Raw genomic sequence first — 136,737 nt, forward strand, 5'->3', positions numbered from 1 at the left:
GTGTTGCGTTCGGGAACCGAAAGGGATGCTGCCAATGGTTCGGGTGGCAACAACAATCGCCACAACGAGGATCCCCTTCCTAATCCTCCAGTTCACCCAAACCTCGCGGATGTCCTGGCCCGACATACTGAACTATGGCGACCATAGTCAATCAAATGGGTAATGCTGGCAATAATGGTCCAAGAGCTGAGCCTCAAGTGAACAGGTTTGGGGATTTCTTCCGCACCAACCCGCCCATCTTTCGTGGCTCTAAGGATCCCCTTAATGCGGATTTCTGGCTCAATGTCATTGAAGAGAAACTAGGTCTTATTGAGTGTGAGCCATATGAGAAGGTTCTTTTTGCTGCTCACCAACTTCATGATGCCCCTGGGGTTTGGTGGCGGAACTTTAAGGCATCTCACCCTGCCAACCACCGCATCACATGGGAGGAGTTCCGCACAGCTTTTCGCTCCTTCCATATTCCCAAGGGTATCATGGACATCAAGAAGAAGGAATTTTTGAATCTCACTCAAGGAAGTTGTGATGTGATGGCCTATGTCAATGCCTTCAACACTCTCTCCCATTATGCTCCTGAAGAAGTGGCCACCGATGCCAAGAAGCAAGAACGCTTGTACGATGGGCTCTCCGCAGAGTTGCAAGACAAACTCTCCACTACCAAGTTTGAAGACTTCAATGACTTGGTGAATATTGCTATCAGAGCGGAGCACAAGATGAAGAATCTCGAGGCAAAGAACAAGCGCCCCGCTCCTACCTCGGCAGGTAGTGGCTCCTCACGTCCACGTCTGGGGCCTTCTCCTTTTCCACCTCGGGCGCCGGGTGCTCAAGCTCCACGTCCTATGTGGATTGTGCGTCACCCTCAATCTCCTCAAGGACAAGCTCCTAGGCCGATCAATGCCTATTGGAGCAACACAGGTGTTGCCGCAAAGGGTCCGTGCTTCAATTGTGGTGGCCTAGACCACATCTCCAGGGACTGCCCCTCTCTGAGATGTGGCAGTGCCTTCAATGCACCTAGGCACAATACTCCTCTGCCTCAAGCATCGCGTCAGGAAGTCAAGCCACAACAGGCTCCTAAGCGTGGTCGTCTCAACTACACCACCGCTAAAGAAATTCCGGAGAATGCCGAAGTTCTTATGGGTACGCTCCTAATCAATTCTCACCCTGCTATGGTTCTTTTTGATTCTGGGGCAACTTTTTCATTTATCAGCAAGAAATTTATACTGCATAATAAGCTGGAGATGCAAAACCTACCAGTGCCATACCATATAGAATCTCCGGGTGGAGAGATCATTTCTAGAAACTTTGTGGATAGGGTTCCAATTCTCATCGAGGGAGCTATTTTCCAAGCTAATCTTCTTGTCCTAGATCAGATGGGTTTAGATGTGATTCTTGGGATGAATTGGTTGGGTAAGCATGATGGAATTATTAAGTGTGGGCCCCGTACCATCGATCTTTTGCATCCCTCCGGGAATAGAGTTCTACTCTCTCTTGCTAAGATGGAATCTGGTTTATATGCCTTGGCGGGTACCAAAGCCACAGCGTTGGAAGATATTCCTGTGGTTTGTGAGTATCCGGATGTCTTTCCAGAAGAATTACCGGGTATGCCTCCTGATCGTGAGGTGGAGTTCGTCATAGAGCTCATGCCCGGGACTGCTCCTATCTCTAAACAGCCTTACCGAATGCCTCCCAATGAGTTGAAGGAATTGAAGAAGCAACTCAAGATTCTATTGGATAAGGGTTTTATTCGTTCGAGCTCCTCTCCTTGGGGATGCCCGGCTCTTTTTGTGAAGAAGAAAGATGATAGTTTGCGGATGTGTGTTGATTATCGTCCGTTAAACGAAGTCACTGTCAAGAACAAATATCCTCTTCCTCGAATTGATATCTTGTTTGATCAACTCTTTGGAGCTCGTTATTTCTCCAAGATTGATTTAAGGTTGGGTTATCATCAAATCAAGATTCGAATTGAAGACATTCCGAAAACGGCTTTCTCTACTAGATATGGTCTCTATGAATTCACTGTCATGTCTTTCGGCCTCACCAATGCACCGGCTTATTTCATGTATCTGATGAATAGCATCTTCATGGAGGAACTTGATGTCTTTGTGATCATCTTTATCGATGATATTCTTATTTATTCCAAGACCAAAGAAGATCATGCTTGTCATATTCATATTGTCCTCCAAAAACTTAGGGAGCATCGTCTTTATGCCAAATTTAGCAAATGTGAGTTTTGGCTTGAGAAGGTTTCTTTTCTTGGTCATGTTCTCTCCAAGGATGGTATTGCTGTAGATCCTAGTAAGATGCAAGATGTTCTTGATTGGAAGCAACCTCAGAATGTCCATGAGGTTCGGAGTTTTCTGGGACTCGCGGGATATTACCGCCAGTTCATAGAGAACTTTTCTAAAATTGTGAAGCCTATAACTGAGCTACTGAAGAATGGGATTAAGTTTGAGTGGTCCCCTGCCTGTGAAGCAGCCTTTCAAACCCTTAAGGATCATCTCACTACTGCTCCAGTTCTTGCTCAGCCAGATATTTCCAAGAGTTTCGATGTTTATTGCGATGCTTCTCGCATCGGTCTTGGCTGTGTTCTTATGCAAGAAGGCCGAGTGGTGGCCTATGCTTCTCGACAACTCAAGCGTCATGAAGAAAATTATCCTACCCATGATTTAGAGCTTGCGGCTGTTGTCCATGCTCTAAAGATATGGCGTCATTATCTGCTCGGTAATCATTGCAATATCTATACTGACCATAAGAGCCTCAAGTATATTTTCACTCAATCTGATCTCAATATGAGGCAACGTCGATGGCTTGAATTAATAAAGGATTATGACATTGAAGTGCACTATCATCCCGGTAAGGCGAATGTCGTCGCCGATGCACTAAGCCGAAAGGCTCAATGCAACTGCTTGACCATAGCTCCTCCTGTGCATACTCTCTGTGATGATCTCCGAAAACTCGGAATTTCTATGGTCAAAGAAGGCTATCTTGCTACTCTTACAGTCAGATCTGATCTTTATGATCAAATTAAGGAAGTCCAAAAGAAGAATAAGGGTATGGCTCCAATTCGGGAATTAATGAAAGAGGGCAAAGCTCGATGTTTCTCCACGGATGATCAAGGAGTTCTATTCTTTGGAAAGCGGATTGTGGTGCCTAAGGATTATAACCTCAGACGAATTATCCTTGATGAAGCCATAGTTCTCAATTCTCCATTCATCCGGGCAGTACCAAAATGTATCAAGATCTCAAGCAAAAGTTTTGGTGGACCCGCATGAAGCGAGAAATCGCTCGATATGTCGCCGAGTGCGATGTTTGCCAAAGGGTTAAGGCCGAACATCTCAAACCAGCTGGTACCCTTCAGCCCTTACCTATCCCATCATGGAAGTGGGAAGAAATTGGAATGGATTTTATCACCGGGTTACCCAGGTCTTCTCAAGGGTATGATTCTATTTGGGTAATTGTGGATCGATTGACGAAGTCGGCTCATTTTCTTCAAGTGAAGACTACTTATCTTGTCAAGCAATATGCGGAGTTGTACATTACCCGCATCGTTTGTCTTCATGGTGTTCCCAAGAAAATTATTTCTGATCGTGGTCCTCAATTCGTCGCTCACTTTTGGAGAAGTCTTCATGAAGCCATGGGAACTGATCTCACCTACAACATTGCTTATCATCCTCAAACCGACGGTCAAGCCGAGAGAGTAAATCAAATCCTAGAAGATATGTTAAGAGCTTGTGCTCTCATATATGAGAAGAAATGGGTTACATGCTTGCCGTTAGCAGAATTCTCTTATAACAATAGTTATCAAGCAAGTATCAAAATGTCACCTTTTGAAGCTCTCAATGGAGGACGGTGCAGAACTCCGATCAATTGGTCCGAATCCGGAGAAAGGCCTTTCTATGGACTGGATTTGGTGAAAGATGCCGAGGATCAAGTCAGGATTATTCGTGAGAATCTTCGCATTGCTCAATCTCGTCAAAAGACTTATGCTGATTGGTTATTGGTGATTATGTCTATCTCAAGGTTTCCCCATTTAAGGGCACTCGCCGTTTCCAAGTCAGAGGAAAGTTAGCTCCACACTATGTCGGACCTTTCCGGATCATCAAGAAAGTTGGAGCAGTGGCTTATCAATTGGAACTTCCTCAATCACTCTCGGCAGTGCACAATGTCTTTCATACCTCTCAATTGAAGCAGTGCCATCGTGTTCCAGCCGACGCCGTCGACCTTGAGTCACTTGATCTTCAACCGGGTCTTACCTACGAGGAACACCCAATTGCCATTCTTGATCGAGATGAAAGAAAGGTGAAGCGTAACATGGTAAAGTTTGTAAAGGTTCAATGGAGCAATCACTCCGAAGATGAAGCCACTTGGGAGCGTGAGGATCGGTTACGTCAAGAATACCCGGATTTCTTTTCCGATGAGTAAGTTTTCTCTCTACCACACTCCACTTTCTTGATGAAGTTCATAGTTCTAGATGTTATATATGTGTACACAATCACCATCAAGAAAACTCTAGGAATGTCTCACACCACATCATCCCTGCCTTTGTGCATCATCTCTTAGATGTTAATCTTGTCTAGGTGAATATGGCCTCGACCTAGTCCAAGTTTTATCCTTCCCCTCTTGTCTACCTAAATCTCGGGACGAGATTTTCTTAAGGGGGGAGAGTTGTCACAGCCCTGAGAAAAAAAGAGAAAAGAAATGAATTTTCCCCGACGGGCCCACACGTCAGCCTCCTTCCCTCTCCCCTCTCTGTTTTGCCTCGCCGCGCGCCGCACGCATCGCCCGTCGCCAGCCATCCTCGGGCCACGTGCCGATGATCCTCGTGCCGCGCATCCTTATCCGCATCGCCGCCCGCTCCCCTTCCCCTCTCCTTATCCGCGCCCGACCGGTCCCCCGTTTCCCCCTCAAACCCTAGCTCCTTCCTCCCTCCATTGCCGCCGCCCGAGCTCCCTTGCCGCCGCCGATTTGCCGCCCTCGGTTAGCCGTAGCTCGATTCCTCGCGGGGAGAGCTTCTCCTCCCCCCTCCTCCTCCTCTGAGTTGGGCCCTCACCCGGCCCTCTCTCCCTTCCTGCAGGGCCGCCGGCGAGCGCCACGGTCCGCCGCCGCCTCTGCTCGTCATGCCGCCCCTCCGCCGCCGCTCCTCGCCTGCATCACCGCCGGTGAGGCTCGCCGCCACCTCCGCATCCCCGTACGCGCCTCCCCTTCCCCGCTCTGGCCCCGCCTCGCCGCACCAGCTCGCGCCGTCGCCGCCGTCGCCGCGCGCGTGCGCGCGCACGCTGCGCCGCGCCGCGTCGTGGCCGCGCCCCTGGGTGGGTCAAGGCCTCTGGCCTCGCCTTGACCCGGCCTGGTGGGCCGCTGGCCAGTGGGCCCGGCCTGTCGGTCTCAGGGCCGGCTCTGCGGGGTACATTTAGCTTTTTTCAAACGAGTTTATTTGTGCTGCAAACTTTCAAAGTGTGTAGAAATTCATGTATAGCTCCAAAAATTATGAAACTTATTTTGTTGGATTACTCTAGCTGAGATATACTCAAGAAAAATATTGTTTGCATGTTACTCTGCTGTAGATTTATCTATAGTTTTGTCTTGCAAAAGTGAGTTTAATGCTTATGTATTTGTGTACTGCTCGAAAATGTCAAACCAAATTTTTTTAGACTCCTTGTGAGGTGTAGTTTTCAGTGGTGCAACTTGTTCACATGGTTCCTTGCTGTTTATTAAAGTTTTAGTTTGTTTTCTTATACTTTGTCTGAAAATGGTTTATTCTAGAACTTCTTGTTGGAAAGTGATAAAATGGCAAAATCAGATTTGTTAGCTTTGCTTTCATGCCTAGTATCTAAGATAATTTTCTTGGATTTGTTTAGTTTAGTTTGCATTCCATTTGTGATTTATCTTGCTTAGAGTAGCTAAAAATTGATCTATTTATGGTTATTTATAGGAAAATGCTTTTGCTACAAAACCAAATTTCATGAGTTCCTTGTTTGGTTCTCTACATGCTCCAATTATTTCATGATTTATGCTTGTTTTTTAGTTCATTTCTTAATTCTTGCATCGCATTCATGCATTTTAGTGACCGAACCGTCGGAGGTCGAACCCGTGGAGCCCACCGAGTCCGTGGAGCCTGAACCCGGAATCCTGTTCGTGGTCGAGTCGGAAGTTAACCCAGGCAAGCAGCTAAGCATATTCCTTGCACCTATTTAATCTGATTTAGTTTAGCTATCTCACCGGGTAATGTTGGGCTATATATGTATAGTATGTATGTATTGTATTTTTATACCTATCTTTATGCATAATCCATCCTTGATTTGTTATCCCTTTTCTTGGCACTAGTTAGATAGGTAATTACTTAATCTGACTAGATGCTTAGCCCTGCTTAGAATACTCAGATTGCTTTCTAGAAAGAAATGGTTTGGAGTAGCACACATACCTGTTTATCCTTGATCGCACTTGAGCTGGGGCAAGTAGAAGTTGGTAGTATCGAGATTCGAGCGGAATGGTAGGGCCTAGAGAATGAAGTCACATGTGCATAGTCCGCTTGGATCGATTAAGGACCGAGTGGACGACGTCGGTTTTGAGCACCTTTCCGTGCTACCACATATCCAATATAATGGTACGGATAAGCCAATTACCTTCTTTGACTTGATCATTGAGGCCCGGTCCCAGATACGTGGCCACGGGCTATGCAGGGAGGCTTAGTGTGTCCCCGGGTGGAACTATGTGTAGAAAAGTTTAGAGATGTTCCCGGTGGAACTAAGTCTCCACGCGCAAGTTGGGCGTACCCTCAACGGTTGAGCCTTGTTGGGAACGGTTGACGTGAGTACCCCCTTGCCCGGTGTGATCGGTTGGGTGAGTCGCATGGTCCTCGCGTCGTGTGGGTAAAGTAGTACACCCTTGCAAAGTTATAATCAATTCGAATTGCCGCGCTCTCGGTTATGAGCAAACTCATTATCCCATGAACTCCTCATAGAATTTCGAATGTGTTGGGAATGGTTCCTGTTACTGCTATGATCAATTATAGATTATGTTACTCTCTTAATCAACTAAAAGTGTTTGGGGTTGGGCAAGATTAATTAATTCTGATAGGTGATAGTGTAGAGAGCTAATGCTTATGCAATAATTACTTAACCTTAAACCTTTTATTTGAGCCAATGCATGATCCTTGCTTATTTAATCGCGTAAGTCTTGCAAGTACCTTTTGTACTCAGGTTGCTTTCTAAACCTAGTTGCAGGTGAACCCGAAGTGGTGTTCGGCCACTTCTACCCCGCTGATCCAAACGCGGGGGAAGAATAGGTCGTGGTGGCTGTAATGTTGTCCTTGAGTAAGGCATCATTACTTTAGTAAGTCTTTAGCATAATCGAGCTCCGTGAGAGTATGTAAATACAATAAACTTTATGTTTCTGTTTAATATGACTATCGTGAGTCTAAGGCTTGTAAGTGAAGCTTGAAACCCACCTATATTGAACTTGTAATATTAAGTGTCGAATTCTGTTTTTATAAAACTGCTTTTTGTGGGTTATTTGGCGATGTATTCGTTTGTAAACGGTATGTGCGTATGCTGAATCTTGGGCATATGTTGGAGCACATACCGGGACTACCGGATTTGATATTATTTTGGATGAATGACGTGTCGGTTATTCGTGTCTCTATATGTGGGATAACACGTGGCACACGCTCTGGCAAACACGTGTTAACTCTCATCTGAATGATAATGATCGGCGGTTCGTTTAAAATGGTATCAAATTGGGCGGTTCTCACAATCTACTCTACCATTTTCTGCTGTCCCCACGTGGGACCCGCTGCAGAAATTAGTTACCACAACCCGATCCTCCCGGTGGCCAAACACAACACGTGATCTGATTTTCTCATTTCACACGGCTCCCCGTGCGCGCGCGGTGATGGCTGTTGATCGGTAGTAAGAGGAGCGACTTCCAAGGAGCCGAGCCACGGCGGCGGCATTCCACGAGGCAGAGGCGACGGGGACTGCCGGCTAGCGGCGGAGCCTATGGGAGTGAGGCCGGCCACGTTGCTGAGGTGGTGGCGCCGGCTGCAGCCTGCAGGTCACGGCGGTGCCGAGGCCGACATTTTTTTTTCTCTTTGCTTTTTTAGCTGGCAAAGTTATATATGAAAAAATTATATATATAATACTATATAACCTTATCTTTTCCAATAAGTTTTTTTTGCATAAGTTATATCAACAATTTTGTTGCATTTGCCAACTTTTTTATCCACTTTTATTTGCACTAGATTTTTTCTTAGAAAAGTTAATTATACATTTTTTTAATAAGTTATGTATATAAGTTTGTTATAAATTTTTTGCTATAATGTTTGTATATAAATTTTGTTTATATAAACTTTTATCTATGTAAATTCTATACATAAGTTTGTGGCTAGGGAGAACAGAAGGAGGTCACGTGTTGAATATCCGCTAAACTAATAGGGTGGTGCGATGTTGGTGCAGTTGCGCTTCCCCGCCGAAAGAAAAAGAAATCGGTCCCTACATGCGTAGGTTGTTGGAAATCGATCGCTGATTTCCCTTCTGGTGAGCGCTCGCCAATTAGCAGGACTCTTTCAACTCTCAAGTTCTGAAATTCGTGGCATAACTATGTTCTGCTGGCTGTGGCTGGTGGCTAGCACTGATATACTGTGAATGAAAAATATTGTTAGTTGGCTGGTGCCCGTGACTGATGCTGATTTGGTGTGAGAGAAAAGTGACGTTGCTGCAACCAGCAGAAAAGATAACTCATGCACAATGAAAATATTGTTGTTTGGATCCATGAGTTAGAGTTAGATTGGGTTAGATTGGGGTCATCTAACCCAAAAGTATCCAAACATGGTGGGTTAGATTGGGTTAGATGCATCTAACCCACCCTAAAAAACTATCCCCTCTAAGGGGTGCTTATTTGGGTTAGATTGAAGTGGGCCTCACTTTTTCCCCTATTTCTCTCCCCTCTCCGGATCATTCTGCGGCAGCCCTCCCCATCCGCGCCCCATAGCGCCTCCCGCGCCCCCCTCCACGCCCCTTGTAGCAGCACCGTCCAAATAAAACCGGCTTAAATGCACTAACCATCATCTTAATACTTAATCAAGTTACTGTGCACTTAAAACGGTGTAACCTGACAGGCTGTCGGGTAAAATCCCGATTAAACTACTGTACTCCAGGATCACAATTGCACTTAGACCCGTACGAAGACGAGCACAGGTGTTACCAGCATACAGAAATCTTCAAATTAATTTACAACACAGGTTTTACATAAAGTCTTAAATACAAACAACAGAGTTCAAACGCACAGCGGAAGTTTAAAACTGAGATCGAAATACAATACGATAGCTACGACGACGATAAAAGGTGAGCTCCACATCCTGCCCACCGATGTGACGCCAACCTGCCCAATCTTCACGGGGAAGACGGGGCCCACTCGACGGTCCAACCTGGAGGAAGCGGCTGTCCAATCCAGGACGCACAGATCTCCTCGAAGTCCGCCGGGACACAACCTGCTCAGAGGGGTTACAACAACAACCCTGAGTATACTAATACTCAGCAAGGCTTACCCGACTCTGGGTATACTTAGCCCATTACCTAGACATGCAAAGCTTTTTGGCTCTGGAGTTCTTTTGCTGAAAAGCTGCTAGAAGTGAATCCTTACTTTCAATATTTTAGCTCCATTTAGTATACCAAGTATTACTAAGTTCGCCTATTCATCTAAAACACACATGGTGGAACAGATTATCTTTTAGCAACTTCCAAACCAGTCTTTTCCATTCCGTTTTCATTCCACTTTCTTACTACGATGTGACAAAGAAATCAAGACTCTCATAACCGCGAGTCACGGCGAATCGATCCGATTTAACCTTGCAAGGTGGACCTAACTCACACGACACAGGTAAGCCCCGTCGGGCCACGCGCGTCAACTGTTTCCACATTACCACGGCATCTGAACTACGCCTGCTAAAACCCAGGTGATGGGCCCCTCGCAGTGAACTCCCGGAGAACCCGGAAGCGGCATCCTATCCAACACCCGCCAACTCCCACGCCCAGCGTAGCATGGCGGAATTCAAATCACCGCTGTAAAGTGGTACACAGCTTACCGGTTTCGACTACCTCCTACTTCCGGTATGTGGTTAGTACTGTTCAATCCTCGATCAGCACTGCCAACAACGGAACGGTCCTCAATCGACACAGGCGGAGCTTACTTTCCATCCATTCCATACCAAAACCAACTCATTTCCGCCCAGTCTCCATTTCTCTTTACTCAACAATTCATTTCAAGCCAAAGCTAAGGGATCAAGATCCTAAACTCGCGAGTGACAGTAATCACTCGACTTCTACCGAAAACCTATTTAGCAAAGCATTTCTATCGACACCTGCATACTAGTATAGGCCCACGGCACCTAGGGAAATATGCATACTATGGTTCCATTCAACTCCTAGAACATAAATGCACAATACTTAAATAAACATTGAATAATTTAAATTATGGTTATGCTCCGGGGCTTGCCTTGCAGGTCAGCGGGGTTAACAAAGTCTGCTGGAGCGTGCTCAACGACGACCTCCTGCTGCTCTCCTGCTCGTGGCTCCTGGACCGGCTCAGCAACTAGCTCGTGGACAGCGTCGTTCGTGGCGTCTACACGAATAAAATATGTCATGCAACAATTAGAACACAGTGCAATGCATGAGCACATAATGCGATGAAACGATTAACTCAAATTAGCCTGAAGTGTTTCCTTTCAAAAACAACTACTGACTTTGCTTAGAGCAGCAAGGATTAAAACCGGAGTTTATTTTGTTAAGGTACACATGCATGGAATTAACCAATTACCAAAGGATAAAGGAAATAAAATGAAGCTAGGAACTAATTAAAGATCAAAACTTAACACGCCACAGAGATCTATTAGCTAAACTTTAATAACAAGAAAAGCTGCTGATACGAGGTGCGTAAATAAAATACTAACACTTGCAGATGAAGAAAAGCATTTCTTTTAGCCCTAGAAAAGGAAAACAAGCAATAATAGCTCCACAAACGTGCACAAAGGTTATGCACCTGAAACTTTTTCAGTGAACCACACATACCAAGAGTAAGCTACTGCAAATTTTTCATAATTTTTAGAGCAACAAAACAAGTGGTACAAAAATAAACTAGGTTAAACACAAATTGAATTTTTCATCAGAGAAAAAGTGACAACTGCTCTGCATAGCTATTTTTCCTCTGAAGATCATGATTTTAGAAACCTAACAAAATTGGGTTTGCCATTTTTGGATTTTTCTACAAATTTCTATGCAATTAAAGATTTTACAGCCGAAATAATTAAAAGAACACACAAAAGATAAAGAGGGGGGCGCTGACAGCCGGGCCCCACTTGTAAGGGAGCCCAGGCCCAGCTCCCATCGCCCCCTTCCCCTGCTTCGCCCGCGCCCGTGCGCCACAGCCGTGGCAGGCGCGGCGGCCAGGGCAAGGCGCGGCGGCGCCCTCGCCGGCCCACGCCCAGGACCAGCAGGCGGCCCGAGGCGCGCGGTGGGGCGCGGAGTCCCGCGCAGGGCGGCGCGCGCGCGGCGCGCGCGCGGCGCGCAGAGCCGCCCGCGGCGGCGTGCGGCGGGAGCGGTGGCGCGGCCATGCCGGCCTGCGCAGAGCCCGGTGGCGGTGCTGCGGGGCGGGGCTAGCATCAGCGCAGCCAGGCAGCGCCGGCGCGCGCGGTGGCGTGGCGCGGGGCCGCGTGAGCGCGGCCCGCGGCGTACGCGCGGCAGCGGCACGGCGACAGCGGCGGCGCGCGTTTGTTCCAGCGGCGGCGGCGCCGGAAACGAAAGGGAAAAAGGTCGGGGAGGGTGAGGGGCTCGCTAAGAAGCTCACCGCGGCTCGATTTAGGCGGAGAAGGGCCGGAAGAGGATCGTCGACGGAGAGGGCGGAGTTCGTCGTGGACGGCGATGGCGAACGGCAGTCTGAGCGCTTGATTCCGGCCGGGTTTGGGCACGGTCGCTCTCGGGGAGGGTCGGAGTGGGTTAGGGGCGAGGCTGCGCAGCTCGGGGTGCGACGAATCGAGGCGGGGCGGCGAGCCGTGGCCGGCGCGGCGGACGGCGGCGAGCTCGAGCTCGTGCTCTGCGCAGCAGCTCGGGAAAGGGATAGGGATGGACTGAACGGAAGCTTCCAGGCCAGTGCAAGGTGAAGAGCGGCGTCGGGGCGCGATTGCCGACGCGTGGCGTCGCTCGCCGGCGACCAGACGCCGGTATGGCGTCGCGGCGGCACAGTACCGAACACTGGAGAAGCACAGTGAACGCATTTAAGGATTTTGACTCGATTTTTGGCTAACTGCAACTCTAAATTCCATATAGGAACAAGAAATTTGGCCAAAATAAAAGTTGTAGAGGAAGGAAAGATCTACAACTTTCGTTTTGGGCGAAATTCGATTTGAGGCTCGGTTCAAGGACAAAAACGAGATCGAACACGGCTAAGTAAATGTTTACTAAGCGAACGCGATTAGCGTTAACGATGAATTTGAGTTCACGATTAGCGAGTTAACTCTTGATTAGCGAGACGACTAACACAGGGGTGTTACAGCCCTCCCCGCGCCTCTTCCCCCTCGCCGCGCCACCTGTCGGCCACTCGCCGCCCCCGCGGCCCCTCCTCCCCGGACGAGGTGGCCCTTGCTACAAGGGCGCCGCGGGCGGCGGGTGTGGTGCTCGCCGTCGACGGAGCCGCCGGCGGAGGCCTACAACGACGCCCCACCCCCTCGAGCCTGATCCCGATCCAGGGGCACGGCGTCGCCTCTCCGCACCACCCTCTCCGCCCCTCCTCCGAGCGTTGCCCCCTCCTCCGAGCTTCCTCCTCGCGGGCGGCAGCGGCGGCGGAGGGGGGAGGGGGGCAGCGCGAGGAGGGAAGCGAGCCCGGGTCGGCGGGGTCGGCCTCCTGCGCCGGCAGCGAGCCCCCGCGCGGGCCGTCTGCCCCTCCAAGTCTTGCCATCTCTCCCCCCTTGATGCTCCATGCATCGGAGCCGCCCCTCCAAGCCTCCGAGCACCGCCCGTCCATGCTCCGAGTGCCGGTGGGCCGTCCAAGCGGCCCTCCTCCGAGCGCCAGCCTACAAGCACCGTGGCCACTAAGCCCGCCACCACAAAAACTGGTCATAACAGATCTGGCTGCAAGAAAGGTTTAAAGGAGATAAATGATTGAAAAAGTGCTTTTAATTTAACTCTAACTTTTGCATTCAAACACCACTTTGGTTAGAGTTATTTCAAAGATAGTGTAGAGCTAAAAATTAACTCTAACTTCTAACTAAGTTAAAGTATCTAAACATGGCCTCTGTATAACCATCTAAAACAATCATTTTATGCCGCGTTAAACAGCTGTGCGTAATGAAACACCTCCAATAACTGCACTCTGACTCCTTCACTGTCATGTAAACAAGACCCGGGGAGAAAAACGAACACGGACCGCCGAACAGCGGAAACGTGCAAAACGGACGCGCCTGCCGGCTAGCTTTTGCAGGAAAAGGAAGGCGATATGGCACAAAGGACGAACGCGAACTTGTTCAGCGGCCGCCGAAGCCAACACAGCACCCAAAAGGCAACCGAGAAGGCCTGATAAACCCACCGGCCTTTCCTGCCCAACACCGCCTCCTTCCCTCCCCTCGTCGCACACCCCAGTTCGTGAACTCCCCCACCGCCCCCTCCTCTCGCCGCTCGCGCCTCACGCCTCCCTCGTGCCCGCCCCGCGCCGCGCCCCGCGGGAGCACGGCACCGCCGGCGGCCGGCATTGCGGAGTGCCCGCGACACCCCGGCGACTCGGCGAGGTAAAGCGTGATCCTCCCTCCCCTGCTTCTGCATCCCTGCTTTGCTGCTGCTGTGGCTGCGGCTGCGGCGGCGGCGGCGGCGGCGGCGCTACGATGCCTGGGATAGAGACGCTGCGGTGTTGCGTTGCGTTGCGAGTGAGTGCTCGTGGTTGTGGCGTTGTTCTGCTACTGAGTTCTCTCGCCGAGTTCGGTCTCGTCGCCTCATCCCGCTTGTTGGTGTGCTCTGCCGCGCCCTGGTTCATGGCCCGGCCAGCCGCGGTGGGCATGGCGCGGCGCGGAATTCTGCCGTTGCAGTCGTCCGGTGGCGCCACCGTCGGGCTTGATCCGGGTAAATCGTAGGGAGGAGCAAGGGTTCAGACGATTTGGGCACTGTTTTTAGTCTCTGGTTTCCGATGATTCTGTTCTTCGTCTCTTAAGATTTGTTTGTTTAATTGTTTTGCGTTTTTTTTTGCTTGGGGAAAAAGGCGTTCCTTTCGGTCGTCCAACCCCCCCCCCCCCCCCCCCGTGCCGCGGCTTCTTCAATTCCTCCGTGCTGTCTCGGGATACGTGCTAGCAGTAGTAGTACTGGCTGTTGTTTAATGGAATGCTGCCATTGAATGCGACTATTTTAATTGTACTTGGTTGGTCAGCACGCACACACGGCCCCATAAACAAATCACAACCCAAATGATGGCATCACAGGAGAAGAAACATCCCCATAAACAGTCGTCATGCCAGCAGTATCTAAGAACAGGCCATTAACCGGGTGAAGACAAAAAAAAGTCCGTCTCTTGCAAGTTTCAGATAGCCCCCTGAAATCTGTAGTCTCTGTCGCTACTTACATTGTCTGTTGATCTGGTCCAATACTGTTGCTGGCTGCTTCTTCCAGTCAGGCTGTGATTAGATACGTAAAATAGTGGTAAAAAGAGCCACATCAGATACTGTAGCACACTGTAGTATTTTTCGTTTGCTTGTGATAATTGTTGTCCTACTATGATCTAACTAGGCTCAAAAGATTTATCTCGTCGTGTACATCAAAACTATACAATTAGTTTTTTTATTTATCTATATTTAATACTCCATACACGAGACAAAATATTTGATGTGATAGGTGAATAGTAAAGTTTGAAAATAAGTGGGGGTGGAGGGTTCAGAGATTCTTGTGGGGTTGGCATCATGGCATGGGCTTCAGTTTCCAGATATTCTTGTGGGCTTTGCTATGCTTGTCTTCATTGAATCTGCAGCGGCGCAGGAGTAAATAACATGCCAGTGTCGAGTGTTGTGTTCACTTGAATTTTGCGTGCTCATTGTCATTTGTGTTGGAGCTTGCGGGTGAGGAGATTTCAGGCAAGGTTGTGTGTGGGGTTAGGATTCCTGTGCCGTGGAGTCTGCGCGGGAGGTGGCATGCCTGTCCGCCTTTATGATGATCGGTTGGTTTTGTTTCATTTCATCTGATTAGATGTAAAGCTGTAGCGCCAGCTCGCTGGATTGGTGTAGGGACCCTTTCTTTTCTTGTACTACTAAAATAGCTGAGGGCTTATGATAGCGGGATGTTTCATGGGCTTCTTGTGCCGGTCTGCCCTGGCTCTTTGGCTTTAGGGAGGGGTTTCCGTAACTTCTGCTCCTATTCGTGCTGATCTGAGATAGCGATAGACATGATGATGTTGTGCCTTTCGGGGGGCTCGTATGGTACTAGTACTGTGTATCTTTGCTGCGGGAAGAGCGGGCGTTAAACATTACGCACTGGCTTGTTTTCTTGACTAGATTTTCGTACTCTCACTAGAAAAAAAGATTTTCGTACTCTGAATTTCTAAGGGAGACTTGATATTTACTTTCCGCTTATACCATATGATGCTCTGATTGAAGTAGGATGGGCGTGCTTGTTTGCTATTCTTGTACCTTGACCTGATGATTATATGAAGCTGAGTGTCCCATCCTTCTGTTTTCTTCAGGTCATGTTTCTGGGAGATCACCCTAGATTGATAATGGTTCATCTGTTTCACTACTTTGGCAGCTTGTGAGAACAGGAGAACAGAGCCATAGTTCCAAAGGTAATTTGATTACTTCCTTCCTTGGGCTGTATGCTTGTAGTTATAGAGTTGTTATTGTGGTTGCTATTTGGCAAAACCTAATGCATCTGCAGTGACTGACATGATTCTGTTTAATCTCTATCATTACTTCTACAATTTTAAAGGTTGCTATCAAACATAATGACTTTCAACCAAGGCTAACCACCCTTTTTTCCTCCAGGATGTGTATTAAGTATACATTGTTTCTTTGGTTGTTGCTCCTTTTCTTCTGCGCCACTTGAAGGAAGAAGGTTGTCAGATTAAAGGTATTGACATGCTATTACTGTTTCATTTTGTCCAAAAGTGCATTCAGCTGTCTTTCTATTTCTCACAGATAGCTAGGGCATTGCATGCATACAGTTCAGATATTACAAAAATTACGTAGTTCAGGGAGTAAATGTTCAAATTCTAAACTCTGAGAATGATATAAACAAACATATTATTAATGGTCTCCTAGTCATTTTCATTTTATCTGTGTGCTCTTCTCTTATGATCAACATAAGAAAAGATCTTAATGTTTTGTTGGAGGCATAGTCAAGTTTCCACACGTTCTTGGACATAAACTAGCTATTTCATTTGAGGATCTGGCTTGGTCCAAAACAATTGAAAACCAGATTACTGCTTTTATTGACTTCTTTTGTATGTTGGGGAAAAGGTGTAGAACATCTTTTGTCCTGCAGCTCATGTTGATACATTAATATTATGAAATTATGCTAGAGCCTAGACTAATGCTGTTTGGAACTTTTGCAGTAATAACTTGACTATTTTCTTCATGCAGATTCCAATAAAAACTGTGGGCAATGGGATCCCATGGTTTGTTCACCTTGATCCTACTTATATGTTTTATCCCAAACTCTGCTTTGGGTGGATATAGTGATATAAGCACCCTGTTCAACCTGAGGGACGCACTCACTCAAGGGAAAGGATTTCTCAGGAACTGGTTTGATTCAGAAACACCCCCATGCAACTGGTCAGGTATAGCTTGTGTGGGGCATACTGTTGTGAAAATAGACTTATCATCTGTGCCAATTTACACCCCACTCCCATTATGTGTCGGGTCATTCCAATCACTTGTTCTTCTCAACTTTAGTGGTTGTGGGTTTTCTGGTGAGCTCCCAGATGTTTGGGGGAACTTGCACCATCTCCGCTACCTTGACTTGAGCAGTAACCAGCTTACAGGGGTCCTTCCTGTCTCGTTATATGGACTGAAGAGATTGCAAGAACTGGTGCTTGACAATAATTTCTTTTATGGGCAATTGAGTCCTGCTATTGCACAGCTTCAGTACCTCAAGAAGCTATCTGTATCCATGAATTCCATCTCCGGTGCCCTTCCTCCGGAGCTGGGCAGTCTGCAGAATCTGGAGTTCCTGGACCTTCACATGAATGAATTCAATGGGTCAATACCAGCATCTTTGGGTAATCTGTCTCGGCTCTTGCATCTTGATGCAAGCCAGAATAATCTTGGAGGGTCAATATTCCCAGGTATAACTGCAATGGCAAACCTTGTGACAGTTGATCTCTCATCAAATGCCTTGGTGGGGCCACTACCTAGGGAGATTGGTCAGCTACAGAATCTCCAATTGTTAATATTGGGGCATAATGGTTTCAGTGGAAGCATTCCAGAAGAGATTGGTGAATTAAAGCTGCTGGAAGAGCTTATACTCCCTGGATGCAAACTCACAGGTATCCCTTGGGAAGTTGGTGGTCTCAGAAGCTTAAAGCTACTTGATATATCAGGGAACAATTTCGAGACTGAACTCCCGGCATCTATTGGCAACCTGGGAAATCTTTCTCGTCTGCTTGCAAAGGGTGCTGGGTTCAGTGGGAGTATTCCGAGAGAGCTTGGTAGCTGCAAGAAGCTTATGTATGTTGATCTGTCTACCAACTCCTTTTCTGGCTTTATACCTGAAGAACTTGCAGGTTTAGAAGCCATTGCCAATTTTAATGTGGGACAGAACAATCTGTCTGGTCATATTCCAGAGTGGATCCAGAACTGGGTGAATCTTCGCTCCATATCGCTGGGTCAAAACATGTTTTATGGGCCCCTTCCAGTGTTGCCATTGCAGCATCTGGTTTCTTTCTCTGCAGAAACCAACATGCTCTCTGGTTCTATTCCTGTTGAGATATGCAAGGGCAAATCGCTGCAGTCACTGCTATTGCACAATAATAATCTGACTGGGAATATCATGGAGGCATTTAAAGGGTGCAAAAACCTTACAGAACTTAACCTGCAAGGAAACCATCTTCATGGTGAGATACCGCAGTACTTGTCTGAGCTACCACTAGTAAGTGTGGAATTGTCCCAAAATAACTTCACAGGGAAGCTGCCTGAAAAATTGTGGGAATCATCAACTATTCTTGCGATCGCACTCAGCTACAATCAGCTTACTGGCCCTATACCTGAAAGCATAGGTAGGCTCTCCACTTTGCAGAGGCTACAGATCGACAGTAACTACTTGGAAGGACCTATCCCACCGTCAATTGGCACTTTAAGGAATCTGACAACTCTCTCTTTACATGGCAATAGGCTTTCTGGGAACATTCCACTAGAGCTCTTCAACTGCAGAAACCTTGTTACTCTGGACCTGAGCTCTAACAATCTGTCTGGCCACATCCCAAGGACCATATCTCAGTTGACATTTCTCAACACCTTGAATTTGTCTAGTAATCGGCTGTCCGGTGCTATACCTGCCGAGATCTGTGTTGGATTTGGGAATGCAGCTCACCCAGACTCGGAATTTATTCAGCATCACGGCTTGCTTGATCTTTCATACAACCGATTGACCAGTCATATCCCAATAGGGATCAAGAATTGTGCTATGGTTACAGTGCTGAACCTGCAAGGAAATATGCTCGACGGCACCATTCCACCAGAGCTTGGTGAACTGGCAAATGTTACAGCCATCTATCTTTCTTATAACACATTAGTTGGTCCCATGCTTCCCTGGTCTGCACCTTTACTACAACTGCAAGGTCTTTTTCTCTCGAATAACCACTTAGGTGGCTCGATTCCCACTGATATTGACCAAATACTTCCCAAAATTGCTAAGCTAGACTTATCCAGTAATGCATTTACTGGAACTCTACCCGAGTCTTTACTCTGCATTGATGACCTAACCTATTTGGATGTCAGTAATAACAGCCTCTCTGGACAAATCCCATTCTCTTGTCCTAAAGATAAGGAATCCTCAAGCTCACTGATATTCTTCAATGGAAGCAGTAACCATTTCTCAGGGAACCTGGATCAGTCTATTTCAAACTTCACAAAACTGTCTTCTCTTGATATCCACAACAATAGCCTCACTGGAAGTTTGCCTTTTTCCCTTTCTGATCTCAGTTATTTGAACTATCTGGACCTCTCTAGCAACAACTTCCATGGTGCCATCCCTTGTGGTATCTGCAATATATTTGGCCTCTCATTTGCCAACTTCTCTGGTAATCACATTGGCATGTACACCTTGGCAGATTGTGCCGACGAAGGCTTTTGTGCTGGAAATGGTTTTGATCATAAGATGCTTCATTCATCGAATCGAAGAGTTTCAAAAGCAGCAATAATCTGTGTCAGTATAATCATTGTCGTCGTTGTCTTAGTTCTTCTGATGGTTCTTCTGAGATGGAAGCTATTGAGAAACAAGCCATTGGCTCTTGTACCTGCCAGCAAGGCCAAGGCTACTGTTGAGCCAACCTCAAGTGACGAACTCCTTGGGAAGAAGTTTCGGGAACCCCTGAGTATCAATCTTGCAACATTTGAACATGCTCTTCTGAGGGTCACTGCAGATGACATTCTGAAAGCCACTGAGAATTTTAGTAAGGTGCACATCATAGGGGATGGTGGGTTTGGCACTGTCTACAGGGCAGCACTTCCTGAAGGCCGGAGAGTTGCAATCAAGAGGCTTCATGGTGGTCATCAGTTCCAAGGTGTTCGTGAGTTCCTGGCTGAAATGGAGACAATTGGAAAGGTGAAACATCCTAATCTGGTTCCTCTACTTGGCTACTGTGTTTGTGGTGATGAACGGTTCCTGATATATGAGTACATGGAGAATGGGAGTCTTGAAATGTGGCTCAGGAACCGAGCTGATGCCATTGAAGTACTTGGATGGCCAGACCGCCTGAAGATCTGCCTCGGTTCTGCCCGTGGCCTTTCGTTCCTGCACCATGGCTTTGTACCCCATATCATCCACCGGGACATGAAGTCAAGCAACATTCTGTTGGATGAGAACTTCGAGCCGAGAGTCTCTGACTTTGGCCTTGCAAGGATAATCAGTGCATGCGAGACTCATGTCAGCACTGACATTGCTGGTACCTTTGGCTACATACCTCCAGAGTACGGCATGACTATGAAATCCTCTGCGAAAGGTGACGTCTATAGCTTTGGTGTTGTAATGCTGGAGCTGCTCACTGGGCGCCCACCTACAGGGCAAGAGGATGGGGAAGGGGGTGGAAACCTAGTTGGCTGGGTGCGATGGATGATGGCACATGGTAAGGAGAATGAACTATTTGATCCTTGTTTGCCAGTATCAAGCTTGTGGAGAGAACAGATGGCCCGTGTGCTTGCCATTGCCAGGGACTGCACTGCCGACGAGCCATGGAAGAGGCCAAGCATGCTGGAAGTGGTGAAGGGCCTCAAGATGGCCCAGACAATGGAATGTGGACCTCTGGTGGTGACAGTCACTAGGGAAGTGTAACGCAGGCAGCGAATGTTTTCTTGCTATTGATGTAATAATGTAGGTTCCTTGTACCTGTAGAGTGAGCTATCTGGTGACTGTAATGAGAGAAACTAATGCTGCTCTGTACGCTGTAGTTAGTGGTGTGACCTTTTAATCTGGCCCCAAGCACTTTCTTGTATTCAAATGGCAAGATGTGTTTCACAAGCTCGGAAGCTGTAGTGACTGAAGTTTCTCGTTTTTTCCTGTGTTGAATTACTTGATATAATTGCCAGTTCTAGATTCATTCTTATCTATGTTAGATCCAACCCCTGTGGTTTTCCATTCTACTTTGTTGTCTTTTGTGCTGTTTCTTTGACTGAAACTACTTGTATAATTGAGTACTACTACGCAGAATTGCTAGGACTGTACGCGTGGTCCTTTTCTCAGATCCAGTTCATGCTATTTTGGCCTGATTTATCAGGTATTGTTACTGGTGCTACTGCTGTTTACGAATTAGGTTACCCTAGAAACTAGTATTATGCAACATTGCCGGGCAGAAGCCAACAAGCGGTTTGAGGAGCCGAGGAGATAAGAAGGAAGAACTGAACTGGATGGGAAGGACAGGTAGAGCACTAGCAGCGCAGGCTTCGTCGCTGGATTCGATCTGGCACGGTGTCTGGGGCCTGTACATTCCCTGAATCATGCAGACCACTCCACTGACCGCTGTGATATTGGCAGAATGGCAGGCGAGGTGAAGTGAATGAATCTCAAGGCTTCAGAGAGTGACTGGCTGGGTGATGGAGCATACATTGGTGTTTGAGCATTCTGAAGGCTTGGATCACGAGTCATGACTGGAGGATCTATTGCCCAAAGCTTGAGATTCAGGTGGCTCCACTATTTTCCTGGCTCCCTTGGAGCAGATCTAGAAGAGATGCAATCTGACCTCCTCTTGCAGGCAGTTTTTTTTTTAAGAAGACCGGGTTTATATTTCATATAGAGTTCTAATAGTTTACGTCTTTGAAAGAAATAAAAATTACACTCAAGTCCTTGCAAGACAATCCCGATTGTCCTCGTCGCCGACGATCGGAGCAAGCTCGTTGAGGCCGACCACCCGGGGAGGTCTATACATCGCACACATCGCACATGCGATTGTATCCAATCTAATCGCAGAAGCTGTGCCCCTGTTTGCCCCGCCGCCTCCGGTGCCTCACCCGCCGCCTTCGCCGCCCTCTGTCTCCCCCGCCGCCTCTGCCCACCTCCATCGCCTCCCCCCGCGTCCGTTGCCTCCCTCGGCGCCTCCCCCGCCGCCGGAACCGTCTCCTCTGTGCCGGAGCCGCCGCCGGGCCACTGGAGCTCACCAGAGAAGAGCCCCCGCCCCCCTCCGTCTTCCCCACCGCCTCCGTCGACTCCCTCGCCGCCTCCACCCGCCTTCGCCTCCTCCGCCGCCGGAACCGTCTCCGCCGTGCCGGATCCGCCGCCGGAGCTCGCCGGAGGAGAAGCACAGTGCATGTGCGATGTGACTTCAATTTATCGCATATGCGATGAATAGACCTCTCCGACCACCTTCCCGACGCGAAATTTTCATTGGCACCCAAAGTAGCACGTCAGAAACTCCAATATGCTTTATAGCCGTTGAACGTATAGACCAGACAAGATGGCCGGAGGCCATCACATAGCCGGATAGCGAGGTATCTGACGCCATATCCATCAGCATCCCCCGCTCGCCGAGCGACGATTCACCCCGGAAAGGGGAGGCAGCTTATATCCTTACTGAAGTACTGATGATGACGCAGCCTCAAAGCCGGAAAAAAAAGGAAGAAAGGTCGAATATAACGCAGCCCATTTGTGGACTGGTCTCATTTAGGCCAAAATCCACTAGTCTGCGCTCGCTCTGCAACTCCTGCAAGAAGATCCGCTCGCCTTCTCGGTGCACGCTGAACACTGAACTCGACCGATAAAACAAGAACCGGGTCAACACTCAACAGGCAAGGTGATGGATTAATCATTTAGTCCGTAAACAAATGCCCTAGACAAAGCAAGCGATTAACACCGCAGGGCGCGCGCGCAAAACACACAGGGCGGCCTATTAAACAAAGAGACGAGCAGCAGCTTTGCTGTATCATCCATGTGCGCGTCGCGGAAGCGGAAGCGGACGGCGTCGGCCTGAGGTGGCAGTAGGACCGAGCCTAGCGGTAGCCAACAAACGCCCGTGCCGGGAACACAAATTTTTCAGAACAGGAACCGATGCAGCCGGGCTCGAGCAAGAGACAAGCAAGAGCGTAGCTGCAAGTAGCCAGTGGGGAGCAGCTGGGACACGACACCGATTGGAGTGTCACAGGAGGAGGAGAGGAAGCAGGCAAAGGCAGGTCACCAAACCCTGAACCTGAAAGCCTGAAACCCACAGCCTGCTGCTGATTAGCAACGGTATCATCCGGGCGCCAATCATGAACCCGGCCGATCCCAGGCCCCGACGAACGGCGGCGATGCATGCATCTGCAGCGACGGACGGCGGCGCTACAGTCCCCGCCCCGTACGAACACGTGACCGGCCGTAAATGAAACGCTGTTTGGAACGGGGTCCCATGCCGTTGGACGCGAGCGAGCTCGCGGCACGCCATCGCCCGTTGCCCGCGCGAGACGAGACCCCCGTCGCCCTGCCCCCGGATCGCGTAGCATCCGGCCGGGCCCCAGGCCCCAGCCGCGCGCGCAGCGCCGGAGCGTACGCCACAAGGATCCGCCTGACCGTATTGGCCGGCCGGCCGGCCATATAATCAATCGGCCACCAAACGGACCCGACCTCTCCTGAGTCCCCCCGGTATGATCGGCGGGAGAGGGACGGCGAGTTAAGGGCGGCCGTCGTCGCGGGTCACGCAGCGCCAGCGCGGACGGCGGCGACGGCCGCCGGCTCGTCCGGCGACGGGGTTATTGCTGTCATGGACACGTACGCCTCCGCCCGCTGCCACTGCGGCGGGCGCGCGGTTTCCGGTGCGGACCCAATCCACCAAGTACGGGACAGCGACGCACGGGACCGTGGAAAATTGACCGGCGCCTGCCGCACGGGCCCCGCTTGCCAGCGACAGGAGAGGCCGTATCAGATGGGGGGGAAAGATGCGGAAATTCACATAAAACCCAAATCGTATCCGCGCAAAACAAAATAAAAATGGTGGGCAACTTTTTTTTTTTTGCGAGAAAAAACCGTAAATCCTAAATCGGGATCTGCTCTGCTCGCCGGAACGAGGACGGAGGAAGACGGCGAGCCATGGCCGGCTTGATTAGTTGAGCCGTCCAGTCCAGATCGGCTCACGTGAACCGGAAGCGTCCAAGGCCAACCAGAGCGAAGGTGGTGGCATGGCGCGGCAGGGGTTTGGGTGGGAGTTCCGGGCCTGTGAGCGCGACCGGCACGACGGTGCCGCAGATGTCCGGGAGGAGCCAGCAACTGCAGGCCTGTTCGTTCTATCCAGTTTCGCGTCGGATGCCAAGCCAAGCCACCCACCACCCTAGGTTGTCGATCCCCGGCATGATCCTTTCAAGCGTGGCGAGGTCACGTGAATAGACTTGAGATGCTGCAGGAATAGGATGGGCACAAGGCTACAATTGGGGCGGTGAAAGGAACCGGAAAAGATCGTTCATGGGCGCTCGGTGTGCTGAGTGAGCTCGTGCCGTTGTACGGGAGGGCAAATCGCCATGGAAATTCCCTGTAGCATAGAGGCGGAAAAAGGAAGAGGAATGTTTCCTACTACTCTGCAAGATTCAAACTCTGTTGAAGCTAGGACGTAGTTGCCTAGCTGCATTGGGCACTTGGGCTTGAGTGCTTGAGCCGTGAGCCTGGAGACGTCACCCCTCGAGATCAGGACATCAGATTCCACTCCACACCCGCAAGCCGGAACAGGCGCCCGCACCCATAAACGGCATGGATGCAGGCGCCTCAGGGATAAACAACGCTGCTCCTCGGCGCTCATATACCATGAACCACCGAACACACCACAACCACGACCACGCCTGGTACATCCCCTGACCCCTGGCCGGCAAGGCTGGCCCCGTGACCGTGGAACAGTGGCCGTGCACGAGCGCATTCACGCCGCCTCACATGGACGCGGCCGGGCGGAAGGGACCCGAGCGAGGCCAGGCCGCCAGGCCGGCAGCTGCACGGGCGGCGCCGTGGACGCGCGCCAAGGCTGCCGCGCGCGCGCGCGCGCGAGCGCAGCGCAACGGCCCGAGAGATCACGGGAGGGGGGCACGCAAACTGCCGAGACGCGCGCGGCCGCGGATCACATGCGCGCCCCCCGAACCCGCGCCGGCGCCGCACGCACCAGTCGGCAGCCTAGCTAGCCCGACCAGACCCAACCACGGAGGCGACGGCGCGGCGCCACCGGCGCGAGAGGCAACCGGACAAACAAAACGAGAGGAGGCGCCATTAAGCCCATGGAGTACCGTGTAAAGCGAGCAATTAAGATTTCGTAATGGCGGTAAGGAACAAGTAGCAAGCCAACAAGAAATCCCCGGGGGAAGAAAAATGGGCTACGTACAGCAGCACAGCGCACCGCAGCAATGGGCCAATGGCCAAAGCACAAGCAAACGAAGCAGCGGCACCAACTCCGACGACCAGGGCGGGGAACGGGCGGGAGGAAGAGCCGAGGAGGCCAGACCGCCCGGCCACCCGGGCGCTCGCGGCCGCCCCCACCCTGCTCCACATGGGGACGGAGGTGGACGGCAGAAACGGACGACGGCCTGTGACGACTGACGAGCCAAGGGTGTACCAACTCCGACGCTAGCTGTGATGCCGGTGGGGGCCGCTGGTGCCGGCGGCCTGGGCGGCCATGGCGAGCTCGAACTGCCGCATGTCGAGCGCCGGGAGGGGCAGCGGGTACTGCTCCGGCGGCTGGTGCTGCTGCTGCTGGGGCGGCGCGGCGGCGGAGGTGGACGCGGACGAGGAGGAGGAGGATGCCGGCGGCGGAGGCGGCGCGGCGCGGTTCCAGGAGCGGAGGCTGGTGGTGGTGCTGGTGCTGCCGTCCCAGCCGATGTGCGCGACGTGCTTCACGTCCGTGGGGAGCCCGATCACCATCTCCCGCTCCTCCTCCTCGTCTTCCTCGTCGTACACCGCGAAGATTTGGGACAGGTTCTTGAACCCGCGGAGGAGCCGCGCCACCAGCGACTCCCCCTTGCCCGCCGTCGCTGCCGGCCTCGCCGACGCACCGCCTGGCACCATCCCGAACTCAATCCCCGATAAATATGGCAATCGAATCGACAAATTTCAGTAACTAGGGGAGAATGAAAACTGCCGTTTTTGTCAAGGGTATCGGCACGCACGCACCTTGCGGGTGGGGCTTCTTGCCGGCGTGGCGCGAGGTATCGACGACGTCGACGCTGGAGTGGGAGCGGCAGCCGGAGGAGAAGGGGATGGCGATGAACCGCCGCGGCTGCTGCTGCTCCCTGCTGCTCATGGCGCCGCCGGCCGGATCACCCGCGCTTGCTCAGCCGAGCCGCGCCGAACCCGACCGTCGCTGCCTCGCTCTTAGACTTGCTGCTGGAGCAAGCAGAGCAGAGCAGATAGCGGCAGCAGGGCAGGTGGCGAGCCTTTACTCTAGCGGAAAGGGCGCGTTAGGTCCGCACGCGCGCGCAGCAGCTCCGCGCTGGGGCCGGCCGGCCACTGGTCGCCCCCGCCCAGTTCGGTGCCGCGAGGTGGCTGGGGATGGAAGAGAGGCGAGCGGCGAGGCGGCCGGATACTATAGGCGGCGTACAAGTGGTGGCGCCACTACCATGGCATACAGCTAGTGCTCTCCTACTACTATATTGGCACGGCCGCGACGCGGTGGTGTGCCTGGCCCTGGACCAGGAGGCGGGCGGAGTGGTTTGCGCCTTCGCGGATGGGGTTTGGGTTGGTTGGTATTGGGTTCGGTACCCGCGCCACCCGAACACCAACGCCTTCCGGCCGCGGACAGGTCGCGGCGGACATGCGCACGGATGGGCGGATGGGCCGGGTTGGGTGAGCCGAAGCGGCCGGGAGCGCGCGCCCCGCCGATGGTTTCGTTCGTGCGCCTGCCTGGACCAGCGCGAGCTCGTCTTCGTCTCTGCCAGTGGTGGCCGCTCCGCTCCGGACGCCCAGCCTCCCGAACAAGTCGCAAGTCTGAAGTCTGAACCCGGAATGCGGCGGCGTGTACGCTCCCTGCCGCCGTGGTCCTGGTCTGCGTGGCCGTGTTCGTGTCATGCCCCCGCGATCTTTCCACGTTTCAGCTTTGCCGATGGGCATTGGCACTTGGGGCACCGGGATGATTGGTTTCCCGTCTCATTTTACCTTGCTAATCGACCTGCTCTCGACTGAGCTCATGCGTTGCTGCGCGCACACGTAAAATAGGCCATCGCTCTCTCCGTTTTCAGTCCGTTTTCAGAGAAGTTCAGGTATGGTAAAAGAAGGCAGATCGATTTTACACTAGTTACCTATAGATAATGCGTGTGGTTAGTGTGGACCCGTGGATGCGGGTACCCGCGGATTTCAGACCCGGTGGATGCGGGTGCGGGTTTCAAATTCAACCCGCGGGTGCACCGTACCCGCACCCGCAATATGCGGGTGCGGATTTAGAATTTCACCCGCGGAAGAACCCGCACCCGCACCATACATAAATTATGGCTCTGATAACCTTTAGGCCCAGCCCATTTATCCAACACATATATATAGCTGGTTGTAACCCTAGCTCCCAGTCCAATCCCCCATTCCCCCGACCCCCACCCATCTCAGCCGCCAGGCAGGCAGGCAGCCCGCACGGGCGCACCGCGCACGGCCACAGCCGCACCCCGCAGCCGCTGGCCTGCTGCTTGCAGCCGCCCGCCGCCCCGCCCCCTCCCCATCCCGGCTCCTGGTCCTGGCGACCGGCCGCCGGTGGTCCAGGCGGCGCTCTCGGCAGGCACGGAGGCAAGCGCCTAGGCGGCACCACGGCACTCCGCACTAGGCCGGCGCCCAGGAGGTCAGGCGGCCCTCGGCAGGCGCGCAGGCAGCAGATAGCAAGAAGGTGGTGCCTCCCGCCCTCACCAGAGACCCTCCCCCTCCCTCGCCACTTCGGTCAGGTATAGTCTTAGGTGGTAGTGGTGGTTAACTGATTATTAACTTGATTGATTAATTCAGATAGTCTTATGTACTGATTTAGTTCATCTATTTGATCTAGCATGTCTACTCAAGGAACTAATGGTAGTGGAGTGCAAGGATCTAAACGTCCTCGTCGATATGGAAGTAGACCACCGACTCCATCTTCAGGTGGCGGAAATGGTGCTGCATTAGAGCAAACAACAACACAAGGTACTAATACTACTGATGTGGTAGAAATATCCTACTTTCTGAAAGATTGCTCAAGATATCTTGCAGTATGCAGGGATGAAATATCCTACTTTGCAAAAGATTGCTCAAGATAGCTTGGCTATTCCTGTAACAACAGTTGCTTCAGAATAAATTTTTAGCACTAGTGGGAGAATTATAAGCCCGAGTCACAGCAGACTTGCTCCAAAAATGGTGGAAGCATTAATGTGTATGCAAGCTTGGTCACATGCTGAAATGTTAGGTATATATGCTGGTTTTTGCTTTACATTTATGGTAGCATTGTTTTCTCTCTTACATGATAACACTAACTTGTTAATCTTGTTTGATTTAGGGCCTGAGTCTCCTGTTATGAATGCATTGCTGACATGTCTTGATGATGATGATGAAGAAATGGTACTGACACTTTACCTCTTCTAATTTGTTCATCCTTCTTCTTGCTTTGTTTAATTTCTTTGCTATTTTTCCTATTAGGATGCACCTGGGTTGGACATTATTGATTGATGCTTGCCCATGGGAGCAATCTGATGTGGTGGTTCTGCATGCTGACCTGCTGGGAGTGTTATCATGGTGCTGCTGAATTACTTGTGAACTTGAAATAAAATGACTATACTAGTTATCCCTATGTGGCTATGTTAATTGTTCAACGTATTGTAACACTTAATTGTTGATTTGTGGTGCTACTACTATGCTGAATTGTGATTTGTGACCTTGAACTTATGGATTTATTGTTAGCTTCATCTTATTACTATGCTGAATTGTGATTCTTATTATAGCTGTTGTCAAATTCGTGGATACCCGAAACCCGCCCGAAACCCGACGGGTGCGGGTGCAGAAATGCACCCGCGGGTCTGTCTGCGGACGGATTTTGCCCAGCCCCGCGGGTTTGCCTGCGGGTGGGTTTTTGCCGAACCCGCATCCGCGAGTGCCATCCCTACATGCTACCACGGAAAAAAAATGGCTCCGTCAGTATCTTTGCTTCCAAGAGGAAAGAAAAAAAGTGATAAAGGAGCACATGGCGACCAGGTCCGGTAATTTCTTGAGGTAGGCTTGACCACTGCGAGTTGGGCCGGACAAAAGATGAGTGGTTGACTGCGTCAACGTATCTTGGGCCTAACTAATACAACACCTAGCCTGGGTAGGATTCAGGGGAAGGGCCCATATGTTCCGACAGAAGACTGAAATGTTGCATTTGGGTACCGTATTTTCCTGATGAAGAGTACTCGAATACAGGATAAACTTGTGATGTTAAGAAAATGCAACTGACACTAGTAATTGCAGTGAAGAGAAAAGCTTTTTTTTTGAATCGTGTGAAGAGAAAAGCTGAGAAGATCAGTCTTAGAATTGGACGGACCACGGACAAAGTTTTGTTATCATCAGATGGTGACAGGAACGAATTTGATAGTTCAGTTCCAACCTCTTGGTGCTGTTTAGTCAACCTAACAACCGCACTCTGAAATGTACATATACATACATACACACATTGCATATATCATTTTTTTATTGAAACTTAACATATAATCAATCACATCCAAAAAAAAATTGAATGTATTGTCAAACACCAGCGTTAGTTACCGCCAGCTTGATCAATTGAATTCTTCTAGGGATTTCGGTTTCATATATTCCGTGTCACTTCCTCGTCCAAGAAGAAGAAGAAGAAGAAGCAGAGGGAGACGGTGGTGATTGTGATGATGCAATGGACGTGAGAAGGCCTAGCTGATGAACAATGGCGGAGGCAAGCTCGACAGGTCAGAAGATATCGAGGATCTCCTGGATGAACCCGTTGCAGAGCGGGCAGTTGCCGCGGCTGACCCAGAGCTCGCGCGAGCAGAGGCGGCAGAAGGTGTGGCCGCAGGGGATGAAGGCGGCGCCCTTGTGCCGCACCATGCACACGCAGCACACGTGCACCATCTCCTCCTCCCGGCCCTCGCCGTCGTCATCGTCGTCGTCGCCCTCGCCGTTCTTCCGCGCGCCGCCGCCGCCGGCATCCTCGTCCTCGTCGTCGTCCCACTGGCTGTCAGACTGCTCCAGCAGCGCCATCAGCGACATCTGCGCCGCGGGCGCCTCCTCCTTGCCCTCCTCCTCCTCCTCGTCCTCCTCGTCATCATTATCTTCTTCACTGTCGTCGCCGTCGCGGTCGTCGTGGCGTTCCTCTTCATGGTCGCGGAAGTTGGACGACCCGGGGCGCCTGGAGCTTGAGGTGGAGCGGGAGGAGGAGCTGGGGCCGACCCGGGTGGACGCGACGCGGGAGAATGTGGGCGTCGCGCGGAGCGAGGGCGCGCGGGAGAAGGTGCGGGAGAACGCCGCCGCCGCCTCGCCGGCGTGGTTGTACTTGTTGCTGCGGCTGTTGGCGCTGGTGCTGTTGCTGAGGTCGCCGCTGCTCGTCCGGGCGTGGGCCTGGGCCGCAGCCGCGGGGCCGCGGGGCTTGGGCGGCGGCCAGGCGCCCGCCGCGCGGCGGAGCCGGAGGCGGTCCCGGAGCGGCTTCCAGCCGCCGCCTCCGCCGGCCGCAGGGTTGCCGTCCTCGCCGGGGGTCCCGCCGACGTCGGCGTCCTGGGGGATCTTGAGGAAGTCGCGGATGGCCGGGTCGGGCGTGGACAGCTGCTCGGACAGCGTCATGGTCCGCCGCATCTCCGGCCGACCGCCGTCCATCTCTCGCTGGGCCGCCGCGGCGGGTTGGTGCCTGGTTCGCGTCGATCGGCGTTGGAGGGCGAGGCGATAAGGTGGCGGTAGATGCGGGGAGGTGGCGCCTTATGGCCGGGCGGGTACGGTCGCGCGCGATGAGGGGAAGGAGGGAGAGGCGTTGGACATGGCAGCAGGCTGGAGCGGGTCTCGCGGGCCTTTTAAACTGGCCTAAACAATTACCGCAACGTGCGGGCGATTGGGCCAAAATTACCGTGCTTGCCATGCTTGCGTAATCGCCGGCCGGCCTTCAAATTTTTGGGTAGGGGACTTTTCAAGATGCGTGGCACCAATTTTGGGAGCGTCTGTGCTATGCGTAGCACCAAATTTAGGTGCCATATAGATGCGAAATTTAAATTCTCGAAATGATTGGAACATTTGCTGGGACTCGGGACATACAATGGACCGGAAACGTAGGCATATTTTGATTTGTATTTGTAGTCTTGTAGACCTCCTTGGTGAGAATTTTGCTTTCGATTGGATACGTGCATGACCTGAAATTCGGAATAGGCCATCTCCTGAATGTTTATGATGTGCCAACTGCCGAGCTATGAGATTGAAAATTACCTACAGTAACTCTCTAGTATTCAGACTACAGATTGTAACCTGAAGAAGAGTAAACATCTGCATTCCTGAAAGTGGCCACTCGTACAGATTTGCGCGGTGCGTGTAAGCAACGGCAAGTCGACAATGGGGCTGGTTGTTCATTATTTACTGTTAACCAGGCATAAGAGTGCGCTGATCCTCGAACCACGACACGTTTTTTTTGACCTCTTCGACAGAAAACACAATCAGACAGTACCACGCTAGCTCTTTTACAATTTCCTCAATCCAAAACTTCGTCGAAATTGAACCTTGGAGCGTGCTTGATTAAATTCTAGCTTTGATCTCTACTGTAGAAGTAAAGAGTAGTACCACCTGCTACAGTTTATGATCGTTAGTGTTGCTGACTCGACTGGTAAAGTCCAAACAGGGGAGATGTACCCTTGAAGCTCCCCATTCGTCCTCCATCAGAAGAACATTATGATAGCCGTGCAGCAGTTTGGTGTTTGGTTGGAGGAAGACGACGACGTCGCTGCTACCTGCTACCTGCTACCAGGATAATCTACCAGCATTGCGTACGTGCGCGTATTTGGTGGTATACGCTGAAGCTTTAGATTGAGATACTAGGTCTGACTGGCCATTAGAAAATGAAAAAAAAATGAGGGGAAACCTCAGGCTCTGGGACTCCCTCTGCACGCTGCGCTGCACTGACACTAATCAATCAAATCAATAATCCCCCCTCTTGTCGATCGCTATTGCAACCACCCCAGTTGACCTCTCCACAGCTGTCGATCGCCTAGGCTAATCGGCAGTTTGCCACGGCTGGCTCCTCACTGTTTAGGTGTACAAATGTAAACAGGGAGAGTGCAGGAAGAGTTGGTGAGGCAGCGTAGTCTCGGAGAGAATTTCACCTGCCATTCTCCTGCTGCCAGGATTCTACTCGAACATGATTCGCCATCAAGGTCTTGTCACCCCAACACAGGGAATCATTAGCGCCGTGCTGCTTCATCACGAGAGGAGAGCGATGATCCGAGAGGTGCTGGTGCACGCAGTGACCGGTGTTCCATGTGAGTGAGGTGGTGACTGCAATCCGGAACGCCAATAAAGACAGTTCCAACCCAGACTCTACCATGGAGTCTAAGCCTCCTATTTATTGTGTTTTGTTGATGTGGCACTATATTTATGGAAGATGGAGGGAGAGAAATCAAGACTCCAAGTCTTATTTAGACTCAAAGTCTTCACGCAAATTAAGAATGAATGTGAGAGAGACAAGTGGACCATATAAACTAAAGTAACACACTTTGCATTGGGAAGTATAGTTTCTTGTGATGAAGTCTCTGAGACTTAGACTCTATGAGTGGAGTCTGCATTGGGATTACCCTAATGCGCAGCCCGCCCGCCGCTACAGAACAAAACGAGGCCGGCATGGCACCGGAGAAATGCCAAAGCCAGCATCCGGATTGGATGGATCCTCCGCGCGCCCGGAAAACGCTGCGCCACCAACAAGCTCTGATGAGGAGTCTCTCCCCCTCGCCAGGCTGTGGCCGTACGCGTGTGGGGTTCGTTTGGGGGTTTGTTGCCATTGCCTTGCCTCCGCCTCCTCCCCGACGGCAACGGCAACGGCGACGGCACGTGCGAGCTTCCTGTTATGCCCCGGCACTCCGGCAGGGGCGCCAGATCCCGCCTCGTGTTCCCTCTTCAGTAGCGTAGAGCTTTGGCTGGCGCCGGTCTCGCAACCAAGTTGCGGCCCGATGTTTAAGCTTAGGATGCAAGAGATCCGTCAGCATCTGACGGATGGATGTTTACAGGAATACTATAGCATTTCCGTGTCGAAACGGTAACAGGTGGCGGCTACTTGAGCTGACATGACAGCACTGTCTTGTAGCTAACGGAAATACTTTGTGATTTGATCGTCATTGTCCTCTTTTTAAGCCTTGAAAATTGCTTGATTACAATCCATGCTCTTTGTTGAGCAAGAAAGGAAGAAAGAAAAAAAAATAGGGAAGGAAAAGAAAAAGGGGTTGGCACGTTTCAGTAAAAGAAAAAGAAAAATAAAACGAAAAGAAGAGTGGATATATCAGCACAGTGGCCGCCCGTAGCTGCAAAGTGCAAAGGAAGGTGAAACTGGATCGTTCCGTTCACTTCACCCGGAACGCAGTGGCAGCAGACATCCACCGCGCCCGTACTCGCCGTGCCGCAGGGACCGTCCTGTTAACACGGCCGCACGGCGCGACGCACCATCCGTGCCGCTGTCGAGCGCAGGGGTCCGGCGTCGCGCACGGACGCGCGGCAGGGATGGCGATCGAGCAGAGCCAGGGGCCCGGCCGGCACGGGCGAACGGCGAGGAGTTCGGGCTCAGTCAGGAATGGCTGCGCCGCTGGCACAAGCCGAGCCACCAGCGCCGCTGCCGTGCCGTCGTCCGGACGACGGGAGCAGATGGATGGATCAGTCATCATTTCCCCAGAGATCGATCCGGCATGCGATCTTGGGCGCACTTGCGAATCCTGACAGATACGCGCAAGCCAAGGACGCAGGACAACGGGACCATGGATGATGCATGGCATCGGCAAGGCTGCATTGCTGCAATCCCTGTTAGAGTCCTTGCATTGGACAAATACTGTCTCTGACATTGGAGTTCACGTCTGATCAAGTTTCAGACATGAACAGCCCAACCAACAGGTGACAAAAGGAAGTTCAGTCTGTCAAGCTCACATCTTGCAGATCTTATGTAATCATCTCAACAAACCTATATGTCCATACTTATCTGGTTACACCAACTATTTCGCCTTTCAACAACACAAAACAAGCACGCTCTATCTAAACTCTAACATCTATCCCATAAACTGCAAGCACAGGCAAATGCTCCCCAAGGGGGGAAATGTCACAATCACTCTACTAAGGGTATGCATTTCTTCGGCCACAGATCAATTGGGGGCAAACCCAGAGCACTAGAAATGCAAAATCAAATCTCCTACATAGCAATAGTCAACTTAGCCTATGGTTCTGCTGATCGTGATGCTTCCCTTTCCCCCTTCCGTGTGGATCTTCGTCTTGTGGACCACAGGTTTCCCGGAGATAGCCGAAGCTTGGTGTGAGTTGGGCTCCTCGTCGTTCTTGTGCTTGATCTTGTACGGCGGTGGGGCGTGGATCTTCTCGTTTATGTCATTCAGTGTGACGGCGCCAAGGATACTGCATGGCTTGATAAGCTCAAAAGGGAAGGCCACCGATGTTCTCACCTTCTTTGCTCTGATAATATTTCTCCCAGCTATGGAACAGAGAAAAGTGAACGAATTCAATAGGTAGGAGATTCAACCAGTATGCAATGTTCTTGAAAAGGAAGAACACAAGTCGACGATTTAAGCAAACATTACAAGAGTTAGGCACACCTTTCAGAGGTGTAGGTCTAGCTTGCACAGGATTGTTGTGAACTACAAAAGCTTGTTCACAAGGCGAAGAATTCTGATTCACTGAAAATAAGCATAGCATTGATTTATCAGCAACTTTGAATATGCTATAAACGGCAATACTAAAAACTCAAGAGAGGTTTGTACCAACCTGGGGTATTGTTGGCTTTTACCAGGGCAGTAGCAGGGCTAGTCCTATTAAGAAGGTTCAGAAACCAAGTAATATTGCATCTTAGTGACAATTAATTCAACAACCAATAAAGCCAAGCACTTATGGATTGGATTACATACGTTTCTTCAGCAGGGAAACGATGCTCGCTATCTTGTGAGCAATCAACTAACCATTCTTCTGGCAGTTCATCTGTCCCATCAGAGTTCAATAAACAGTTGGCACCTGGAGATACCATTATAATGAGGAACAGAAAAGAATACACCCAACTAAACACCAGAAGCCTAACAGAGATGATTGAAAATATACCTGGAAAATCCATCCCTTGCAGATTTTCTGAAAGCCCATCTTCAGTCATAGTACAGGTCATCTAGAAATAGTAAGGCATTATAGCAATGAAGGCAATACAATATACCACGGCATACCATAAATAATTTGACACAGTTTCCAACATAAAAACTATGCAGTTTACTTCATTTCTGAAAATGGGACATTGATAGATCCATCATATAGCATCTACCTCAACATTTTCTGGACAGAACTGCAGCATGCGTCTGCGTTTAGCCTGTAAAGTTTCCTTCCCTTCTTCAAAATCCTTGACGATGATATCTACATTGAAGCTTAACTATTTCAGAAAATGCAGCTAATATTGAAGCACATTTTCAGTGGTTTCCAAAGAAGCCAGACAAAATGGAATTAGGAAATACCAAGTGGAGTCTATTGTAATAATTAGGTCAGATCCTACAACAGTTGCATATAGGACAATTTCAACACTGGTTAAAAGTAAAGAAGAGCAAGAGGGAAATGACAACCAGCTGACTTTTTTTATTTTATTAGTCATTCTGCTTTGTATATGTACATTTGTGGAGTTAAAAGTTACTGGGAGCAGAGAGAATTATAGATAACATAGGCCCTGTTTAGTTCCCACCGCATAAACCCCGTAAACACAAAAAAAAACGTCACATCGAATGTTTCGACACATGCATAGAGTACTAAATGAAGTCTATTTACAAAACTTTTTGCATGGATGGGCTGTAAATCGCGAGACGAATCTAATGAGCCTACTTAATCTATGATTTGCAACAGTGATGCTACAGTAACCACCCCCGCTAATTATGGATTAATCCTGGATTAATTAGCATCATTAGATTCGTCTCGCGATCTACAACCCATCTGTGCAAAAAGTTTTGTAAATAGACTTCATTTAGTACTTCAAATTAGCAAGATTCTTTCGCAAAAAAAAAATTTGCGTTTCAACTAAACAGGGCCATAATTTTTTTTATCTCGAATACAACTTGATAGAATAGTAACAGCTAAAAGAATGTGCAATTGGTTGTATGCAGACTGGTTTAGTACAAGATATTGGAAGTAGAAAACCATCTGAACTGATAATTTGGTGAAATTGTTCGGAATATACATTTATGGTGATAACTGTTAATCTCATAACCATGACAACAGGACATTACCTCCTATATCGCAGAACTGAAACTCGAAGTCGGTACAATGTTTAATTGGAGTTTGCTCATCAAACATGCTCCAATCATCACTCAAATTGTTGCTTGCTTCAGCCCACAAGCTGCTACAGGGATCTGCCAAATCAGAAATACAAGATGCTCAGCATCTTCAGGTGGATACATCTTTAGGGCAGAATGAGTGGTGCAAAGTGTGGTGCAAACCAGCTAACAGATCTTTCTGCAGACTATACTCCTGACTTTGCCATCCCCAAATCTCACTGTAAAGAAGTTCCACAATGATGAGCACAGTTAGGAGTGGGTACTCATGCAAAGGTTTGAAGAAATTTTCAGATTAACGAGGTGAAACCGTGAAAGCACAGAGTATAAAGTCTGTCCAAGAAATTATTGCAGAAACGGCAAAAAAATTTGCACGGAATTATACTGAACACCTGAACTCAATGTTAAACTGGGGAATATAAATCGTATAATTTTACAGTGAATCGTACCACTTAAGACCTGACCTCAATGTTAAACTTGAGGAATATTAAATATAGATGACAAATTCTGCAGCTGTGCAAAGTACTGACATGGAACGCAGTTACGCAGAGCAACAGCCACAAAGAGGCACAGCAAGATTTACATCACGTGGACAGCATGTGAACATTGCTATCGTTTCTTTGTGGAATGCAAGAATTTTCAGATATCTCAGAAGCAGAATAGTGCAGGCCAAAAGCTTGCGATAATAATCAAACAATGCAGCGGAATATAACGAGAAAAACAGAAACTCTTGGCCAAGTACGCAAATGTATAAAAAAGTGTTAGATAAGACGGCGTTTAATTTGCGAAGAACACGACGAACAGCAACAGGTAGCTAGGGTTTAACCGCAAGAACCAAAAACACACACAACTGCTACTAACAGAGGCGCAACAGTCCACAAAGGAGCCAACGCCACAACAGAAGCTTCGTACAAAAGAAGGGAAAACACGATCCTTTCCCCCATAATTAGAAGTCTTTACCCTGCTATCCAACATCATCATAAGCTACATAAAGATCACCAAAAAAGGCGCAGTTGGTAGCAACTTGCACTAGTACTGCACCCAACACCCGTACCAAGGAGGGTGAAATTGGGGATCAACAGGGGCAGCAATCGAAGCGGAAAAACAGAGATAAACCGCGGTTTCGTTCCCCCAGCCCAGCCATCTAAGCGCCGCCTTTTCCGCGGCATCTCGCCGTACGGACCCGAATCACGCGCGGCTGAGTAAAGCCCGGAGAGAGCAGCTCACCCCTGATCACCAATGGCGCCGTCGAAATCCATCCCCGCGCGCCGTGGGCCGCGGATTGGATCCACGACGCGAGGCAGCTCGCACCCTGTCGACAGACAATGATAGGGACGAAAAGTTCTCCCCCTCCGCGCCAAGAAGAGGGTGCAGGTGAGGAGGAGCAGGAAGAGGAAGAGGTGGTGGAAGAAAGAAGTGGGGGGTGGGGACTGGGGAGTGGGCAGCAGGCAGTTTCAGCGCTCGCCGCTCTCCCTCCCTCTGCCTCCTGTCCCTTTCTCTCTCTAGACAAGTCCAAAAATCTGATGCTTTTATCTCTCTCTCTCTCTCCAATGTGACAGCACAGTCTGCAGCGCAGCGGGACGGCGGCCGAAGAAAACACAACGAAAGCAGCAAGGCACTGATTATCTTATGACTAATCCCAGCAGGCGGTCCCTTCGCGCGCCGAGCACTTGTTTACCTGTATCTACTAATCGCGATCTTAAAAGGCGGTTACCGGAGCATTTGCAGGAACGGCCTAGCGAGGCCGTGAAAATTGCCGAGGAAGCTGTTGACTGGGCCTTGGAAGCGTGCACGGGAAGGAAGCCAAAAGCCCATAGCAAAATCCAAGGGGATTCTGTAATTCCGGAGAATTACCGCTGCCAACAAGTTTCATGTAATGTAAACATCCAAAGTTGAATGAAGAAAGTAATTAAATAAGAGGTCGTATCAGGTGGAAACCACAACTCCGTGAAAATTCGTACAAACCACGACAAAATAATCATCTAAATTCACGAAAAAAGCATACATGTAGATGATATGATGATACACAATCTTGTAAAATATACTTTCCAAACTCGATTTCATTTGTGATATATAAAAATAATAAATTTCAAGTCAAAAAGCTGTCCAGATGATTTGTTAGAAATTTATTATTTTTATATCTCACAAACAAAGTCGAGTTTGGACAAGATATTTTATAAAATTGTGTATCATCATATCATCTACATGTGTGATTTTTTCGTGAATTTAGATGACTTTTTTGTCATGGTTTACACGAGTTTTTTTTACGAAAGTTTAGTTTCCACCAGATATGTTGTCATTAAATAAATTACACGCAGTATTAAATGTTTTCGTGCACACCCGAGGCGTTAAATGATGATGAGATTTATTTGTCGCGGCGGAAATGGCATGAGGAACAGTAAAAACGCAGGTGCGGAGGTAGATCGTGGCCATTAACTGCGGACCCCTGAGGGTTCATGTGATCCGGAGCATTCAAGACCAGAACAGAGAAGGCTGCCCTCCCCTCCGTAGTACGGGTCCAGGACCGGCGAGCCCGACACTGGGAGGTGGGCCCACCGGATCCATCTATTCCGTGGCCCTCATGTCGGGAGCGCCCTATCCCGTTCTGTTGTTACAGGCAGGGGCACAAAATTACAGGACCAACTCGACCGGAAGCGGCAGCATATCGCCGAGTTTTTTTGGGGTCGTTTGTAGAGCGCACATGGGGGCGTTTGTGGCGTGAACAGTAAAATTCGAAGAATGGCAGCTGCCTTTCATTCGTCGGATTCAATTAATCAAAGATTATCCGAAATCGCTTTAAGATTGGGACGAGTTAAAAAAAAAGAGTCTAGGTCGTGCGTGATGAGCTGGTGCAGATAAAAAAGCTTCACTAGTAAACTGCTACTTGCGCAGGTCGGTCAAAAAACTGTTAAAAAGGTAGTAATGCGAAGACCGGGTTTGGATCTTGATCTCGGTTGTTACTGATGGAGCGGCGGATCACAGATCTGTTTACCGGCGAGTTTACCGACGGGACCCTGGCCTCGTGGACCGTGTGGCTACCTTTATTTTCTCACGAGAACTGAGTACACATGTCGGGTCGCCGGAAGTTTTCGCGAGGCGTTCGCCAACCAGATCGGGACGGCGATGTACAGAGAAGATCCGTTTGCAAACTACTCCAACTCTTAAGATGAGAGATCGGACGCCGTGTACAGGGCGGCATTTGATTTCATATTCGATGAGTTATTACGAAGATAAACTTTGAAAATTTAGGGGTTGGAACTTCCAATTCTTTTTGTGCAGTTTCTTTGAATGGTCCAACAGGCGAAACCTATCCTTGTTTTGCATTTGCAAATTCCGTGAACAGGAAGGGAAAATTTCACTCCATCTCGGTTAAGGTCTTCATTTCTCGCTGACTCAGTGTACTCAATTGAGATCACAGATGCTCCTTAATCATGCAAACCCATTACAATCAGATATTTACATGAGTTACGCAAACTAATCACATCCTTTTCAAGTTCTGGTCATTTCACGCTCCTGGTAGCAAAAAAATGACATCATCATTCCTCACTCACCGGAGCAGCACACGATACAGACAAAAAGTCTGGCGGCAGAGATGCAAACAATATATATATAAAGATATAAAAGCCATGATATCCCCATGGCCTGCTCATGGTGATCACAGGCTATCACAGGCTTATTACATCGAAATGATAGTGGTGACACGTGCAGCGCACGTTTTCCGGCACCTCAGCAACACAAAACTAACCATGACCCCCAGCTCCAGGTCAGCAAAGCAATGCTCACTTCAAGCAGGATAAACAAACCATGGGCGATCATTGGGAGTACACACAGGGGAGGATATATTAGGGGATAGATAAACGAGTCATGACACGCCAAAGTACCAAATCTTACTAAACACAAGACTACCGATGTCCTTCAGCAATGGCACACAGAGGGCCAGAGCCTCACAAGTTCCTTCATGACTTCTTTAGTTTACTACTGAAGGCAGAGCGCACAGCGCAGCAAAACAAGGCTGCGACAAGGGCTTTCTAAACACTAGGCATGTAGCCTCCGGTCTGGTGAAGCATGGCGTCAATCTCATCGCCGTCCTCCATCTCCAGCTGAAACAATTTTAGGCGCAGAAACAAAATGTCAGTCACGGATTCATCTCAATGTTATGGAGTTCCTACAAGCTGAGCGAGTCTGCAAGCACACCCACCTCATCTGGGGTCTGCTCACCGCGAAGCCTGCGGCCATCAAAAAGGAATGCAATGGCATTCATGTCCACAGACTGGCGGTCACAATAGGCGTTCATCAGCTTCTTCAGCTGGGTGGACCTCTTGATACGGAAGAACACCTCATTGCCATCCTATCATACAAGAGGGGTAAGTTTAATATAATACTTGACACTGAGAAATCATAAGATAACCTAAAACAGCTCCAATCTGACATTGAAAACACTGCAACAACCAACAATACACAGATCGGTTTAAAGATGATGCATTCTTACCATCCCAAATCAATCACTCACTACGAATTACCCAAAAACTCAGTTAGCAGGATCAGCATTCATCAAGACATGGAAGCTAGATTTCTGGATGATATTTGAGGATGTATCGGGTCAGACAAGAATAACCTAAGATAATTCTTTGTATACGTAGAGAGTTGTGGAAAACTTTGTATAATCTTAGCGTCACCCATGCTGGTTAAGTAATGTGTTGCCTGAAACTGATAAAAGCCATCCAGCAAAACCACAGAAACCCCAGAGACGCGGACCAACTGCCTCAAAAAGGCCAGGGTCAGACAAGTGTTTCAAGTATCCAGTCCAGTAAAGCAGTATTTAGCCAAAACACACCAAACAATTAGGTAGGCAAGCAGTGTAGTTCTCCAGCATGAAAACCGACATGCACAGGCAACTTAAACAGTTCTTGGAAGAGCTTGCTCCAAGGGTTGCAGAAAAAATGACTGGCAAGCACTTTACGCAATCTGAGCCAAGCGTGGCATAAAAAACATACAGGCAACAGATAATAATAACTAGAATATATCAACCTCTCACATATCCTCCAACAGTAGGCAAAAGCAACTTTTAAGTTAGAAAATAACAAGGGTAAACAAGTATGATTCTGTAAATTTGTACTTTAAGCCACTATTCAGTAGACCTACTCTTCATACTTATTCACTAGACCTATTCTAAAACAGGATCGTGTGACATTAAAATACTATAACCATCCAGTGCTAAAAATGTCCAAGATCAGAACTTAATCTACAGTGCTAACTGTTACCAATCTCTACCCCAAACTTTAAAGGAATTCTGCCAGGGTCCCTATTACAGATTGATACTCAGCTAAGTTGTAATGCATATCGAACTTATACAGCCTAGACATGATGATTACTTTGAAAATTTTAAATTTACACTTCAATGGAGCATTCGTCAGCACAGAATGAATAGACTGATGATTAGGGTAAGGTTTTACAAATGAGAACAAGGCACACTTCAGAGTTCCGAATTCCTGCTGTTTACAAATTTTCAACCTAAATTAAATGGTGAACATTGTGCCATAGTACTGATGATTAGGTTAGGTTTTACATATAAGAACAAGGCACACTTCAGAGTTCCGAATTCCTGCTGTTTACAAATTTCTACCTAAATTAAATGGCGAACATTGTGCCATAGTATTGATGATTAGGGTTAGGTTTTACATATGAGAACAAGGCACACTTCAGAGTTCCGAATTCCTGCTGTTTACAAATTTCTACCTAATAAAATGGTGAACATTGTGCCATAGTACCAGTACAGATTGACTGAACTACAATTGATGCCTTGGTTCATACAATTATTTCAAATATGAACAATCCAATCTTAAATCGGGTCAACTCAAAGTCAATCTTAAGGCGGAAAGTAATGATCGCAACAAGGGAGGCTACATGCTAGACCCTAGGGTACCTAATGTACATGTCGAAGGCAATCGCCGAGAATCAAACATCAACCAGACATAGAAACCCTATCAATCCCAAAATCGACGCAAACCTAACCAGCCACTACAGCGCGACGATAGCCACAAGAGCGAAACGGTGCTACTACTCTATTACGCAGCAGGGAAGGTGAGGGGGGAACCGCCGGTGAGCATACCTGTCCCTTGACCTTGAGATTGATGTGGGCGCCGCCCTCCGCCGGCTTCTTGTCCTCCTCTCCGGCTCCCGACATCGTCGTCGAAGGCTACGAACGCAGCAGGGGTTAGATTCGCGGCGGGGTCCGGCGATCTCCGGGCGATCGATCGGGCGGTGGCGGCCGGAGCGGGTTGTGGGGGTGGGGTTGCGATGCGCCGGCGGATTTGTGGTCTTATAGGGCGGCTGCCCATAACCGGATTTGATACGAGGTTGGCGTCCGGATCGTCACTGCGCGGAACCCTGTGGCCCGCGTGTACCTGGCCCCCGCCGCGCGCGCGGCTGTTCGGGATCCGGATCGGGTGCGGCCGCACCCGCCGCGCTTCGTGGGCCGGTGCGGTGCGTGGGTTGCACGCGAACCGGGTCAAGCGCCCGTGTGGACCCCGCACCGGCGCATACAGGTGTGCGGCGAGCGGAGTTAGGCCCTGTTTATTAACACCCCATAAATTTCGTAAATGTAAAAAAACTGTCGCATCGGATATTTTGACACATATATGGAGTATTAAATGAAGTCTATTTATAAAAATTTTTGTATAAATGGATTGTAAATCGCGAGACGAATCTAATGAGCATACTTAATCCATGATTTGTAACAGTAATGCTACAGTAACAGTCCACTAATTGTTGATTAATCATGGATTAATTAGCATCATTAGATTCGTCTCGCGATTTACAACTCATCTGTGCAAAAAAATTGTAAATAGACTTTATTTAGTACTTCAAATTAATAAGATTCCAACGAAAAAAATTTAGGCTTGAATAAACAGGGCCTTATCCGATTGCCGTCTCTTCGCCCTACGGCACTCTCCTGCGTCCGAACGGAACGGAACGGAACGGACGGGGCGCGCGGGATGGTGGGCGCGGGGGAGTGGGAGCGGTTCGTGTGAACGGAACGGACGGGGAGCCGTGCCCATGCGACGCGACGTGCGATCGAACGCGTGCGGGCCGGTTTGGGAGCGGATGCGGTTGCACGTTAGGACTTTTTTTTAGCAAAGTTGCACGTTACGACTTTGGAGATGGTGTTTGGAACGTGACAGTAGGCGTACACGCGCGTGGCCACATGATTAGATGGAAGAATACAAATCGAAATAGCTTACTTCAAAGGTACAACTGCACAATAATTATCGCCTTCTACTATGAACAATCAAGTTGGTTTGCTTATCGCTTTCCTTCATTGGCAACAGTCCGTTTAACCAGAGTCTCTCTTTTCTCGCTGGAGTTCCATCAAATTCATGTGAGTTCACATCAATTTCTCTTCATTTACCTTCAAAAAAACTCTTCATTTATCTAGGGCTTAATGGTCATAATAAGCCGTAAAAAAGGAAGATACGGTGAATGTATGAGAAGATATGGCGGTGATGTCCACTTAAAAGTGACAATTGCTCTAGCAACTAGGGGACTCCTCCTAGGCTCCTATGCTCCACAACACCATGGTATCGCCTGTCAAAAGCTGCATAAAAAATGAGATGGTGAATGTCCAGCTGTTTCCACCAAAAAAACGTGTGAAGTAACTCTTTATTTGTGTTATTGGAACCAGGGACTCGTGTTAGCTAATATAAATGATGGTATATTTGTGACATGCCCGAAGCTTAACTTAGGTGAGGCGACCGCAATATTCAAACCAATGGCCAATTTAGTGTTTTGCAGCCACATAATATTAGCACGTCTTTCTCTATCTTTATCTGCATTATTGGTGCATAACTTTTCATCAATCAACATATCATAGAGTATTGGAAATAACTTTAACATCACCCGACACAACATTTTTGAACTATAATTTTTAATATAAGTGCTAATAATTGCTTTAACAACATTTTTAAATAACTTTAACATCAGCCAACATTTTTGTACTGTGTACTCCCGAAACCTTTTTTTAACGAGGTCATGAGTTCGAAATCTCGAAAAAGTTCAGGGACTGCCGTAATATATTCGGCCCGCCGAAGGCGAGTCCTCCTCCTCAACCGACATGGCCCGTGGAGTATTATTTATTGGAAAAAGTCATTTCTGCCTCCCTCAACTTTGGACCGAATCCACTTTTCCTCCCTAGACCACAAAACCGGTTATTTAGACTCCTCGAACTTCCGAAATCGTTCGTGCGACTGTAAGGATCACCGGGGTGTCCGACCCTAGAGGGAGAGAGGATGAATAGGGTCGCTAATTCGCTTTCTAACCTATGGCTCAATCTACTTGCATAAGATAAACTTAACACGTCCTACACATGCTAGTTATGACTAAGATTTATCTATGCTACTCTCTACTTACCCCAAAAGACTTGCAACCTATAGCCAATCCTAATCAAACTAACTAGAAAAGTAAAGGCACGCAAGATAGAGTAAGTGCGGAAACGTAATGTGGTAAGTAAAGAGGTAAGGGAGAGAATATGCAAACTCCTGTGAAGACGCCAAGACACACGATTTAACGTGGTTCGGTTAGGACACCAAGTCCCTCCCTACGTCCACGTCCACTTGTCCAACAAGAACAAGTGTGATGCCGAGTCTCTTCGCTTGATCACCGTCTTGCGTTCGCCACCAAGGCTTCCGGCAAGCAAAGGCTAAGTGACCCCAGGTCACCAAGACAAGGCCACCGCCACTGTCTCTCTCGAAGCGCCACCAACGGCACCATCTTCACTATTGGAGCTTCTCACCAAGAGGGGTCTTCTTCCCCGCACAAAGTGTTGTTGCCTCTCCACACCAAGTCGGAGGGTCACGCGACGAGTACACGATTGCTTGCCGCAGCAAGACTTTGCTCAAGGGAGCTCTCGCAAGAACTAATCACTATACAAGTGAACAAAGCACTCTCTCAAAGCTTCTCACAAGCTAGATGTGACACTAAGCTTTGCTAGGATGGTTGGAGATGTTAGTTTGTTTGGGCAATACTTCCTTCAACTTTTCTGGCGTCCAATCATATGCAGCAACCGACCTTGGGGGTATATACAGCCTACACACCCCAAAAGAGCCGTTGGAAAAGTGGCTGACAAAAAACACTATCATCGGTTAAACCGATGATCCACTTTGTGTCATCACCGGTTTAACCGGTGAGCACCTTTTTCCAACTAGCCGTTATACTTCAACGGCTACCTTAATCAACCGACGTAATCAACCGGTGAATGTATCTTCATCGCCAGTTTAACCGGTGCATGTAACTGTCCCAGAGTTCCCGAAAACCAACTCTCTGGACAACTACACCGACATTCACTTTACCTTGATCGCCGGTTTAACCGGTGCCTGTAAAACTCCTGCTGCTTCTTCGGCCTCAAAGTCCATTACACCGGTGAGTGTAAAACACCCAACGCCGGTTAATCTGGTGCCAAACCCTAGCTCGCAGCTTCTGTGTTCATCGCACCGATGAGTGCAATTTGCTCATCATCGATTTAACCGGTGATAGCAAATTGTCTTTGTTTTGATCTTTTCGACTTGGATTTCTTCACGGTCTCTTCAATTCTTGTCCTTTGGGTCTAGCTACGCCTATCTTCTCTTTGTCATCACTTGAACCTAAAAACCTGAGAATGATCATCTTAACAATCATATTAGTCCAAGTGTTGTGTTGTCTATATCAATCACCAAAACATTATATTGAAATATGGCATTAGAGGCCATTTTCGCTACAGCGACCTCCTTTGAGCGGTTTTAGGGTGACGTGGCAGCGGTTTTCTTTTATATTTATTTTGACTAAATTTTAGAAAAATCATATTAAATAAAAAAATCATAAAAAAGAAAGTCCAATTTTGTTAGACTCCACATGAGTAGATCTACGCAGCGAATATATTATATGGTATACTTTAGTATAATTTTTTTGCTGAAATTATATATATATATATACTTTTCTGTAATTAATTTATAGATACAATTTTTTTGTCTAATTATGGTAAAAAATTTATGGTGGGCTAATCATTATATGGTGGAGCTGTAGTAAAAAATTTATAATTATGGGATCATGTATGACTGAGATATAGATTTATCTATATAAACTTAGAAAAATTTAGACGAATCTATAGATAAACTTAGATAAATCTATATCTCAATAATACATGATTCTATAATCATAATTTTTTTACTACAACTCCATCATATAATGATTAGCCCACCATAAAAATTTCACCATAATTAGACAACAAAAACTGTATATATAAATTAATTATAGTAATATATATATATATATAATTACAACAAAAAATTTATACTAAAGTATACTATATAATATGTTCACTGCATAGATCTACTCATGTGGAGTCTAACAAAATTAGATTTTTTATTTTATGATTTTTTTGTGATTTAATATGATTTTTTAAAAATTCAGTCAAAATAAATATAAAATAAAGAGAAAATCGCTGTCACGTCACCTGAAACCGCTCAAATGAGGTCGCGTGAACGGTTTCGGAAGTTCGAGGAGTCTAAATAACCGGTTTTGTGGTCTAGGGAGAAAAAACAGATTTGGTCCAAAATTGAGAGAGGCGGAAAGAATTTTTTCCTTATTTATTTAGCGAATCTCCAAGGCCCAGAATTTTACTAGAGAGATAAAGCCCATAAGACCGTCCACAGCGAAAGGAGCAAATGAAGGAGCAAATACACTGTTTGACACTGTAGATGCACTGTTTGGCACTGTAGACAGAGAGAGCATGGGAAACGAGGAGGGAGCAAATTTGCTCATGCTCCCTCCGCTGTGGTCAGCCTGACGACCCAGGATTCAGTGACCGCGTGGGCCGGGCAATCCTACTAGCTGCCGCCCAACAACACGGGCGGACCCAGGATTCAGCGACGGACTCCGACCGCGCGGCGACGCTTCTAGACTTGTTTGTTCCCCCTTCCCCCAGAAGGGAAAGAGCACGCAACGCAGCAGCACACCAGAGCAGAGAGGCCGCGACCAGAGTCCAGACCGTTCTCCGTGTCTCTCTCCCCGCGCCACTCCGCGCCCTTCCGAAGCATCGCCCGCCCGCGATGGGCTCGCCGCCGCTCCGCACCGTGCACCTCCGCCGCTCGTCGCCGGGCGACACCGTGGCGATCGCGGTGGACGGCGGCTCCGGGGTGGACCTGACCCGGGTGGGGCTCGCGCTGGGGCTGGACCCGGCCTCCGTCCGCCCCAACGGCTACTTCCTCAGCCGCGGCCCGGGCCACGTCTGCTCCGCCGTCACGTGGCGCGCGCTCCTCAACTTCTTCGCCGCGCGCGGGCTGCCCACCGGCGCGGACGCCGCCGCGCCCGTCGCCGTGGACGGCAAGCCAGCCGCGCCTCCTGCCCCGACCTCAGGTGTGTTCCTCGTTTAGGATTTGTTAATCCTTGATTGATACGATTGCTAACTGGTAGAGAAGTACGGGGAGCAATGTCTCTGGATTACTGGATGTTACAATGTGCGGTCGGGGTTCCGGGATCAAGTGGGGGTGATCGACGCCTTTGAAGTTTTGTCTTGTAGTTTTCAGGATCGTGCAGATTCTATGCCTGGTTGGTTTCTCCTGTGATCTTATCAGCTTCAACGTTCAATAATACCAACGGGGTTAACGAAATTGCCTTTCAAAAAAAAAACGAGGTTAACGAAATTGCTGCTACTTAGGTTTTGAATGATTAGTTTTTTTTCAAAAAAAATGATTTTGAATGAATGGAGGATCGAATACCACCAAAGTTTCTGAAATTACTGGACTACTCTGCGATTCTGCCCATTGATTTTTTCATGCAAATTCTGCACATTGATTCGTTATACCAACGTGTGAACAGTGGACATTACGGCATTACCTGATCCACATAATATTCAACGATCTACGTAATACTAGGAGAATGCCATATGGTGTATATTGCACTTGTGGAAGATCATTTCAGATACTCACATTGTCGTTTTTTTCTGCGAAATTATATTCTTCAGATCCTACAGCTCTTGTGTGCTCAAAGCGAAAATCTGGACTCGAGGTACAAAGGCGTTCCAAGAGGACCAAGCCTCAAGAGAACAGATCATCTCTTTCCAAACGAAGTGATGATGTACTTAGTGAAGAAATCGTCCTTGGTTTGAAGAGAAGACTCAGATTGGATGACACAATTCCAGCAAAGAAGATTAAGCAAGAGGAGCACGGCTCAGGTGAGTGACAATGCAACTGACAGATTCTCATGTGTTAACTGACAGATTCATATGCAATCAAGAACATATTCTAAACTCTTTTCTGTTTCTTCCTGCATGATTCGGTGATCAATCGATGGAGCAGACACACAGCAGCCGGTTAAATTCTCTTGCAGCTTTGTAAATGCAAATGGAAAGCGGCCACGGGAGGAGGAGATGATTGCCTCACTTTCATGTAAAAGAGTTCGGTGATAACAGTGACAGAGAATGCGCACAAACCTTTGAAAACACGCACGGTGACAGAGAATGCGTAGAAGCCTTTGAAAACACGCAAACACGCGTCACGGCATCGGTTCGCTCAAGACATCCTCCAGAGCTGAGGTAAATTGTCATGTCTTGTCAGGTAGGCTTCATCAACCAAAGGCCATAGAATTTTGCTTGGAAACAGTTGTTGATGCAGCTATTGTATGCTGCACTTCAGCAGCCCCGTGTACATCCGTGTGCTTGATATCTGTAACTAGAAAAATGTTATCTGTAAATATCAAAATGCCTGTAACTGGAGTTTAACCTTCAGAATCCTAGAAAGTCTAGTATAATTTTTTGCATTTGTTGCATGACAGCAGCTACAATTGGACAGACATACATCAAAATCTCCAGTAAACCCGCACACTCGCAAATATGCATATTCTCGGGCGCGTGTAAAAATTAGCAAGTAGATGAAAACACCAGCTTCTCAGTACAACTTCAGAAGTTCACTCATGCCCGGAGATCTCCTTCAGTACACAACTTGCTAAAGCAGTAAACATATATAGAATAAGCGTCGAATGCCTATATAAACCAAAGAAATTATCAAGCCACAACAAATACAACAAAGGATTTTGATAGACCGACAGAGTTTCCAACTGGTGGACAAAAGTCTACGGACTATGGCTAAACGAGGCACTTGAAATCCAATTGATGTAAGATCACAACAGTGAAAGCCTAAATCCACAAATCTCGAGTCGATCAATATGCTCCGTAGCTGCTTGAGAACTATCCAAAGATTGGAGCACATTAAGTTGGATCAATATGCTCTGTTGCTGCTGCAGAACTACGAACGAGTTTTCTTCCTTATTCAACTGTGCAGTCCCATCGAACAAGTTTTCCTTGCTTATTGCTGAAGCTTTTCTCAGAGAGTGCTTTCACTTCTCCAGAAAACCTGCTTGCACAGCTGACACAAAAAGGCATAACTATGCCAATCATTGCAGCCAAGATCTTTTAGGCTTCAATTTCCTCACCAACAAAGATGGATTTTACTTCTTGACTGAAATGATTAAGCCAGTCTGAAAGAGAAGCAAACGGCAGGACGCCAGTCAAGGCTGGGATAATAAACCCCAGCATAGCATAAAATATCCACCGGCGAATCCAATATGGGAACCAAACAACTTCCTTGGTGTGAGATACTGATATAGGACCATGAAGAACTCGGTACAGGACAGATGGATAACAATTTCCAAGTAAATGGATGGAACAAAGAACCTCCCAGCATATGAGCCATATGTTCCCATCACCGCCAAGAGTGTTGGCACAAAACCTTCCAGCAAAGCCGCAAATAACTCCCAACAGAATGAAATTGAAAGTTACTGGCATATGTGTTCCAGCCACTGAAGAACGCTGGAATGCTAACCAAGCAACTGCCACAATCATTACTATGCCAAAACCCATACGTGTTGCTGCTATGAAATGACATCTTAAGAAGAGCAACCCGTAATTAAAGTTTGACACTGAATTTGGCACCCACCATGATTTAGATCCCTGCAAGAGAAGGCAAAAGAGAGAATTTTTCTGATTATCACACAGGTTTCTTAAGATTGTATTATTTATTGATCACTGATAAAAAAAAAAGAATACGAGATAGATGACGAGCTTACCCTCGAAGTGACTGAACACGCTGCCGTAATATCAGTTATTCTTTGGTATGAATAAATATAAGTTCCATAACCAAAGCATACTGACATGATAATCACTGCACTAACAAGAAAATCTGTGAGTGTCCTCAGTAGTTGTGCATGCCTTGTGTCCTGCATCTCGTTCTTCAATTTCTCCCCTCGGAAGGAAGCTTTCTGAAATCCCAAGGATAACTTCATCTTTTCTAACATGTGTGAGTAGGTGTTAAGTTCTAGTTGAGACTGTTTTAGTTGCATTTTTCTCATGCTAAGGCCTATCTCAAATTCCTTAAGCTCGTTTGAACGGGTTTGCTCTTTCAAAGATCTCTCAAATGCATCAAGGATCCGCTGATCAGCTTCAGTAGAAGATATGCCACGAGTGCGATGAGTCAGCTGCTGATTGCCACCAGCATAAAGAACAAGCTGATTTTCTACTGAGTTCAAAATGTCCTGCTTGATTTCCTGTGGGGGCTTTTGTGGACCACCAGTGCTCAACATGCTTGCAGCTGCAGAGTCTTCATGCTTAAAAGAACATTGAGGAATAGGACATTGTTCATAGACAGGCATCTCATTAACAAGATGAAGCGTCGTCAGTGTGCTGCTGAATGATTTCTCGAAATTTCTCATAAAACTGTCTAACTTGTCGCCATATATCTACACAGATGATAAGTGAAAGACATATCAGGTATTTTAGTAACAACTGAGCTGTGTGATGATAAAGGGAATTAGGATTACATTTCTCAATGATTCCTTCACCGCCGATGTACAGATCTGCATCGAAAATCCATACTCAGTTTCAGACTTAGTTTCGTAGATGTTTTAGTCAAGTTGTAGTACACTAACCTTCGAAAGGAGTGCAGGTTGTAATCTTTCCCCTGAGCGAGTCTTCGTATTCACAACCTGCAGTCAATGAAGGTTCCTCCTTATTGACCTGAACAAAAAAACTTAACACATGTACAAAATATGACATGATCATGCTAACGTCAAGTTGTACGCGGGTGAATTGGTGAAATTATAGGATATGCTTCAGTGCACTCTGTGTGCATTGATGATGTAGCTATGCATGTGAAATCGAGATTGGATGAACAGAAACAGATGACTCATTGTGAGCATACAATCGTAACATAGTTAATAGGAAGGGTATGAGAAAAGGACAGCACACATGACTGCAACAATTTTATGTGGTTGGCGGTCACTGTGAATGTGAATTTGCAACGTAAAGCTATGTGTGATTTTAAATTGGTTAGCAAATGTTAATGTTGCAATGGTAAATTTGTTACTATTTTTTGTGGGAAAGCCCTGCAAAACCCATACGGGCATACAACAATTATGCGCAATTTCTCTCCTCTTTGATCCCATAATCAGTGAATATGGTGAACGTCTGAGTTTTAGCACATTGCTGCTTCCATGTGATTTTGAAACAGAAATGAGAGATTCTCATCATCACTAACTGTGAAGAAGGCACAAGTCATACAGAAGGGGGGTAGCAATTAATTTTGAAGACCTGGGTCGATATTGAAGTCATCTATCGGCCTAAACAGGAATCTAACTAATATCCATTATCCAACATCCTGAAACAATGACAAGCAGGGAGCTAGTATCTGGAAACTAGCAAACGAATTAGAAACCCAAACTTGCGAATCACAAGCCAACAGAAATGACAAAAAGCATGGCCATTTCTCTTCCCCCTCAAAGCAGGCACCTTTCTGTGCCCGTATCATCACATTTCATGCGCCATCGCTCAGTACAAATTAGAACCGCAAAACAAAATTGATTTCCGTAGTTCACGTTACGCCTCTTTACGGTTTGCAGCTATGCCTCGCCGGTAACAGGATCGCAAATGAGCAGAACGCTTAAAAAAGGAGTAAAAATAAGGACATGAACATCCGTCGAGCCCTCCCGACCCGTGGAATTGGCACGCACCTGCGCTAGGACGGCCGCGAATGACATCCCCAGGGGCAGCGCGAGGTCGTCCTGCACGCCGGCGCTGCCCCCGCCCTCGCCCCCGGACCCGGACCCGGCGGACAGGGTTGGCTCCTGCCGCCTTCGCCGCAGCCGGAGCCGAACCCCCCTGCGCAGACGGGTGGTCCGGGAGGCACAGCCGCGCGCGGAGGAGGCCGACGCCGCCGAGGAAGATGCAGCGTCGTCGGCGCCGGAGGGGTCGCCGGGTTGGTGGGGGCAGCCCGTGTCCATCTCGGCGGGGGTTGGCACCCGTTCTGGCCTCTCTCTGCCTCTCTGGGGTGTGTAGCTTTCTTCAGGCCGGCCTGGTGTTGTGATTCGGTTCCGTTTTGACTTCCTTCGCTGGAATTTGGAAGGGTGGTGACGCCGTCGGGCGTGGGAACGGGAGAATGGGGAGGAGCGTCGAGGTGGCGTGGGAAAGGAAATTTATTACGGAACGGGAATTAGCCGTTGAAGTAAAAAATCAGGGAAACTTTTTGGACAATTCGAAGAAAAAGTTTTTTTTTTTGCTGCTGAGGTCGGAGAGCGGCGCACACGTCTGGCTGATGGGATGGGCCGGCTGGTGCCTCCCCGGCCCGATGAGGACGTACGACGCTGGATCGCGGGCCGACGCACGGGCAGGCCAGGCCGCTCGACGACCGAAGAAGAATTGGGCCCGCATGGAAACGCATGGAAACAAAAAAAAATTCGCAATTGGAGATGCGGGGTATCGATCCCCGTGCCTCTCGCATGCTAAGCGAGCGCTCTACCATCTGAGCTACATCCCCCGCTACTTGAGATTTTCCATTCATATTTTACTTCAACTAAAATTTCAAACTTTCAGCTGTAGCCATTAACTGTGTATTACGAGTTGGGATGCCATGCAAGATATGTGGTCCAGGAACCAGACACGCTACAAAGGCACAAGGAGAGTTACAAACCATCACTCTTTTCATTGCCTATGCAATAGCCAATACTAGGGTCACACATATCACCACCGTATATTATGTTTGTTTATTACACGATCTCATGTGAGCCGCCTAAACAACAAGACAGCACGCGTTGGTATTACTGGTCATCCACAGCTGAAAAATGTTGGGGGAGGGGGGGCTCCCTGGGATTCTTGAGGTAGGGGAGCTCCAGCCCCCCCCCCCCCCCCCTCCTCCCACGTTGGATCCGCCCCTGGCGGGAAGTAGCCGATGGTCGTCTCGTTCACGGACACCCACCATTGTTGCTGACCTGGAGCCTTGTGGATACTCATGGTGACATGGGTACATTGTCGTATGTTATGGAGGAGCCACGGTTGATGAAGTTGGTGCGTGATGTTACGTGTTTGAACGAACCCAAGGCACCGGAGGTTGAAGCACTTTCTCTTGCCACGCCATCGTTCTGCATGTAGTGTGGGTTTTACTTTGTAGAAGATCAACTTTAATTTATTAACTATTGTAGAACAAATTACTCTGTTATAAGATAACTAATTGTTAGTTTGTTACGTACCGAGTAATATGTACTGAGTAATATACGTAGAGGTTAGGGACTATAGGGTTGTCATTTCCCGTAGAAAGAGCTGTTAGCATGCATGCACAAATACAATAAGAATTCTGTTTGGCACCTTCGTGTATCATCATGTGCCTGGTGGTGTGTACGATGGACCAGCTAACAAGAGCATGTATGTACCATAAAGCCGAGCAATCTAGTTGGTGGTATCTGGCGGGAATTTTCCGGGGCGACCGCTCCAATGTCTACCCACGGTTCCGAAGAATAGGAACTGTTCCTCTAGGACAGCTGCCACTCCTATGCCATTCTTGCTGACAGGGATGGCGCTCAACCTGAATTTTATGGCCTTAGAACGAGGGGTGCTTCAGGGTCGGTTGTTTGCGTATGTAAACGCAGTCATGCACACACACACACACTCCCAACATTTTATTCTCCGAGGTTTGGCTTTGGGCGGGAGAGAAGATATATCGTACTTGGACTCTTAAGTCTGAACACCTGCATGCGTTCGCGGCTCCTCGTCGTCACTGTCGAGTTGTCGCCTGCGTCCATTGTGTTCAATGTTTGACCGCAACAGGCGCAGCAATTGTATGCACTGATGCAGGCGCCGTCGGCGTCACCTCACGCATTATTCCCCTCACGAGTCACGACCCCGGTTGCTCGCGCGTTATCATAGCGGGAGAGGGGGAAAAATAGAAACGAAGAGATGGAGATGCGGGGTATCGATCCCCGTACCTCTCGCATGCTAAGCGAGCGCTCTACCATCTGAGCTACATCCCCTTTTCTGTATTAATTTTAAATAATGTATATATTATCAATAGAGACTCCAGGTGTGTCCGCGTAGGCTGCGCGTACGTATCAACTTTTGTGTCATCCACTGCACGCGGGTACCTGGCCTCGAAGCACCTGCATGACGAGTTGACGACGCCCAAAATCATCTCCTGCTCAGTGCTTTCCATCATTTCATGTGGTGGTCATTCCAAGTGCCTCGAACTAACCCGGCGGCAGCTGCACGTACGCACTTGGCTTGGATATTCGGCCGAACAAACTTAACTCAAAAGACGAGCGCGGCCCACGAAGCTTCGTCGTCCTCCCGCGCGCGGCCGGCCTGGCCTACTCGGTCGACCTGCTTTGCATTGGCTTGTTGTTCAGAGAGGAGCATCTAGCACGCAATTCCACAGCGGTTTCGGGAGCTTCAACTTTAATTTGCAGAGGGGAAAGGCAGCCCAACAGCAAAGCTCCCGCGACGCTGCTCCAAGCTCCATCATTCAGGTGCAAGGCAGCTGGCTCCTCCTGGGCGGGCGGTTGAAAAGGCAGAAATCCAACTGCTGTGGGCCCTGTTTGGTTTTGGGTATCACAAATAGCACACGATTCCCGAGAAAAGAATTTTGCATGCATAGAGTACTGAATGAAGTTTATTTGCAAATTTTTTTCACAAATATGTGTAATTTTTCGAGACCAATCTAATGACGGTAATTAATCGATGATTGGCTACAGTAATGCTACAGTACCAACATCTAATCGTGCAGTCAAAGACCTCATTAGGTTCGTCTCGCGAAGTAACGCAGGGTTGTGGAGTTAGTTTTACAAACTGCCTTCATTTAATACCCCTAATTATTGGTCAAAATTTTTATGCTACTTGTGCTATCCAAACCAAACAGCGCCGTGATCCGAGCCAGGCGCTATCTCAGCGCGGCTCCGACCTTGGGCCGGCCGGCCGGCAGATCCATCGTCGTTTACCGAGACGGACTCCGGTCTCCGGCGACTGAAAGATTCCTTCGCCGGGGCGGGTATGCTAGTCTGGTCCAAGCCGCGGACGCGGTGGCGAAGCTAGAGCAAACTGAATCTTATGGATGCACGTGGAGTTGAGCTGTGAGGATTCATATATATGATGGAAAATATCTCTAACCACACTATTTTTTGCAAAGTTTTGTTACTACCTTATTACTACCTAGTACCTTCACCCCGCGGACGTGTCCGTACGTGCTTCCCCGCGGTCAAACCGGCCCCGTGCGGGAGTACGTACTGCCTAATACGGCGTCACCGGCCAGGCCGACCAGCTGGAATTGAAATCAAGTCAAGATGGCAAGCGCTGTGTTTAGTTCCCACAAAAACCCCCACAAAAACATCACATCTCCATCACATCGAAACATTAAATATAGCAAATGACTCATGCATGGAGTACTAAATGTAGGTAAATAAAAAAACTAATTGCATAGTTTTGATGTACGTTGCGAGACGAATCTTTTGAGCCTGGTTAGGTCATGGTAGGACAATATCTACCACAAACAAACGAAAAGTGCTACAGTGCGCTATAGTGTATTTCCCCCGCGCTACAGTGTATTTCAGGGGGACTAACACACAGTGAAGATTGACTCGGGGAACGAAAAAGGAGGCAGGCAGAGTGCACGCATCGGCCCCATGATTGGAGTGCGCTGCTGGACGCCGGAGCAGCGCCCGCGCACGGCACGCCCCATCTTCTCGCTCGATCCGACGAGGCCGGAGGCCGATTGCGAAGCTGCTGTCGTCCAGAGGAGGAGGAGACGTACCAGGTCGCCGGCCGGCAGGCGGCAGCCAAGCGCTTGGGTTTAGTCTAGCCTTTACCTGAGTAGCCAGGTCGGGACTCGGGAAGCGCCATCCGGGGAAGGCAAGCAGTGGCGCAGTGCCCCTCTGCCCGTCTGCAGCCGTACCACGCCCGCAGGGAGAGTAGTTGCCGCGGCACAATTATTAATGCTACACGCTTTCCCCTGTTTGACCACGAAATTGGATGCAAACCACTGCGCTGATTCCGAATGAGAGTTTCATTTCATCGCTGCGTTTTTAATGTAGTGACAAAAGAAATAATGGATGGAGAGATGGAATGAGTTTCATCTAAATTGAGACCATGTGTATTATGTTTCTAAGATAGCTTGACTTTTGCATGTAGATATGTAGCTTAAGGCCCGGTTTGATTCCAAATAAATCACCTACTTATAAGTCAGGTGACTTAAAACTAAACTAGTGACTTATAAGTCAGGGGTGTTTGATTGTTAAGTGACTTAAAAGGTGTGGCCCCATGTGGAAAAGGGGGACTTATAAGTTTTAAGTTGGGGTGGGGCTGCTTAAAACTTATAAGTTGGTGTGGGCCCCATGTGGAAAAAGGGGACTTATAAGTTTTAAGTTGGGGTGGAACTGCTTAAAACTTATAAGTTGAGGTGATTTATAAGTTAGGGTTGTTTGGCAAATTAAGTCATTTTTTCACTTTTTAGCTTATAAGTAAGTGATTTATTTGGAACCAAACAGGGCCTAAGAAACAACAAAATATGAAGTACTATAATGGGATCATATTGCACTAACGATGGCCTTTAGCCAGTAAATTTTGCACTCAGGGGTATCTGTAGAAAATTGCTGATCATGTCTACATTTTTTGTTTTTTGAGCAGTTCATGTGTACATTTTTAGACAGCACCTAGCCGGGGGTGTCCATGTTTCGCTCGCAAAATTTGGTAGGTGCATAAACACCCTCTGGTCCACCTACAAAAATTGTTGATTATTTGTGCGCTGTGAGACATCACCACTTATATATTTGAATTCAAGAGATGTGTTTTGGTAAATTATTTGAAAGATGTCTTCATATGTTGAGTTTTCTATTTGAAATGGTCATTTACATTTCAAATATTTGGTGTATGTCCACCTGGTCTTCAAACATCTAGGTTCAATTACTTTTCAATTGTCACTGTATTGTTTTTGAATTGTGTCCAGTATATTGACTCTTAAGCTTTTTTGCTCTGTAAACATATGGTATTACTTACATGAATGTGTGATTAATTAGTTCTCCTTTTGCGCCACACAACCTTGCAAAATCCTTGATTGAAACAGGGATGTTATTATCTCACTAATAAACTTATACGATGATTTCACGTTAGACCAGACCAATCCAGGATTCTCGGCACACCATGCATCTTCTTTTCTTCCACGTGTGGACAACTGGATAGTGAACACCGGTAGGCAGTGGTAGCTAGCAGTGTCACTAGGGCCCCTTCATTCAGAACGCCCGGGCGTCATCTAGTGCAGGCACACTAACCCTTTCTCTCTCCATCTGTCAGAAAATCTCGAGGGCCTGTTTGTTACCACCCCATAAAAAAAAACATCACATCAAATATTTCGATATATATGGAGTACTAAATAAAATTTATTTACAAAATTTTTTGTATGGATGGGCTGTAAATCGCGAGACGAATCTAACGAGCCTACTTAATCCATAATTTGAAACAGTGATGCTACAGTAATCATCTGCTGATTATTGATTAATCATGGATTAATTAGCATAATTAGATTCGTCTCGCGATTTACAACTCAGCTGTGCAAAAAAAATTATAAATAGACTTTATTTAGTACTTCAAATTAGTAAGATTCCATCGAAAAAAAATTTGGGTTCACAGCCGAGCTCGCTCGCCGTCTATATAAGGACGATGGGTGCTCACGGCCTGTCCATCACCGCTTGTCTGCTTTACCTACCTCTAGCTTCCTCCCCGTTGCTGCATTTCTGCTCTTTCGCGCGATCTCCAGCTCTGGTTAGTCCCATCTGCCTTCATAAGTTCATATACACCTCCATCTTTTTTTCTTATTTTTTTGCCCCGGCTGATGATCACTAGCCAGCATCATCTTGCAGTAAAGGCATTGTTAATGTCGTCCGATCCATGCATATATTTCGCCAAGTGTTGATAGTACTCATCATGCATCTGATGAGTCATAAACTGTACATCAACCAAATTTGTTTCTCCGAACAAGTGGGGGCGGGCGGGTGAGATGGTCGCTGTTAATTTAAGAATCCGGGGATCTGATGATGATCCGAGCCTCGATACCGATTAGCGATTCTAGCATCAGTGTATGGTTTTTGGTCACCTAGCATCAGTGTAGTATATTTACAAGTCCTTGTTAACTAATTTGATACATAGAAGTTGAATAGAAGAACAAGTGGGTGATCAGATCGATCCTTGTTTTTCTTTGAAAATGCTGTGATCAGTCGTTGTTAATTTGACCCCCGGATCCCTGCATATATGTAATCGACAAGCAGGGACTTGCAAGCTTGGGAGATCGACAAGGGGGGTTTGATTTGTGGACCAACCGAACGCATGGAAGAACACCAGTCAGCTGCTCACGCCACGCCCGAGGCCGAGCAGCTGCCGCCGCCTCCACCGGAGCAGAAGCAGCAGCAGGTGGAGCTGGCGGTGGCCGTCGCTCCGGCTATGGCAGAGAACGAGGGCGGGCACGGCTCTGTGGCGGCGGCGGAGGCGGCGGAGACCGCATTTCTCGGCGGGCCGCGGCGGACGGGGCTGCACCTTTTCGTCATGAACATCAGGAGCGTGTTCAAGCTCGACGAGCTGGGCGCCGAGGTGCTGGGCATCGCCGTGCCGGCGTCACTGGCGCTCACGGCCGACCCGCTCGCCTCGCTGATCGACACGGCGTTCATCGGCCGCCTGGGGTCCGTGGAGATCGCGGCCGTGGGCGTCGCCATCGCCGTGTTCAACCAGGTCATGAAGGTGTGCATCTACCCGCTCGTCAGCGTCACCACGTCCTTCGTCGCCGAGGAGGACGCCATCCTCAGCACAGGCGGCGCCAAGGTCGTCGACGTCGACGGAGATGTCGAACAGGAAGATCCAGACCAGCACGCTGCTGTTGCCGCCACGGACCCGGAGAAGCAACAGTCAGCTGAAGAAGCCACCAAGAACAACGGCGACTCCAACGCTGAGCCCGGCGACGCGTCGCCGGGGCCGAGGGATGCGCCCCGGCCGTCGCCGGGCGCCGGAAGAGCGGCAAGAACAGGAGGTTCGTGTCGTCCGTGACGTCGGCGCTGATCGTGGGCGCGTTCCTGGGGCTGTTCCAGACCGCCCTCCTCGTCGCCGCCGGGAAGCCGCTGCTGCGCCTCATGGGCGTCAAGTCGGTCAGTCAGAGTGCCCACTGCTCACAACGGTTTGCAGATTTGTCGCTGCAATGAGCAATGCTTACATGACATGAGTCCTGATCAATTTTCAGGGGTCGTCGATGATGATCCCCGCCCTGCGCTACCTGACGCTGCGCGCGCTTGGTGCCCCGGCCGTGCTCCTCTCTCTCGCCATGCAAGGCGTCTTCCGAGGATTCAAGGACACCAAGACGCCTTTATACGCCACCGGTAAGATCACCATTGCTCTACTGCCCAAGCAATGGTGAATTCCGCCCAGCCTGAGATGCCTCAAATTCCGCCGTTTCCTCGGATGCGGTGGGTGTTTGCATTTGAATTCATCAATTAAGAGATGAGAGATTGGCACCAATGCTTATGTTTCAAGTGCTGTTTGATTGCAGAGTTTAAATAATAGCCATGGATTGCAGGGTTCCTTCTGCTGGCCAGGGTGGTGGCCGTGACGTTCTGCGTGACGCTGGCGGCGTCGCTGGCCGCTCGCCACGGGCCGACCGCCATGGCGGCGTTCCAGATCTGCTCCCAGGTCTGGCTGGCCACGTCCCTCCTCGCCGACGGGCTCGCCGTCGCGGGCCAGGTTAGCTCGCCTGTTCTGCGCTTGTGCTGCTGATATGCCACCGCCATGGCTAGCTTGTTGACCTCTCTGCTTGTGTGGCAATGCAGGCCATGATCGCGAGCGCCTTCGCCAGGAAAGATCACTACAGGGTGGCCGCCGCCACCGCCCGTGTCCTGCAGCTCGGCGTCGTCCTGGGCGCCGCTCTCACGGTCGTCCTCGGGCTCGGCATGCAGTTCGGCGCCGGCGTCTTCACCAAGGACGCTGCCGTCATCAAGACCGTCCAGAAGGGAGTTCCGGTAAGAATCACATCACACAGTGATCTAATCTCGGCCGGGTTACCAAGGTCTATCCAATTAGAGCATGCTAATTACCGGCTCACATCGATCCATGGCATGCAGTTCGTCGCCGGCACGCAGACGCTGAACACGCTGGCCTTCGTCTTCGACGGCATCAACTTCGGGGCGTCCGACTACGCCTTCTCCGCCTACTCCATGGTCGGCGTGGCGGCCGTGAGCATCCCGTCGCTGATCCTCCTCTCGTCGCACGGCGGCTTCGTCGGGATCTGGATCGCGCTCACCATCTACATGAGCGTCAGGGCCCTTGCCAGCACCTGGAGGTACTATACGCAGCCCACTCCGCCATGGACGATCCGATTCGCAAGCTCTAGCTACCGAATTGGGAGATTCATGGCCATCTAGCACGCGTCTAATTAATTAATTTGCTCGTGCGTGCAGGATGGGAGCAGCCAGGGGTCCATGGAAGTTTCTTCGGCAGTAGCGAGCAGTCTCGACCTTTCTTGACGACGACTCTCTCTTTTTTCCCTCACGCGTAGCCATACTAGTAGTATACAGTATACACCGTACCTATACCTACCTGTGGGTACATTATTTGTACCCGGCACGTGCTGTACATGTACACCTACTTATACAGTGTACACCTGTCCCGCACGTGTTTTTTCTGAAAACTACTGCACGTACATGTTCGTGGGTATACTTTTGACGGATACAAATACCCCGCCGTACTTGCTGACGTGTGTACACCGACGCTGCCAAGGATCACATATTTTTTGGCTGGCATATCGATCGATGTTTTATTTGGAGTTCTATTATTTGTGTTTTCTACAAACATGCATCATTGTTGCTGCTGCAAATATATAATGCTGAATATTCAGAACCAATAAACAAGAAGAGACTGAAACAGAACAGGCAATCACGAGTTACTAATTCCAGCAACATTTTCATGCACACACACACGCGCGCACACAAACCAAACGACCCTTAATTACTACAGATCGTTACTTGATCCAAGAATTACACACAAGAACAACAAAATGGTGCCATCTGAAGCCAAGATTACTCAAAAGGGGGGGGGGGGGGAACGAATCCAACACAAGAACAGGTAAAGACAGAAAAAATACGAGATCGACTAGGACAACGCGGCAGCTACGCCGGTGGAGCTCCGGTTGGCGCGATCCCACAGTCGCATGCATGTAGAAGTAGTAGTACGCGGTGAGGCGAAGGCGGCGAGGCATGTGGCCGGCAGCCAGGGGCCGTGGATCATCGTGGGGCGCGCCCATCAGACGCCCTTGCCACCTTGCTTCTTCTCGGGGTCGGCGGCGTTCATGCTGAAGCTGGTGAGCGTGCGGCCGCCGGCGCTGTTGAAGCTGAAGCTATTGGTCTTCTTGCCGGTGGCGGGCGCCCCGGTGGCGGTGGGTTCGGCGGCCGCCGCCTGCTGGCTCAGTAGCAGAAGCCCCAGCAGCGCCACGCCCAGCAGCGTCATGCGCAGCTCGCCGGACTTGGACGCCATCGGATACGATCGACGGGATTGGCAGGGATGGAAGTCTACGGTTTATTCAGATGGATCGCGGCTTGGTTATGGTGAAGATGCTGCGTTCTTGGAGCCTTTTATAACAGGAGATAGTGGAGCAGAGCGGTGGAGGGGAGAGGTTTCAGGGCCAGCGTCCGTGCTGCTGCGGTGTCGCTCAAGACTAGCGGATGCTGTGCGTTGGCCTGCTAAATTTGGAGGACCTCACCTCACATTCAGAACCAGGATCTGCATTGCATGCGTGGTTGGGTTTCAGTTTCAGACTTTTAATAGTTTCTTTTCGTTTAGAATTTAGATTTAGATGGCAACTGTATCGTCATCTGTGTATCCGTGCTGTCACTGTCACTGTCGTCAGAACTCGATCAGGAGGTACCAACGAATTGCCTTCGCTTTTTCTTTGCGGAGCAATCTAAACACATTTGCATAGCACTGCTTCAGACGATCAATGTCTGATGCGCTCTTAAAATTGGGAACAAAGATTGATATTGCCGTAGTATGTACTAGCAAGCTTTCTTGTTTGTTACAGAGACTAATGTCCCACGGGGAAGTAACATAGATGAACTTACACTGATCCTTTTTGTACCACAAAATTCTATTTAGTACCGTAATACCAAAGATAAATGCAACTATACAAAATTTAGCAATGACCAACCTTTTTTCAGGTTAGCTACTGATCACAATTTTTTTTTGTTTTATGATATTAGCATAATATAGTGTATTAATTTCTTTTTTTTTAACTCTTATATGATTCAACTAGATCCATGATTTTGAGGGAGTAAATTCATAGCCATACTTCACATTCTTTCCTAAATTAATTGAATCATTCTGTTTATCGAATCAGGGTTAAGATGCTAAACTGAATATCTGGAGATAGCTTTTATGTGGTATGTAATATGCTCTATGCCTTTCCCATTAACTGAAATTGGCACTTGCAGGGGATTTTGAGCAACTTTCATACAGCCTGATAATGGATGTGCCTACAACTTACCATTATGGTAATGAAATTGGTATTTATATGATGGTATGGCTGATGTATGAACTCACTATTTAGTATTTACAGCCTAGTGTTACGGTATGGCTGATGTATTCAAGGTGGAGGTTCCTGCATGAGTTAATATATCTGAACTAATGTAAGAAGTGGCTGTAGTTTTTTTGCAACACTCTTCTGAGAATACAAGGCTTATCCTAGATTATACAACAAGCCTTATTTCTGGACTTTTTATGGAAGCTAAGCCCTTCTGAATAAGCAGTACAAGGTTGAGTTGCTGCATGAATTGATATATCTGAACTCTGAAGTGAGGTAAGAAACGGACTAGAGCCTATCTACAGTATGAAGGGGACAAATACAGAACAGAGCAGCAGAACATGTGCGCCTACTCTACTATTATCCCGTTTCCTTTGACTGAGAAGAATGTTCCAGTTACGTCGACGGTTCGAATTCAGCAATGTTCTTGGCTTCTTGCTTAAGAATCTTCCAATTATGTTAGTGGATACGATCATATCCAGCATTGTTCTCTTGTTCAGGTTTCGCACATTGACTGGGAGAATATTTCAGATAATAGCATTTCTGAGCTAGTATTTGAGAATATTTCAGTAAACAATCTTGCATGCTCTGGCAAACAGATCTTCAAGAAGCACAATATTATTTATCACTGTTCACAATTATGTGTGCAGCCAGTAGAAATTAGCAGTGTATACAGTCGTACTGTTCTTAAGTTATGTAGCGAAGAAAAAGGTCAAAATGAGTGCCTTTTCAGTTATGAGCAACAAAATAATATCAGAAACCAGCCTTCCTAGCAGCAAATTTACATGCCGCTGGAAGTCTTGGAGACCTGCTTCAGAGCCCGCATGATCTCGTCGGCTTTCAGATCACCAGCCGTGTAAGATACCAAGGGGCTCTCGGACGGAACCACGTCTGTCCTGTGGTAGCTTCCGGAACTCCTCAGCAGTGCTTCTGAGCCCTTCTCGGTGACTCCCCGGAGGATCACCGTCTTGTGTAACCCAGATAGCATCTCCTCTTGGTCGGTGTCGCCGTGTTCTCCAGTGATCAGATACATGTTCCCCACAGACAGACCCCAGCGAACGAACAGATACCTGAAACGGAATTTTGGGTAACAGGTTGACGGTTTGATGTCTGAAATACTACAATAGCTTTGAGTTACATGGTGCATATTCTTACCTGAGTGCCTGTGATCTTGATGCTAGGAGAGGGATAACCTGAAGTCTTGTCGAGTTCCTGCAATACATGATGTGGCATCGGAGACCACGCATCCTCAGCCTTTCCCTCATCTCATCGATCGTTTTCACCTAACCAGTCAAATAAAAATCAGACTCGTACATCAATAGATTATAAAAAAAAACGCGACCGGGGGTGAACGGACCCCACCGTTTTTCATTAAGAGGAAGCAACACGGCTTCTCCCGGCCGCGGAAAAACCCCCGAACCCTGGCCCATGCCCGAGAGGGCCAAGCCTTTCGGCGAGCACAGCGAGGGGATTTTTTTTACCCACGAGGCAGAAATTCGTCCCACATGGGATTCGAACTCGCGACCTCGTGGGGGCGACGCTACTGAGCCGGGCTAACCAGTTGGGCCGCCCGACCGTTCGCTACATCAATAGATTATAAGTAGGCAGATCTAAAGAAACACTTCTAAATTAAATAATTGGCCAACCTTTTTGGTATCTTTGATGAGGAACGAGACGCAATGCTCATTGCTGGATGCCACATCCTGCTCAACCACGTCGCCCGAACCATCCTGAGCAACCATGAGCTTCGCTATGGTCTGCCTCGCGCCGTCATGGGACCAACGGTGGCTAATGTGCAGCAGGTAGTCTTGGTCTGGGCGCAGCTTTCCTTCGGCGTCGATACAGTGGGATGTGCCAGGATAGTACACCTCGCTGCCGCTGCCGCAGATGAGCGCGTCGAAGTCGGTCGCTTGGATCTTGCCGAGCTGGAGAAGCTGAAGCGTCTCGGACAACGGCATCGCAGTCGACAAAGCAAACCCTGAAATCTTGGACATCTGGGAGTCCGACCGGACCGCTCTGAAGACCTCCTGGATCACCTGCAGCATCTTCTTGCTAGCGCGGCCGTCGTCTTGGTAGCAGTCCACGGCGATGACGAACAGGCGACGGCGACGGCGCAGGACTGGGTACTTGTTCACGACGCTGCCGGCAGCCTCGGCTGCGTTCTTGCCACCTTCTGAGACCGAGGACAGGGATGGCGGAAGCGCCGATGACTGCTTGATCTTGTTCATGATCTTCTGCACCTGATCCTGCGGGTCCGATGATAGTGGCTCATTAATGCACAGGGAGTTCTTCTCACCGTCGATGGACAGACGAAGCGAAAGGTCCTGGGCGTCCATGGAGTCCTCCAGGAGCTCCTCCTCATCAGCGCCAGCGTCGGCCGGTGTGTCCTTCAGCCACCGCGGGTTCCTCAACCGGCACCCAGCAATCCTTGTGAGGTACGTGCGGCAGTGCTCCGGCCACGAGTAGAGGTGGATGTTGCGCAGCCCATTCCTCCGGCACTCCTGCCACAGGTTCTTGTCTGCTACAAGCTTCAGCAGTGCGTCGGCGATGGCGTTCTGGTCGTGCGGGTCAACGAGCAGCCCGTTGTTCAATGCCTGCCAGTGCCATGCATGCAGAAAATTAAGCATTGTTTTCACAAGTGAATAGTGGTGGGTTTCACGGGGTTAATGTGCAAAACATGGATTCTCACAGTCGTAATATCGACAGGACCGCCATTCTTGGTGGCAACTATCGGGAGTCCGTGTGCCGCAGCCTGAAAGCCACACATCTCCCGAAGTCAATTTTGATTTCCTCCACCGAAGGCAATAGGAAAAGTCTTTTGAGGTTAGAATATTGAATCTGACCTCGATCAAGGTGAGACCAAATGGCTCAACGAGAGCAGGGTTGATGAAGACGCCCTGCAGGGAACAAAGCCACAATATACCGTTGAGAAGTGTGTTGCCAAAGTTGAATGAAGGATTGTGGTATGCAGTAAACCTTCATTTTGGCAGCAAGGCGGTAGATCTCTGGAACGTCAGCCTGGTTGTGATGCTTAGGAAATGCCACGCTTCCGTACAGATCATACTTGTCAATCAGCTTCAGAACTGTGGTGAGGACACTTGCGTTGCCAGCAGACATTTCGTCGATGTCATCTCTGTTCCCCATGATCAGAGTCTGAAAACACAGCAAAATTCATTTACCATGCCAATACAATGATTCATGCAACTACTGAAAAATGTTAGGTTTCATATAGTTCCTACATTGTGATCATGAGCACTTGATATTTGAAAATTCTAAATTACAAACTTTATTTGCTCAGCTTGTACTGCTAATTTTTCTTCTAGCAAACGTAGACAGAGACACTTGTAGTACTGGCTGAATTTACTTATGAAAAATCTGCTTCAGATTGACAGTTGCTTACAAGATTTGCAAGTTCCCTGAGTGGGCGGCACTCTCCAAACGCTTTCACGAGGGTGGTGATGTTCTTCTTTGGGTCAGGCCTTGACAGCGCCAGGATCATCGGCTTGTGAGGATTGGTTAGGAACCGCATCACCTGCCACAAGCAGTTGTAATCCAGTAATTTTAAGATTTATGCTTCCTATGAATGTAGTTTTTGTTGGTCTGCAGAGGGATTAAGAATCAAGCACCAACCTCAGCCCAAATTGGGGGCATTGACTTCGGTGAAGCGCCCTCCAAACTAATGATATCATCTTTGCCGTCACCATCTCCATCAATGTCTTCTGGAAAAACGTTGCTGAAATCCATTCCAGGAGGGATCACCTGCCAAGAAAGTTTTCCAATCACCACAATATAGATGACACAGGCAATTCTTTGTTAACCACATAAGTCGCCACAAGTACCCTATTTGCCAGATGATGAGCAGTGCCTACTACTTGCTACAACTGAGTTTTGAATGCTTACCACCATCCTAGGCATGAAACGGCCATGGCAACTAACACCGCGCCTTGCCCGTGCCCTCAACACTTTCTCAAGCTTGACATCGAATCCATCGTACAATCCCCATTGCTCATCAATCTCTTGCCTTGTGCTCGTGATGACAAGCTCTGACGCATCCAAGGCAAGCTCCTCACCCTCAATACGCCTCATGATCTTGTAGGTTGAATCAATATCCTCCTTGGACATGCGCCCTTGCTTCAGCAGTTGCTCCAGCTTGTTCCTCCCAAGGGAATGACCAGTGAGCACCATCGGTACATTCAACGCCCCGGAAAGAAGAGCAGCAACATCTCCAGCGTCGGCATAGTGGCCATGGATCACATAAGGCAGGACTGGTCTCCCATTGCCAACCTGCTCTCCCAGAGCCTTGGACATGTTCAGGATATGCCCAAGAGCTCCATCAACAAACTCTTGGAGGTAAGGCCACAATGCTTCCTTCTTGAGGTATTTATCCCTTGGCCCGCACGGTATGCGCACAATGTACGCCCCGCCACTCTCACCCATCCCCTCTCCATCAATGGAACTGGTAGTTAACATCTCAGTTGGCTCCCCATAACTCCAGTCCACGTCAGGAGAGGACACTTGACGAGTGAAGAGGTCCACCCTGTACACACCAGGCATCATTGACAGCGCTCTTGCGAGTTCAACAACGTATTTCACCTGCGATGTTGGAAGATCAGTTACACTCAGACACGAAACTAAAAGAAAAAAAACTTGGTTCAACAGAAGGTTCCTACTGAGTAAAAGAACAATGATGTTTACCTGGCCACCTGTATCTGAATCCCGACCTAGTTCCATGTTTTCACCACGGACAAGACCATGCACACTGCAAAAGAAGAATGCAATAATTTTTCAAACTCCATGGATTAGAGATGCATTATTTATCCTAAAAATATTACCAATATTTAAAGTATTAAGCTCTGTACTAGGATGCAACTACAGCTAGATAAATTACTTAACAGGGCAGCAATATGCAAGTTCAAGTGGTGTTAAGACCTGATGAGCACAATATAAAGCTTCTTCTCCTTATTGTCATCAGACCATACGGTGAGGTCAGAGAAGTTCCTCTGGAACTTCTTCTTGGCCATTTCCACCGGCACTAGCTCGCCGAGGGTGTCCGCGGCTTCCGACAGATCCTCGGCCAGGTCCTCCGTTGCCTCACGGCGCACCTGCTCCTGCTCCTTCCTCCTTGCTGACATTCTCTGGAGTCCCTCCAGTTCTAGCTGCTCATAGCAAAATTCAGAAGTATCAGCAAACTTAATGTTGGTACAAACAAACAGAACTGTTTGGCCCACTTACGGCCTGCCTCATCTGTGAATTTGGCACACAAAGCTTTTTGGGTGTTCGGGGAAAAAAAGAAGCAGAACTCTCTGTGCTCACAGCCAACACCTTGAGTTCGACTTCGACAAAAGGAAAAGGGAAAGCAAGCTTAAACCGTGAGCAGCATGTGTCCGCCTTGATGCATGCTACATGCTGTAGAGGGATACCTTTCTACGCACAACAGTGAGATAGCGGAGATCCAAACTAAAGTTTCTTTTTAGATATATGGCATCAGTTAAGTACGCAGTTCTGAATTTATGGAAGCACAGCGCGCCATACATGTCTGATCTAAACTTCAATCAAACACAAGTTTATATAAAGAGTATCAGAATTGTTCTCAAACGTTTAATTTGTGCACGCAGGATTCAATTTAATAAGCATCCCCCGCCAAGAAGAACACTAAAAATTGACGGAACGGCCACCAACAGACGGGAAAGAAATCACAAGGGAACGACGGTCACGAGGAAAGAGAAAGGAACAGAGATTAGAAAGAGCAATAACACAATTCAGAGATGAATGAAATTTTATATACAGAACAAATGTTCAGAAAAAAATTGATAATAAAGGAAACACAGAGAAGAGATGGGAACTGGGACCTGCTTCTTCTTGCGCGCGAGGTGCCAGATCCGCCAGCACATGTTCTCGAGCCTGGTGCTGCGCTCGCGCGCGTTGCGGGTGGCGACGACCTTGATCCATGTCCGGTGGAGGTCGCTCTCGTCGACGCCCTTGACGACCTCCTCGACGAAGTAGTGCGTGGGGTTGAAGTTCATGTGCGGGCCGCGGGGGCTCGCCCCCGCCACCGGCGACTTGGGATCCCCGCCGCCACCCCCACCCCCTCCTCCGCCTCCGCCCGGCGCGGTGCGGCTGTCGAGGATCGCCTCCAGGTACCCATTGATCCACTCGTTCCCCGCCATCCCCGACCGCTCTCGATCGGATCACTGCACGAGCACTAACCGGAAGCCCTTTTGCGCCTCGCGTGAGCCCTTGTTCCCCTGGCCGTTTCTCGGTTCCCTTGTTCGGCGGGGCAGGGAGAAAGCGCCCGGGAGAGAGGTGGAGTGTTAACCGGAAGCGATCGAGGGAGAGAGAGAATAGGGGGAAGGGGAAGAAGGGGAAAAGGCGCGCACTTCCCGCGCATGCGGTTGCCGCGGTTGTAGGGGGGGCCGCTCGCGGAGGAGGAGAGGGAGGAGCGGCGCGGGGGATGAGAGGGGCGCGCCGCGGCCGACACGTGGGCGGGCGCGGGGGATGAGAGGGGCGCGCCGCGGCTGACACGTGGGCGGGCGGGCCCGCCGGGTCAGCCAGCCGCCGCGCCGCGGGCTGGGCCCCCCGCATGCTAACAACTGTTAAATGGATGAGTGCATGGGATTTCAAGACAATCGTTTATTTCAAGAGTGGTTGCAGCTTGATTTGCTGTATTTTGTATGAGTTTCTCACCATCAAAATATCCCAGGGATTACTTTGCATTGTATGCAGAAGCTTGCTTTGCAAATTTCGGAGACAGAGTAAAGTGTTGGATGACACTCAATGAGCCTCTCCAAACTGCATTTAATGGTTATGGGATTGGAGTTTTTGCACCCGGAGGATGCGAGGGTGAAACTGCTAGATGCTACTTGGCCGCCCATCACCAAATCTTGGCTCATGCTGCTGCTGTTGATGTTTATAGAAGAAAATTCAAGGTTCGTTTTACATTATTAGGATGTGGATCCTGGTCCTGGCCAGTATTCTTGAAAGAGCTGGTCACTAATTGTCAGTTAATATGGGTTCTTTTTTTTTTACTCCCCTTCCCTTTCATGCTTAAACACTAATTTCCTTGTAAGAACGGAATTGGAAGTGTGGGACAGAGTACAATTCATCTTATTTCCACCAGTATTGTAAATAGTGGTACTTGGTACTCTGGTCTTCATTCCATCAGTTTGCTGTCAGCATGTTTTGTTTGTCTGATGGTTTTACGTGCTACAAAAATAGGCAGCACAAGGTGGTGAAGTAGGGCTGGTCGTTGATTGTGAATGGGCAGAACCGTTTTCAGAGAAAGCGGAGGATTGACTTTCAATTTGGATGGTATGTTGCTGTTCAAATTCCTAATGCCAGTACAATTCAACTTGGGCAATATCTTTCCAATGTTGTTTACCTTTCTCACTGTGCTTGAATTTTTAACCTGTGCGAGGCATAAATCTTTTTTACGGAACATACAAATTTATGTAGTATAACGCGCATACTGGGTTCTGTGTTTATAGGATGATGTATGATGTCCACTGACAAGTTTTCCTTTCCTTAAAGGTTCCTGGACCCAATATATTTTGGTGATTTCCCAGAAAGCATGCGTGAGTGGCTGGGCAGTGATCTTCCAACATTCTCAGAGAAAGAGAAAGAATTCATTAGGAATAAAATTGAGTTTATTGGACTAAACCATTATACTTCGAGACTCATTGCCCATCGTCAGAATCCAGAAGATATTTATTTCTATCAAGTACAACAAGTGGAGATAATAGGTACTATACTTCAGCTACGAAGAAAAATTGTAGTATGCTGACACCAGAGGTGTTCAAGAATGCTAATTATTCAATTGTTGTCTAGAATCAAATAATTTTATGAAATTTACATCCCTCAGCTTCCTTTCTTGGGTCTGAAAAAGAATTGAGAGGGAGGAAAAGCAAAGGATGTAATGTGAATGACTCCAGAAATATAGGTCAAAATGTGGGTATTTTAGTAGCATACCCAAATCATCTTTTGGGAGGGAGGGGAGCGAGGGACAATCCTAGCCATGGGTGTTCACTTTATAGGAGTTAGGCAATTGGCCTATTGCAAGAAGCCAAGAACATTGTACAACTTCAACCAAAAAAGGGCTGAAGGAGGAGGTTGGGGATGGAGATTACAATCCTGGAAGTTAGGAGATTACAGCAATAGAATCTAATCTTATCTCTAGATATCTGTACAAAGAGAGATATTGCTAATTGGGTCAAGTGTGTGAACTACTATGTTTGCAGTTTACCTGAGTCATCTTTGATCAAATTTAGACTTATTCATAATCATGCCTGCAAATTGGTATTATCATTATTCTGACATGTATTCTTTTGGCAGAAAAATGGAATAGTGGTGAAAAGATTGGTGAAAGGGTCTGAACTGAACTTATTTCTACTTATGTGTAAATTATATGGGTCTCTCCTAACGTATCATCTCAACATTTGTGCAGGCTGCATCTGAATGGCTTTTCATAGTTCCTTGGGGCCTTCATAAATTACTTAATTATATAGCGAAGAAATATGATAATCCAGCAATTTATATTACTGAGAATGGTAAGGATCCCATACTTCCCAAATGAAAATAAAACAACGTGGGACATCTGATACTGGTGGCATGGTACAGAATAAATTATGACAGGAAATTCTACAAATATGCCACGACTCAAATCTCAAATTGCTGAAGTCAATACCATTACATTTTTTTGTCTTTCCTTCACATGAATCGAGGTTGAAGATAGAAATCTTTTATGCCCCTATTTTATTCTTATGATTTCATTTTCCTGTAGATAGGATACTCTTTTACAATCATAGCATATGAATGACTCAATTAGTATTTTACCGGAGGCTGAAGTGCTAAAAGAAACTTAAATTGCGAATACCTGTTGCACCACTTAACGTATTGCTGAATGTGCAAGTGCAAGTGCAAGATGCATTTTATAGGTTGTATGCACTGTCTTTTTCCCCTCTCAAATACAAAGTAGCTCTGTGTATCATTGTGTTAAAGGGTAAACGAAAATGTAAAAAATGGTCCCCACACATAGCCCTGAAAGGCTGTGAAAGAGAAGAAAATAAAAGGACAGAAGAAAATAAAAGGATAGAAGAAAATAAAAGGACAGGAGTATAGTGTTTTTCTTTCTTTTTTTTTGGTAAGGAGTCTTGGTTAACATGCTCAGCACTGGTAGCAAGAGTATGCATTGTCTTATTTGTTCATATTTGGAAATAGATTTCCAACTTCGATCCTACTTGCATTCTAACTGAACTGTGAGCCCTGCAAAAATCTGGACAGTTCCAAATATCTGGTTTTGACAGCCATGTGTCCAAAGTATATTATATGGAAATTGATAGGAATAAACTAGGGCGTGAGTTCAGAATTTCAGAAATATAACAACTGAAATGTACTATTGTGATATTTCTTATCGCATTACAAATGATGAGTTTTGCTTGCACAAGTGATAACCTTTTCTTCTACTGAATAACTGATAATCTGAATGGCCTTACCTTGATTCTTTCCTGTAGGCATGGATGAGGAAGATGATCAGTCCGCAACACTAGAGCAGGTTTTAAATGACACGACGAGAGTCAGTTACTTCAAAGGATACCTGGCTTCAGTTGCACAAGCAATCAAGTAAGCTGTTTTTGCAGTCCACCACACTACTATGAGCGTTCAGCCAACAAAATGACTGATGCAACCAATTGTTTGGTGCAGGGATGGAGTTGATGTCCGAGGATACTTCGCGTGGTCATTCTTGGACAACTTTGAGTGGGCTATGGGCTACACCAAGAGGTTTGGCAGTGTTTATGTGGACTACAAGAATGGGCTCTCCAGGCACCCCAAAGCATCAGCCCTGTGGTTCTCGCGCTTCCTGAAGGGTGAGGCTGCCGAAAACAAAGCTGATACAAACTGAGCAAACAGCCCGTGGCAAGTAAAGGAACATTACACATAGTCTGTACATGTTCTGTTGTTGTACCTTACAGTGACTTCCACTGTATGTATCCGTCATAATAATCACAGATGCGCTGCGTAGCCTGTCATTGGTCGAACACTAGTACAAATGTAGTCTGGAAGGTTCAGAACTTCACACCGATGAAGTTTCAAATTCGTGCGGGGCAGCACGCTGTTGCAGATAACTCACGCTTGTTGTGCTGTAATTGTAGTATCATTGATCTGCAAGGTTGCGTTGCCAGTTCCAAAATCTATCTGTATTTCAGTAGGGAACTTTTAGCAGTGTAGGCTCAAGACCCTTGTTGGCGCTCCTTAAGTACCCATTTTACTATATAATTAGGAGTTGTTTTGGTAAATTTTTCGGGATGATTCATGTACTAACCCGCCACTTGGCACCCGAACTTGACCGTTTTCGATTTTGTCCTGGATTTTGGAGCATGTTGCATTTTGACAGGAAATTTGACATTTTCAGATATGTTTTGACACATAGTTACAACTGGGCTAAGATGAGGAATAAGAGGAAGAGGCCACACGCGAAAGATGGGACCGAAAGGGGCCAGAAAGGGCCCAGGCCGGCCGGCCTGGAGCTCTTGGGCCGGCCGGCCTAGCCCATTTCGGAGCCCAACCGGTCTCAGTTTTCTTCAGCACGAAGTATGCGTCAACCCTAATCTATGTTTTACCAAAACCACCGACCATATCTGCCTATAAATACCCCGAAGCCGCCGTCAAAGAGGAGGATCGCAGAGGGGCAGCAGAAAAGATCGAGATGATACAGAGAAGAGCATCCAGAGATACATTCGAATTAGACACAAGAGAAAGGCAACACCGGAGGCCTCATCGTTCCTCGGCGCCGCTGCAAGTTGGAGGACAGCAAGGGATACATCTCTTGCCGGAGATTTCGTCACCATGATCGACTACGCTTCGCTTAGCTTCATGGGGTAAAGTCCTCGTTTGTTCATGGGGTTGTAAGGAGATCTTGAGTTGTAATTGCCAAATCCTTTATGAGATTGATCTATCATGATTCTTGTTGATGATGCTTTGATGCCTAATAGTTCGCAACTTGGCTTTGGGTTTGCTTTGCTCTTGCATGGTTTACTTAGATTACATCAACTATCGTGTTCTTGTTGATTCGTTACCGATTATCCTCGTGTAGTGACAGTATGCGGGAGGGAAAGATTTTGATCTTGGAACACACCTTTGGTAGATTAGATCCGTTCTTCGTTGCTTGGCGATTACATCTCTAGTGATCCTAGACCCTATGGACAAATGCTCTTCATATCTTGTGCACACACCTACCATTGCTCACTAGTCTAGATTAGATTAGATTGGTTAGATTAGATCTATTTCACATTCATACACTCAATATAGATCTTTTACCAACATCATTAGTGCTTAGTTAAGCATAGTAATACACTTGTTCCGTGAATTGATAAACCTTGGAGGAATACTCTAAGGGAAAAGCTACACGATCCGTGCGCTTGCGGTATGTAAATTGGCGCTTTAAGAAGCGTCAACATCCCTTTATCTTTTGCTGGTGGTGGTAGGGAGGAGATGTCCTCCCGTTTGGTATGTCATCTGTGCTGAAGGACAAAGTGGCATGCGATCATTGCCCCCTCCCCTTGAAACTCGTACAGAAACAAGGGCTGGTGAGGGGGGGGGGGGGCGATGGTCGCTTACGTATGTGGACGCGCTGCGTCACCCGGGCGAGATCCACCCATGCCGCCGGTGGCGCGCCGAACGCATGTCCCGGCGGCAGTGACACGCGCATCCCGCGGCATAGGTGGCGTCCAGGGAGGCGGGGACAAACCGCTCGCCGTCGGCGCAGGCCCTCTTGCGCCGGCGCGTCGCTGTCCCTCATCTCCGTCGGGGCGGCACTCGCTGTGCGGCGCTGTCGCCGGAATATTCACAGCATATCCAGCCTGGTATGGTAGATTTCCTTCGACAGGGATTTCCGGGCTGTGCCTATCGACAGCATACTACGTATGTACTCCGTATAATGTACCTGCGTATATTGTTACTGTGTGTACGCCCCGACCGCTACGAGAACATGTTTGCTTGTACATTGTGGCAGAACCGCCTAAATTATCCCGGCTCAAGTGCGTAAACCATCACCATAAAGGCAACATTAGCTTAAACGCACTTCAAACGGAACAATTTTTGGTCTGTCGGGTAACGTCCCGATACAACTACCGATTCTTGGATCGAACAAGCATACTCCGCACGAAGGCGAGTTCAGAGATATTACAACCACAATTTTACAACTCAGGCATAATAATGATTACAAACCAGTTAAACACATTATTACAAAGCCAACTTAAATAACAGTTATACAAGCTATGATTATAAGTTCAGAGTCTAAACAGCGGAAGATGAAACACGATGACTACAACACGTCGCAAAAGTATACCAAGCTAGCCCAAGCATGGTATCACTCGTCATAGTCATTGCCGGCCGAAGACGTATCCCACTCTACGGACCAGCCATGAGGCAACGAGCAAGGATAGGTCAAGCTAGCGATCTGATCCTCAAAACTCATACCTGAAAAAGGGTTTCAACAGCAAGGCTGAGTATTCTAATACTCAGCAAGATTTAACCGACAACGGGTATAAGTAGCCCACCTTAGCTAGACTATGCAAGGCTTTGTAAGGCTCTGGTTTTTCCTTTGCTGAAAAACAATAAAGAGTAGGTCCTTACTTTCAAGTTTTAGCTTCAAGATTCTAGTTGATTAACCATTCTATGTAAGCATCTACTATCCAATCATGGTGGAACTCCTAAGCAAACATCAAGATTAATAAGAATATTGTTGCTCTTACTCTGTGTGGCAGATCAATTAAGCAGTCTCATTTCATCGTGAGAGGCGGACGATTCTGAATCGAAATTCAACCTTGCAAGGACAACCTAACACACACGTCTGGAACACTGTCGGGTCATTCCCAAACAACCGTTGACCTTTCTTTCCGGCTTGTGGATAGGGTCACTCTCCCCGACTACAGGGCTCCAAGGCCGAACCTTGTCCCTTGAAGTCGTAGTGTTGCGCAACATAAAATAAAACCTATCCCTACTGAGAGAGTGAAAGGTATATCCACTCCCCGGTCCAATCGGCTACTAGGCTTGCCGCGTACCATATTTACGGCATGTGGCTAGTACTTTCAAAAACTTAACCGGCACTACCACACACCGCGACCTTAGTAAGTTCATCAACACAGACGGGGTATCACATAAGGTCATGATATCGAACACAACCCCGTCCGTCTTCCTTATATTGATAACAGAAAGTAAACAATCAATTCCTATAAAGCTCGCGAGTGACAGGCAATCACTCGACTTTTACCGGTCCTATAAGCTTAGCAATTATTCGAACTCAAGTCTAGTGTTCAGTACATAGGTTCCTAGGATCATGCATCTAGGGTTTCAATTCAACTCCTATGAACTGTAAATGCACAAGTAAAATAATACAGTAAATGATATTAATTTGAAGTATAGGTTATGTCCGGGGCTTGCCTTCTCGGTAGTTGCTAACTATTTCAGCTCTAGGCTCTTCCGAACTTTGGTCCGGGGCTTCAGTTAGTTCCGCAGTGTTTACTTGAGCTTCGAGATCACCTCCGTCAGATTCCGGGATTAGCTCGTACGTCCCGTCCGATAAGGCAGTCGTGTCTATATGCAATGCAAGAACAACATTATAAACAAACATGGGCAATCGTTTATAGAGTAGTTAAATAACAAATTTAACTACACAAGGCATCATGATCAACAGCACAAAAGAAGTTAACTAACTTCATAAAATGAGTGGTGGTGATTTCCTATACGATTAAATCATGGTTTGTAAATAAAACAACAACTCAGAGTACAAATAGTAATAAAATCTACCAAAATTACACTAAACAGAACATGAACAAAGTAATCTACCCTACAAAAATCATATCAAGACATGTAACCATTTAATCACAATAAATCATTTATGCAGGCAACACCTAGTACAAGCTTGAATTATACATATCAAAATAGATCAAAACAGAAGCTCAAAATTTAACAGTATATCTACACAGGGATAATCTATCTACTGTGAATTTTTCATGATTTTATCTACACCGAAATAAATCTGACAAAATAAATAAAACAGACAACAGATTAGCAAGATTTATTTTTAGCCCCTGATCTAGCCATGAACTAAGGCTCAAACTTCCTGGACAAGCTAATATACTCCAGAAGAACACTCAGAAATATTTTCACGATTTATTAAGAACATAAACTATTTACCATGATTAAAGTCTACTAAACAAAGATTAAATCAAATAAATAGCTACACAAGAGAACTGATCATGAAAATTTTATAGCAAAGCTAGTGTAACAAGAGTAAACTACCACAAAAATTTCATAGCTATACCAGCTTTCAAGCATCAGATAAGAAAAAGAGTAAATAACTAGTATTTATAAACCTAGTAACACAAATCAAAATCTACAGCAAAAACTTGCAACTAAAGCCTAACATATTCTGGTTCTACTGCATAGAGCTCTTCAAGAGGATTCCAAAACAGCAATATTTTCCATTTTACAATTTTTCTACGAATTGATCTAGAATTTCAAAGATCACAGCAAACTATTACAAACAAGTCCTTAGAGCACTATTCCTCTGAGTCTAGAGCTTCGCAGACAGCCCCCTGGGCTTTTCCAAATTCTAACACGCGGTCCTTGGCCTTGGTCAGAGAGAGGAGGCGAGGTTTGACCGGCCTTTACCGGCGACGGCGAGCGCCGGCGGCGAGGGGAACAAGGCGTGGGAGCTACAGGGGACCACGGCGCACCGGTAGATGCCCAAAATCAAGGTCGGGGTGGCCTGTGGTGGCGGCGCGACGCGAGCAGGCGGTCGGCGGCGGAGGAGAACGGCGGAGGCGGCGCTCCGGTGAGGGATTGGCAGGAAGAAAGGGTGGGCGAGCTGCGCGGGGGCGAGGCGGTGCTATCTAGGGGGTCAGAGCGGGCGGAGGAGCGGCGGTGAGGCGGCTCCGCGGCGGCGTCAAGCTTGCCGGAGTACGGGGTGGAGCGGCGGCGGCATTCTATGGCGTGGGAGCGAGGAGAGAGCAAAAGAAGTAGAGGAATAGGTCGCTGGGGTCTTTGAGGTGCTCGTGCGCGCGCTGGAAGGGGTCCTGGGGCTCTGCGGCGAGCTCGCCACGGCGGCGTCGCGGTGGCGGCCGCGAGAAGGTTCTGGGCTCGCCGGGGTGGCGTGGCTCGGCTATGGAGGCTCCAGCGCGAGGCAACAGGAGGGGGAGGAGCTCCGGGGCGACGCGTGGGTGACAGCGCACGGCGAATTAATGGCCGGGAAGGCCGGGAAGGCGCTCCACGGCGGTGGCGGGCGGCGTTGTCGGCGGCGAGAGAGAAAACAGAGCAGGGGGGTGGAGGTGGAAGAAAAGGGTCGTTTTGCAATTACCAAAAGTTCCAGGGACCTCTCTGTAAACCAGCAATAACTTTTAAACTAAAGCTCAAATGGAAAAGTGCCCAACATGAAAGTTGTTCAATTTTTCAAGATCTACAACTTTGATGTTGTGCAAAAATTTATTTGACCAAAGATTCAAGAGCTAAAAATAAAAAAACATTGAAGGGATTTTGAATTCTAGGAAATTTGTCTTTTTTCAATGCAAAATCACTTCAAATGTAGACTTACAAGCAAAAATGACTACCATGCATTAAATGCACTGAAATTTTGCACAAACACCCTCCATAAAAGCTATAAACACAAATAACTATATAAAGGACCTTGCATAAAATCATAATTACACATATAACCTCTCATAATTACAAAAAAATCCTTTTTAAGCATTTCAAGCACAAGATGCATATCAACAAACACAATTACTGTGCAGACACCTATTTAAATTACTGTGCAAACACCCGGGGTGTTACATACATGGCCCACCTTGCTGCATACATGGGCCTGCTCGGGCCGAATAACACGCGACCCTGGTGATTTCGACCCAAGAGTCTACTAGGCCAATACAAGTAACGGTCGGGGCTGCACAATAACCATCGTATGGGCCCAAAGCATCCAAGTCATCGAGAATACGTGAAGCATCGCACTTGACAGCAGAGTCAGCCAGCCAGTGTGAAAAGGCTACACTGTGGTGTGAATCCACGCGCCGTTTGCATCTCTCAAAAGTCAAAGCGACCATGGGGGCAAAGTAAACCAGTGATACAATGCAAAGTCCTTTAAAATAACAAAGGACGTAACAGGTCATCCATGGGGCCAAACTGATTAACATGCAGCACGGTGCATGCAATGGGTGGCTCTAGTCCAAAGCATGTATGGGGCGTATGGCATCATGTCTCGCGGCTCAACTCAAGATGGCAACAGGTACATATCCGGCGGCTCAACTCAAGAGGACAACGGGTACATATCCAACGAGCAGTAGCCACTTATACCCGTACCCACCAAGACTAAATTTTACTCATCGGATTACCCGTACCCGAACACAGGCAAGAAAATATTTTCATACCCGTACTCGGCGGGTAATTTATACCCGACGGGTAACCCGCACCCAAAAGCACACCCGACAATTACATATAAATATGAGACATTCCCATAAAAAATAAATCATTCCAAACTTAATTGCAACAAGCATTAGCAATTCATCCAAGCTTTATTGCAACAAACATTAGCAATTCAACAGGCAACAAGTTCACAAATGCAATTAACAGATAAGGCATCAAAAGCGGAGCTGCAGCTGTGGGCGCGCGCCGATGGGAGCTGCAGCTGCAGGGGCTCATGCGAGGCCGCAACCCGCGAGGCGAGGGGCGAGGCTGCGACCGGCGAGCCTAACCTGCGCACCTGCGAGCCCGAGGGGGCGCCAGCCGCTAAGGCGCGTGGACACAGAGAGGAAGAGGGCGAGAGGCAAAGGCAGCGCGTGATGCGAGGGGCGAGTAAGGCTGGACGAAAAACTCGTGGCTCGCTAGCTCGCTCGACTCGGCTCGTTAGTGGCTTGGCTCGACTCGGCTCGTTTAATTTTTTAAACGAGCTGAGCTAATATTTTAGCTCGTAACAATAATGAGCCAGCTCGCGAGCCAGCTCGAGCTGGCTCGCGAGCCAAACGAGCTGATCAGTGCAGCAAGCTGCAGGCCGGCCAATTAACCCTATCCACTCGAGCTGGCTCGGGGACTCCGCAATCCGCATCCACAATCTCACCTTCTTCTCCCCAATCTGCTGCTCGCCTGTGCTTGTGCCCGAGGTGGAGATGCCAGCAGCCTGCACCGCGGGACCGTGGCCACACGCCTCACCTCGTCCCCACCGCCCCTCGCGCCTTGGGCCTTACCACGGCTGCGCGCCTCGCATCGTCCCCGCCGCCCCTCGCACCTCGCTGCAGCCCTCCGCGCGCCATGCCGTGGGTCCCTAGTGCATCCACCTCGCCATGGCCGTGATGGCCCCTCACGCCTCGCTCCTCGCCGCAGCTCTCCGCATCGCACCTCCAGGCGAGCACTGCGGCCAGCGGCCCCGCCCCAACCCTCGTCGCCTCCGGCGCTCCCCAGCGGGCCAGCGCTGCACCGCGGCCAGCGCCCCCAGGCACGGCACCACGGCTGGCAGCCCCGCCTCGACCTTCCTCGCGTCCAGCGCTCCCCAGCCGGCCGGCCAGCCAGGAGGGCAGGCGGCTGCCTCCGGCCGAGCACTGCACGCCCCACCCCCAAGCTCCGCATCGTGGCCGGCGGCCCAGCGCGCCGCTCCTGCACCCAAGCCTGCGTGCCGCTCCCGTCCCCGAGCTAGCTCACGAGCTAAACGAGCCGGCTCGAGCTGGCAAACGAGCCGAGCCGAGCCAAGGTTTTGGCTCGCTCTGTTATCGAGCCGAGCCGAGCTGGCTTGTTATCATAACGAGCCAGCTCGAGCTGAGCCGAGCCGAGCCGAGCCAGCTCGATATCCAACCTTAGGGGCGAGGGTGCGCGATGCGAGTAGCGAGGGCACGAGGGGGGCGCTGCGGCTGCGGGTCACGGGGTCAGGGTGGCGGCTGGGAACTTGAGAGTGGAGTGAGGGAGGGGACTAGGGTTAGGGTTTTAGGAGGGCTCCCAATATATATACTAGGCTGGCTTAATTTAATTGGATCAAATTTATGAGCTATCTAGGCTCAAATGTGTTAGGGATTTAGACTAGTTCAATTTTTTGCTGCGGGTATTTTTTACCCGCGGGTAGACGGATATGGGTAGTATGCATCCACACCCGTACCCGCCTACCCGACGGGTAAAGGATTTTGCCTAATAACGTACCCACAAGTAGAAAACTTGTTCCATACCTGTCTTCTTATCGGGTAAAACCTGTCGGATACTCAGATTTCGGGTACCCATTGCCATCTTGAGGCTCAACACATGGTTCAACTCCCACTGACAATGCGCTCAAAGAGTTTACTGCAATTTTCTTGAACTTTTGTTTGCACCGCCAAAACGATACTAGGATTTGGGAGGTTCCATTCAATTTCAATAAGCTCGTTGGGGCCACCAGTATCCTCCACAGTAAGAAGAGAATATCTAATAATCTCAAATTTGTGAATAAGGTTCACTCCATTTGTGATGGGCAAGAAGAGCAGATTTAAGGTGATACAACCTGTATTGACAAAAACAAACTGAGAAAGTAAGAAGCCGATATGAAATGATGATGGCCACTCGTCACTGCATACCAAGTGACAACAAATACACGGGCAGCCTTCAAAGTCATACCAAAATTATGAACGTGTAGGAATCAATCATGAAATATGGCTAGTATATTTTGATAAGCATCAGAAAAGAGCTAGGTGAATACTAAAGCATATGACAACCTACGGGCGTTTTTGCTTTCTTTCAAGACAGACCAAACTAAACATCCGGTAAAGTAGGCGTAATTTCGCTACTTCTTATCACGATACTTAAATTTGGGAAACGGTGCAATGCTCTAAAATCGGGCAACGCCTACCGACTTTCCGCATCACCTTTTATTTTCATCAAACTATACCGCATAAAGTTTAGCTTGTATACTTTGTGCCCATTGTAAAGCCGTCCACCGAACCCATCTAACGTCAAGCAGGATGGTTGTTCCACTGACAGATGGGTCCTGGGTCCACATGTCACTCACCCAAACTGCCCCGTTAATTTGCACGTAGGCGCTGACATCAGTATGTCTTCCAGACTTCACCGCGACACTCACACACCACCCTCCCGCTCCTGCGCACCTCCCTCCCTGCACCGGGCGCACGAACCGAACGGTACCCGCACGGATCTCCACGCGGTCGAACGGCCACGATGAGATTACTGTAGACCCGGTGCACGCGGCCGCGTCACAGCCTGCGCTGACGCCCCAGTCCGCGTCCGGCTTCTTATTTAAATCGGCGAAATGGTCGGCGGGCAGAGGAAAAAAAACCACAAGTCTTCTTGCCAGCTCGCAACCACAAACCCTAGTAGCTCCTCGCGACCCAGACGACGGGCTCGATTCGTTCCTGGTAATTTTTGCCTCTCCCTAGATGTCCCTGTATCCTCCTGTACGTCTTGGGATTTTCCCCAATTTTTTCTGTTTTTTCTGGTGGTCGGATGGAGGTGGGGGGCGAGGAAATGTTCGGATTATGTCGGATTTGGGGGGGTTTGGACGATTTCTGGGCGAAAGACGTAGTTTTGGGAGGGGATTTTGACTTCTCTCTGCGCCCAAATGTTTAGGGGTTGGGGAATTGGGGAAAGCGGTGGAAAGATGCGATTTTTTTAGCCCCTTTTGTTTGAAGCGGTGCCTGGTGCTTTAGGAAGGCAATTGGGCGTTAAGAGGCCTATTCAAAAGGTTCGATTGAGTTTGTTGATTTCGTTTTCCTGATCGGAGTCGGTCTTGTGGGGGGAAGAATTCCCAGATGATTCATTTTAGAGCTGGCGCAGTTTATCTCAGTTATGTATCCATATGTGCTATGTATGCCCATTCCTACAGAGAAGATGGGTAAAGGACGCTTCCATTGTTCTATAATCTTGGTCTATGTTCTGAAATCATGTTAGATAGGTCGTACCATGCCATCCCAAGAACAAATATTGTTTCTTTATCCCTTCATTTCAGAACTGTTGGAATTTTGCTTGTAATTGATGCTGAACTTTACAAACATACAGTGTTCCGTTGGCTTCGCTCAAGCCTGTATCTTTTACGGCAACACTATGAACTCCCCCGGTGCTGGAAGGCGGATTCCGAAGAGGCGACGGACGGCTAAGTTGCTTTCACAGCCTTTTGTTTCACGGCCTTTTGACCTGAACTGCCCCCCTGCTGAAGGGGCTGGTGAGGGGGGTTCAACTTTGAGCATTATGCCTGTCTCACACACCCAAGCTTCAAGCAGTATGCCTGTCTCACACAGCCAGGCTTCCAGTAGCATGCCACCTGCTACTAATGAGCCACATGTTGGCATGCATAGTTGCCCCATTGATGTGGAAGCCATTGATGATGATGTTGTTATCCATTCTTCAAGATCACTCCCTCAGGTATGTTATTGTGCCTTTTTCTAGTGTCTCTTTGTACATTTGCTTATTTAGTTTAGTCAAAGTTTGTTTCTTATATGATTGTTTAAGGTGGAAGAATGACACTGATAATCAAGTTGTTTGCTTTAAAGTTTCAGGCAAGACAACAGTCGACCAGGACGGAACGTATTACTGTGATAATAGATGATGATTCTGAAACGAACCCAGAACCAGCAGGTTTGATGATATCCCCAGCATGAATTTTTTGAACCATTCCTGTCATTTGAATGCAACCGTCCAGTTATTTTGTATAGTAACTCATAATTTTCATCTTAGATACAGTAGTATATAGTTCTGCTCTGCTGGACTGCCCTCCTCTTCATTCTCTAGTAGTTGTGATGTTTTGCCTGCTATTCATGATGTAACTTCTGTTACTCACAGTTCAGCTTGCTAAGCATAAAAAAAATTGTGATGTGTGTTAGTATGTCATAATGTAGCTCTTTTTTTTTTATGTGGCTACTTGTTAGATGCCCATGCAGCAGCAGAATCTTATTGATATAGCTGATATCTTCCACATGGTACATGGTTCACATAGCAAGTTAGCACTTCATTTACTGCAATCGATGTCTTTCAATGGGCTAAATTTGAAAGTAAGACTTGAACCCCAAAAATCTGGTTGGTGTTGTTCCACTTGAAGGTAAATAGCATGAGCATGCTCACATAACCATTCTGTGTTGCGATAGTGGTGTTGGATATCAATGTATACAAGAACCATCGTAGTAAAAGCTGTGTGACCATGGAGCACAGTATTATTATTCTTTTCCTGTTTCAGTTGGTTCAGTCTGCCTTGTGAAATTTTGGTTTGCCTGGTCAGTTGTGCATGCGCTAAGTGTTTAGGTAATATGATCATAGTCTTAGTAATGCACTTACTTCTCTAAGAAAATAAGTGTTAAATATTACCTTATAGATTTTTGTTCTTAACTTTGCTCAAGTATGCCAAGCTTGTAGAAATATAATATAAAAGACTTTAACATATTTGTTTCTGTTTCATAGAGTATCTAATAACTTGGCACATGTTGCATTCTTTTTAGGGGATGCTCTTGATGAGCATGTGAACACACTGCTATCCCTGGGCATAAACCGCAGGTATCAGCCTCTAAGAGCAACTAGCACTTGCCCTGTAATAAGTTTAGTGGACACACCAGAAGTCAACTTCTTCAAGGTAAGAATTCTACAATGAACTCGATCAATGTAATATCAGTAAATATCAGCTCTGTATTGATTGCTTAAATAATTCTACCAATGTTGGTCCAGGCACCCCCTGAACCTGTGAAGGAGGTTCCGAAGGAACCAAAGTTCACCTGCCCTATATGCATGAATGAGCTGACAGAAGCAACATCCACTGTCTGCGGTCACATTTTCTGCCAGAAGTGCATCAAGGCTGCCATTCAAGCTCAGAAGAAGTGCCCTACCTGCCGAAAGAGCCTTAATAAAAACCAGCACCACCGGGTATACCTCCCGACAACGGAGTAATCCGATAGTCATTTTGGAGCAAGCTCTGCAGCACCTGATCTTCACCACATTGTGGCGATTGTATGTCGGAGCTATTTAGAGAGGCTTATCGATAGCATAGAGTAGTACTGCGATTTAACAAGTGGTTTTGCCCTCGCATTTGGGACATCATACCAAGCTGTAGCCTCGGTAAAGTAGTATCATCTTGATTTGGGTGTTGTTATTATGTTCAACGCAGTATCTTATCCTTTCTGTTTGGGATGTGAAATGTGGTGCAATGTGAAGTTTCGCTGGTATATTGTCATGTGCATACTCAACCCCAATGTTGAATCTACCGTCGCCCGTGCGTTAGGAAACTTACGGTCAATCTGGAAACTCTAGAGTGGTGACTAATTTTCCCTTTCCCCTTCCTTTTTTATTTTTTCCTCTTCCCCTTCGGCCCTTCCCATCCTCTCAAGATATGGACCCGAGCTCCCCCTTCCTCTCGAGATGGACTCGAGCTCCCAGGGCGGAGGCGGAGGAAGCACGGCGGTGGAGCGGGCGGAGGCGGCGCGGCACGCGCTGCAGCGCCGGCGCGGCGAGGCGCCGGGGCGTGCTCTGCGCGCGGCTGGGCGGGGCGGCGGTGGCGCGGCACGGCGAGGTGCCAGCGACGGCGGCGGAGCGGCGCGGCTAGGGCTGCGGTGCAGCTATTTTTTTGTTGTTTTTTTTTTAATTTATGCAAAAGAAATTTCTGACATTTGATGGAAAAGTTTTCTAAATTTGTTTTAATCCGAACTCTTGGTTTTCGATGCAAAAGTTGTTTCTTGAAATTTTTTATCAAAATATTCTCTTTCAATTTTTTTTGTCGTCAAATTTTTCCCAGCCCTCTCCAAGTTTCTTCTTGAAAAATTTCTCTGAAAACATTTTAATCAGAAAATGATAAAAAGGGTTATAAAAAAACAGAGGAGCCGTCCCTACGGTCGGCCGTAAATTAGCGTGGCCCATACTCAACGTGGCTGTACGTTCAGCATGGGCCCTTGGAGACCTGCCCCAGGGCCCATGAAAGGTTCGTATGAGATTCAGAAGTTTCATTGCCTCTGCTCGTGTGGGCGCGTGGCCTGATCCGAAGTTTTGGGCTTGGACAGTCATAGCCGGACCGGCCTCTTCCAATGGGCCGGGCCCGGGGGAGGTGCATCGGCAGGTCAACCAGCCCATTATCATTCTGCTAGCATCATGAGATGAGGTTCATGATCGAAATTAGCCACCAGTTTATCAGAGAGAGAAAAACAAAGAATTAGCCATCAGGTCTTGTTTGGAACACAACACATGAAGTTTTTGGTTCTCCTTAAGTCATTGAGATTATTATAACACCATTTGCGAAACAGCTGTGAAATTCCTACAAAACCACTGCTGCCTTCATCGTTCATCCTCTTCTATAGTCATCACTCATCAGCGTATAAAATCAATGGCACCTATTGCTATTGGCTAGCACGCCACAGCTTGATAGAAACCAAGCAGGAGCAGTAATCTACAGGCAAACACAACGTGGCCCGGATGTTCATCGATCAATCATCAGCCAATCAACTGAAGAAGAACCACAGGCCTGTGACGCTGCCCATTGATCGATCAAAGCGATTCTTGCGTGCCTGAACAATACGCTGCAACACCGGGACACGTCTTCATCGGCGGGTGCCTGTCAGTTGCCGTCCAGTTTAGCCCAAAGCAAGGGGCACTCGGTGGGCGCGGGGATAAGGGAAAGCGGTGGCCCAAATGATGCCGACGTTGACGCCACCACGCGGCCACCAAGCACGTTCCCATCGCCTCCAGTCTCCCTCCACTCCACCCATTTGCGTCACCGCCGGGTAACGCCTCCCTCGCAAACCCTTGCTAATCTATCAAGTAGGGCGCCAATGGCATCGAGTGGGCAATTCTTTTTAGCAACCGGATGCACTTTATTTTTCTCGAGTGGTTTGGGCAGTGTTGGGTTGCTCTGTTTCTCTCTAGTATAAGGTTCCTTTTGGGATTTGGACAGCAAATGAAAAAAAAACTTTTGGGGATTCGAAAAGTTTTATCCCCTTTTCTAGATGCAAGATAAATATTCTGAAGAATATCGAACATTTTTTTTCATGTTAATTAACTCCAGAAAAGTAGCAAAGCACGCAGAACTGGACTTGTTCTTCCAGGTTGCCTGTGAGCTCTGAACATTTCGGTTTCAGCTGGCTGCGAAATCGGATCAGCAATATGGTCAGCTAAAGGCATGTAGGAATTGCGGCATGCCATGGGCATCACCATCACGTCTGCTCCCAGTGTGCAAGTCTCCTTTGGCTGCTTATCAAGTCAACACACGGCGTGTACCGGCGTTTAGGCCGTTGTATTGTTGTGTTGGAAAGTTGGAATATCGGTTTGGGCCTCAACGGTTGTCAGGGGGCGTCGAATGGATGAAATGATTACGTTTTCGACCTTATTTTTCAGGAAAGTTAGTGCATATGCAAAATTCCATCAGCCTCCTGTTGGTGCTTATGAGAATATATGTGAGTAAATGCTTTCCTTTTTTTTTTACTTCCTTTTCTGCTGTGGAATAATTCATAAACAAAAACCGCCAAAATTTTGGCAGTCTCCTCCATTACTTGTCCCAGTTCATGAACCTGTCTTGAACTATCGTGTTTTATTTTTCGTCTGTTCTGATAACCTAGTTCATGTACTTGTCTCGAACGACCTCCCAACCAAAGTTGCAAAATTGTCTGATATTCTGGTACTGACGCGTTGCTGCTCTACCCTTTTGCATGCTGCTGCCTACCAGAACGTGAATCTTTACCAAATGGAGCCGCTTCATGGCTGTCAGGCTGGGCATCCTGACGCTGTCCCTCCTCAAACCATAATTTCTCAGCTAGAGTGCTCATTGCCACCAGATGATTGTTCTGTAAAGTTTTTTATGGTTTCATCAGGGACAAGAATTTCATGATTCCATCTGTTCTAAAGGGAGATTTGCAAAATTATTCCGATGTAACTTGTGCGCTGCCCGTCAATCTGCGACGCCAGGAGTGTTTAATTATATCATGGATTTTTCTTCCTTTTTTTTTGTCTTCTCTCATATCTTGATTAGGATGGGTTGTTCATTTTCATGATGTAGACCCATGCCTTATTAAATATTAATCTCTCTATTGCAAGCGACGACTGACGATAACATAACAGACTATATGTTGCATGCCGGTCAAATGAAACAAAATCACTCATATAGAAAATAAAATAAAGGTGATGGCTGAGAGTTGTGGCCTTTGAAGATGATGGGAATACTTTCCTTTGGTATGTTTTCGATTCTGCATATTCTCACGTCACAATAACTTCATCTTAGTGGTGGAGATAGCTTTCTGATCCAACTGGGGACTTATCCTAGCTTTCTACAGATAAATTTATAAAAAGTTACTTCTTCATGGTACATCTTGAAAAGGTCACAATTTTTATGCTTCCTTGAGGGGCCTCTAGCTAATAATAATTGATCTTATCTTACTGTCTACTACTGTGGCAGAAGGAACTGCTGGTTACAGAAAGCCTTTATGCAAATATATATATTTTTTACATGAATATGATATCTTTAACATATTTATTACAAGTTTGTTGAGCTCATGTTGATTCCTCGTAATTCATAAGCACATAGTTTGTATAATTTGTGACAATTTGTGAAATTGGGCTCTCAGGTTTGGATTATTTTCTATGTGATTTAGAAAATTAAAGGAGGGGACAAATCTTCAATGCCCCTTGTTGGGTTCACCTTGAGATAACTCCTTCCTCGATGACCAAACTAAACACACATGTGCTTCTCGAGATTCGTAGCTGACAAGTTTTACAATACATAGAAGTTTATTCTTGTGATAACAACCATTTTGAAACTAGTACTAATTTTGCTTTATCTGTTTGGTCCAATAAGTTTTTTGATTTATTTAACCTCCTAATCTATTTGTTGGGACAATTTGCCCTCTTATGATTTTCCAAAATTATCCTCCTACTAGTTGAATTTTGGAATTTTTTTGGGTCCAAGTTAGCATCATGTGCCCTGACACAAAATATCTGGAATTGTCATAGGATGGGACTGTCTAATAACGGTTGATATATGTAAATGTATGGATATATTAGATAAATAATATGTGTTTCTAGCATAAGGCATGATGAATTAACCACAATTATATGAGGAGAAACTAAATAAAGACAAATTTCATTAGGATGAATGGTTCTAGTTTAAATGGATTGGGGCTTGAGAGGTTAATTGAATCATTATTTTGTACGAGGGGTTAAGTGCACAAATCAAATAGTTAAGTAAAATAGGCTGTTTTAGTTTCTATTTAACAATATAAATGTAGTAATATTAAAGATAACAAAGCATATATACACCTTTCCTCTTGTAATTGTTCGAACACTATCGTTACTATTAGAAGGGATTTATATGCAATTTTCTAAGCTGGTGGGAGAAAGCTGATGAGACAAGGGTTCTCGCTGTAGGATATGGTCTCGTGGCATCCATTTGACTTCCATGAGTGGTATTCCAGCATATTTCGCAATCAGTCCCTTGTCTTTCTCAATTTTTCTAGGTACAATCATGCAGTTCTACAATTTAATTAAATGACTCATTTCAATTTGTTAAGGGAAGGTACCACTCCAGCCTATGTTACACAAGTACCACTCTACTCCCAAAGAAACAACGTAAAACATTACAGATGGTGCATTGGACCAGTGGATATTGGTGGGAAATGAAGTAGGATTGGTGCAAATTCATCTCTAGATATTGATCCCCTCCTTTTCCCAAAAATAATTTCCCTTGGACATTTTTGACGGGTTGAGCTTAAATAAAGTTGATAAATCTGTCTCTAGACTGTAATGTTTAAAAATAGCTCCTTTTCATGCAAAGAAACACAAGCAAGAGAAAAATGATTAGAGAGAGTCAGGATCCACTTTCCAGCTACATGATCGAGTTCTATGTTTAGGATTTATGTCTTCCCTATCCTAAGCTTTTTTGTGTTGTTTTTTTTATACCTTCTCTTCTTTGATGATGACAAGGATGTAGAATGGCTTTGATTTCGTCATGGCAGATCTGATGAAGGGGGTGGTGACGGCGGTGACATTAGAAACTCCAGACAAGGTGGCATAGAGATTTAGGTGTTTCGATAACGATGGAGAGACACAGAGACGGCGTTGCTTCAATGAAATAAGGTTGTTCGACCCCTTCCCCATTTTATCATGCCCCAATTCAACCCTAACGGAAGGTTAGTGAGATAGGTTCTTCCTCTTTTTCCTCCGGTGGATGACATAGCTTTAACAAGGATTGGTGTCTCTTATAGGTCGTTGAAAAGCCTAGGCTCCAATTTGTTTCTAGCTTGCCGAAGGCATCGAACATACAAGAAATCCATATATTTTGTGCGCCAACAAATACCGAAGCCAGGAATATATGGTGTCCTAGATTTTCCACAAAACAACGTTGTACAAGACTTTAGATACAAAAGTTGCACGTCATAAAATTGGCAAAGTTTAAGGGGTACAATTAAAAAAAAAGACCCTAGTAGCATGAAACGAAACTGAAAGCCACCAGGGGCTAGAGTATTAAAATATCCCTCCATTAGTCTCACCATCTCACGTGTCTCAGCCGGTCACCCCTCAAACTCCTCTCCCTCCTCTTCTTCATTTCCATCAGCTTTTGTCTCACCGTCACAGAAATTCCGATTGCGGCGCAGTCCCGGATTGTTCACTCCAGCCCGCAAATGATCATCACCGTCAGCAGCAGCTTCTCGAAGAATTCATGATCCTTTTGCGATGGTATGGCGATTCCCCTCGTTCTCCTCTGTTTTTCTCATCCTTGCCAAACCCTCCATGCGATTTCTTGAGTGGTGTAGCTTCTGCTTCTCCCAGAGGTGTTTTGATAATTCGTCCATGCCTGCGAATCAGTGATATTTTGTACAAATTTTACGAACGGAGAGGTGTTTTGGGAAGATAATAAGAGCTTAACCGCCTCCGCTACTTTGGCATTTTTTTTTCGTTTTCGACTGGAAGTCGAATCGCCGGGTCGAGGTCGGCGACAGGACCTTTGGACGGCGTCGGTAGTTCCATGGTAGCGGTGTCGAGGAACCGCAGCATCCCGTCTCGAGTTTGTTGGAGCGGCGCCCGCGAACCTTGCGGCAGGGGAGAGAAACCGTCACGCCCAGCGGTGAGGGGTGTGGGGGGAGGGAAGCGGGAATCCGGCGGCTGCGGGTGCGCAGGCGGGCGGGGGCGGAGCTCCGGGAGCCCTCTGAATGGTGAGCAACTGTGCTTCTCTTCTAAAAGTTCGAATTGGATCGGGCTCGAACGCACCGCACCTGTTTCGGAAAGGAACGGGTACTCGCGCCGCGCCGCCGCCTCAACTATGGCGCCGGCGTTCTCGGCGCACATCGCCGCGCTCCGACGTGGAGCGCTGTGTGGGCGGTGGGTACCCGCGGCGCTGTTCTCGTCGGGGATGCTCGCCGGCGACAAACCCATTCTGGTAAAGGCTGAGCCTTTTTGTTTCCGGTCACAGTGAGATCTCCCTGCAGCGGTTGCTGGTTGAATCCTCTATGAGGAAGTTTGGTGTGTGTTCCCTGTTCCGGCATCACAGGGACGAATTTGAAATTCACCTGCCTTTGTGCGCAAGTGCTGATTCTGTTAAGAATCTTTTGTAGCTGATACCTGGTTGAACAGATTAGAACATCATAATTCTCTTTGAAAGTTGAAATGAATGCGCACGTGTGCATGGTCTTTCGGATGCTTTCCCCCTCTGAAGTCTGAATACAGCTCATGGAGCAGGATGGGGTTGCTGAATTTTTAACCCTTGTTAGTTTCTTTGCGTAGAGGTCACACTTGCAGTTGATTTCAGGGTGAATTTTAGCATAGCTTACCTTCCTGGACTGGGTTTCCCGGGAATATGAGTTTGCCTCGTCCTTCGTGAACCGATTTCCTCCGTGAGAAGTCCTTGCTTTCCCGATTCAGAGTTCAGACATGTTGAATTGAATCTTGACGCAATGCAATTGCAACCGCATGTATGATGCCCTCACCCATTGTTCCTTCTGATAACCTGCCCCAGGGTCCGATCTCCAATGATGCGTCGCATAAGAGGTTCTTCAGCATCGCTCCACCGGCGGCACTGATATTTTTCTTCGTACTAATATTCGTCGCTGGTGCAATTGTCACGCTTGATCACAAGGAGGTCTGTTCTGAACTTCGGATAGCTAAGCATGTTTTCTTGGATGTTTTCAGGTGTATATATACTCCGGATTCTGAAAGGTCATTCTTGCTCGATGTGTTTCTGCAGAACTTGTCGATACTGCAGCTGCATCCAAGAGAAGCGTTTGCAACCGAGGAGATCAGGCCTCCAGCGACGAGCGCGTTGCGCGCTGAGCCAACAGAGGAACCCAACCTCTGTGAGGTTAAAGCATATCCATTTGCTGCTACTATTCATGACAGTTTGACAACCGAGAATATTACAAGAGCAGTTACTGAAGAACTCTTGCTAAAAAAAAACTCTGCAGAACCAATGCAGACCTTCAGGCAGCGAGGCCTTGCCGAGGGGCATCGTGCAGGATAAGTCCAACTTCCAGATGGAGTCCCTGGGCGGCAATCCAGGGCGGAAGAAGGCTGTTAGGCCGTCGAAAAGCCTCCTAGCGATCCCCGTCGGCATCAAGCAGAAGGCGGTCGTCGACAAGCTTGTCGCCAAGGTAACCTCCCTCTGAATTCTGATACACTCTGCTGCCCTCGACTGTTCAGCCCTGCTTCGATCTTCATGTAGTAGCGCCGTGCTCTGTTGCCGTTGTTACATGCCTGATTAATAAAGTGATCGCCGTGCAGTTCCCGGCTTCCAACTTCGTCGTGATGCTGTTCCACTACGACGGCGTGGTTGACGGGTGGCGAGACCTCAAGTGGTCGGACCGCGCCATCCACGTCGCCGTGCGCGACCAGACCAAGTGGTGGTTCGCCAAGCGGTTCCTGCACCCGGACGTGGTGGCGGAGTACGAGTACATCTTCCTCTGGGACGAGGACATCGAGGTGGATAGCTTCGACCCGCTCGAGTACCTGCGGATCGTGAGGAGGGAAGGGCTCGAGATCTCGCAGCCGGCGCTGGACCGCCGGTCGCAGATCCACCACCGTCTCACGGCCCGCGCGCGCAACGTCGACGTCCACCGGCGGTTCTACAAGACGAGCGGCCATGGCCGGTGCAACGGCAACAGCACGGGGCCGCCGTGCACGGGGTGGGTGGAGATGATGGTGCCGGTGTTCTCGCGCGCGGCGTGGCGGTGCGCGTGGCACATGATCCAGAACGACCTCATCTACGCCTGGGGGATGGACTTCAAGCTCGGCTACTGCGCGCAGGGCGACCGGCGGCGCAACGTCGGCGTCGTCGACAGCCAGTACGTGCTCCACCGGGGCATCCCCACGCTCGGCGACGGCGGCAAGCCGCAGGTGTCGGCGTCGGCGGCGGACCGGCTGGCGGTGAGGCAGCGGTCGTACACCGAGCTGAAGCTGTTCAACAGGAGGTGGAAGGAGGCCGTGGCGGAGGACGGGTGCTGGACCGACCCTTACCCCGATCCGGCGACCACCGGCTGACCGTCCGACGGCAGGAGATGGTGCCGGGACGGGAGGTACACTACAGTAGTCAGTAGCTGTTACATTGACCTTGCCTAGATGACAGATTATACACCATATTTACAGCTTCAGAGAGCTCAGAGCAATCTCATGTATGATGTACAGATTGTAATTTTTTTTCTTTCTCTGATCTCAAGGAAAAAAAAAGCAGGCGCGAATAAAAAAGAAGCTGCAATGCAATTTTTTCTGAACTTTTTCAGTAATGAGATAATTCAGAAACTGTAAAAGCTACCTTCACCGAATGCCAAAATAGCTTTAGTTCAATTGTACGTGTCAAAATAGCTGTGGTTTCCCTTAAAACGCTAGTATGTAACATGCAGTAGGTTAGCACAGGTGACAGGCCACCTTCCGTATTATTGAATTCCAGGATGAAACAAATAAAGTCAAAAGAGAAGGTAATGTAGGCTGAATTCCATTTTGGGGAGTCATTCAATGAATTTCGTAGAATCGAACCTTCAAAATCAAACAGAAGCTTGAACAAAGAGCACCATAGTCGTTTGGCAAATACAGAGAATAGTGGTCCGATTTTACTAGCTGTGTAGTTGACGGCTCTTATGGTAACACACGAATTTCACTTGGAAACATACGAGTGCAAGACCAAGAGCACTATATTTTGTGGCATGATCACTAACCCTGCTGAAGTAGCTGGATTCAGTCGAAATGCATGCATCAAAGCAACTTCAGTAGACCCTCTAAACAATCCCCTATCATGAGTTTAGAGGGTTAAATAAAAAAGATGCACTCCAGCAAACTCTTTATTTTATTTTAGGCAGGCCTCCAAACTCCTTCCTCCACCCTCCTTTTCCAGGGGGTCTCTAGTGAACCCTACATTATAAATTAGAATTGAGGGTTATTGCTAAGCTTTTACAAACTCCTGTAAAATAGTAGTAGGTGACTCTGTTAGCATTTAGAGGGTCAAATTTAGAGGCTGGAGATGCTCTCATCTCACCAGATCGCGCTCCAGCAAAGCCACATCGCATTACGGAACAAGACCTTAGTAATTAGTAATTGCTAATTAGTTGGTCGGTGGACCCATTCTTTCCCGGTTCTAGCGCTTGTTGTTGGGCCGAACCGTGTTACGGGCCAAACCAACGAGGCTGTTATCTGCTGCCGCAGATTAACGGCCCACGACTCCACGAGGGAAAACTGGGCTGCTTAATTTTTGTTGACAGGTTGTGGCGTTGTGCTCGCCCGCCCGCACGAAACCCATCATCCATCAAGCATGCAAAGCAACTCAGCGCGGCTTGGGAGGGCTCGCCGCCGGCAGACCACGGCAGCGGTGACAGACCAGCAGGAGGTCTTGACATTGTTGACACCGCCGGTCGTCGTGTTGCTGTATATCAGGTTCGCGTATGAGCTGCGCTTCTAATATAAACATTGTCATCAGCATCTTGTGTCTCTGTGTGTGTTTGACTGTTTATCTTGTCGGCACTAGAACATAGCGGAACTTTCAGTAGAGCAATCATGATCAGCCAATCACTGCGTCAAGCCAGCCTGAGAACTCAGTTGTTCATGAGTTCAATTAGTTCACTGTAATCTCAATTCTCAGATTCCTGATGTGATCTATGCAAGAAGAGCACTCGTGAAATTTTCAGATGTGAAGTCCATGCACTATGCCAGGGGAAGAATTCGTAGAACCATAGTCACCGAATCCCGGGACGGCGGATCGAGGAACGGGAAAGGGGGAACGGCACGCGCTTGACTGGCGAGGTGCTTTGAGGAGCAAGCCGTTCGATGTCCAATGAATGTACAGATACGAAGGACGTCTCCGGTCTCCCTCACATAGTTTCAACGACATTGCAGAGGATCTCGTTCCGTGTCCGAGAGAGGCCGTGCGCGACGGCGTCGAGCCCTCCCCGGCGGAGGCGGCGCCCGTGCGGGATGTTCTGAGCGTGCTCGTTCACCGCCGGCGGAGGTCGCGCCAGCCAATCCGCCCTGCAGCTGGAGAGAGATTGGAGAGTCTCCTCTCACCTCGGCTGGCAGTGTTGCTGGAAGAAAAAGCTGATCAGCCGAATCTGTTTGCGGGCGCTGGCCAGGCTGCATCGGTTGACCAGCCCCATCCCCATGAGCGTCCAGTTTCGCTTCTCATTGGTTCGTTAATCGTGGTCGAGCGAGTTCTTGGCCGTCGGTGAGGTGCGGCAGCGGCCGCGGAGGCATCGCACACGTACGGGAACTCCGCCTCCTCGTCCGCCGCCGACGAGTACGAGGCGGGAGCCGCTGCCTTCGCGCGCAGCAGAGCACCACCATCCGCCGCCGGGAAGGTTCTAGAACCTTCCGCTTGCTCCGTTGTTCGGTGCGGTGCGGTGCCCGGTATAGCCGTATAGGAGACCAGGTAGGAGAAAAGGAGCTCCCTTAACTATCTTGGGCGCTAATATGAGCCGTGCAATTGCGATCCGACGGCTGAGAACCACCCAGGGGGTGGACGGTATTTCATTTACCGTCCACCCCCGGGGTCGCTACGCCGCCGCCGCGCCGCCGCGTTCCGGCCGCTCCCTGCGGCGAACCGCCTGCTGGTAGCCTCCCATATGTCCTAGAGTACTCCCAGCGGCGTGTGGCGTCATCTTGATGAGCGGTCGAGCCATCTATGGCCGGCCGGAGGGATATTGGCGGTGGCGGCTCATTCACAGGCCACGGGAGGTCATGCGCAGCCAGGACCGCCAGTCATTCGTATCCGTCCTGCGGTTGCACAGATTGGAGGCTAGCTGCTCACCTCGTCCTCTCATTGCGTCCCTCCTCGTCATCGCCGCCGGGTTCTCGGTTGGGCAGTGTGTTCATCGCCTGCGTTGGGTTTCTGCCTGGAAGAAGAAATATATACCTGACCAGCCATTTCTGCTTCCATGCTGCTCGTAAGTCGTAAGTCCAGGATTAGTCCAGGATGAAACAGATTTCTCGGATTATTCTAGCCACATCTGGATTCAGTAGTAAACTAGTCATCTCTCTTCTGCCGCCGATGTGGTGTTTGGCTCGACCTCCACAGTCCACAGCCACACAACGTAAACGTAAGTGGAATCAACCATGGCGACAGAATCATCGACGGAGGCGGCGCAAGCTTTATTTGCAGCACCTCGGAGACGGAAGCAGAGGGAGAGGAGGAGGAGGAGGAGAATGGGGGCCTGTGAGGCTGTAATCCGGCGAGCGCGCGGCAGCCACGCCGGCGAGGGCCACGGTGTCGGCGGCTCGGCGCACTCATACTAGAAGCCAGGAACTCCGTCTCCTCGTCCGCGTCCGGCGACGAGGAGGAGGACTGGAGGAGGCGTGCGCAGCCGACTTCACGTGCACCAGAGCACCACACCTGCGAAGGTTCTAGAACCTTCCTCTTGCTCGGGAGACGGGCCCGGACGGTGCGGTATGACCAGCAGGAACCAGGAAGGGGAAAGGGAAAAGGGGAACGGGTGTGCTTCGTGCGCCCGTTCAGGTGTGATCCGACGGCTAGGAGCCACCCAGGGGGTGGACGGTATCTCGTCCACCGTCCGGGGTGGACGGTATTTCATTTACCGTCCACCCCCGGGGTCGCCACGCCGCGGTGTTCCGGCCGCCCCATGCGGGGAACCGTCTCGTCTGCCCTGCTGGAGGCCTCCGGTAGGTCAGACAGGCCTCCCTGCGAGTGGCGTCGCGTCCGTCTCCGTGAACGGTGGTGAGCGTCGAGTCCCTCGGAGGCGGCGCGTGGCCATGGCGCAGCGCACGCTGCGTGCGGGATGCTCTGAGCGCGCCCATTCACAACCGACGGAGATCGTGCCGGCCATGTCCGTCGCGAGGACGGTCGGTGGCTGGCACCCCGGCAAGGAAAGGAAGCAACGCCCCTGCTGCCGCTGCAGACACTGACGCGTGCTCGTTCCGCCATTCATGGTCCTGAAGCGGACGTTGTGCTTCGGTGCTACGGCCTGAGAACTCAGTTGTTCATCAGTTCAGTAATTCAATGTAATCTAAATTCTCAGATTCCTGATGTGACCTATTCATGAAGAGCACTAGTGAAAATTTCAAATGTCAAGCCCATGCCGCCCTATGGCAGGGGAAGAATTCGCAAAACAATATCAAGCGATCGAGGTCATGGTTCCAACTTCCAATATGCATTGCCACACTGGATCTTGCCGAGTTGCAGTCCTGCAGAAGAGCTAGCTATCCCGCGCGCCGAGATCGCATTGGCATGGACCTTGGTCGACGCTGGACGGGCGGCTGCGAGACCTCCACGAGAAACGAGAAGAACGCGCGGCGCGGAATGGCAGACCGGATTCCGGCGGCGAGTTTGGGAAGAAGGAGAGCTCACGGTTACGAGGGAGAGGGGAAGATGGAGCATCCTGTGTGCGGCGGAGCTCCGGCAAGGTACGGCCTGAAGCGGAGGCGGCCAGCGTTCCTCGCGACGCAGGGGGCGGACGGTGTTTCAAAAGTCAAATACCGACCGGGTGGACGGTATTTGAAATACCGTCCGCCCCCTGAGTACACAGCGTCCGTCCGATCGTAATTGTACGGCCTGGATTCAGCGCGTAAGCGAGTCGTCTTCCTCCTCAAGCCGTGGTGGACTGGTGGTCCGGCGGCTTAGAAGAAGCAGAGGGGATTCGGGATTCCCCTTCGCCGGCGAAGACGGGCGGCGACGGAGCTACCGCAGACGCGTTCGGAGAAGTTCGACGCCTCACGCCCCCGCTCCACCGTCAGCGGGGCAGCCGGGCAGGTCTCCGTGCCGCGCCTGGCAAGTACATACCTGCGTCTGCATGGTTGCCATGGAGGTGCCTGTTCAGGTTCAGCAGCATGGCCTCCGCGAGTTCTGGAATTCTTTTCTTGACCGAATCGTGGCCATTGGCATCACTGGTCGAACCTGAGCATGGAAAAGCAAAGCAATCTCTGCTTCCGTGGCCAAGGATTCCAGCGGGGCAGTGCAGCCAAGTGGAAGTTTTTGTTCTTCCTCGCCAATGATTCCCTGTCAATTTTGTTGGTGGGAATTTAAAACAATCTGTAAATCCCATATGGAGCTATGGTGTATCAATCTTGGCAAGACCGGCGACGGCGACGCATTGATCGATCAGTCCGTCAACCATTGGTCGCCGTCGTCGGATAAGGGTCGGTCCAGCACCCGTCCTCCTCGACGGCCTCGTTCCATCTCCTATTGAACACCTGCAGCTCGGTGGAGGATCTTTGCCGCACCGCCGACCGGTCTGCCGCCGGCGTCGGCGCCGACGCTGACACTGGCGCCGCGGCGCCGCCGCCGCCGCCGAGCGTGGGGATACCCCGGTGGAGCACGTACTGGCTGTCGACTACGCCGACGTTGTGCCGCCGGTCGCCCTGCGCGCAGTAGCCAAGCTTGAAGTCCATCCCCCAGGCGTAGATGAGGTCGTTCTGAATCATGTGCCACGCGCACCGCCACGCCGCGCGCGAGAACACCGGCACCATCATCTCCACCCACCCCGTGCACGGCGGCCCCGTGCTGTTGCCGTAGCACCGGCCATGGCCGCTCGTCTTGTAGAACCGCCGGTGGACGTCGACGTTGCGCGCGCGGGCCGTGAGCCGGTGGTGTATCTGCGACCGGCGGTCCAGCGCCGGCTGCGAGATATCGAGCCCTTCCCTCCTCGCGATCCGCAGGTACTCGAGCGGGTCGAAGCTGTCCACCTCCATGTCCTCGTCCCAGAGGAAGATGTACTCGTACTCCGCCACCACGTCGGGGTGCAGGAACCGCTTGGCGAACCACCACTTGGTCTGGTCGCGCACGGCGACGTGGATCGCGTCGTCCGACCACTTGAGGTCTCGCCACCCGTCGACCACGCCGTCGTAGTGGAACAGCATCACGACGAAGTTGGCAGCCGGGAACTGCACGGCGATCACTTTATTAGTCAGGCATGTCACAGCGGCAACAGAGCACGAAGCTACTACATGAAGATCGAAGCAGGGCTGAACAATGGAGGGCAGCAGTGTATCAGAATTCAGAGGGAGGTTACCTTGGCGACAAGCTTGTCGACGACCGCCTTCTGCTTGATGCCGACGGGGATCGCCAGGAGGCTTTTCGGCGGCCTGGCGTCGTCGTTCCGTTCAGGATCGGCACCCAGCGACTCCATCTGGACCATCTCGAAATTGGACTTGTCCTGCACGATGCCCCTCGGCAACGGTTCGCTGCCTGAAGGCCGGCATTGGTTCTTCTTCTGAACAATGGTGGCAGCAGAACAATTGCCCTCAGTCGATTTGTCATGAGAAGAGAAAATCAAATGCCGTGTTGCTACTTGCAATATTACAAGTTTTTCCCAAGGTGTTTGAGTTCAACAACCTCACAGACGTTGGGTTCTTCGGTTGGCTGGACGGGCACTTCACTCGTCGGTGGCCTGATCTTCTCAGTTGCAACCGTTCCTTTTTGTTGTAACTGCCATATTGAGAAATTCTGCAAGAAACAAGTGAGCTTTCAGAGAATCTGCACTCCCTGCCCGAAGACATCAAATAACGTCTAGCTGCGAGCACAGTACTCACCTCCTTGTACTGAATGGCAACAACGGCACCGGCGAGAAACACCAGCACAGAAAAGATCAACGCTGCCATGGGCCAGATGCGGAAGAACCGTCTGTCGGGCGCATCGTTGAACGTCGGTCCTCTGGTGGCGCGGTGCGCTGTCAGAAAGAACATGGGGTTGCAATTGCATTTGCATCAAGATATAAACAAAACCAGAAGCAAGCAAGCAGTTTCTATGCAGGCAAGCTCACATTCTCTTGACCAATCCGTGTACTAGTACTAGTAGATAAGAACACTGAATAATTCAGAGCGAAGAAAAGATAGCGAGAGAATGCAGAGGAGATCGAGGAAGCTCCCTCACCATTCTTTTGCGGACGAAGAAGATAAGTTGGGATTGGGAGGTAAGATGCGATCCCTGTCTCTAACTTAGTGTCGACTTAATGGGAGTTTCCATCCAGGAATTAAATTCAGTTTCGAATCTCTAGTTTTCACGGCTGCGCTTTTCAATACAAGACTCAAAGTCGTCGCGTACTCGCATCCATCGAGTTGTCAGATTCAGATAACTTCTTGCTTTGACGAGAGATTAGATTAATCAGACGTGCCCCCGACTCGGCAATGAGTGTTTGTATTTTTTTCATATATTTATTTTGGAATCTAACCGGCACTTTCTTTCAGTTGTAGGCAACACACCTATCCAACATCGAGACGCTTGTGGTGATTTCATTAATATCAAGAATCTACCTGTATGAATCTCTTGGAGGTGCTCATAGGAATATGATTGTGTGCGTGTATTCATAAGACTGTATCTTTCTCTTCGGAGGTGCTCATACAGACAGGATTGCGCGTGTGTATTTATAGAGATGAGTGTGCCTGCATGTTTATGAGCGTCTGAGTCTCTGTGTTTTAAAAAAAGATTAATTAAACGTCATGCCATGCTGTCACATGTTTTTTTTCTTTTTTTTTTATTTCTCTCGCTGTTCATGTGCAACATTTAACATTTGGTTCGAGTCGTTCGAAGGAGAAGGACCTCTATCCACCACAGGCCGACGGCCCACAAAGGAAACTGGGCTTGAGGAGGTGGCAGTTGGGGCCCAACGGCAGTTGGAGCTGGGAAGGCGCGCCAACCAAGCAAACCCTATCCCCTGTTCGCCTCCTCCCTCCAAAACACCAACGGAATCGGATTCCCCATGGCAGCATCCACCACCTCCCATGGCGCCGCCGCTCGCCGTCGTTGGCCCGGCCGTAGCCGCGCCGAGCTTCCGCACCGCCCGCATCTCCCGTCTACGGCCGCGGAAGCTCCCCTCTTGGCCCCGGGCTGCCCTCCCCAATGACGAGGTCTCGCACGACCCCAAACCCGCGCGCTGACGCGAGCCGATCATGTTACCATGCCGCATTTGTGATCGGAAGTTTGAGTTAATTGTGTGTTGATGTATAGGATTACTACTTGATCGATGCGGAGGAGTCCATTGGGGACGGCTTCTCCTTCAGTGGAGGTTAGGGCTTTGTGAATCTTGGGCTTTTGTCGAGCGGGCTCGATTCGGGTTGCGCAATATTGTTTGTGTTTCCTTTTCGTTAATGCGTTATTGGTGCAGGGAAGTACGGGGAAGGACCAAGTAAGTCGGACGAGTGGTTTGCTCAGGGGAAAATGGTATGCTGCTACTCTGTTTTCGTGGCTGTTTCGTACTTGGCTAATGGTTCCATCTGACATTCTGACATCGAATTTCACATTCGGAAGCTGAGAAATGGAAACGTGTTGGCGCCTTTGGCTTTTAAATGTAGTCAAATTCCATGAATATCTGGTTTTATCAAGTGGCTGCAGGGCACATTTTAATGTTCCATTTATTTTTTGTGTGCGCGCATGCTGGTGTGTTGCAATTAGTTTCTGATGCATTAGGGGCAGTAGAGACCTTTATTTTTTATACGATGGCGTTGAATTGCAATGCAGGTAAATGCTTACCCTGTATATGGGGATAAAGGGAAGGCAAAGGACCCCTTCTTTGGCCTGACGATGGGATCAGGATCTCAACCTTCAGATGACGTTTTCAGGTGAATTGAGCTATATTGGTTAGCAGGGTGTCAGGTACAAAAATGTGTATTGCATTCAATCTTGTATTTTTATGCCATGTGTCTACTTTCTTGAGAAGTATGTTGACACATTACAGAAAACAGCTGTCGTTTGTGTTTTTTTACTGTGATGCAGATGGTTCTGTGTAGAGGCTGGGAGCTCTTCTAATCCTATAGTGCTTTTAATTCATGGCTTGCCATCTCAGGTGGGTTTTTATCTGCTTATTGCTTATTTCTTGCATGACTAACAAATTGGTTGATTGAAAGTATGAGATATGTCTTCACCTCAGTTTTATGTGCCCTATTGAAGACTGGCTAATGTCAGTAGAAACAAAATTATGAGTCTATAATCAAATTAGCATTGTTATGTTCTTCACAACCTGCAGTTGCTTTATGAAACTGTAGAGATCTCTTAAACTGAAATTGGCTGAGCTGATCTATATAATTTCATGATTTATTGCTACTACACTTGGTTACAGGCATACTCTTATCGCAATGTGCTGCCTTTACTATCAGACAAATATCATGCCATTGCTTTTGATTGGCTCGGTGAGTTACACGCATCTCTTGCTGTTCGATTAATGCAAAAGGTTCTGACTTGGCAGGGAGAAGAACCAATGCATATATTAATGTTGCCGGTGGCACAAATGTTTTGGAGTATTGATAGTTATGCTTGACGATATGTTTATATACCCATACAGAGTCATCGCTTGTACCAAATATGATCTTTTGGCACCAAACCTCAAAAACAAGCCAACATTTGGTTATAATTTGCCATCTGCAAATTCTACCTCCTGTAAAATCACGCAGCAGCATTATAGCCTTCTAAAAACCCATTTTGTTTAATCTTGCTATTCTGTTCCCTGGTATTGGGATTGGGGGGGCAGAATGATTTGGTTATCTAATTTGAATGTGAAGAAGTTTATGTCTGCAGGATTTGGATTTTCTGATAAGCCTCAACCGAAATATGGTTTTGACTATACTCTTGATGGTAAAATGATCGAAACATACTGATTATTCTGTTTACCCAAATATATGCATAGTCAACAACACAATGATATCAACTCCTATTTTTCAGAGTATACTGCGTCCTTGGGATCTCTAATCAATGCTGTTGCTCCTGATAAGCTCTCTATTGTTGTCCAGGTTCTTCTCATTGTGACAGTGTTTATGTATGCATCTCTATGATATTTGTTGCATAAGAATGCAAATTTGCAGGGCTACTTTGCTCCAGTTGCAGTCAAATATGCTAGTGAACATCAAGACAAACTGAACCATCTTGTTCTAGTGAATCCACCGGTTAGTTCTTGTTACAGTCATAAATACAGTTCTTCCTTCACAAGCCTCATAGTCGTACGCTGATATTGAAATATAAAAATATTATAGATAACTGATAAACATGTGAGCCTTCCATCTCCCCTGGCTTCATTCAGCAACTTCTTGTTGGGCGAGATATTTTCTCAGGTTAGCAGACATCATGTCAACTGAGTTTAACCTATCTGACTGATTTGGTTTTGCATTCAGATGTAATTCCTTTCCTTGAATTCTCTCAGGACCCTCTCAGAGCTAGTGATAAGTTATTGACTAGTTGTGGTCCATACATGATGAAGGAAGAAGATGCTATGGTGTATAGAAGGCCATACCTTGTCTCTGGTTCCTCTGGATTTGCACTGAATGCAATAAGCAAAGCTATGAAAAAGGACCTTAAGGTGGTTCCCATCTATCTCATTGTGTTTGCTTCATTGAATTTATATTTCTAAATTGGATGTTTCTAACACAGGCATACATTGAATCCATGAGAAGCATATTAGGAAGTGATTCGTGGAAAACAAAGACGACAGTATGCTGGGGCATGAGAGATCGTTGGCTCAGCTATGATGGGGTGGAAGAGTTTTTTGGGGGTCTAAACCAGAAGATTGTAGAGCTGCCAATGGTTTGTCATGAAAACTGCTTATTTCATGTTTAATCATTTTCATGCTTCTTTGTGGCTGGGAGTGTGTGGTTTGTGCTGCATGCATAGGGATGCATATGGTTGTGCATGATCGTCTGATGCAATTTCTGGATTTGTTTCTTACTTTTTCTTCATTTCATATTATATTAATTCATACTCTCCTGCACAATGACTTGTGCAGGCAGGACACCATGTGCAGGAGGACCGTGGTGAAGAGTTAGGCAATATAATCAAAAGTATATTCAGGTAATCCTGTTTCTTGCTTTCCTCCTCTGGTAAGTTTTCAAATGGGCAAACTTAGGTTGGCTCTTAATAAAGTTAGGCAATAATGAATTTATATCTCTGCCATTTTTTTATAACTAACAACTTTTCCTGCTTAGACCGGCTCAGTGATAACAAACTCAAAATCAAATCTGCATGCTACACATTCATTTTAATAACAGAATGAATAAGCATTCTTCGTACATAATACGTGTCAAAACATATTTGATATTACTCAATAACTCCCTTTGCAGTTTTGTGCAATGAGGAAAGAAAGCAGGAGACATTTCTCAGCACTTGTCAGTATGCATGTTTGGGCAGCTTCAAGGGAAGAACGTGTTTCATCATTAGGCTTAAGGCTGTGCACCCTTGTCTATCTAATTAACTCTAAAACAATATAAAATCCAACTAGCAACGGCAAGGAGACAAGCATCCCAAAAATAACCCTGCAAAATTGAGCAACAATATGGTTAAGGCTGAGAAATTGCAGGAGCAAGCCTTCAACTACTAGCAACCTGTAGCCAGATCAAAATACTTACGCGGTACTGAGAACATCAGCATGCAACCCATATTCTTTTGCGAATATAAATGATGTGATGGATTGAGGTAGTGCAGCCTGTAGAAAGTTTGTACAAATATTAGCCTATGCATAAGTTCTATACTTCAGGTGGAAACAAAATCTCAAGAGATCAATATTGTACACATATGCTCGCATTACTCACTAGAAACAAATTGAAAACACAATGGGGCACCAAATTGGCTCTCAAAAATGAATCGGGTTTGACATCCTTTTATCATACGGTAAATCCAACTTGGCAAACAGAAATAATTTTTATCTTTGAGCATAAGGAAGCTCCTATCTCTCTAAAACAAAACTGATACCATTTTACATCCTTTTGTCATATTATATATATGACTCGAAGTGTCTAAAATCTAAATGGGGCATCAGTCAATACGGCGAATAAATTATTCTCTTCTGTTATTTGACGGTGCTCCTCATCAAAAACCTTTCCTTCTCCCAAGAAAGCAAACCTTTTTTTTTATCGAGTTGAAGTTAGTTCATCTCCAGTGAGATGCGCATTAGCATGCATGTGAATAGGTCTGCCCTGGTGCATTTTACAAGTGGATGCTCCACAAGAGCAACTACTGGGTTTTAAAACCTTCAGCAGAATCATGTCGTAGGACTTTATATATATTTCTATTAATATATTGGACCCGGTGTTTAATTAATATAGTTTGATCCATCATTATGCATTATGCATCTGATAAGTGGTTGGTGATGACTTCCCGAGTTGATGCTTTTGACCTGGCATTTTGCTTGGCAGATGACCATGAATTGTGTGGGGACAGGGTCTAGAACATACCAATTACAGATGTGCTACTCAGGTGTAATGGTCATGCTGCACTTTCTTGAACAAAGTTTTGTTTGCTCTGTGTACGTTTTTTTTTAATTCAAGATGGTTTTTTCTTTTCTTCAATGATCTCTTATCTTTGGCAGGAGTCAAAATGTGGTGAAGCAATAGGGATATGCACTTTTTGTTATGAAAAGTGAGGCTGCACCGACCCATTGAGGCTAACCCACTCTCACGCTGGATAAGTTTATCAAGAAAACACTACCCTAAAGTGATCTTCTACATTTTCAGACAACAAAAACACTACCCTAAAGTGATCTTCTACATTTTCAGACAACAACATTACTGGTTTTGTGTTCCATGTTCTTGGAATAGGATTCATGCATTGTTTAGTGTTGGAAAATTTAATGTTTGACTCATGTTTCTGTGTGATATGAAAGTGAATGCTCTGTAGTCTTATACAAGGTCAAGATAACCAATGTGCTTATACTGAAATAATGATGATAACAACTATTGTGTGGAATGCGCACTTGCATAAACATCGGGACTAATTAACTACCCTGTTATTGCGCCTTTGAGCACGCTGTTTATTAAGCTACATATAAGGTTCATGTTTATGGCTGTGCAAGCAACATTGGTCTTAAAGCACAATTTGGTAAGGTTAGTGGTGCTCTGCTGTCCTGGTGCTGACAAGCTCATCTCGTATCTCAATGTGGTGATTTTGTGGTTTTGACATCAGACCCTCCATTTGTTCAGGTATCTTTCTTTTGCCTGACGTTGTCAACCATACGCATAAGGCACCTCTGTTTTGTTTTATAAAGGCTACTCCGGTTTCCGGTGACCTTTATTCCTGACCCGTCTACACAAAACGTTCGGGCGGCTTGTGCGATAATTTTTTGTGTGGATGCAGTGTAATGTCGGCGCAATGCAATCATGATGGATGACCTTGGGAAATATTTTGTCCCGGAGTTAAACTACTATACCCAAAAAGGAAGTAATAACTAGAAAGTTCAGAATTTTGCCCATGCATGTACCTATCAGTCGTGTGCGTCGTGACATTCAATTGGGAATCGTCAAGGGATGTTTTGTCAAAAGTAAAGTTGCGAGACTTCGGTCTGAAGTGTTGGTAAAAGTTACAGCTAAAACGCCTACAGAAGGTAGGTAGATTGACATCATCGTACCATCAACTCTACGTAGCAACCACCACCAGAAACTGCCTCCTCCTGAGGTTAATTATATACTACTAATAAACCATCATATTTGCTCCCCAATTCATAAGCTAATTTATTACTGTCTGCTTCACAAATCAATACGAACTTCGTAGGAAATTCCAATGCGAACCACTATTATAATTACTAGCACCAATTTTTTGTGCAAATTTCTTTCTTGCCATTGCCAAGTATATAGCTATTTTAAATTCCAATGCTAAATTGTTAATCCAAAGAGGCGAGCGAGCCGGTACCTGTATGATGGCGACGCGGAGGACGTCGCCGCGGAGGCCGACGGCGATGGAGCCGATGGCCATGGCGGCCGGGCCGAGCGCGAACTTGAGCACGAGGCCCAGCGCCGCAAAGCACGGCCCGCACGCCAGCACCTTCTCCTGCTGCGCCATGAACAACCCTGCATGCCATGCAACAGCAGAAAATGACATGCCCGGCGTCAGAAAGTTATCCGTCGTAAATCACTATAGTTCGTGGCTGGGGCGTCATTATAGTTATTATATGACTAAGAAAACGCTTTTTTTCATGAGGTAAATCGGATTTTTTTTTTTCGAAACAAAAAATCGGATTGCTTTTTCACTTTCTTTTTAGTTACGTTACAGCGCTAGCACACTCATGCGGCAGATAGAATTTATGCCCTTTGGCTCGGATCCTAATCCTGCTCCTTTTTATTCCTTGTATTATTTTGGTGATTATCGAATAGAATATGTATTAATGGCTGAAGTATTAGATACGAGAAAGTTGGAATATTGAGTCATTCGAGAAAAAGATTTATCTATTGTACATACATGTATGGTTGAGATTAAGCATTATTATTTGCTAGTAGCTTTGCAGCCTGAATAATTTTGACAGGTCGATCTATCAGTATTCAGTCCTATATTCGACAACACTCTTATTTAATTAATTTGTACCAAAAGTTAATTTCTCTACATCTTATTTGTGTATATGTCAGTATATGATTTTCGGAGGAGATCAGATAGAACATGTTATTCATCCAGTACATGTACAGTTTGAAACGATCGAATCGACCTGATCTAGCGAAATTTATGTTTTGCATGTGTCATTCAGTGTACTCACCCATGCTGAACATGGCCATTCCTGTGCCCGACTTGGACATGATGAGCACCGAGCCCTCGAAGGCGCTGGGCAGCTCGATGTGCAGCCTGTTCCAGTATATATTCAGAGACAAGAACAATATATATAATTTTCCATCGTCGTCAGAGATACGCATTCAGATTCATCAGTAGACTGATTTATGTTAGTAAACTCGATCGGTGTAAGCTCACATCATGCATGCGCGATCGACGATGCACATTATATTAGCCGGAGACAAGAATTATTAAAGAAACTGAAGAAATTAGTTGTGGAGTCTGCATTAGCTGGAGCATCGTCGATCAGAGAGCAGCCGCATCACCATGCATCTAGCTAGCTAGTGTCACGTACGTCAGATCACAAATTCCTGGTGGCAGCTAGTAGCTACCCTGGCTACCACACATTTCGCACTAGCCAAATTAAAGCCGCCGGCCCGGCCGCCGGCGGCAAATAACCGAACAATCCCTAGCAACAAGTTAAGCCATCGAATCGAATCACGCCTGCAATGTGACCAGGAGGAGGGAGTGCATCATACAGAATGCATGGACGACACGAGAGACGACGTACCTGTTGGCGACGCAGGCCCAGGTGATGCCGACGAAGCTGGCGTACGTGTTGGGGTTGCGCGACAGCTTGTGCGCCACCACCTTGACGAGCGCCCAGAGCGACGGCTTGCCGCCGCCGCCGATGGAGCTGACGGGCACGGCGCCATCGGCGGCCTCGACGTCCTTGACGGCCGGGGAGTCGTCCGCGGCGGCGACGTACATGCCTATGGCGGCCTTCCTGACCTCGAGCACGAAGAGCAGGAGCGTGAGCCAGACGATGGCCTGGAAGACGGAGAGCTGGACGACGAGCTGCTGCGCCCACTCGCCGTACATGGCCCGGGCCATGGGCACGCCGACGACGAGCGAGTTGGTGAGCGTGGAGAGGGAGAAGCCGGTGATGGACCAGCCGACGGCGCAGCCGGCGCCCTTGGCGGCGGCGAACCTGGCCCAGCAGGCGATGACGGCGACGAGGACGGCCTTGGAGATGACGTCGGCGGCGACAGCGCGGTAGTTGACCTGGAACGGGTCGGTGTGCAGAGTGAACTCGAAGGTGAAGAAGGGCAGCGCGAAGAAGGCCACCAGGCGGTTCACGGCGTCGCACTGCTCCCGCGTGAAGATGCGCCACCACCGCACGGACCCGTACCCCAGGAACAGCGCGAAGTAGAGCGGCACCGTCGCCGCCACCACCTTGTACACGTCGCCCCACCCGATCATCTCGCCTCGATCGATCGTGCAGGTTGAACAGTACCCAGGGATGTGCAGTGTGAGAGGCAGGGTGTCACGTGTGGGGTGGCGATGGAGCTTTATAGAGCGCGAGCTCTAGCTAGAAGGAAGCCGACGACGTCAGGTGCATGCAGGTAGCGTCAGCAACAAGGGAAGCTAGCTAGTATGGGTCGGTGGATCGTGGCCGTTGAAACGAGAGCATGGAATAATTGTCAGCGATAAGCACGAAAGCGATGCGGGGTTTAGAGATAGGGAGGTAGAGCTCTAGAGATCGACTACAGAGTCTCATCAGCTCGCTTTGATTCTGAATTTTTCTGATGGCATGGCGATATTATTCATGCGAGCACGCCATGCCGGTCGATGGGGGGTTGACGAAGGGAGAAATTAAAATCAAGAAGAGCTTCAGGGTCTCAGGGACGGATAGACTGGAGTGGCCATATAGTGCACGCGCAAATCCAGGAGAGCGCGTGACAGTGGCCGAAAGTCGAGTCCGTGCAAGTGTGGTCTCGCTAGCTTTCGGCCTCATGCTCTGATGACCAGAGTGGTGAGTGTGGCGACCGTCCTCACATTGTTGTGATCTCTTGGTCCATGCTTGCCTACTGAAAACACCCTTAGCATTTAGCAAGTTCTCGAGCATAACATTAATTAATTGTTGCTATTTTCATTATCCCTGCTGAACGAAAAAGCACTCAGCAGATCGCTTCCTACTGAAGATTTCATTCTCTGAATCTCTGACGCTTCAACGTCTCGGGTGGTCGGCATTGCTGCAAAAGCGCCCTACGAGTAGGATCACTCCTGCAGGTGGAGTGGACAAAGCAAACCCTTGCTACAATTCTCACGCGCACATATTCGCTCGCGCGTACTACTGGAGCAGAGACAAAAAGAGACGTGATCCTTTGGAGGGTTCACCCATGGATCAGAGCATATATTGGCGCAAAGGAACTAATACTGTTGTACAGTGGTCAGTACGTGGTTATTCTCCTAGCCCTTGCCTGTTGTCCAAACATGCCTGTATTTTTTTTCGTGGAACGAAGAGTGAATGACATTGATGTCACTTTGTATTGGCTTTCAAGAGAGTCCTGGAATATATATCACGGATATGTTATGAAAGTACTTCCATAACATATGAATTTTATAAGTTTTTAGAATCATTTTCATACAAGAAGCTAGGGTCAAAGTTGCACGGACTCTGAAGACCCTTATTACTTGCCGAATCTTCGAAATGCTGACTACGAATGTCTTTCTGATATTATATTGGTTAGGGTCGAAGTTAGGGTCAAAAGGCTGGAGATCATTAGTTGCACAAAACAATATCCGCTGACCAAGAGTCATGTTTTCAACAGCATCCCAGCACTAAACAAAAGTAGCGTTTCTAGTTAGACAAACACTGAAGTTACTCGACTAGACTCCGTTCTAAATTGTAGGTCGTTTGATTTTTTTTACCTTGACCACTTGTCTTATTCAGAAAAATTTCATCATGCTGTAGCATGCATATATCCACCGGCATTGAGGACACAGATATTAAACACAAGAGGGTTAGCATATGAAGGCACACGTAAATATCCGACCTAATTCAGAAACCAACGCAATAATATTCTCCTTTTTTACTTCAGCAAATGAGGTAAAGGACAAGCAAGGCAGCGATGTCCACAATATATATTCCGATCCAGGTCCTGTTATCCGAGAGGATTAGGGAATTAATCCCCAAATGCATGCATGCTGCTGCTGCTTTGTTTGATCGATGCATGGAACCAACTGCTGACGCCCACATGATGGACAAGTTGAAACATCTGGTCACGCAGGCAGGGGAGAAGTTCCTAATCCGTCCCAACGCAAGTCCCATCGACAGATCATCTGCTACTTCCATCCGCATCCTCCAATGCGATCACGCTGCAATTGCAAATGCCCCCGGCAACTTGCAATTGGAGAATGGCTTCCTCCTCTTCGGTGGCAGAGGGAATTTTGCATCGACCGCCGGATCATGCCCCCTGCATGCTGTGTGTCAGCATTCGGCACGAACAGAGGCTCACTCGGTGACGGCCTTGCTGCAGAATGGAGATGGCATCTCCCCTCCCATTTGTTTCAGGAGCATGATCGCGCAAAGGAATTGTTCTTCCTCTTGTTCCGTTCTTCAGGTGGGGCCAAATAGTAGCCTTTTTTGTGGAGCCCTTCTGTCACGGCTACCATTGAAGACTTTGCCAAGCACATTCAGTCATTCAGATTAGCAGACTGGAAGTGGAAGGTCCATGAAATGCAATTTCAGGATGATTGCATTCCACTGAATTATTAATTTACCATCATTTTGAAACTTTACCCAAAAGAATAGGAATTTTCGCGTTTCTTATTAGCAAATACTCGCAGCCGTTAGTTTGGAACAAATGCATGGATCACTCATGGGCTCAAAACAGAATGTAAACTAGTGGCAAGCAAGCAGAGCTCGGTTTCTGCAGCATGCAAATGGCAAGATTGAGTGGTCCGAAGCAGTTTTGTCCTAGCTCTGCTGCACCTCCACTTGTACAGTGTATATGGCTGCTATAGTGCTATACGAAGGCAAGCGAATATCAACTGTTGGAAGAGCACATTATCTTGGTACAGGATTTCGTATAATTCAATCTGTATTCCGCATAACCAAATGATCGAAAGAGATGTGCATATTAATTTCTGTATGTCTAAATTTTAATCGGATATTCTCTTGTCCACAGACCAGAGTCTTGTCGGTCTGGTTCTTCGAAAGAAAAAGGAAAAGAGTCCTGTCGAATGTCGATCTCTGATGCGCACAAACAGCAGTGTCAGTTTAGCCACACTATCGATGCAGCAGGACTGCAACGGCCAACTTATGCAGATAATACCACTGAATCAACTGATTGGTGAATCATATGCTGCTTATCTGCAGACAGAAAGATATACATCACATAGTACGAGCTCATTGCTAGCCAGAATTCAGGTTTGGGTGTCAGACGATGAGAAGCAACATAACTTCATAGCTCACAAAATTTCAACAGACTGAACAAGAAATAACATATCGAAACACACCGCCCACAACAGCATGTTTGCTCCATGTCCATGTCCAGTTCATGCGGCCATAGGTTGTACATTAAAGCAGAAAACAAAGCTAGAAGAGACCAACGTTCTCCTACCCTCTACGAGACGACACCAACCAATAGATGCGCCCAGACCGTTTGGTCAACCTCAAGAACTACGCTGTGCGGCAAACCAGAGGATATCTTCGCTTGCATCTCAGGATGCATACACTGGAACTCATCCAGTCGCAATGGTGTTCCCCGCTTACAGTTGGACTTCCCTGCCATATACCCAGCTGAAGGGCATCGTGCCAGCTTTCTTGGCTCTGCTCTGGGCCCTCTCGTCCAGCTTCCTGATCCTTGAAGCAAGGGTGCAAAGGTAGTCCTGGGCCTTGTTCCCCTCACCAGACAGACCAGTCAGGTCTGACACCTTCCACCTGTTGACAAGGAACTCAAGGATGTCGGCGTAGTCCCTAGCAGTGTACACACCAAGCCTCTGCGCGACCATGGAGAAGTGCTCAAACAGCTTGTCATCCTGCCCGTCAAACATCAGGTGGGCAGGCATGGAAATCTTCTTCTTCATCATGTCAGCCAAAGCAACGACAGTGCCATCAGGGTCGATCTCAAACAGCTTCTCAACAATCTTGGTGTATGCAGTTTCATGCCGCTTCTCATCTGAAGCGATGATGCCACAGATCTGCGCGAGCTTCAGGTCACCATAGTCCTTGGCGTGGCGAGCAGTGTTCCCGTGTGAGATGAAGGTCGCACGCTCTTGGAATGAGGTGTAGATGAAGCCAAGGTAAGGATTGTTCTCAGTCCTTGGATCCTGAAAAGGGTGCAGTAAAGAAAGTTTATATTAGTTATTTATAATCAGCAGTCAAGACAGACAAATTTCCAAAGTGGGAGAAAGAGAATTAACTAATGCCACAGCTGAAAATTGAACCACAACTTGAAAATTTCACAACAAAGGTCATAAGTATGGTGCATAGTAAATAAACATCAACAGAATTTCATGAAAGAATCAAACTCTCAACTAACCAAAATAAATGCTTCGGAAGCACGAATAGCTGAATGAACACGTCAAGGTAAGAAACGTTAAATAGGTAAGAAAAATTGGAAAAGGGAGGAAGAATATGTTACCATTCCAGAGCCAATAAGATACTGAATTGTCTTTTCAATTTGCCTCATATCCACCCTCCCAGTGAGGTACAGATATTTGTTTAGGAGGTCACCATGCCGGTTCTCCTCAGCAGTCCATGCCCTTGTCCAAACTGCCCAGGCAGTGGGGCTTGCACCTGTCTCATCCCTGACACCATCAAGGGTGTTAAGCATAGTCTGGTATGTTGGAAGAGCCTCCTCAGTAATCATGTCTCCGACCAAACAAACTAAGTAATCATCAGGGATTTCCTTGGCACGTTCTCTGAGCTCCTTAACTTCATCATGAAATCCTTCAGATGCTGGGTCAGGGAGGAAATCCTGTGGCTGCCAACACTTCTCGACTGGCTTAAGATGCGTCAAGATGTTATCTCTAGCCCAGTCATCAAGAGACTTGAATATTTCAATCTTCTGAGGTGGCATTGAATGTGTAACCTGGACATGTACCTCCCTTGGAGGAGCAAATGGCTTCTTATCCTCAACCCTGGAACAGTTTGGGTGAAAAGATATGATTAGTTATCAATTACATGGTGGCTCCATCACTCGGTATTCATGTACTATGAAACAAAATTAGACTTCACGATGTGAACGAAACTGGTAGCAAATCTGGAACAGGTGAGCTCGTGGTTGAAAAATTCAGCCAGATTATATGCACAATTCAAGTCACTAATGAAACGACCGCAAACCACATATAAGCCCCAGCAGACCTGTAATGATGATCGTCACTTCTTGCCAGTTGTTTCCACTCAAATATGCAGACCATTCTGCTGGCTCATAGTAGTATGTATAAGGTATGCATATGCTAATATACTGTATTGCAGCATGATAAATAGAGGCACATACATGTTTCATATATCTAACTGCGCCGACATAAAAACAGGCATACTTGTTGTCCCATGTATTGAATATAAAAGTACTGTGTAAGCAAGTCTGGCCTTAAAATAATGATAATGGAATCCCGTGCACAGTACAAGTCATGACATCAAAACTGAAATCCAGTAGGAATTGAGCTGACACTCTTTGCATATGCAGGATTTTTCCAAAACGTTGGAGGTTGGCATGACCGACAGTAATCACAAGCTAACAAAAAACTAATGGACTTGTTTGGGGATATCTTTAAGGTTTAATATTCAATTACTTGTGCTATTCATATTTTGTCAAATGAAGTAGGAATGCATATGTAACAGGATCATACCGAGGCTTTTAGCCACCAGAGCTTACCAGGTATGCTATAGATTGGGGGTTGGTTAGTAGCTAATGTCATTGACCTTTTCCACACTACACGACCAGTCACATGCTGTGTCCCATACAAATTATGATGTGATCCCCACAAAGTACATATTAATGGAAGGATGTCATTTCCACTATTAGTTCTTTATCAATGTTTTTGTCTCAAAATACTTCATCAGATCACTGTCCCTTAAATTTATCAACAAAAAAAAACACCAAAGTTCCAAAGTATAAATGAGACGGGTGCAACTAGTCAACTATGGTTCTCTACCCTTCCATCCAAATCAATCACATGGCTCAAAGTAGGCTTGACTAAGCTAGAATTAGCAGAAAACCTACTTAGATAAACTTCACACATCAATGCCTATGGTATCGTGGTTTCTGAACCACCTCTTGGTAAACAAATAAATAAGTTAACAAATTTGTCCTAGAATAGAACCCTGGATGGGCTTCCGTTTTCAAATTAATATGCCTATGATATAGCAGAAGCAGTTTATTTTATCCAACGTTGGACTATATTTATTGACTTCATAAACCCTGTCGTCCCAAGCAGATGAACAACAAAGAGCTTTCATGAACCAGCAACCCAAGGAGCTCAATGGTCCTGTGGGGGAGAGTCAAATTAAATTCCACCAAACTACGCCACCAAGAGCATGGTACGGGCTACGGAGCTACCACATCGAACAACCTCGACAGGACAGCAAACAGGCATCTTCACCTCCGATGCAACCTACACAAAACCATGACGAGGCACCCCCATGGATATAGGCACTGAACCGCAAACTTCTATAGCCAGTACAACCACTACATCAGCGCAGTGCAATGCAATGCAACTGTGCACGGTGATATATGGTACCAGGCCTCCAACAATTCTAGAATGCAAGCCATTAAGAGATACACCGAGAGGACGAACTGCCAGGGTCCCCGGTCAAGTTGAAGGTCCCAGGAAAATTTAATGCCGAGGAAACACGGCACCAAAAGAAATCTGGAAGGGACCAGCACAACAGAAAGGGGGTCGCTTCGCTTGCGGCCGACGGCAAAGCAACCGAACGCTCAGGAGCCAGGACGGCGCCGCTCCCCCGCCCCGGCCGCGAGAGAAAACGACCTACCCATGCAGAATTTAATGGCGACGCTGCAACCTTCGCGCCTGATCTGCTGAGACAGCGAAGGGTGCCGCCCATGTGAGCACGTCGCGGCCACCGAGACCGGGGCACAGGCAGGAGCGAATCTGACAAGCCTGACACGGGGCGCCGACCCAGAACGACGAGAACGAAAAGGAGAAAAAAAAATCGAATCTAATTCAACATTGCACCCGGAGGCGGCGGGAGACCTCGCGATTGTGACGCGGCAACCCCGCCGGGCGCCGGATTACCAATCCGGCCCGAACGCGCCTAAATCCTTCCTGCTCAGTGGCGCAGACAGACAGAGAAAGCGGCTCATCCAATCCGAGGAACCAATCTATCTGTCTATCAATGGGAGGAACACGAACTCCGAGAAGCGAAGGGGCCGCGAGCCAGGCCCCGGGCGGCTTACTTGGTGGAGACGGTGGAGGGCGTGGAGGCGACGGCGAATACCCTGACGCTGCCGGTGCGGCGGCGGCGGCGGGCGGCGAGGGGCGGGGAGAGGCAGAGCGTGACGTCGTTGAGGCGGAGCGCCATCCTGGAGGCCATTGAGGAGCCGCGCGGTCCGCCGCCGCCGCCAAGGAAGCCGCCGGGCCCTGCTGCTGCTGCGGCTGCTCGTGGCCTCGAGATTGGGATGTGGGTGGTGGTGGCGAGCGAGAGCGGAACAAACGGGGCGGCACGAGAGAGATGGGGTGCCCCGCGTGCGCTCTCCACCTCAGGTTTTGGCCGTTTGGGTTTTGCAGACGGCTTGGCCTGGATGCCACTCGGCAGGGGCCCCGTATTTATGTCCCTTTTCGACCCCTGGAATGACCGTTTCGCCCCTGCGATTTCACTCTCATCTTCTAGTCTTCTACTTTGCTGCTCCTTGTCACTTCTCCCTCTCATCGCTAGTCAAGTTGTTCTTTTCTTTCACCAAGGTGGCTATAGGCTAAAACCTTCGTCTTAATACTTTGAGTGGGAATTAAGAAATGTAAGCGCACTCTCTGCTTCTTGAGAGACAAGCCGTCGTGGTCGCCTTAGGAGTATCGAAATTCTCTAGATCCCCGTAGATATTCGCTCCTCACTTTGAAATTGCACGCCCTTGATGGAACATGCATGTATACCAACAAATTGATCTTTTGGATGGCATATGCAGCGCTCTCTCGATAACACATGCCCGCTCAAACACGATTATCGTTTAATGTGTCAATTACTTTTCATGCAAAAAACTATGATTCTATTTACGCAAAAAAAAATGTTAACACTGTTTGTTGTGCTGTTGAGGTGGAACATGTCCGTTTGGATTTGAGTCTTGTTCTTTAGTAGGAAAAAAAATGAGATGTGTGATGACCTCATCAATCTAAAAAAACACGATTATCCGTGCTGATTTAGTGTCTAGACTGAAAAGAAGCTTCAGTTGGGCACTATGATAATTTTTTAATAGACATTTCCTAGAAAAATAGTGTGATTGTGTGTGGTAGCTGAAACGTGCGTGCGGCCGTTCTGCACCCGTGCTGAAAACCGCAGTCTCTAACAGTTTGGAGAACGGAGAAAAACGTGTCAGGGAGGGTGGGTGGGATAATTATCTCCGGTCGAGTGCTAGACAACATCACCTTTGGACAAGATTTCCGGAAGGCAAGTGTGCTGCCTTGGTTGAACGAGGAGATCACTCGACCCGCCCGATCGTGGGCAAAAGCCGCAGGGGCACCACCGTCCACCGGGATTCCCCTCGAGAATCCTGCGAATCTTCACGGTCGGGCCCGGCCTAGATTTTCACCAGCGCAGCGAGAACCACCCTGCCACCTGTTAGAAATCTATGCAATTTTCGGTATATTTTAATTCCAAAATTAAATGTATAAACTAGTAATATTTCTATGACTTTAAGGAGTAAAATAAAATATATGAACATGTTTATACTTATCACACATATAAGCATAAACAATATAAATAACCAAAGTTTCAGGGAGTACCCTAAAGCGGGGCCGTTGCCGGAGGCATTGGCTGCGCTGTTACCAACTGGAGTAGACATCTACTCGGTTGGCCTCAGTCGAAGTAGTCGAACTAAATCGGTGCAGGAAGAAGTTCGCAGTGCAGTCCCACGAACGGTCACCAAGATGTAGTCGACGTAGTCGTTCGGCCACCAGAATGTAGTCGACGTAGTCGTTCGGCTCGTCCACCAGGAAGTAGTCGTACAATCGGGCAAAGCCTTAGTATTTTTGAGCAGTCACGCTAAAGCGTTACCCAAAAACCTGATTGCCCGCCTATCCCGTGCAGGATCTCAAGGCGAGCAAGGTTTCGGAGGCCTGCTCACGCTAATTCTGTGCGCGCAGAAATTAGCGTTGGGGAACTCAGTTGTTGCAACTGGAGAGGGAGAAGAGAGGAGCCGAGTTGCCTCAGTGCTCTGGTGCAGGATGGATGAGGGGAATGGCACTCCTTATATAGTGACTCAGGTGCTCAGGATCGTTGAACCTGGACACCATCAGAGTCATTTAGGTGATGCGGTTATGGCCATTAATTACAGATTTAATTGCACGTTTAATCGCACGATTAATTGCTGTCAACGGCAAAATAGCCATCACATCACACCGCGCCACGCCGCACCGCACCGCCCGTCCGGCCGCACCGCGCCGCGCCTCGGCCTCGGCCTCGGCCTCGGCCGTGGCCCACGGCCACGGCTCGGCGAGGCGAGCGAGCGCGCGCGCGTGTGGTTCACCGTCCTCCTCTTACCGGCTTCACAAGTGGTGTACAAGAAGTCCACCTTTTAAGTCGGTTGAGATCCTCCTCAATTCCCGGTACGGAATTAAACATTGATTCCCTAGCATTAATAGTGGGCTTTAAATTCTTTTAATACTTTAGAATAAATGGGCCAAGCCCATTACTCCAACAATCCCCACCAAGAAATTCAAGCCACACTAGAAATACCCTCATTCTCTCATTGATATACCAGTATTCGACAGAGACTGTTAAGTTGAACTTCCATCTAGGACAAAGGCTACACTTATTCACAACTGTGCAATGGACTATGCCTTGAATTGCCAGTTTTGTGCAAACAAGTTTGACCAGAGCCCTACACTGGTACTAGGCTGCAAAAGCATCCCCGCGGTTTGGAGCTTATAAGTCATACTCCATGCCCTTCATGAGTTTCTAGAGAATACCCAATTCTCATAGACCATGACCAGTGGTCAAACTCATATAGGTGTGTTCCTTTCAGATGTTCTGTAGGACAACATCTTTGTTTCAAGGAAACAACTCATTTGTTTAAAAGAAACCACCTGGCACACATTAAGGTATAGACCAACCTGCCATACAGATTAGAAGAGAAATGCACCTTATACACGGAATGAGCCCTTTTCACAAAGGTTCTCTTCTCACAGTCAGACTTTAGTTTGTTTCACCATCCTAATTCACGGGATCTCCGATCACATAGGACATGTTTCCACTATAGAATGACTCACGTGGGTCTCAAGCCCAATTCCATAGATGCATTGTCTATCACATTTCGTGAAAGACCCTTTGTAAACTGATCTGCCAGATTTTTAGCCGTCTGAACATAGTCCAGGGCTATAACTCCGGAGTTTCTCAATTTTCTGACAGATTTCAACCACCTTTTCACATGTCTAGATGACTTCATGTTATCCTTTGAACTATTCACCTTGACAATTACCGTTTGATTGTCACAGTTCATTAGGATTGCCGGTAACGGTTTTTCAACTATCGGCAAGTCCATAAGGAGCTCACGAAGCCACTCAGCCTCAACAGTGGCGGTATCTAATGCTGTGAGTTCTGCTTCCATAGTTGACCTCGTTAAGATGGTCTGCTTGCAAGACTTCCAGGAAACAGCTCCACCACCAAGTGTAAACACATATCCACTTGTGGCCTTTATCTCATCAGCATCAGAAATCCAATTTGAATCACTATACCCTTCTAGTACCCTTGGGTACCCGGTGTAGTGAATTCCATAGTTCATTGTCCCCTTCAGATAGCGCATTACTCTTTCAAGACCCTTCCAATGATCATCTCCCGGGTTTGAAACAAACCGGCTCAGTTTGCTTACAGCAAACAAGATGTCAGGTCTTGTAGCGCTCGCTAAATACATTAATGAACCAATGATCTGAGAATATCTCAGCTGATCTCGCATTATCCTTTTGTTCTTTCTAAGAATTAAACTGGCATCATATGGTGTTGAGACAGGTTTATAGTCGCTATAACCAAAGCGACTTAACACCTTCTCCACATAGTGAGACTGTGTAAGAATCACCCCACCATTGATCTCTTTTACCAGCTTTATATTAAGGATAACATCAGCTTCTCCCAGATCCTTCATCTCAAAATTTTGAGATAAAAACTCTTTGACTTCCTTAATCACATTAAGGCTAGTGCCAAAGATCAGTATGTCATCCACATACAAGCACAAAATCACTCCTTCAGCCCCACCATAGCGATAGTACACACATCTGTCAGCTTCGTTCACAACAAAGCCGGCAGAGGTCAAAGTTCTATCAAACTTTTCATGCCATTGCTTAGGCGCTTGCTTGAGACCATATAAAGATTTTAACAACTTACAAACCATTCCTTCTTGACCCTTTGATACAAACCCATCCGGCTGATCCATATAGATCTCCTCTTCTAACTCTCCATTGAGGAAAGCCGTCTTAACGTCCATCTGATGAACGAGAAGACCATAAGAGGCTGCCAAGGAAAGTAACACTCGAATTGTGGTCAATCGGGCAACTGGTGAATAAGTGTCAAAGAAATCTTCTCCTTCTTTTTGTGTATAACCCTTGGCCACAAGCCTAGCCTTGTACTTTTCAATAGTACCATCTGGCCTAAGCTTTTTCTTGAACACCCACTTGCATCCAACTGGTTTACATCCATAAGGACGTTCAACGACCTCCCAGGTTCCATTAGACATAATAGAATCCATCTCACTCCTTACTGCTTCCTTCCAATAGTCAGCATCAGGAGATGAATATGCCTCTTCAATGGTTCTGGGTGTATCATCTATGAGGTATACAATGAAATCATCACCAAAAGACTTTACAGTCCTTTGTCTCTTGCTCTTTCTCGGAGCATCATTGTTATCCTCCTCAGGATTTTCTACAAGTGTATGTTCATTGTGTTCTATCGGCTCAGCAGAGCCATCATCCTTGATGAACTCTTGCCTAGATGAACTTGTTTCATCTCTCATGGGAAAAATGTTTTCAAAAAATGTAGCATCTCTGGACTCCATTATAGTACCAACATGCATGTCAAGTACTCCAGATTTCACTATTAAAAATCTATATCCAACGCTGTGAATAGCATAACCTAGAAAGATACAATCCACAATTTTAGGTCCAAGCTTACGTTTCTTGGTTATTGGCACACTCACTTTTGCCAAACAACCCCATGTACGTAAGTATGACAGTGTTGGCCTTTTCTTCTCCCATTCCTCGAAAGGAGTTATCTCTTTATTCTTTGTAGGAACACGGTTTAGGACATGACATGCAGTCAATATAGCCTCACCCCACCATTCCTTGGAAAGTCCCGCTGTATCTAACATGGCGTTAACCAAATCCGTTAGAGTGCGGTTCTTTCTTTCGGCAACCCCATTTGACTGAGGTGAATAGGGAGGCGTCCTCTCATGAATAATACCATGTTCCTCGCAGAATAAAGTAAATAAATTTGAGAAATACTCGCCATCACGATCTGACCTAACTCTTTTGATCTTTCTCTCAAGTTGGTTTTCTACTTCAGCTTTATAGATTTTAAAGTAGTGTAAAGCTTCATCTTTTGACTTCAACAAATAGATGTAACAAAATCTAGTACTATCATCAATCAAAGTCATGAAATATTTTTTACCACCTTTTGTCAACACTCCATTCATTTCGCACAAATCGGAATGAATTAATTCTAAGGGTGCCAAGCTCCTTGCCTCCGCGGTCTTATGAGGCTTACGAGTTTGTTTTGATTCAACACATACATGACACTTAGAATTTTTGACAAAAGTGAACTTTGGAATTAAGCTCAAATTAGCTAAGCGCATCATACAACCAAAATTAACGTGACAAAGCCTCGAATGCCAAACATTTGTTTCATCAACGTTAATAACATTGTATGCAATTTTATTACAAACATCTGACAAAGAAAGATGGAACAAACCTCCGCTTTCATAACCTTTTCCAACAAAAGTACCAAACTTAGACAAGATACATTTATTGGACTCAAAGACTAATTTGAAACCATCTCTACACAGTAGAGAGCCGCTGACTAAATTCTTCTTGATGGTGGGGACATGCTGCACGTTCTTCAGCTGCACGGTCTTCCCCGAAGTAAACTTCAGATTTACCGTACCAACACCAAGAACACGCGCATGTGATCCGTTCCCCATTAGCAAGGAGGAAGTCCCGCCGGTCTGGTAAGAAGAGAACAAAGAAGCATCAGCACAAACATGAATATTAGCACCAGTGTCAACCCACCACTCGGGTGAACCAAAGACTGAAAGAACAGTAGGTAATAAATTACCGTACCCCGAAGTTCCTCCAGGCTCGCTAATAACCATGTTGGCGGAGTCGTTGCCTTTGCGGTTCGGACACTTTGCAGCAAAGTGATCCGTACTAGCACACACATAGCAGGCTTCCGTCTTCTTCTTCTTCTTAAAAGTGGTTGTCTTCTTAGTCTTTGGTTGGTTCTGCGGTGGCTTTTTCTTGTTCTTATGGGAGTTGTTCTTCTGAACAAGATTGGCACTTGAAGCACCAACAACTCCTTTCCCACGTATGTCCTTTGCTCTCGCCTTCTCCTCAACATCAAGAGTCCCTATGAGTCCATCTATTGTGAACTCCTGTCTCTTATGTTTTAGAGAAGTAGCAAAGTCCCTCCAAGATGGTGGCAGCTTAGAGATTATACCTCCAGCCACAAACTTATTGGGTAACACACATGGGGACTCTTTGCTGCAATTTTTGAGATCTTTTGCCAGAGTATGTATTTCATGAGCCTGTTCCACTACAGAACGGTCTTCGACCATCCTGTACTCAAGGAACTGCTCCATGATATACAACTCACTCCCGGCGTCAGATACTCCATATTGAGCCTCAAGAGCATCCCACAAAGCTTTGCCAGTTGGCAGCCGGATATAAGAATCCACCAGGTTATCACCGAGAACACTAATGATCAAGCCTCGAAAGAGGATATCAGCCTCATCGAACGCACTCCCTTCCTCTGGAGAGAATTGTTCAGGCTTACCCTCTTTCACATGGATCACTCTCGATAGTGTTAACCACAGTATAAGCCGCTCTTGCCAACATTTGTAATTTGAACCATCAAAAGGTGATGGTTTGATTGATGCAGCAAAGCTAGATACCGAAAGCCTATTAACATTATCAGGTTTTTGGATTGTTAGAAATCTAGGCAATTTTCGGTATATTTTAATTCCAAAATTAAATGTATAAACTAGCAATATTTCTATGACTTTAAGGAGTAAAATAAAACATGTGAACATGTTTATACTTATCACACATATAAGCATAAACAATATAAATAACCAAAGTTTCAGGGAGTACCCTAAAGCGGGGCCGTTGCCGGAGGCATTGGCTGCGCTGTTACCAACTGGAGTAGACATCTACTCGGTTGGCCTCAGTCGAAGTAGTCGAACTAAATCGGTGCAGGAAGAAGTTCGCAGTGCAGTCCCACGAACGGTCACCAAGATGTAGTCGACGTAGTCGTTCGGCCACCAGAATGTAGTCGACGTAGTCGTTCGGCTCGTCCACCAGGAAGTAGTCGTACAATCGGGCAAAGCCTTAGTATTTTTGAGCAGTCACGCTAAAGCGTTACCCAAAAACCTGATTGCCCGCCTATCCCGTGCAGGATCTCAAGGCGAGCAAGGTTTCGGAGGCCTGCTCACGCTAATTCTGTGCGCGCAGAAATTAGCGTTGGGGAACTCAGTTGTTGCAACTGGAGAGGGAGAAGAGAGGAGCCGAGTTGCCTCAGTGCTCTGGTGCAGGATGGATGAGGGGAATGGCACTCCTTATATAGTGACTCAGGTGCTCAGGATCGTTGAACCTGGACACCATCAGAGTCATTTAGGTGATGCGGTTATGGCCATTAATTACAGATTTAATTGCACGTTTAATCGCACGATTAATTGCTGTCAACGGCAAAATAGCCATCACATCACACCGCGCCATGCCGCACCGCACCGCCCGTCCGGCCGGCCGCACCGCGCCGCGCCGCGCCGCGCCTCGCCTCGGCCTCGGCCTCGGCCTCGGCCACGGCCACGGCTCGGCGAGGCGAGCGAGCGCGCGCGCGCGTGTGGTTCACCGTCCTCCTCTTACCGGCTTCACAAGTGGTGTACAAGAAGTCCACCTTTTAAGTCGGTTGAGATCCTCCTCAATTCCCGGTACGGAATTAAACATTGATTCCCTAGCATTAATAGTGGGCTTTAAATTCTTTTAATACTTTAGAATAAATGGGCCAAGCCCATTACTCCAACACCACCCTCCCACAATTCCACGGTCCACGGTCCACGGCGCGGCACGTCTCGCTTTGCCCGCGCTGACGCAGGGGAACTTGGGGACGGGCGGTGGTGGGCTGGCAGTGGCCAGTTGGTGGCGGGCGGCGGGCGGCGCCACGCCAAAGGCACCGAGGCACCGGACGTCGTCTCCCGCTCCGGGCCTCTAACACCCGGATACTCCGGCTGTGGAGTTTCTATTTCTCTAATTTGGTTATCTGAGTCCCACAAATATAATAAACACACACTCTCTCCCTCACAGCTCACTCTCCCTCATGTTCACTCTCTCCCTTTCACTCCCTCATGAACTCTCCCTCTCCCTCACAAGCTCTCCCCCTCCATGAGGCCCTAGGGTGCAAATCCCCCATCTAAACGTGATTTCAAAGCCAAGGAATATTCAAATCGGGTGGGGAACCTTCCTCCCCACGAGTTCCTCTCAAGGGTGCCTTGGATTTCAAGTTCCTCATTCAAGAAAAAGCTCATCCTAGGTATTCAACTTGTGCCGCCCCGATCTATGTTTCTAGGAGGTTCTAAGTGATTTCTTTTGGTCAATCAACTCTATATGCATCCCTCAACTAGGATCTAAAAGGGTTTTGATTTTGGTGGGTTGGTTTTGCCAAAATCAAGATTTCAGTTTTTGGGGGGCGAAAATGCTGTCAGGTCCGGAGACTCCGGGTATAAGCCCGGAAACTCCGGGTTTTTGAAAACTCCGGGCGAAACTCCGGGTATAGGCCCGGAAACTCCGGATTTAGGAATCCGGATACTCCGGGTATGAATCCGGATATTCCGGGTTTTAATAGAACTGTTGGGTGTAGAATTGGATAGATTTGGGGTAAATTTGTAGTGTTTCTACTTGGGCATTTCAAGGATTATTGTTGCATATCGTATTTGCATGCATTCTCATATCATTGCATACGTGTAGACGCTGCCGCCGAGGGAGCCGTATACGCAGTGGTTGCGGAGCCACAGGAGCCGCAGGGGCCAGCCCCGCAGGAGGAGGTTCGCGGGGAGTCGGCCCAAGGCCCCACTCACCCCAGTGTTGAGCAACAGACGCAAGGCAAGCCCCGGTGCACATCCTTCTATTTTAAATTATGACGCCTATGTATATGTTCTATTACTTGTGCATTAGGTGTTGGTATTATTTGGAACCTTAGTTGCATGATCCCCTAGGATTCCCTGAGTTATACTAGTATGTATAGGACGATAGAACTGCTATGCTTAATAGTCGCGATAGAAGTCCAGTGACTCTTGTCACTCGCGAGATATAGGAAAGCTTTAGAAGCCGGGTAATTGCCGGTTACTCGCGAGATACATTATTATCTTTGTACTTCAATATTTGACTTGTAATGGAATGGATATGGAAATGTGAGACCGGGCGGGGATGATGATGTTAGATGGCAGCAGGACAGGGTTCCTGGGTGTCTTAGCCCCGTCCGTGTCGATTAAGGACCGGTCGTTGTGGCAGTGCTGATCGGGGATTGAATTGTACTAACCGCATGCCGGGAGTAGGAGGTAGTCGAAACCGGTAAGCCTAGTACTGCCTCACTTCGAAAGTACAGAACTGCATCACCACCCCGTAGGGCGAGTCGAGTAGTCGTGGAGAAACGGGATGCATATGTTTACTTTTGGTGGTCTCACGTTGAGCTCGGCTGACTATATGAAGGTGGGGTGGTTCTGTAGTTCGAGGCGGGGAGGGGAATGGTTGGCGTGTATAGTCCGACGGGGCAAATACGTGCCGTGTTGGTTAGGTCCACCTTGCAAGGTTAAATCGGATCGATTCGCCATGTCTCGCGGATATGAGGGCCTTGATCTCTTTGTCACACCGTAGCAAAAATATAGAATGTGAGTTAGGTATGTTTATATAAAATATTGATCTCATTGAATTATTTTGCTTGCATCACCATGATTGCTATAGTAGGTCTATGCAAATATTAGATGAGGGTTAATTTATATAGAACCTGAAGCTAAAATAATGAAAGTAAGAAATTACTTTAGTTGCTTTTTCTGCAAAATAAACCACCAGCCAAATACCTTGCATGTCTAGATATGTGGGCTAAGTATACCCAAACGTCGGGTAAGTCTTGCTGAGTATTAGTTGCTCAGGGTTTGTTGTTTACCCTATTTCAGGTTTAGGAGCTAACTAGGTGTCATATCGGTGGGGTCGATGTGGCGCTTTGTCTTCACGTCTCGGTAGTTCTCGAATTATTTAGTTCGTTTTATTGGTCCTCTAGCAAAAATACTCTGTAGGTTAGATTCTCTTCCGCTGCTATCTTTTCTTTTGTACATTTTTAAATTTAAGCTGCTTTGTAAAAGTCTTAATATTATTTACTATTTTGTAAGTTTTTATCATGTTGGTACCCTCTGCGCTCGCCTTCGTGCGAGACTTCTGATGTGTTTCGATCGGCCTGTGGGTTGGAAACAGCCTGTCAAGTTACACTTAATTAAGCTAATGCGCCAGATGATGGCGGTTACGCTTAATTAAGCGCTTTAACTCGGTGGGTCTGTCACAGCTGGTATCAGAGCTGAAATGCACCAGAGGGTACCAGTAATATTATTTTGGTGTTTTCAAAACTAAAAATAAATTTCTGAAATCTACATTCCTTTGTGATTAAGGGATTAGGAGAGACTAGATCGTAAGCCCTATATAGTGTAGGTTATGTCAGGTGGCTGTAAATATAGTAAATATAGTTTCAACTAACTCCCAGGCATTAAGTAAGTGTGAATATATATATATTGTGATTGTTCTGCAGGTACACTAACCTCGTTTACGTAGGAAATGTTAATAGTAAACGGCTAGTATATAGGGAGAGTACGTATTGTGCCACTGAAGGATATCCGTATATTGCCATAGTTGGATTGGCAAAAATATGTTTCTTTTGTGAGGACGTGCATGTCATCTAGGTATCATGTCATACATTTGTTTTGCTTTGTGTGTCATGTCTATATAAATTTTCTCACATATTATTGCATCGCTTTTCATCAAATTCACAATACTAGGAGAAGCCGGTTCATAGTCTATGCCAGTCAAGTTTAGAAATAAAATTTGGTTTATGGTTAATATGGTTGAACTCTGCTTTTGTACAGCTGTTAAGAAAAACTTAAAGCTTTTCTACGTAAGCTTGGAATCGCAGTTTAGGAAAGTTGGCTCAAATTTGTGTATTACTTATGGTAATCTAATTTATGCAAATTTTCCTCTTGAAGGTAGTTGACTCAGGAAAAGGAAAAGTGAATCTAGTTCCTGATGAAATATATATATGTATATAGAACCATCTCCATCTATTTACGGACGATATTTTAAAATTGTTAACAGTATATGACTTGACCTATGTCTCTTATAAAACCATCGAGAAATTTGGAATTTGAACATAGGTGTTACTCAAGTAAAACAAAGTTAAACAAAAAAAACCGTTGAGTTTGACTGAACTTTGAATACCAAAGTTTGAGCCGTTTAGATACACACCCTAAATATGAGAGGTTTTGTGTTCGCCATTTAGGATGTATGGATTATTAAATCTGTTGTCTTGAGAATCAAAATAAGGATGTTAGTCTTAAATAAAACTATTGGTCGTTTTTCTTGATATACCTTTCTCCACCATAATCAGCTAACCATGTCCTATCTGTCGTTCCATGATCATTCTATTTTTATCCAAACATTGTATTTGGTCAGTGTTGAACTGATATCGTACATCCTTGTCCCTAGGTCATTCATTCAAATGCATCAAAGCGTCCTGGTCATTCTTGATAACTAAAACCATCATGTTGTTCTTCTAGTATGAGTATTCGTTTATTTCTAATCGCATTGATTCCTATACCTAAAGTGGATCCGCTTGCATTCTTCTCAAATAAATATAAAAGAATTAGAAACTTGATCACAGACATTATAGTCATCCTGCATGGATGAGGTCACCCGTTGGTTGCCAGGAAAGTACACTATTGCATCACATCAGATTGCATTGTTGGGACATGCAAGGTTAAAAAAAAAATTTAGTGGTAGTTGGGCTGACCATGTGGATTATATGCCTTTGAATGTATTTTCTGGCTGCTCTCTAATCTCTTTGTTTCCAATCGTGGTACTCGGGTTTTTATTATTGGTTCTTACATGGTGGAGATTTGTCCCACGCCCTATAGTGCCGCGACGGGATCTAGGGCCTCGCGTGTGCAGCCGCCACGCGATTGTGCCACTGGGTGCGCGCTGGTGCTTAAGTGCGTGTGGATGAAACTACATCGACACTTTTTTGTGCAATGTTGGAATCGTTTTTCCTCTACCTTTGTTCTTTAAGGGGGTAGGCCCTTGGGGGAGTAAAAATGCGAATGGGGTGTTTTACAGGGGAGTTTATAAAGTCCACTAACTTGCATAGCATCTTGCATCATGCAACTTAAAAATAATAAACAACTTGAGCGAGAATGGACTTGAGCAAAAACTTTCCCTGACACTAATGATTCCTGTTCCCAACTCAAGAGAATTCGATCCTTTCAAAAACATCCTTGATTTAATCCGTTCTAATCAATTTCCATTGAGAGTCTCTTCGTGTATTCTACTTGCACTGACCTGTTATGTTTTCTTGGTGCCACTTAACCGATGTTCGGTTCCTTGTTTGACTTGGTACAAGTGCCTTTGAGCGTTTTTCATTCTTCCAAGTATTTCCTTGGTTTCTTTTAAAATGTCCAACTCTCATGAATCTTACATAATTTCTAGAGGTCAATCCTCGACCTTTGCTTTCCCTTTAAATCTCGGGACGAGATTTCTTTAAGGGGGTAGGATTGTAACACCCGGATACTCCGGCCATTGGCCCGGATACTCCGGGCGTGGAGTTTCTATTTCTCTGATTTGGTCATCTGGGTCCCACAAATATAATAAACACACACACTCTCTCTCCCTCACAGCTCACTCTCCCTCATGTTCACTCTCTCCCTTTCACTCCCTCATGAACTCTCCCTCTCCCTCACAAGCTCTCCCCCTCCATGAGGCCCTAGGGTGCAAATCCCCCATCTAAATGTGATTTCAAAGCCAAGGAATATTCAAATCGGGTGGGGAACCTTCCTCCCCACGAGTTCCTCTCAAGGGTGCCTTGGATTTCAAGTTCCTCATTCAAGAAAAAGCTCATCCTAGGTATTCAACTTGTGCCGCCCCGATCTATGTTTCTAGGAGGTTCTAAGTGATTTCTTTTGGTCAATCAACTCTATATGCATCCCTCAACTAGGATCTAAAAGGGTTTTGATTTTGGTGGGTTGGTTTTGCCAAAATCAAGATTTCAGTTTTTGGGGGACGAAAATGCTGTCAGGTCCGGAGACTCCGGGTATAAGCCCGGAAACTCCGGGTTTTTGAAAACTCCGGGCGAAACTCCGGGTATAGGCCCGGAAACTCCGGATTTAGGAATCCGGATACTCCGGGTATGAATCCGGATATTCCGGGTTTTAATAGAACTGTTGGGTGTAGAATTGGATAGATTTGGGGTAAATTTGTAGTGATTCTACTTGGGCATTTCAAGGATTATTGTTGCATATCGTATTTGCATGCATTCTCATATCATTGCATACGTGTAGACGCTGCCGCCGAGGGAGCCGTATACGCAGTGGTTGCGGAGCCACAGGAGCCGCAGGGGCCAGCCCCGCAGGAGGAGGTTCGCGGGGAGTCGGCCCAAGGCCCCACTCACCCCACTTGTGCATTAGGTGTTGGTATTATTTGGAACCTTAGTTGCATGATCCCCTAGGATTCCCTGAGTTATACTAGTATGTATAGGACGATAGAAGTGCTATGCTTAATAGTCGCGATAGAAGTCGAGTGACTCTTGTCACTCGCGAGATATAGGAAAGCTTTAGAAGCCGGGTAATTGCCGGTTACTCGCGAGATACATTATTATCTTTGTACTTCAGTATTTGACTTGTAATGGAATGGATATGGAAATGTGAGACCGGGCGGGGATGATGATGTTAGATGGCAGCAGGACAGGGTTCCTGGGTGTCTTAGCCCCGTCCGTGTCGATTAAGGACCGGTCGTTGTGGCAGTGCTGATCGGGGATTGAATTGTACTAACCGCATGCCGGGAGTAGGAGGTAGTCGAAACCGGTAAGCCTAGTACTGCCTCGCTTCGAAAGTACAGAACTGCATCACCACCCCGTAGGGCGAGTCGAGTAGTCGTGGAGAAACGGGATGCATATGTTTACTTTTGGTGGTCTCACGTTGAGCTCGGCTGACTATATGAAGGTGGGGTGGTTCTGTAGTTCGAGGCGGGGAGGGGAATGGTTGGCGTGTATAGTCCGACGGGGCAAATACGTGCCGTATTGGTTAGGTCCACCTTGCAAGGTTAAATCGGATCGATTTGCCGTGTCTCGCGGATATGAGGGCCTTGATCTCTTTGTCACACCGTAGCAAAAATATAGAATGTGAGTTAGGTATGTTTATATAAAATATTGATCTCATTGAATTATTTTGCTTGCATCACCATGATTGCTATAGTAGGTCTATGCAAATATTAGATGAGGGTTAATTTATATAGTACCTGAAGCTAAAATAATGAAAGTAAGAAATTACTTTAGTTGCTTTTTCTGTAAAATAAACCACCAGCCAAATGCCTTGCATGTCTAGATATGTGGGCTAAGTATACCCAAACGTCGGGTAAGTCTTGCTGAGTATTAGTTGCTCAGGGTTTGTTGTTTACCCTATTTCAGGTTTAGGAGCTAACTAGGTGTCATATCGGTGGGCTCGATGTGGCGCCTTGTCTTCACGTCTCGGTAGTTCTCGAATTATTTAGTTCGTTTTATTGGTCCTCTAGCAAAAATACTCTGTAGGTTAGATTCTCTTCCGCTGCTATCTTTTCTTTTGTACATTTTTAAATTTAAGCTGCTTTGTAAAAGTCTTAATATTATTTACTATTTTGTAAGTTTTTATCATGTTGGTACCCTCTGCGCTCGCCTTCGTGCGAGACTTCTGGTGTGTTTCGATCGGCCTGTGGGTTGGAAACAGCCTGTCAAGTTACACTTAATTAAGCTAATGCGCCAGATGATGGCGGTTACGCTTAATTAAGCGCTTTAACTCGGCGGGTCTGTCACAGCTGGTATCAGAGCTGAAATGCACCAGGGGGTACCAGCAATATTATTTTGGTGTTTTCAAAACTAAAAATAAATTTCAGAAATCTACGTTCCTTTGTGATTAAGGGATTAGGAGAGACTAGATCGTAAGCCCTATATAGTGTAGGTTATGTCAGGTGGCTGTAAATATAGTAAATATAGTTTCAACTAACTCCCAGGCATTAAGTAAGTGTGAATATATATATTGTGATTGTTCTGCAGGTACACTAACCCCGTTTACGTAGGAAATGTTAATAGTAAACGGCTAGTATATAGGGAGAGTACGTATTGTGCCACTGAAGGATATCCGTATATTGCCATAGTTGGATTGGCAAAAATATGTTTCTTTTGTGAGGACGTGCATGTCATCTAGGTATCATGTCATACATTTGTTTTGCTTTGTGTGTCATGTCTATATAAATTTTCTCACATATTATTGCATCGCTTTTCATCAAATTCACAATACTAGGAGAAGCCGGTTCATAGTCTATGCCAGTCAAGTTTAGAAATAAAATTTGGTTTATGGTTAATATGGTTGAACTCTGCTTTTGTACAGCTGTTAAGAAAAACTTAAAGCTTTTCTACGTAAGCTTGGAATCGCAGTTTAGGAAAGTTGGCTCAAATTTGTGTATTACTTATGGTAATCTAATTTATGCAAATTTTCCTCTTGAAGGTAGTTGACTCAGGAAAAGGAAAAGTGAATCTAGTTCCTGATGAAATATATATATGTATATAGAACCATCTCCATCTATTTACGGACGATATTTTAAAATTGTTAACAGTATATGACTTGACCTATGTCTCTTATAAAACCATCGAGAAATTTGGAATTTGAACATAGGTGTTACTCAAGTAAAACAAAGTTAAACAAAAAAAACCGTTGAGTTTGACTGAACTTTGAATACCAAAGTTTGAGCCGTTTAGATACACACCCTAAATATGAGAGGTTTTGTGTTCGCCATTTAGGATGTATGGATTATTAAATCTGTTGTCTTGAGAATCAAAATAAGGATGTTAGTCTTAAATAAAACTATTGGTCGTTTTTCTTGATATACCTTTCTCCACCATAATCAGCTAACCATGTCCTATCTGTCGTTCCATGATCATTCTATTTTTATCCAAACATTGTATTTGGTCAGTGTTGAACTGATATCGTACATCCTTGTCCCTAGGTCATTCATTCAAATGCATCAAAGCGTCCTGGTCATTCTTGATAACTAAAACCATCATGTTGTTCTTCTAGTATGAGTATTCGTTTATTTCTAATCGCATTGATTCCTATACCTAAAGTGGATCCGCTTGCATTCTTCTCAAATAAATATAAAAGAATTAGAAACTTGATCACAGACATTATAGTCATCCTGCATGGATGAGGTCACCCGTTGGTTGCCAGGAAAGTACACTATTGCATCACATCAGATTGCATTGTTGGGACATGCAAGGTTAAAAAAAAAATTTAGTGGTAGTTGGGCTGACCATGTGGATTATATGCCTTTGAATGTATTTTCTGGCTGCTCTCTAATCTCTTTGTTTCCAATCGTGGTACTCGGGTTTTTATTATTGGTTCTTACATGGTGGAGATTTGTCCCACGCCCTATAGTGCCGCGACGGGATCTAGGGCCTCGCGTGTGCAGCCGCCACGCGATTGTGCCACTGGGTGCGCGCTGGTGCTTAAGTGCGTGTGGATGAAACTACATCGACACTTTTTTGTGCAATGTTGGAATCGTTTTTCCTCTACCTTTGTTCTTTAAGGGGGTAGGCCCTTGGGGGAGTAAAAATGCGAATGGGGTGTTTTACAGGGGAGTTTATAAAGTCCACTAACTTGCATAGCATCTTGCATCATGCAACTTAAAAATAATAAACAACTTGAGCGAGAATGGACTTGAGCAAAAACTTTCCCTGACACTAATGATTCCTGTTCCCAACTCAAGAGAATTCGATCCTTTCAAAAACATCCTTGATTTAATCCGTTCTAATCAATTTCCATTGAGAGTCTCTTCGTGTATTCTACTTGCACTGACCTGTTATGTTTTCTTGGTGCCACTTAACCGATGTTCGGTTCCTTGTTTGACTTGGTACAAGTGCCTTTGAGCGTTTTTCATTCTTCCAAGTATTTCCTTGGTTTCTTTTAAAATGTCCAACTCTCATGAATCTTACATAATTTCTAGAGGTCAATCCTCGACCTTTGCTTTCCCTTTAAATCTCGGGACGAGATTTCTTTAAGGGGGTAGGATTGTAACACCCGGATACTCCGGCCATTGGCCCGGATACTCCGGGCGTGGAGTTTCTATTTCTCTGATTTGGTCATCTGGGTCCCACAAATATAATAAACACACACACTCTCTCTCCCTCACAGCTCACTCTCCCTCATGTTCACTCTCTCCCTTTCACTCCCTCATGAACTCTCCCTCTCCCTCACAAGCTCTCCCCCTCCATGAGGCCCTAGGGTGCAAATCCCCCATCTAAATGTGATTTCAAAGCCAAGGAATATTCAAATCGGGTGGGGAACCTTCCTCCCCACGAGTTCCTCTCAAGGGTGCCTTGGATTTCAAGTTCCTCATTCAAGAAAAAGCTCATCCTAGGTATTCAACTTGTGCCGCCCCGATCTATGTTTCTAGGAGGTTCTAAGTGATTTCTTTTGGTCAATCAACTCTATATGCATCCCTCAACTAGGATCTAAAAGGGTTTTGATTTTGGTGGGTTGGTTTTGCCAAAATCAAGATTTCAGTTTTTGGGGGACGAAAATGCTGTCAGGTCCGGAGACTCCGGGTATAAGCCCGGAAACTCCGGGTTTTTGAAAACTCCGGGCGAAACTCCGGGTATAGGCCCGGAAACTCCGGATTTAGGAATCCGGATACTCCGGGTATGAATCCGGATATTCCGGGTTTTAATAGAACTGTTGGGTGTAGAATTGGATAGATTTGGGGTAAATTTGTAGTGATTCTACTTGGGCATTTCAAGGATTATTGTTGCATATCGTATTTGCATGCATTCTCATATCATTGCATACGTGTAGACGCTGCCGCCGAGGGAGCCGTATACGCAGTGGTTGCGGAGCCACAGGAGCCGCAGGGGCCAGCCCCGCAGGAGGAGGTTCGCGGGGAGTCGGCCCAAGGCCCCACTCACCCCACTTGTGCATTAGGTGTTGGTATTATTTGGAACCTTAGTTGCATGATCCCCTAGGATTCCCTGAGTTATACTAGTATGTATAGGACGATAGAAGTGCTATGCTTAATAGTCGCGATAGAAGTCGAGTGACTCTTGTCACTCGCGAGATATAGGAAAGCTTTAGAAGCCGGGTAATTGCCGGTTACTCGCGAGATACATTATTATCTTTGTACTTCAGTATTTGACTTGTAATGGAATGGATATGGAAATGTGAGACCGGGCGGGGATGATGATGTTAGATGGCAGCAGGACAGGGTTCCTGGGTGTCTTAGCCCCGTCCGTGTCGATTAAGGACCGGTCGTTGTGGCAGTGCTGATCGGGGATTGAATTGTACTAACCGCATGCCGGGAGTAGGAGGTAGTCGAAACCGGTAAGCCTAGTACTGCCTCGCTTCGAAAGTACAGAACTGCATCACCACCCCGTAGGGCGAGTCGAGTAGTCGTGGAGAAACGGGATGCATATGTTTACTTTTGGTGGTCTCACGTTGAGCTCGGCTGACTATATGAAGGTGGGGTGGTTCTGTAGTTCGAGGCGGGGAGGGGAATGGTTGGCGTGTATAGTCCGACGGGGCAAATACGTGCCGTGTTGGTTAGGTCCACCTTGCAAGGTTAAATCGGATCGATTTGCCGTGTCTCGCGGATATGAGGGCCTTGATCTCTTTGTCACACCGTAGCAAAAATATAGAATGTGAGTTAGGTATGTTTATATAAAATATTGATCTCATTGAATTATTTTGCTTGCATCACCATGATTGCTATAGTAGGTCTATGCAAATATTAGATGAGGGTTAATTTATATAGAACCTGAAGCTAAAATAATGAAAGTAAGAAATTACTTTAGTTGCTTTTTCTGTAAAATAAACCACCAGCCAAATGCCTTGCATGTCTAGATATGTGGGCTAAGTATACCCAAACGTCGGGTAAGTCTTGCTGAGTATTAGTTGCTCAGGGTTTGTTGTTTACCCTATTTCAGGTTTAGGAGCTAACTAGGTGTCATATCGGTGGGCTCGATGTGGCGCCTTGTCTTCACGTCTCGGTAGTTCTCGAATTATTTAGTTCGTTTTATTGGTCCTCTAGCAAAAATACTCTGTAGGTTAGATTCTCTTCCGCTGCTATCTTTTCTTTTGTACATTTTTAAATTTAAGCTGCTTTGTAAAAGTCTTAATATTATTTACTATTTTGTAAGTTTTTATCATGTTGGTACCCTCTGCGCTCGCCTTCGTGCGAGACTTCTGGTGTGTTTCGATCGGCCTGTGGGTTGGAAACAGCCTGTCAAGTTACACTTAATTAAGCTAATGCGCCAGATGATGGCGGTTACGCTTAATTAAGCGCTTTAACTCGGCGGGTCTGTCACAGCTGGTATCAGAGCTGAAATGCACCAGGGGGGTACCAGCAATATTATTTTGGTGTTTTCAAAACTAAAAATAAATTTCAGAAATCTACGTTCCTTTGTGATTAAGGGATTAGGAGAGACTAGATCGTAAGCCCTATATAGTGTAGGTTATGTCAGGTGGCTGTAAATATAGTAAATATAGTTTCAACTAACTCCCAGGCATTAAGTAAGTGTGAATATATATATTGTGATTGTTCTGCAGGTACACTAACCCCGTTTACGTAGGAAATGTTAATAGTAAACGGCTAGTATATAGGGAGAGTACGTATTGTGCCACTGAAGGATATCCGTATATTGCCATAGTTGGATTGGCAAAAATATGTTTCTTTTGTGAGGACGTGCATGTCATCTAGGTATCATGTCATACATTTGTTTTGCTTTGTGTGTCATGTCTATATAAATTTTCTCACATATTATTGCATCGCTTTTCATCAAATTCACAATACTAGGAGAAGCCGGTTCATAGTCTATGCCAGTCAAGTTTAGAAATAAAATTTGGTTTATGGTTAATATGGTTGAACTCTGCTTTTGTACAGCTGTTAAGAAAAACTTAAAGCTTTTCTACGTAAGCTTGGAATCGCAGTTTAGGAAAGTTGGCTCAAATTTGTGTATTACTTATGGTAATCTAATTTATGCAAATTTTCCTCTTGAAGGTAGTTGACTCAGGAAAAGGAAAAGTGAATCTAGTTCCTGATGAAATATATATATGTATATAGAACCATCTCCATCTATTTACGGACGATATTTTAAAATTGTTAACAGTATATGACTTGACCTATGTCTCTTATAAAACCATCGAGAAATTTGGAATTTGAACATAGGTGTTACTCAAGTAAAACAAAGTTAAACAAAAAAAACCGTTGAGTTTGACTGAACTTTGAATACCAAAGTTTGAGCCGTTTAGATACACACCCTAAATATGAGAGGTTTTGTGTTCGCCATTTAGGATGTATGGATTATTAAATCTGTTGTCTTGAGAATCAAAATAAGGATGTTAGTCTTAAATAAAACTATTGGTCGTTTTTCTTGATATACCTTTCTCCACCATAATCAGCTAACCATGTCCTATCTG

General features: G+C 47.4%; 15 protein-coding genes, 1 long non-coding RNA gene, 2 other non-coding genes and 2 pseudogenes across 26 annotated transcripts; 8 read left to right on the plus strand and 12 right to left on the minus strand.

The window, feature by feature from the left end:
- Nucleotides 1-13,319: 13,319 nt before the first annotated feature.
- Nucleotides 13,320-20,778, plus strand: LOC120709056 (leucine-rich repeat receptor protein kinase MSP1-like). Its single transcript, XM_039994570.1, has 4 exons — nt 13,320-13,765; nt 15,697-15,795; nt 15,995-16,079; nt 16,592-20,778. Exon 4 carries the CDS (start codon nt 16,614-16,616, stop codon nt 20,496-20,498), a length of 3,885 nt encoding a protein of 1,294 aa, XP_039850504.1. The 5' UTR covers nt 13,320-13,765; nt 15,697-15,795; nt 15,995-16,079; nt 16,592-16,613; the 3' UTR covers nt 20,499-20,778.
- Nucleotides 20,779-24,886: 4,108 nt separating this feature from the next.
- Nucleotides 24,887-26,307, minus strand: LOC120709057 (CRIB domain-containing protein RIC4-like). 2 transcript variants are annotated; one of them, XM_039994572.1, is made up of 2 exons: nt 25,770-26,307; nt 24,887-25,654 (listed from the first exon to the last, which is right to left on the minus strand). In XM_039994572.1, the coding sequence occupies exons 1-2, from the start codon at nt 25,897-25,899 to the stop codon at nt 25,227-25,229; spliced, it is 558 nt and encodes a 185-aa protein (XP_039850506.1). In that variant the 5' UTR covers nt 25,900-26,307; the 3' UTR covers nt 24,887-25,226. The 2 variants fall into 2 exon arrangements, with proteins under 2 accessions (XP_039850506.1, XP_039850505.1); XM_039994571.1 differs by having other exon boundaries at nt 24,887-25,678; nt 25,770-26,305.
- Nucleotides 26,308-27,865: 1,558 nt separating this feature from the next.
- LOC120710814 lies at nt 27,866-28,506 on the plus strand. Its single transcript, XR_005690021.1, has 3 exons — nt 27,866-28,005; nt 28,096-28,157; nt 28,236-28,506. It is a non-coding gene; the product is annotated as an uncharacterized LOC120710814 (long non-coding RNA).
- A 729-nt stretch (nt 28,507-29,235) lies between these two features.
- LOC120709059 (nucleolin-like) lies at nt 29,236-30,584 on the minus strand. The gene has a single exon (XM_039994573.1). The coding sequence runs from the start codon at nt 30,408-30,410 to the stop codon at nt 29,511-29,513; it is 900 nt and encodes a 299-aa protein (XP_039850507.1). The 5' UTR covers nt 30,411-30,584; the 3' UTR covers nt 29,236-29,510.
- A 3,092-nt stretch (nt 30,585-33,676) lies between these two features.
- On the minus strand, nt 33,677-37,662 carry LOC120709060 (protein XRI1-like). Of its 2 annotated transcripts, none has more exons than XM_039994574.1 (9): nt 37,295-37,662; nt 36,233-36,288; nt 36,023-36,145; nt 35,077-35,165; nt 34,866-34,926; nt 34,679-34,781; nt 34,539-34,582; nt 34,370-34,450; nt 33,677-34,248 (listed from the first exon to the last, which is right to left on the minus strand). In XM_039994574.1, the coding sequence occupies exons 1-9, from the start codon at nt 37,324-37,326 to the stop codon at nt 33,974-33,976; spliced, it is 864 nt and encodes a 287-aa protein (XP_039850508.1). In that variant the 5' UTR covers nt 37,327-37,662; the 3' UTR covers nt 33,677-33,973. The 2 variants fall into 2 exon arrangements, with proteins under 2 accessions (XP_039850508.1, XP_039850509.1); XM_039994575.1 differs by having other exon boundaries at nt 34,679-34,748; nt 37,295-37,513.
- Nucleotides 37,663-39,656: 1,994 nt separating this feature from the next.
- Nucleotides 39,657-42,389, minus strand: LOC120709061 (small ubiquitin-related modifier 1). The gene is made up of 3 exons (XM_039994576.1): nt 42,177-42,389; nt 40,266-40,415; nt 39,657-40,167 (listed from the first exon to the last, which is right to left on the minus strand). Exons 1-3 carry the CDS (start codon nt 42,249-42,251, stop codon nt 40,096-40,098), a joined length of 297 nt encoding a protein of 98 aa, XP_039850510.1. The 5' UTR covers nt 42,252-42,389; the 3' UTR covers nt 39,657-40,095.
- Nucleotides 42,390-47,045: 4,656 nt separating this feature from the next.
- On the plus strand, nt 47,046-48,815 carry LOC120709063. The gene is made up of 3 exons (XM_039994578.1): nt 47,046-47,452; nt 48,060-48,269; nt 48,394-48,815. Exons 1-3 carry the CDS (start codon nt 47,146-47,148, stop codon nt 48,498-48,500), a joined length of 624 nt encoding a protein of 207 aa, XP_039850512.1. The 5' UTR covers nt 47,046-47,145; the 3' UTR covers nt 48,501-48,815.
- A 112-nt stretch (nt 48,816-48,927) lies between these two features.
- Nucleotides 48,928-52,523, minus strand: LOC120709062 (protein CPR-5-like). Its single transcript, XM_039994577.1, has 5 exons — nt 52,097-52,523; nt 51,017-51,073; nt 50,909-50,944; nt 50,159-50,827; nt 48,928-50,042 (listed from the first exon to the last, which is right to left on the minus strand). Exons 1-5 carry the CDS (start codon nt 52,364-52,366, stop codon nt 49,506-49,508), a joined length of 1,569 nt encoding a protein of 522 aa, XP_039850511.1. The 5' UTR covers nt 52,367-52,523; the 3' UTR covers nt 48,928-49,505.
- Nucleotides 52,524-52,826: 303 nt separating this feature from the next.
- On the minus strand, nt 52,827-52,899 carry TRNAA-AGC. Its single transcript has one exon. It is a non-coding gene; the product is annotated as a tRNA-Ala (tRNA).
- Nucleotides 52,900-54,312: 1,413 nt separating this feature from the next.
- On the minus strand, nt 54,313-54,385 carry TRNAA-AGC. Its single transcript has one exon. It is a non-coding gene; the product is annotated as a tRNA-Ala (tRNA).
- A 4,295-nt stretch (nt 54,386-58,680) lies between these two features.
- LOC120710815 lies at nt 58,681-61,134 on the plus strand (annotated as a pseudogene).
- A 338-nt stretch (nt 61,135-61,472) lies between these two features.
- On the minus strand, nt 61,473-61,945 carry LOC120710816. Its single transcript, XM_039996385.1, has one exon. The coding sequence runs from the start codon at nt 61,899-61,901 to the stop codon at nt 61,671-61,673; it is 231 nt and encodes a 76-aa protein (XP_039852319.1). The 5' UTR covers nt 61,902-61,945; the 3' UTR covers nt 61,473-61,670.
- Nucleotides 61,946-63,541: 1,596 nt separating this feature from the next.
- LOC120709064 (sucrose-phosphate synthase) lies at nt 63,542-69,292 on the minus strand. Its single transcript, XM_039994580.1, has 12 exons — nt 68,793-69,292; nt 67,873-68,099; nt 67,639-67,702; nt 66,844-67,536; nt 66,574-66,702; nt 66,344-66,475; nt 65,920-66,096; nt 65,787-65,840; nt 65,633-65,695; nt 64,590-65,537; nt 64,099-64,226; nt 63,542-64,013 (listed from the first exon to the last, which is right to left on the minus strand). Exons 1-12 carry the CDS (start codon nt 69,108-69,110, stop codon nt 63,725-63,727), a joined length of 3,222 nt encoding a protein of 1,073 aa, XP_039850514.1. The 5' UTR covers nt 69,111-69,292; the 3' UTR covers nt 63,542-63,724.
- Nucleotides 69,293-69,561: 269 nt separating this feature from the next.
- Nucleotides 69,562-73,058, plus strand: LOC120709065 (annotated as a pseudogene).
- A 9,117-nt stretch (nt 73,059-82,175) lies between these two features.
- Nucleotides 82,176-85,108, plus strand: LOC120709066 (E3 ubiquitin-protein ligase RNF4-like). Its single transcript, XM_039994581.1, has 5 exons — nt 82,176-82,313; nt 82,954-83,316; nt 83,451-83,529; nt 84,384-84,514; nt 84,607-85,108. The coding sequence occupies exons 2-5, from the start codon at nt 82,999-83,001 to the stop codon at nt 84,823-84,825; spliced, it is 747 nt and encodes a 248-aa protein (XP_039850515.1). The 5' UTR covers nt 82,176-82,313; nt 82,954-82,998; the 3' UTR covers nt 84,826-85,108.
- Nucleotides 85,109-90,368: 5,260 nt separating this feature from the next.
- Nucleotides 90,369-93,616, plus strand: LOC120709068. 3 transcript variants are annotated; one of them, XM_039994582.1, is made up of 5 exons: nt 90,370-90,585; nt 90,820-91,984; nt 92,090-92,203; nt 92,307-92,492; nt 92,623-93,616. In XM_039994582.1, the coding sequence occupies exons 2-5, from the start codon at nt 91,820-91,822 to the stop codon at nt 93,376-93,378; spliced, it is 1,221 nt and encodes a 406-aa protein (XP_039850516.1). In that variant the 5' UTR covers nt 90,370-90,585; nt 90,820-91,819; the 3' UTR covers nt 93,379-93,616. The 3 variants fall into 3 exon arrangements, with proteins under 3 accessions (XP_039850518.1, XP_039850516.1, XP_039850517.1); XM_039994583.1 differs by having other exon boundaries at nt 90,372-90,585; nt 91,862-91,984; XM_039994584.1 differs by lacking the exon at nt 90,820-91,984 and having other exon boundaries at nt 90,369-90,585; nt 92,035-92,203.
- Nucleotides 93,617-98,424: 4,808 nt separating this feature from the next.
- LOC120710301 lies at nt 98,425-100,014 on the minus strand. Its single transcript, XM_039995934.1, has 4 exons — nt 99,862-100,014; nt 99,665-99,775; nt 99,342-99,542; nt 98,425-99,213 (listed from the first exon to the last, which is right to left on the minus strand). Exons 1-4 carry the CDS (start codon nt 100,012-100,014, stop codon nt 98,440-98,442), a joined length of 1,239 nt encoding a protein of 412 aa, XP_039851868.1. The 3' UTR covers nt 98,425-98,439.
- A 971-nt stretch (nt 100,015-100,985) lies between these two features.
- On the plus strand, nt 100,986-106,007 carry LOC120709069 (cis-3-alkyl-4-alkyloxetan-2-one decarboxylase-like). Of its 5 annotated transcripts, none has more exons than XR_005689572.1 (15): nt 100,986-101,175; nt 101,276-101,333; nt 101,433-101,488; nt 101,786-101,886; nt 102,041-102,110; nt 102,384-102,453; nt 102,839-102,895; nt 102,983-103,050; nt 103,123-103,203; nt 103,291-103,368; nt 103,458-103,613; nt 103,685-103,837; nt 104,037-104,101; nt 105,615-105,751; nt 105,794-106,007. XR_005689572.1 is itself a non-coding variant. In XM_039994585.1 (14 exons), the coding sequence occupies exons 1-14, from the start codon at nt 101,050-101,052 to the stop codon at nt 105,637-105,639; spliced, it is 1,164 nt and encodes a 387-aa protein (XP_039850519.1). In that variant the 5' UTR covers nt 100,986-101,049; the 3' UTR covers nt 105,640-106,007. The 5 variants fall into 5 exon arrangements, 1 of the variants encoding a protein (XP_039850519.1); XR_005689573.1 differs by adding an exon at nt 105,442-105,502 and having other exon boundaries at nt 100,987-101,175; nt 105,615-106,007; XR_005689575.1 differs by adding an exon at nt 105,442-105,502 and having other exon boundaries at nt 100,987-101,175; nt 105,634-106,007.
- Nucleotides 104,260-109,612, minus strand: LOC120709070 (probable auxin efflux carrier component 5a). The gene is made up of 5 exons (XM_039994587.1): nt 108,348-109,612; nt 107,766-107,851; nt 106,931-107,088; nt 104,656-104,732; nt 104,260-104,562 (listed from the first exon to the last, which is right to left on the minus strand). Exons 1-5 carry the CDS (start codon nt 109,037-109,039, stop codon nt 104,490-104,492), a joined length of 1,086 nt encoding a protein of 361 aa, XP_039850521.1. The 5' UTR covers nt 109,040-109,612; the 3' UTR covers nt 104,260-104,489.
- Nucleotides 109,613-112,007: 2,395 nt separating this feature from the next.
- Nucleotides 112,008-116,337, minus strand: LOC120709071 (stearoyl-[acyl-carrier-protein] 9-desaturase 2, chloroplastic). Its single transcript, XM_039994588.1, has 3 exons — nt 115,987-116,337; nt 113,209-113,707; nt 112,008-112,894 (listed from the first exon to the last, which is right to left on the minus strand). The coding sequence occupies exons 1-3, from the start codon at nt 116,121-116,123 to the stop codon at nt 112,334-112,336; spliced, it is 1,197 nt and encodes a 398-aa protein (XP_039850522.1). The 5' UTR covers nt 116,124-116,337; the 3' UTR covers nt 112,008-112,333.
- Nucleotides 116,338-136,737: the final 20,400 nt, after the last annotated feature.

The sequence above is a fragment of the Panicum virgatum genome, chromosome 5K (assembly GCF_016808335.1).
Source record: "Panicum virgatum strain AP13 chromosome 5K, P.virgatum_v5, whole genome shotgun sequence".
Lineage (NCBI taxonomy): Eukaryota > Viridiplantae > Streptophyta > Magnoliopsida > Poales > Poaceae > Panicum > Panicum virgatum.

What these genes read in the sequence shown, in the direction of transcription:
- LOC120709056 (XM_039994570.1), top strand. Translation starts at nt 16,614, where the DNA reads ATGGGATCCCATGGTTTGTTCACCTTGATCCTACTTATATGTTTTATC.
- LOC120709057 (XM_039994571.1), bottom strand. Translation starts at nt 25,899, where the DNA reads ATGAGCAGCAGGGAGCAGCAGCAGCCGCGGCGGTTCATCGCCATCCCC. An exon ending in CAAGAAGCCCCACCCGCAAG is followed by an intron (nt 25,679 to 25,769) that starts GTGCGTGCGTGC and finishes CATATTTATCGG; the next exon opens with GGATTGAGTTCGGGATGGTG.
- LOC120709059 (XM_039994573.1), bottom strand. Translation starts at nt 30,410, where the DNA reads ATGGACGGCGGTCGGCCGGAGATGCGGCGGACCATGACGCTGTCCGAG.
- LOC120709060 (XM_039994574.1), bottom strand. Translation starts at nt 37,326, where the DNA reads ATGGATTTCGACGGCGCCATTGGTGATCAGGG. An exon ending in TCTGTCCAGAAAATGTTGAG is followed by an intron (nt 34,927 to 35,076) that starts GTAGATGCTATA and finishes TACTATTTCTAG; the next exon opens with ATGACCTGTACTATGACTGA. An exon ending in CGTTTCCCTGCTGAAGAAAC is followed by an intron (nt 34,583 to 34,678) that starts GTATGTAATCCA and finishes CCTTCTTAATAG; the next exon opens with GACTAGCCCTGCTACTGCCC.
- LOC120709061 (XM_039994576.1), bottom strand. Translation starts at nt 42,251, where the DNA reads ATGTCGGGAGCCGGAGAGGAGGACAAGAAGCCGGCGGAGGGCGGCGCC. An exon ending in ATCTCAAGGTCAAGGGACAG is followed by an intron (nt 40,416 to 42,176) that starts GTATGCTCACCG and finishes CTTGTATGATAG; the next exon opens with GATGGCAATGAGGTGTTCTT. An exon ending in GTGAGCAGACCCCAGATGAG is followed by an intron (nt 40,168 to 40,265) that starts GTGGGTGTGCTT and finishes AAATTGTTTCAG; the next exon opens with CTGGAGATGGAGGACGGCGA.
- LOC120709063 (XM_039994578.1), top strand. Translation starts at nt 47,146, where the DNA reads ATGGGCTCGCCGCCGCTCCGCACCGTGCACCTCCGCCGCTCGTCGCCG. An exon ending in GCCTCCTGCCCCGACCTCAG is followed by an intron (nt 47,453 to 48,059) that starts GTGTGTTCCTCG and finishes TATATTCTTCAG; the next exon opens with ATCCTACAGCTCTTGTGTGC. An exon ending in GCAAGAGGAGCACGGCTCAG is followed by an intron (nt 48,270 to 48,393) that starts GTGAGTGACAAT and finishes TCGATGGAGCAG; the next exon opens with ACACACAGCAGCCGGTTAAA.
- LOC120709062 (XM_039994577.1), bottom strand. Translation starts at nt 52,366, where the DNA reads ATGGACACGGGCTGCCCCCACCAACCCGGCGACCCCTCCGGCGCCGAC. An exon ending in TCGCGGCCGTCCTAGCGCAG is followed by an intron (nt 51,074 to 52,096) that starts GTGCGTGCCAAT and finishes CATTGACTGCAG; the next exon opens with GTTGTGAATACGAAGACTCG. An exon ending in CGTGTTCAGTCACTTCGAGG is followed by an intron (nt 50,043 to 50,158) that starts GTAAGCTCGTCA and finishes CTTCTCTTGCAG; the next exon opens with GGATCTAAATCATGGTGGGT.
- LOC120710816 (XM_039996385.1), bottom strand. Translation starts at nt 61,901, where the DNA reads ATGGCGTCCAAGTCCGGCGAGCTGCGCATGACGCTGCTGGGCGTGGCG.
- LOC120709064 (XM_039994580.1), bottom strand. Translation starts at nt 69,110, where the DNA reads ATGGCGGGGAACGAGTGGATCAATGGGTACCTGGAGGCGATCCTCGAC. An exon ending in ATTCAGATACAGGTGGCCAG is followed by an intron (nt 67,537 to 67,638) that starts GTAAACATCATT and finishes CCAACATCGCAG; the next exon opens with GTGAAATACGTTGTTGAACT. An exon ending in GTTTCATGCCTAGGATGGTG is followed by an intron (nt 66,703 to 66,843) that starts GTAAGCATTCAA and finishes CTTTCTTGGCAG; the next exon opens with GTGATCCCTCCTGGAATGGA.
- LOC120709066 (XM_039994581.1), top strand. Translation starts at nt 82,999, where the DNA reads ATGAACTCCCCCGGTGCTGGAAGGCGGATTCCGAAGAGGCGACGGACG. An exon ending in CTTCAAGATCACTCCCTCAG is followed by an intron (nt 83,317 to 83,450) that starts GTATGTTATTGT and finishes TTAAAGTTTCAG; the next exon opens with GCAAGACAACAGTCGACCAG. An exon ending in AACGAACCCAGAACCAGCAG is followed by an intron (nt 83,530 to 84,383) that starts GTTTGATGATAT and finishes CATTCTTTTTAG; the next exon opens with GGGATGCTCTTGATGAGCAT.
- LOC120709068 (XM_039994582.1), top strand. Translation starts at nt 91,820, where the DNA reads ATGATGCCCTCACCCATTGTTCCTTCTGATAACCTGCCCCAGGGTCCG. An exon ending in TCACGCTTGATCACAAGGAG is followed by an intron (nt 91,985 to 92,089) that starts GTCTGTTCTGAA and finishes GTGTTTCTGCAG; the next exon opens with AACTTGTCGATACTGCAGCT. An exon ending in AGGAACCCAACCTCTGTGAG is followed by an intron (nt 92,204 to 92,306) that starts GTTAAAGCATAT and finishes AAAACTCTGCAG; the next exon opens with AACCAATGCAGACCTTCAGG.
- LOC120710301 (XM_039995934.1), bottom strand. Translation starts at nt 100,014, where the DNA reads ATGTTCTTTCTGACAGCGCACCGCGCCACCAGAGGACCGACGTTCAAC. An exon ending in TTGCCATTCAGTACAAGGAG is followed by an intron (nt 99,776 to 99,861) that starts GTGAGTACTGTG and finishes TGTTTCTTGCAG; the next exon opens with AATTTCTCAATATGGCAGTT. An exon ending in TCGACAAGCTTGTCGCCAAG is followed by an intron (nt 99,214 to 99,341) that starts GTAACCTCCCTC and finishes ATCGCCGTGCAG; the next exon opens with TTCCCGGCTGCCAACTTCGT.
- LOC120709069 (XM_039994585.1), top strand. Translation starts at nt 101,050, where the DNA reads ATGGCGCCGCCGCTCGCCGTCGTTGGCCCGGCCGTAGCCGCGCCGAGC. An exon ending in CCTTCAGATGACGTTTTCAG is followed by an intron (nt 101,887 to 102,040) that starts GTGAATTGAGCT and finishes ACTGTGATGCAG; the next exon opens with ATGGTTCTGTGTAGAGGCTG. An exon ending in CATTGCTTTTGATTGGCTCG is followed by an intron (nt 102,454 to 102,838) that starts GTGAGTTACACG and finishes TTATGTCTGCAG; the next exon opens with GATTTGGATTTTCTGATAAG.
- LOC120709070 (XM_039994587.1), bottom strand. Translation starts at nt 109,039, where the DNA reads ATGATCGGGTGGGGCGACGTGTACAAGGTGGTGGCGGCGACGGTGCCG. An exon ending in TGGGCCTGCGTCGCCAACAG is followed by an intron (nt 107,852 to 108,347) that starts GTACGTCGTCTC and finishes ATACTGGAACAG; the next exon opens with GCTGCACATCGAGCTGCCCA. An exon ending in TCCGCGTCGCCATCATACAG is followed by an intron (nt 104,733 to 106,930) that starts GTACCGGCTCGC and finishes AACTTTCTACAG; the next exon opens with GCTGCACTACCTCAATCCAT.
- LOC120709071 (XM_039994588.1), bottom strand. Translation starts at nt 116,123, where the DNA reads ATGGCCTCCAGGATGGCGCTCCGCCTCAACGACGTCACGCTCTGCCTC. An exon ending in CCCTCCACCGTCTCCACCAA is followed by an intron (nt 113,708 to 115,986) that starts GTAAGCCGCCCG and finishes AAACTGTTCCAG; the next exon opens with GGTTGAGGATAAGAAGCCAT. An exon ending in ATCTTATTGGCTCTGGAATG is followed by an intron (nt 112,895 to 113,208) that starts GTAACATATTCT and finishes CACCCTTTTCAG; the next exon opens with GATCCAAGGACTGAGAACAA.